The sequence below is a fragment of the Peromyscus californicus genome, unplaced genomic scaffold (assembly GCF_007827085.1).
Source record: "Peromyscus californicus insignis strain IS unplaced genomic scaffold, ASM782708v3 Scaffold_22__1_contigs__length_63687245, whole genome shotgun sequence".
NCBI classification, from domain to species: domain Eukaryota; kingdom Metazoa; phylum Chordata; class Mammalia; order Rodentia; family Cricetidae; genus Peromyscus; species Peromyscus californicus.
The window spans coordinates 33,931,224-34,075,402 of NW_026294525.1; the positions used below are offsets into that span (position 1 = coordinate 33,931,224).

Sequence of the window (144,179 nt, forward strand, 5' to 3'; positions counted from 1 at the left end):
CCTGAACTCAACATCCTCCTACCCACCGTCCCTGGTACTGGGATCACAGGCATGTGCCACTGTGTTCCCACTTAGGCTATTGGCTTTGTAAGCACAGCTTGAATGTTCCTCAGGCCACAGTGAAATAAATCAGCAGTTTCTTCAGAAAGAAAGGAAGACAATGAGGAGTTAATGATCATGTCAGGTAAGTGATAAAAGAAATTGGCTTACTCTACTCAGCACAGAGGGAATAATTAGGAGCAGTGAGAAGAGTTACAGGAAGAAAAACCTGACTTATTTTGAAGAAGATATTTCCAGTGATGACAATACTTAAAAATGCCTATACCTTTTTCTTGGGATTTGAATGTCTACTTTTCAAGCTGTAGCAGTTTGTCTACAGAGCAAAATTGCCATGTACACTCTGAGCATATTCATTTTACAGCAACACTTAATCTTTGAAAAATACCTGAAAAACAAAATCCATAAAACAGCCATTTACAGTCATTTCCTTTGGGAGACTAAGAGAAGAAGAACGTGTTCAAAGTGGTTAAAAAAAAATAAGTAGATAAATAAAACTAATAAAAGTCCACTTCCTGCCCCAAATTTCTTATCTTATTAGCAAATCTTCCAAGTCAAGATGTTCAGAATCCAACAGCTTATCCACAAAACGCATGTTTATTTCTTCCAATTTTAATTTATTTCTTTGATCAAAGAGTTGCCTTGATAGTGCTGTTATTGAAATACTATAGGTTCAGGGATGTGGTCAGCTCTGTTTGCCATTTGTTTTTGTTTTTTTGTTTGTTTTTTATTTGTATTCTGACCAAACTTATAAGGTAATGGGTATAGAAACAGAGGCTCAGTTACCTGAAACTTCAGGGCAATGAAAGGAGTTTCATTCATTCACATTTGGAATTTATTTAATTTTTTTTAAATTTAAATTTATTTAATCTTTGCAGTCACTGCACTACTACATTCAAAGCAGAAGAATGTCCTGAGATCAACATCTGTAATTTTAGTCTTGCCTTGGGAGCATAATCTTCTTCCATTTACAAGAAAATTCAGACAGAGAATATCATCATGTTATTCTCTAAAAAACTAGTAACTTAGCTCACCATTCCCCCACAAAACTGGCTCCTGAAGTAGTTTCTGCTAATATCGACACTTTTGACTTCCTGATTTCTGGATTCAAATGCTGAACTCCATGTAGCTAGTTGTCAGGTTTATAATGAGGCACTATTGATAAGATACCTTTTGTCCCAAACCCATCACAACCTCTGTGGAGAGGCCAAGTTCTAATTCTCATGACTGGTACTGTCCCCATTCCTGCCCTGTCACTGCCCTTGACTGTTTAAACTATCTTCTCTATCAAAACCATTCCACCCACAACCTACCTTAGGATCCAGGGAGAAAAAGCCACCAGAGCTAATCAGTTGTTGCTTCAGAGATTTCTGAAGTAGAAAGCTAAGACTATTATCTGTGAACCAGAGAAGTTGGAGTTGAGGCCTCACTTGGTAAGAGTTAGAGTTGTAAGCAAGGCCATGTTTAACTAATACCTTGGAAAGCTCTGGAGAAGAAAACAGTGAAGAGGAATGGAGAAGGAAGTGTGTTGTAGAATATTATTTTAACATGTGTTACATTTGTTTATGCTGTGAAACATTTGTTTAATGATGCAAAGATGTATTGTATTCTTTTATGTTGCATTTGTTTTACTCTGTGAAGCTTTGTTATTTTGCTTGTCTAAAACACCCGATGGACTAATAAAGAGCTGAATGGCCAATAGCAAGGCATGAGAAAGTTTGGGTAGGAATGGCAGGCAGAGAGAATAAATGGAGAAATCTGGGAGGAGAAGAAGAAAGAACAAGAGAGAAAGGAAGAGGATGCTAGGGGCCAGCCATACAACCACCTAGCCATGCAGCCAGCCACTGAGTAAGAGTGAAAGTAAGATATACAGAGGTAAGAGAGAGGTAAAAGCCCGAGAGGCCAAAGATAGATGGGATAATTTAAAGTTAAGAAAAGCTGGCTAGAAAAAAGCCAAGCTAAGGCCAGGTACTTATAAGTAATGATAAAACTCAGTGCATTTATTTGGGAGCTGGGTGGCAGGCCTCCAAAGAGCAAAGAGTAAAAACAAACAACAACAGACATGGACCTGCAGAGAGACACAGTGGTAAGGAGAAATCCTGCTCAGAAACTCGGGTATGAGGCAGTTGGGGATTCCCAACTGCAACTGGTAGGAAAGTGGTCTGACTCACAGCTTTCTTACAGGCTTCTTGGAAAAGGTGACCTTCACTTACCTCGTCCTGTCTTTTGTTTTAGCTTGATACACTGGATTTCCCTTCTTTCTACTTCTGAGTCCTAATCAGTATCTTTCAGGGCCATCTTCAATGCTACCTTTCTGGAACCATCACTCTAGTCAACCCCATCATGGTGCATAACCTCTTTAATGAAACTATTGTAATAACCTCAACAGCACTCTAGGACAGACTGAAAAGTCCCATACATTGAACTTTCTGCTTCCCACAGCCAGGGGAATCTTCAAAAACCAATTTCAAGTCTTTCTCTGAAACCTTCCATAAATCTCTATTTTCTAGCTAACGATCACAAAATACTGCCATTTGAAGCACAATGCCCTTTTCCACTTCTAAATACAGAGAGAACTATATCTTCCTTCTCATAGAGAGCTTAAGTCTACATGTACATGGACAATTCTCAAAGTACACTACAGCGGATCTGCCCTACTCTGTACAATATGCACTCTCATTGCTTTCCATGGCCAAACAAACAACAACAAAAAATAAAACAAAAAACACCCTCTTGCATTATTCTTTATTTTTCAGGACTGACTTACTCCATCCATTTCAAATGACATGTGGATATTTTGTATCTAACTACTCCTAAAAGAAGTAGCCTAATCTTTACTATTAGGAAGGAACATAATGAAAATATATACTGCCTACATGAAGCTTGGATATTGTCTCTGTCTTTTCAAATGCTACTTGTAAAATCCACCATAAAATTCACTTTGAGTTTGAGAGTTTTTTTGTTTTATGTAGTCACTCTGATTTTGTTATCTGTCAGCCCCTCTCCTTTCTTCTTCTATTTTATATTTATTTTATTCATTACTTTTTGCTTCTTCTTACATATATGCTAGCTTTATTTCTATATTGCAATCGCATTGGAGACAGGCCTTATGCTCCATTCCTAATGCTGGCTCCTGAGACACCTAACAGTACTCCATGAAGTTCAGCAAGTGACTTGGGATTTCATTTATTTAATTCACATGGATCAAATGTACACTAGCCTCATTAGCATATAACGAGTTTAACAGTTTCAAACATGCTACCTAATAGTGTTAGCATACCAACTATGTTAGATATAGCATAATGCTTTCAAAGTACAGCCAGGACTTCAAATGTTATTGAAAACAAACAACAAACAAACAAAAAAACCTCTTACCTGATCCGTGTGTGTTAATCATATTTTTCAATGTATGTATAACTGTCAGGAATGATTAGATTCTCAAGAATATGATATATCCAACAGAGGGTAGTGACTTCTTTGACCATCAAGATCCCTGCTCAGATCAATCAAGAAGGAATTTTTATTATGTGGCAACAATTCACAAAGTACTGACTTGAGTCTCGTGCAGAATACAAAATGTTGAAGGCATCTGCTACTGCATTCTGAAGAAATGCGGAACTTGATCTGGCAAACAGAACACAGGTATCTGAAAATACTGCAATATACCATACTTGGATGGTTGTTCTACTTATCTCTCACTGCATAATAAACCACCTGTCACAGAACTGAACTGAAGATGGCCTTTGCATATTGACCCTTCTGTTGTTTACTTCTTCACGGTACCTTGACTGTTAGCTCAAAACTGTCAACACTAAACTCAAATTTTTACACATGTAATTATTTTTTGTGTGCAATAGTCTACTTTATTTAACTTGTTAATGAAAATTTTTTTAGGTTATGAAATAATAGGTTTCATTGGGACATTTTGTACACACATGTATAATCATTATTCCTGTACAATTCACCCCCCATACACTGTCCCCTTGTTCCCCCCTCCCCATCTAGCAGCTCTCCTCTGCTTTCATTGCACATATAATGGTAAATAAGCGTATTTTTATTTAGAGACTGCCTACTTTGCATACATCAAAAACTATACTCAGTGTATGGTAGGTATGTCAAGACAAGACAAGATCTGGGGTTGTAAGTGTCTCCACATTAATATTGTCTTTCTCAGGTCACTGACACACACTTCTGCTGAACCTCATCACTAACATGGTAGCTTGCTGACCAGTTCCCCTGCCCCTATGACTTCCTGGGGCTTCTACCCCTTTTTCTAATGGCTCTTCATAGTCATCTCTGGAAAATCTGTTTTGGGGGACGTTGAACCACACACAACCTGTCCAAATACTACCTTCCCTGCAGTCAACATGCTGCTGCTCTCATGAGTTTATCTAGTAGATAAACTCTGAATCCTTGAGCTAGCTGTAACACTTCAAAATGGTTTAAAATAATAGAAACAGCATTTATCTGGATCAATTTTGATTAAGGTAGAGAGTGATAGGAATGGATTGTCTGTGTTGTTTAGGCATGTGCTAGCAAGGCTCACCCTGAAGTCCCACTGAAAGATGGCCTCCTCATTTACTTATTTAGTACTTTAATGTTTTCCTCACACAGTCTCCTATCCACATGGCATCTCTTCCTTCAGGGCCTTGGTATCAGCTTCTTTAGTACTAGAAATCACAGGGTTGTCAGATATTGGTACATTGTCAGAACATGGTCCAAGAAGGGAGTCATGTGAGGAGATTTCTGAGTGCTTGTGAGAAAACTCCAAAAAAACCAAGAGTCTTGTGACCTCAGTTTCTTCAAGCACATGAAATTGGTCTTGGATTGGGCTTTCATGCTCCTCCCAGGTAGAGCAGATAAGAGCGAGTTTACTTCTGATTCTTCATTACAACTGGATATTTGTTTACACGCCTCTATGGAAAAACATGTTTTTGCCATGTGTGGCTTGCCCTTGTGATTGCACTCTTTACTCATGTGACTCCTTGTAACACTCTGAGTATAAACTGTCTGATGCTCTGAATAAAGTTGGCTGTTGCATGAGACTTTAGTCTGCCTCGTTTGTTTGCTCCATTCTCCCAGGTCCCACCACCTCTAGAGCAGTGACAGTACATCAGCATTTTAAGAGGCTCAAGAGAAAGCTACATTTTTTTTTTTAAATCCAGTCTTACAGGGCTCAGAACCACATATACACAGCATTCTATTGGTTGCGAAAAATCATGAAGGACAACCTCTATTTAAGGTGGAAGAGACCTAGACTCCACCTCTCAATGGAAGTAGAAAAGAATTTGTAGCTATCTGGATTATAATGATTATTTGTTGGAATGGTTTGTTTTAATTGTCAGTCAGCTAACCTGGTCTAGAATCATCTGAGTCAGAGTCACGGAGGTCAAGGTGGCCGGTGGGCATGTTTGTGGGGGATTGTCTTGATTACATTAGCTAATGTGGGAAGACCAAACCCACTGTGGGTAGCTCCACTCCCTAGGTCAGGCCCTGGATTGTATAAAAGTGAAGAGTGAGCTGAGTGAAAACGCGCATGCTTTCTCTTTCTCTTGACTGCGGGTGTAACCTGACCAGCTGTTTAGGTGTCCTTGCTGCTTAGACTTCCCTGCAATAATGAACAAATAACCAGAACTGTGAGCTAAAGAAAACCCTTTCTCCTTTAAGCTACTTTTTGTCAGGGTGGTTTTTTCCCCCATAAAAACAGAAGAGAAACTAGTATATTTGTGAATGTAGTATATGATAATATAGTGCTGTAGCAGGTAATATAAACAAGAATTGTTTACATTCTAATACAAGGGTGAGAAAATGACAGTCTGTGTGCCACATATAGCCCACTACCTGAATTTATAAAGTTTTATTGGCATGTAGCCACACCCATGGATTTATATTGTCTCTGAGTGTCTCTGAGTGACTGGTCACACCCGACATCACCTAAGTTACAAAATTCGGAACTATGGCTACAGTGAGTTTTCTTTCAAACACTATGTTTCTTAATGTTTTCTCTCAAATGTAGTTATCCTCTGCTAGTGCTGGACTTCCATTGCTTTTCTCTAGGTGTGCTTCTCTTCAGAAACTCTAGGGAACTTCAGTTGGCATGCTTGTAACAGACACACTGCCCTGGTACCCAACCCAGCATCCCTCCAAAGCACAGTGAGTGCCCTGCCTGAACCAATAGACGTTGCCTCCAGCAGTGCTGTCCACTCACCCTTGACTATTGGGTGGCTTGTGGGTTACAGTGTATTTGTTGAACATGTGCTTGGCTTAATAGTGCTGTCCAACAATGAGCATTCTACCAAAACTCACAAAGAAAGTGTTAACATGGTACGTGGGAAACACAGAGCATGAGAACAAGAAGTTGTAAAGATGTTTTTAAAAGATAAACACAACATGAACAATATCCTTGCTCTTTGTGGGTGTGGGACAAATCTCCAGACAAGATTCTTCAAGCTCAGAGTCAAGTGTGCGACGTGGGATCCTGACAACAACAGGCAAAATGGTCAAATGACACCGTGCAAAGCACTCAGGCTAGAGGGCAATTCAGGGCACACCATCCCTTCGTCTAGTGTGTACCCAGGACATGATTATTAGGGGCCGAGGAGCTGAAGGCCAGCTGAAAGATCATCCCCTGTGAGAACTGTACAGAATCACAGTGAGCAGGGAGGGGAGGGGAGGGGCACAAAAATAATTCCCTACAGTGTTTACAGAGATCAATTTAAAAAAAAAGGAAAAGCTTCATCCCAAGGGTTGACAAGACTGGTTCTGGAAAAAATTCTATGACTATATATATAATATATATTCTAATGAACATATATATTATATATAATGCATATATTCTATATGCATTTATACACAATTATATCTATACATGTATATGCATGTGTATACACGTATACACAATATATATGACTGAGAGCATGCATAGGTTTATGCTGGAAAAAGAATATCCACTTTAATTTTGTTTCTGATTTGCATATACAGAACATCTACTTCAAAGCTGTAAAAGGATCTATAAACTTTGCTTTTGTGAATATCCTTTCACAAAGGAAACTTTTTAGCACAAAAGACTCCCAGAACAATATATGCTATTGCCATTGTCCTTGTTTGCCTCCCAGAATTTGATTGTAAGCCCCTTTTGCTGAAGACACCACACACTCAGAACACAGGATTTGGAGGAGTTGAGCTAGAACAAAATTGATTCTTAAATATATTTTCCCAAATTTTAGGTTGCAAAAGAAGCAAGGACCCAGACTACATGTACACACATTCAGAATGATGGCTTCCACCGAAAAATCAGCACCATGGAAAACCTTGAGGAAACTTCCAGTTATCTTGATGTTCTTGATCATCAGCTTGGTCACTGAAACTTATTCACAGCTTCCACCTATTTTTACAAATCAAATCTCTTCATCCAAATAAAAGACAGAACTATATTGAAATCTGATGGCTTTTCACTGTCAGTGATACTTCTTTTCGTGTGAGTCAAAATAGCCTCGTGGTTCTCATTGTTCGGCTCTACTGGAAGTTCTAATAAAATAAAGTCAGAAGAGTGGGTAAAGGCACGTGCTGCCAAGCCTAACAACCTGAGTTCAAGCCCCGTAACCCACATGGTGGAAAGAGAGCACCCACTCCCACAAGTTGTATTCTGACCTCCACATGGGCAGCATTGTGAACACGCGCCCCTCCGCGCGCGCGCGCGCGCACACACACACACACACAGTAAGTAAGCAAGTAAGTAGTAAATAAATAAATAAATAAATAAATAAATAAATAAATAAATAAAATGTAATAAAAATATCTTCATTGATTGAATCCACAGGGATTCCACATAAGGTTTCCATTGGGGGCAACATTCTACCATTAAAAGCTTGAAAATCATGACTATAAATAAAAGATTATTCAGATGATATTTCAGTGGAGAAGTTACACAATGAAAGTGATGTTTAAGAAACATATTAATCTCATCATGTGTCAAATGGGTTCCACAGAGACCAGTTTAGAAGATATGGAAACAGCACCCCGTGAAAATAGCTATTGTAATACAATAGAAATTGGAACTAAGACTGATGGCGTCTGTTGGAATCCTGATAGGCGTATGGCAAAGTGGTTGAAAAGGTGTGTTTACACACCAAGGAGACAGTCCTGAAAGGCTTCCCACCTTCAAGCCCTATGATTTCCTCTATTTGGGCTCAAATCAAAAATGTAAAGTAGGAAAGAGTGATTCTCCAGAACACCTTCAGACGGATTGCTGGTACAGGAATAGCCGCCTGACAAGTTAAAATAGCCTCTGCATAGCTGAGCCACATTGATGAGGATTGACAGTCCTTCAGCTGGACCTTTAACTGTCACAGTCTCCTCTCTGCCCTCTTTTTACACGGAATACTTTCCTTGACCTTACAAAATTGTTTTTCAAAGCTACTTAATGTTCACTGTGGAAAAAATTATGTCTATATATTAGCACCCAAAAAATAAAATTTCTGAGTGTAGAAGGCCACATATTTAATTAGGTAGTCTCTTCAATATTATTCTATATATATTTTTAAATTTAAATTTTTTATTTTATGTATGTGTATTTTTGCCCGCATGTTTATCTGTATATCACATGTATGCCTGGTACCCATATAGGCCAAAAGAGGATGCTGGATCCTCTGGAACTGGAATTATGGATGGTTGTGAAATGCCATGTGGGTGCTGGGAATAGAACCTGGGTCCTCTGGAAGAACAACCAGTGTTTTTTTTTAACTGCTGAGCTATCTCTCTAACCCCCCACAGATTCTTACCAAAACGATAAGGCTTCAAATAAAGTATGCTTATAGTATATATTGAACTCAATGTTTCAGAAATGTATTTAGTCCATCTGTATTTGGCAAAATTAGAGGAAATACTATTATCTTATGTTTGTGAGTCTAAAGTTTTATAACTAATTTACCCTTTTTATTATAACTAAGGAAAACTTCAAGTTTAATTATTTAGTCTTTAACTCCATCAAAGACCCAAGAAGGATGAAATGTTACATAATGACAGGGATATCCGGCTGCCTGGACAGTCACCCAAAGTCCCTCTGCAACCTTTGGGCATCCATTGTAGAGAGCTGCTGGTAGCAAAAGACCATAGGAGTATACAGTAGGTCAACCTATCAGAACCAAGGGTTCTGTTAGAGGAAATCATCACACAAGATGTTATGGAATTACTTCATTTTGAATGAATTGGCTGTTTCTTGTTGTAAACTTCTTGTGCAATAACAGCTATGATATCTCCCCATTTACCATGCATTTCCATGCAATGTGCACATGTAATCTTGTAATTACACCTCAGTCTTATGGTCACACATAATTGTGGATAGTCTAGAAGATGGTTTCTTATTTAACCATACAATTTCTATGAATAGAAACATACTAAAATATGCTTCATAACTAGGTCTATTGCTCTATGTGGACTGTAGACACTTAGAGGTCTTGTTCTCCATCCTTAGCCACTGACAAGGCAAAACTGGCCAGACAACGTGTCCTTGTAGCACTTTCACAGAGTGGAATTGCAGGTGCCTGGACTTGTTGGATCAAAAACCCTTCAGAAGAATTATAGTGAATTAGAAGTGATAGTGTAGGTGTCTGGCCTTGGTATATCTTAGCCCTTCAAGACATCAACAGCACCTATGTTGCCCTAAGCTTCCTCCACCCGTACCTCCTCACTCTGATTAAAAAAACAGTTAACACTTTGTATTTATTTCTACACCAATTTTTAATGCAAGATTTTAGGCTCAGTAGACTAACTATGTATAGGTCCTGTGATTCAGGTGATTAACAGAAAAAGGCTGTTAATATATATATATATATGCTTGGGGGAACAAAGAGGAGAAGGAAGATGGAAAGAACTAGGTAGAATAATGAGAGAATGGGGACAGAGAGGAGCTAAGTATGAGAACAGAAAAGAAGCTGTGTAGATAGAATTGATTTAGAAGAATAAAGTGAATGGACTAAAGAACTCAGTGTGCTTACATTCTTTCAATATCCCTAAGTTTAGATCCTCAGCTGGTTGATAGATTCTTCCATGGGCCCTGGGAGAAAGCAACAGGGGCTGGACCCCAGCTGCTTTCAACAATCCATCTTTGGCCTATAGGCCTAGTGTATTTGACAGACTTTTCTGAGAAGCAGGGAATCTCAAAGGACTGTCCTACCTTGTCTTGGCAAAGTTTGGCAGTCACTTTTTTTGTGTGTGTGTTCTGCTGGCTCAGTTTGAATTGTACGCTGTCAGCAATTGAGAGGCCAGTGCAGTTTCCTTGCCCAAATGGCTAGTCTCTGCCACAAGGAAAGCAAACTCCAGACAGACGTTCTTCAATACCCATTATCTTCTCTGAAGCAAACTGGTGCTGCCAGGGGGCAGACATGTCTCATTGTCAAGAAAAGTCTTATGTTATTAAAACATTTTAAATGCTATATTTTGTAGGTCTTTGAGGTGTTTTAAGGCCATCTATTTATCTAAATATGTCTATTTAACCTTGAAAACATACCTAATATGACTACAAGTTTGATTATTATAGATGACTAACTACTAACCTGTTTTTCTTAATTATACATTACATTTTTAAATGAGTTGCATAAGTACAATACTCCAAACAAGAATAGAAACATACATATAGTATAACAAAAAATCTTTTAATTTATATAAATAAACACAAATCCATACAAATGTAAAGTATTTTGAGATTCATAGTTTTTTTGGATTAAAGTAGATTGAATAGTCAACCCCTTTTTCTTTTCTTTCCTATATCATATCCCCCTTTTTTCTTTTAGAAAGACATCTTTGAATTTAACTCTTTTGTTTAGCTTTTTCTTTTTTTACTAAGACCAATAACAACTTATCAATCCCCCTTCAATGATAATAAACATTCATAACCCATTTTTTGGGAATGTGGACATCGTTTTCTAGACTACTTCCTGTTATTTGGGGATGCTGGTATCTTTGGACCCTGAGAAAATTCAGGATAATAATTAAATCTTGGCTAGAGTAGTCTGTGGGGGCTAGATCATCTCAGCCAGCAGACTTGCTGTTTGGATGCAGAATTCTGAGGAAACTGTAACAGAAGCATTCTGAGATGCTAGATCACCTGGGCAATCCATTTTCATTGGTGTTTGGTCTCCTTGCTAGGAAAATACATAAACTTTTAGAGGTAACATAAATTGCAAGTATGGAATATGTGTTGTGCACAAGTCAGTTAAAGATGAATTTTGTGTTTGAGCAGGTAAAATATATGTTATGTGTTTTGTAGTTTTTTTAGGTTTACTTTTTTATAAAAGTTTGTAGTCAGGATTTTCAGGATGTCTTCCTTGATCAAACTGGATCATCTCTAACCTGAAATGAATTTACAGTCTCTCATTTCCTGTGGAAATAAAAGCACAACCTCTCTCCCAAATGAACATTTCTTTTGATTTCCATTTTGAGGTCACGATATTTTTAAAATATATAGGTTGGTATAATCCAGCAGTTTCATAATCCAATGTGTCCTAGCAGCTGTCATTTCTTTATTAGCAGTCAGAAAATCTAAAAACACAATAACAGAATCCAGACTCTGTATTTTTCATCTTTATGTGGCTTATATTTTTTATTTTTATTTTACTTTACTCCTTTTTAGGGACTTTATTTCATTATTTTAAAACTATACACACACACACACACAACACACACACACACACACACACACACACACACACACACACACACACACATGACTATCTATCCCTTTTCCTTTTCTCCTCCAAGGCTTTGCACATTTTTAAACATACTGTAACCTGTTTAGAGTTTCTTTTTCCCCCAATCTGGGTCTATCTTTACTGAGCATCTGTAACTTTTCTGTCTGCATGAGCAAAACTTAAAGCCGCCGTGCGGTTTAGTTCATGGTGCACTAGCAGGGCTCTCTTGCTAGTGGCTCAAGCCTGCAGGCAGTGGCTGGGAGACACATCTTTGTACTTCGGTCAGCATGAGAGACATGAAACTAGGAAGTCACATTTGTCTCTGTTTTTATGTTTTGAACCTTATTTAAGCTTTCTCAGGTTTTATGTGGATGTACGTGCTGGACATTTGGGTGCCATTTGCAGTTGGAGTTTCTCTGTGTTTCAGCAGCTACTCCCAAATAACCACAAAGAGGCTTAATATTAATTACCAATGTTTGGCTGATAGCTTAGGCTTGTTTTCAGCCAGCTTTTATAACTTAAATTAACCCATTTCTGTTAATCTGTATGCTGTCCTGAGGCTTGTTTACCTCATGTAAATATTTCCCATTCTGTTCACTCTGCATCTCATGGTGAATTCTCTTGACCCCGCCCTTCTTCTTCCAGGTGTCCTTAGTCTGGTTCTCCTGCCTAACCTTATCCTGTCTGTGTATTGGCCTGTCAACTTCTTTATTAAGCCAATCACAGCGACATATATTCACATAGTGTAAAGGAATATTCCATACCCTCTCTCAAAAAAAGTGATAGATACAAATTATGAAGCCATCCTATAGCCCCCATGTGCATATTCTCAAGTAATTTCACCCTCCCGCACATGCAATGCATAAATAATTTTTTGTGTTTAGTGTGTGTGTACATATGGCTGTGGTGCATGCTAACATAGGTGTGTGTGTGTGTGTGTGTGTGTGTGTGTGTGTGTGTGTGTGTGTGTGTATGTGTGTGTAAGCCAGAGCTCGATGCTGAGTGTCTCTGTTAATTTCTGCCTTAGTTTTTGAGCAGGATCTCTCAGTGAGCTCATTGGTTGAGCTAGGCTGGCTAATGAGCTCTAGAGATGCCCTTATCTCTCCACTGCTGAGGTTACAGATGCAAGCTCCCACACTCTGACTTTAACTCAGGTCCTTTATGCTTGTGAAGGAGCCATTTTACTGATTGAGCCATTTCTTCAGTACTTTTAATAAAAATATTTGTAAATATTGGCTACCCAAATGTCTCAGTGGGTAAAGGTGCTTGCTGCCAAGCCGCATAACCCGAGCTGGAGCCCCGAGATCTGTATGGTGGAAGGAGAGAACTTACCTCCACCCATGGTTCTCTGACCTCCACACGTGTACACACACACTTAAAAATAAATAAATAAACGTAGGTAAGTGTAAATCTCTTTTTTACACTCCTGTTGGCTTGACCCATTTTGAAGAGCGTTAGTATCACGTGGGTGGATTTGAACAGCTCAGTGTACTAGGACTGAGGTAGATTCTAGAACATAACCATTTCATTCCTCCTTCTATTGCTAGCCTGACATTTCTACTCTAAGATGTGGCTAGGCACAGGTTTTACTGTTTAGATGACGGTTCTGTTCATACTCATGGAGGACAGCCATTACATTTGCTTCTCTCCTTACCCGTCATCTTGATACTCACCTTGTGGGGATACCGAGCCCCTGTGACTCAATGTCAAGGTCCTGATTCATGACCAGCTGCAGTCTGAGCAGGGCTTAAACTCCTTGCGGCTGCACATTCCCAGTCCAGGGCAAGGGCTCTGCTCTGCCACCGCATCTACCGTTTCCAAGAAAGGAGTCTCGGCACGAGTCCCAGAAGCCCTCATTAACACAGCTGCTCTTCCAGCAGTTGTGCTGTGACATGGGCTCTGAGGACACCTCAGCAAAGACACCGTGCTTCACTTAAAAATTTAAAAACTTCATCCAGGATGTTCTCTTTTTAAGCCCGTGAGCTCCGCTAGTTAAAATAGTATTTATTCACCATCATCTCCTTTTCTTCCTTCCTTCCTTTCTTGTTTTAAAATTATTTGAGGCACAACAATAAAAATATTCAACAAAATTCTGCTTCAGCGGCCAGAAGGTACACCTACAACTCACCTACATTGCTGGGGGCATTCATGGGGATACAACAAAGGGCAGTTTGACATTATTTTTAATAATAACAAATGTATTTGCTCTCTGACCCAGCCATCTCACTTCAGGGAGTGTATCATTGCTGACACATCTGCACACATCCAAGTCATTTATGACCAAGGTTATTTGAAATTGCATTGTTTATAAAAGCAAAAGGTCAGGGACAACACAAGTGTCTGTCCGCAGAGGAGTGGCTAATTAAATTATGGTATATGCACACAATGGAATATTAGGTAGCTGTTAAAAAAAAAGGAACAGTGATAAAGCATGAGACATTCTGAAAAGGAAACATCTCCAGGAAATACTGCTAAGGGTGTAACTAAAAGGTTCAGAGTCCCTTCCATGCTCATCAACATTTCATCTAAGAGATGGAATGAGTAGGGAGAGCATCGAATGCAGAGGTTAACCACATGGGGAGTAGGGAGTGAGATAGAAAGTCACTGGAAGGAAATGAGTTTTTTGTTTGTTTTTTAATCACTTGAATCCATTGCCTATAAGCATAACTAAATAAGGGTCTGGAGAGAGATGGCTCAGAGGTTAAGAGCCCTTGCTGCTCTTCTGGAAGAGCCAAGTTCTGTTCCCCTACCCCCATCAGGTGGCTCACGACCACCTGTAACGCCAACTCAAGGGAACCTGACAAGCTCTTCTGGCCTCCACAGGGGTGTGTGTGTGTGTGTGTGTGTGTGTGTGTGTGTGTGTGTGTGTGTGTGTGTCTGTACAAACATTAAAAAAAAACAAGTAAAAGTTTAGGAAAGGTACTTTTTAGTTTCATTGATTTTATTCAGACAATGGAAAGGGGACCCTGAAATCCCTCTGCTTCCATTGTTTTTAATGGGGGCTTGAGGAGTCTTGTGGTGATATTTTATTTGTGCTCTAACAAATAAAGCTTGCCTGGGGATCACAGGAAAAAGCCTGCCACTATATTAAACATAGAGGTCAGGCAGTGGTAGCACATGTGCTGTGGGATGTTCTGTATGGCAAATGTGTTGCTGATTAGTCAATAAATAAAACACTGATTGGCCATTGGCTAGGCAGGAAGTGTAGGCGGGACAAGGAGGAGAATAAAGCTGGGAAGTGGAAGGCTGAGTCAGAGAGACACTGCCAGCCGCCATGATGAGAAACAGCATGTGAAGATGCCGGTAAGCCAGGAGCCATGTGGCAAGGTATAGATTAATGGAAATGGATTAATTTAAGCTGTAAGAACAGTTAGCAAGAAGCCTGCCACGGCCATACAGTTTGTTCCCAATATATGTCTCTGTGTTTACTTGATCGGGTTTGAGCGGCTGTGGGACTGGCAGGTGAGAGAGATTTGTCCTGACTGTGGGTCAGGCAGGAAAACTCCAGCTACAAATGGCGTCCAACGTGGTGGCAAGAGTTTCCACCTAAAACCCGAAAAAAGATTCTAAAATGAAGCTAAAAACAGCTTCCTAATTGTCTCTCTCAAATGAGCGGCAGCTGCTGGTTTGAGCTACTTGTGGGTTCCTGGCGTGTGCGCCTGCCGCCATATGGCAGGAATGAGGCCTCTGCAAGTGGCACATTAAGCTGCATGGTGGATTTAGACTTTGCTAGTACAAAACAAAACAAAACAAAAAAAGAGGTTTCTGAGTTACACGCTGCTTGGCTAAAAGCATAGACCCACGTTAGCTCCCAGAGCTGGCGGTAAACCACGGCCATGTTGGGAAGCTGGGGTGGGCAGAGCCAGCAACCACAGCTGCTGCAGCTTAAAGCAATAGATTCACAATAAGACAGATTCAGATGTAATAGTTTAAAATGTGTGTAAAAGATACGTAGGCATGAAAGAGACAAAAAAGGTGATATATACAGTTATAGAAACAAATACATAGTTTTAAAAAATAAAGACTTTAAAGAGACAGTAAAATTAATATAAAAAATAAGCCACATAAAGATGAATATCACACAGAGAATCTGGATTGTGTTGTCTTTGGGATTTTTAACTGCAGAAAAACATTTGATTGTAAAAGCTGTTGAGTTATGCCAAAATGTGTATTTTAAAGGTACCTTGACTTCAAAATTTGGATATAAGGATATGTTGCTTGGAAAAAGAGTCTCTGCTTTTGTTCCCACACAAAAGCCAGAGGCTATGGATTTGTTCCAGATTAAGATACATCAGGTTTGACCAGCCAAGACCCTCTGAAGGTCTCCGATGACACCATGGCCCAGATGATCCAACATCCAGAATGGTTTGAAGGCATCTGGCTCAGACAATACAGCCTCATGGACTATTCCATAATCCTAAAATTTTCTTTGTGTCCCCATATGATACAGCGCCCCCCTCCAGCAGGAAGTAGTAAGAGAAGCTACGCCCAAATTCCCAAATTATATGTAATTTTACTTTAAGGTTAAAATCTTCCTTTTTGAAAAAAAAAGGGGGAAGTGCTGTGGGATGTTCTGTATGGCAAATGTGTTGCTGATTAGTCAATAAATAAAACACTGATTGGCCATTGGCTAGGCAGGAAGTATAGGAGGGACAAGGAGGAGAATAAAGCTGGGAAGTGGAAGGCTGAGTCAGAGAGACACTGCCAGCCGCCATGATGAGAAACAGCATGTGAAGATGCTGGTAAGCCAGGAGCCATGTGGCAAGGTATAGATTAATGGAAATGGATTAATTTAAGCTGTAAGAACAGTTAGCAAGAAGCCTGCCACGCCCATACAGTTTGTAAGCAATATAAGTCTCTGTGTTTACTTGGTCAGGTTTGAGCGGCTGTGGGACTGGCAGGTGAGAGAGATTTGTCCTGACTGTGGGCCATGCAGGAAAACTCCAGCTACACACATGCCTTTAATCCTAGCATTCAGGAGGCAGAGATTCATCCCCATCTCTGTGAGTTAAAGGCCACACTGGGAACAGAGGTGTGGTGGCACACGCCTTTAATCCCAGCACTAGTTAACCACAGAGGTCTGTACAGACAGACAGGGAGTTGTAGCTAGAGTTTTCCTGCCTTGCCCACAGTCAGGACAAATCTCAGCCTTTGAGACCCAACCAAGTAAACACAGAGACTTATATTGCTTACAAACTGTATGGCCGTGGCAGAGCTTCTTGCTAACTGTTCTTATAGCTTAAATTAATCCATTTCCATAAATCTATAGCTTGCCATGTGGCTCGTGGCTTATAGGCATCTTCACATGCTGTTTGTCATCGTGGCAGCTAGCAGTGTCTCTCTGACTCAGCCTTCCACTTTCCAGCTTTATTCTCCTCCTTGTCCCTCCTATACTTCCTGCCTAGCCAATGGCCAATCAGTGTTTTATTTATTGACCAATCAGCAACACATTTGCCATACAGACCATCCCACAGCAGGGAGTGATAGAGCTGGGCGGAAAGAGGAAGTAATGTAGCTGGGCGGAGAGAGGAAGTGAGATGGCAGGGCACAGAAAGGTATATAAGGCATGAGTATAGAGGAAGTAGCTCTCTTGGGCTGAGGATTTCCTAGCAGTAAGAACTTGTGGCTGTCTTGTTCTATTCCTTTGATCTCTCAGCTTTTACCCCAATATCTGGCTCTGGGTTTTTTTTTTTTTTTTTTTGTCTTTTTTTTTTTTTCAGAGCTGAGGATGGAACCCAGAGCCTTGTGCTTGCTAGGCAAGCACTCTATCACTGAGCTAAATCCCCAACCCCGTTTTTTTTTTTTTTTATTAATAAGACCATTTAGCGCCGGGTGGTGGTGGCGCACGCCTTTAATCCCAGCACTCGGGAGGCAAAGCCAGGCGGATCTCTGTGAGTTTGAGGTCAGCCTGGGCTACCAAGTGAGTTCCAGGAAAGGCGCAAAGCTACACAGAGAAACCCTGTCTCGAAAAAAAAAAAAACAAAAATAAATAAATAAATAAATAAATAAAAAAAAATAAGACCATTTAGCAATTTGTGTTACAATATCTCCTTAACCAGGCCCCTTTTTGTAAGAAAAAGTTGAAGTGTTAAATCACTTGCTGGTGATCTCACTCAGTTATCACTGCAGAACTCGCTCTCCACGGCATTAGAACATCCCTGGATTCCTCAACACTGACTTGCCTTGCCTTCTGTCTCTGCTTTTGCTAAAAAGTGTGATGGATAATCAGGAGCTCCCTATGCCAAGTTCATCCAGGTTGTGTCGGAAAGGAAAATGGTGGGGCTATTCACACTCCATGACGGATAATCATTATTTTAATAAGTACCACAAACCACAGCAGAAAATAGCATGATTAAGCTGACACTGAGAGAACTGTCAAACATTTTAAAAATGTTCAAGGCTCTTTACGAGCAAAGCAGTAATTTGATTAGAATAGAGGGGCCAGATTGGATAAGAAGACACAGTTCATTAGTGTGACAGCAGAGTTTTCAAATAGTCACTTTATATGTGATTTTATAGACATACTTTGATCCTCCAAATATGAGTCATCCTGCTTCAAATAAGAATTTTTTTTTTCCGTAATAAGGTTTGAAGCAGAATGCTGCTTTCAGAGGGGGAGAGCATTCTTGCATTAGTCTTTTATTACCAAGATTACTCTCTATTACTATGGACATTATTATTTTATTCAGTTTGTTTTGTTTTTTTTGAGGCAGGGTATCATGTAACTCAGGTTGGCCTTGAAATTGCCATACGAGAATGGGTGACCCTGAGCTCCTGATCCTCCTGTTTCCACCCACTAAGTGCTGGGATTACAAGCAAGTCTCACCATACCTGGCCATGTTTTTTATTGAAAAACAAATAAACAGTAACTGTTGGTTTTCAGAAAGCTTAATCTATCATCTCTGTGCTTGAGTTTCCTTGATGTTCTTAGGAGGGATACCAAGACCCAGTTGTTCATGGAATGCTGCAAAGAATAAGTGAGGTAAATTCTCTAACAATTTGCTTAATAGTAAGCCTGGCACACAGTAAGTGCTCAGCCAGTGGCAGCTGCCATTTTGATCTCATTGTCTATCAGTAATCCTACAAGAGGGAATATATTGATTTTACTAGCTAGATAATGTATGTCATAAACTCTAATAATAAGAGAATGACTAATGTATGCTAATTGTAAAATTGGAATATGAAATTCAGCAAATACCACGAACAAACATCTCTGGCAAAATAGCAAGAGACACACAAACACATCTACAGTGCATCAGCACAGTTAAATTATTATCAATTATTCATTTTCCTTTTTTTTCTAATGCTTTTTTAAAGATTGGAAGTTTATAATGACAATAAAGATGGATATAATCGTTGGTAGGGGATACAGATGAGAAAACACGTTGTCAAATATGATAGGCCATCTTGATTTAAGTTACTGTTCAGTATCCACCCAATCCCCCTCCATCTACAATATGCAAATCTCTTGTAGGCACAATAGCCAGTGAGAGTCAACTCTCCTGGTCTGGTATGTAACATACTTCTTTTATGGACAGACAGTGAGCTCCATCCCAAGATGGAAGAGGAGAAGGGTAAGACCACATTTTCCGTATGGGTTCGAAAGCCATGTTTTGCCCTGATTGCAATCGCTACATGACCTTCCCAGCATCCCTTGCAGAGAGGACTGGCATAGACCCTGTCTGGCCAATGAGACCATCGGACATCGCTGGGAGATCATTGTTGCATTGACTCTTTGTTCCACCCACTCCTAGGCTGGAAAGGCAGAGATGTTGCTTAGTCGTAGCAATCATGGGACACGTTGTGCTTGTGAAAGTCCCAAGTGAGGTATGGCAGGGCAGAAACGTGTGAATTTGGGTCCCCACCAGGCTTGTCGAATATTGCACGTTCCCCATCCAGTCTTCTTAAAACAAAACAACACAACCTGGGAGCTCCTGCATGGGGACAGGGTCATGTATTCTGTGAGAATTTTCTACTGTTTTATAAGCAAAACAGATCTTAATGGAGAGGACCCACTTCCCCAGTTATACATAGAGGTAACTGAAGGAAAGGACACCCTTTCTCAAACCTAGGGTGACAGAGCTTAGAACAGGCTATTTGGAGTCCATTTCCTCACCGTGTGTCTCCTCAGCCATAAACTCTCGTCTTGCAGTATCACCAGGGCCGGCTGCACCTGTGACTTGGGTTTTCTTGTCTTTTCTTTCTTTCTTTTTTTCCCCTTCAGTGCGGAAAAAGTATACATTATAAACATCCGCACATGGCATATGTTTTTTCATTCCGGAGTCAGTGTCTAAATTAAGCCCTTGAGTTCTGCGTGTGAATGTCAATCAGAAATGTTTTAGGCTGCCGGGAGGGGAGGATGTTGCTCAGCGGCGTGACACAGGAAGTGGCCCACCATCAGTGCTTCCTGCCAGGAAGTGGGGACACTCTCAAAGAATATTTTACCTGGAAGCTGTCTTCTTACCCCTAAATTCAGTCTGGCCCTAGAAACCTCCTCCTATCATTGCGGTGGGGCAGATACAGTGTGCAGAAAAATGGCACAAGGAGAGACGCCGGTCCTGCGGAGAAGGCAGCTATGGTTTGACCTGCTTGGTGTGGGTCCTCGGGTTCAGCAGTGGAAGGCTGCTGTGTGGCTGCTGGGCTATCCACAGCAGGAGAGAGCCAGGACCCAGCCAGTTCCGCATGACTCGAATGTTCTCACGATTACAGGGCCCCATTTTCTGATGAAGGAATGTGTGAAGCATGACACGAAACAGCTGTAGACTAAGAGATAGGAAGTGTCTGCGTGAAACGTAACACAGTGTGCAGAGAGTGAGAGACCTTCAAACGGGATGTCTCTCATCCAATCCCTCCCTTCAAGGCTTAGGGAACTCTGAGGCAGACAGATTGTATGGGCCTGTGGGGATGGACGATACCAAGGAACCAAGACCTCCTGCAAACAGCAGGACTGACAGACAGGAACTCATAGAGACAGTGGCGGTATGTATGAGGCGTACAGGGGTCTAAGACTGATGGGGTCTCAGCTCTGAGGGAGGAAGTGGACCCAAGTCCCCATCCCTAACCCAGAATCTATCTCCAGTGGACAACCACTCACAAAAGAAAACTGAGTTTTATCCAACAGAGTCTCAGTGGGTACACACAAAACACACTGAAGGGCAGGCCCTATGCCAGCAGAAAAGGAACTCAATGGTATGTTTTTAGGGCTTTTGTCTCCTAATGCTTTGTCAAGACAATTTTTTTTACATAAATCTTTAATTTAACTTTTTAATAATTTTTAATTTAACTTTTAAAATTTTTGCTTATATATTATGTTTTTTATTTTCTTTTTGTTTTTTTTTTCTATTTGTGCAAATGTGTGTGTCTCAGTGTCTGTACGTTTTCTTGTGCCTTTTTCTGACTCTTTTTCTCTGCCATTTGTTTGTTTGTTTGTTTGTTTGTTTTTTTCCTATTCTGGCCAGTTTGTTTTTATTTTATCATTATTAGTTTTTATTTAGATGCCTGTTTGTTTTCTAACGAGAGAAAGAAAAGGTGTGGAGTTTGGTTGGTGGGAAAGTGTGGAGGATTTGGGAGGAATTGGGGGAGGAAAAACCATAATCATAATGTGTTGTGTGAAAGAAAATTTATTTTCAATTAAAGGAAATTAAGAGATGGCCACCCGTGGCCTATAGGAGCCATCCCTGCAGCACAGTAGGGCAAGGAGAAGTGTGACTCAAGGGGATGGGAGGATGTTCAAGGGCTGACACGTGCCATAGGAGAAGCACGTGGAAAGCAGAATGGCCTCTTCCCTCAGTGTTTCCCATAGGTGCGGATTGTCTGAGACTGGCCAAGTCACTGCTGCCTGGGAAGAGAGAAAAGAATATAAGTAACAACTGTTCTGGTGGAAGATCCACCTCAACTCCCCTCCCCCATCTCTTTCCCCAAACCTGCCCTTCAAAGCCCACCAAACACAGCTCCTCCCCCAGAGAAGCTCAAGACCACTCCCACAGGGTTTTAAGCTGCATCCTAGAAAACAGACATGTGGTCCATGTGGCCATGGTCTCTTGTTCCCTCTGGGGGGGCGGGAGAATCACACTTTACCCATTAAACTGGCTTTACCCATTAAACCAGGGCTTTTTCTAATTCAGTCTGATTGGGTCTGACTTGGATCACTGCGTTGGTGGAGAGGCCTATCGGGGTGCAAAAACCTTTCAACAACCATAGTCCTTTGCCTTAAGATGAATTAATATGCACTGATAACTCCAGAGGAGAGGCATCACCTGATTCAGTGCTCACAGAGCCTGGCCTTGCTCACTGGCCAGCATCCTGGCAGGTAACTATGACACCATCAAACTGTGTAACTGAGAGAGAGCTTAATTAAGAGACTTTCAATACCTCCCTGCCTGAAGAGATGAGGGCTAAGAGGACAGTCTGAGAGTGTGAGTGAAATTCCCAGTAGAAGGTAAGAAAATGAAGAGGAAGGGCGTTTGGTTTGAGGTGACCCAGCAGCGAGAGGGAGGTAAGTACCTTAACTTCCACTTGGCACCTTTTGATTTCATGCTGGCATTTCACTTTAACTGACTCCCATCGGCTAGAGGACTCCATTGGGTAAATTTACATGGTTCAGCTTCCCAGGGTACAAAATACTGGGGAGAAGAGTGGCAGGAATCTTGAAGGGCAAGCAGAAGGCACCCAAGGATATTCCCGCCGGCTCTGCTGAAGAGACACAAAGATGGGGCTAGAGAGACGGCCCGACGGATGAGAACAGTGGTTGCTTTCTCAGAGGACCAGAGTTCCATTCCCAGCACCTCCATGGTGGCTCACAACCATCTGTCACTCCAGTCCCAGCAGATCTGATCCATTTTCTGGTCTCTGCAGGCCCTGCATGTGCATGGCTCACAGACATACATGCAAGCAAAACATTCATACACATAAATAAGTAAAGACACAGATAAAAAGCCAGACATGGATGTCTTTTTTTAATTTATTTTATTAAATTTTCTATTCATTTTACATACCAACCATAGATCCCCCTCTCCTCCCTCCACCTGCCCCCCCCCCCAGCCTTTCCTTCCCAACCCACCCTCCATTCCTACCTCCTCCAAGGGAAGGTCTCCCATGAGGAGTCAGCAGAGCCTGGTATATTCAGTTGAGGCAGGTCCAAGCCCCTCCTTCCTGCACCAAGGCTGAGCAAGGTGTCCCACCATAGGGAATGGGCTCCAAAAAGTCAGCTCATGCACCAGGGACAGATCCCAATCCCACTGCCTGGGGGCCCCCTAAATAGTTCAACAACTGTCTCGTCTATCCCGAGGGCCTAGTCCAGTCCCACAGGGGCTCCACAGCTATTGGTCTACAGTTCATGCATTTGAAATAGTTTGACTAGCCATCTCTGTACGTTTTCCCATCATGATCTCGACAGACATGGATGTCTTGGCAGAAGTTAGAAGTATAAGAGAGATGTTAGAGCTCTAGGCATTGGCAGTATGAAGAACTTCTTTCACCCTGGAAGGACAGGTGGTAGAAAGAGCTTTAGTATAAGCTGTTGGGGTCGCAATGTGGGTCAGGGGAAAAGGAGAGAGGATTATCTCAAGGAAATTCTGTTCCTGACAAGGCTATGACTCTAAAATGACCAGCAAATAGGGAGTCAGCACTCTAGTCTCTCTGATTCTTGAGGTTCTTGCCAGTGTTCCATATTGACCCAGCCCTACCAGAAATGAACCAGGAAGGGTCCCAGAGGTGAGGTTGTAGTGTTAAGTCTCCTAGGATGTGAACGAATGCCAGGAAGGGTGAACAATGCATCCGGGAGATGATGACTCACAAAGCAATCTAACAATAGCATTTATTCCATCTTATTTTAGCTCCCTATTGCTATAACAAAACACCTGAAGTTAAGTACTTTATAAAGGAGAGGTTTATATAGCTCCCCCTTTGTGAGCCCAGAAATTCAAATTGTATGTTGCTGGCAAGAGTAGAGGAAGAAATTACATGGGGAGACAGGTGAGAGAGTGACTCAGGCTGGCTCTTTCAGAACTTTCTTTTTTGAGGTCCCACTAGACTCTCAAAAAAAAAACTACATCAAAACGAGCTAGTTATTTCCTACAAAGGCCCAGATCTCAAGAGGCTTCGCACACCCCCATACACCGAGGACCAAGCTTCCAACGCATAAACTCCAATGGGGCACCCTTGTATTGTATTTGTGCATTATCTCTTTATATCCTGGGGAATTATGTAGTCATCTGTATTCAGCAAATATTCACTGGGTTCCTAGTGTGTATCAATCACTCTCCTGAGCACTCCGGGGAACACGAAAAAACAGGAGAGTTTATTATGCAGTAAGAGAATGATCACATTTTGAACCATATATGCAAAATAATTTTAGATGGTGCCCACTGCTATGGAATGAACAGTGCATAATGGAAGGGGGGGTATTACAGGAAGGGTCATTTGAGCTGAGAGCAGATAAGAAGGGTAGAGCTAGCCTTGCAAGAAACCAGAGGGGTAGAACACTCTAGTTAGCACAAAGAACAAGTGCTAAGACTGGGTGAGTGGCTTCCAAGAAAGGGACACAGACTGGAGCAGGAGGGAGAGGGAGCTAAGATGGGCCCAGGAAGGACACTGAGGAATGCTTCGAGGCTGTGTGAATGAATACAAAGGGGAGTTGCTTGGAGAATGGTTTCCTCTGATGTGTGATGTGAAACATCACTGGACTGTGTGAAGAATGCCCTGTGGGTGGGAGGAGGGCAGGAAATGCAGAAGAGGTGCAAAAACAGGAAGCCAGGAGCAAGCCAGGAGGCAGTCAGTGGTCCACAGCCCCCGAGGAACAGTAGCACTCCACCGCAGCTGGTTTGGTAGGGTGTGAACTGACTAGGGTATGTTTTACAGAAACAGACAAGCGACTTCTTATAGCCTGGTATTGTGTAAGGAAGGGAAAACAGCTCATGGGTCTTTTTAATAACTCCGTGGATTCCATTCCTGAAGCTCCACCCCCATGACTTAACGTCACCATACCGGGCTAGACCATAGACTGTGATGCTACCTATTGTAGGGACAACAAAACATTATTATATTGTTGAGTTATGGGAACCCTCTCAATGTCTAATAGCTCTCTTTTCTGTAAGAATGAAGGTTGCCTAAAAATGCACAGTATAAATATTTCCTTCTGGATCCCTTCACTTTTGTTCTTTCCCTGTTTATTAATTTGAGTTACTTGCTACAACCACCATGGATTGATTGCATTCTTTATTCTTTGTCACTGTTGACTTTTTTTTTTTTTTTTTTTTTTTGGTTTTTCGAGACAGGGTTTCTCTGTGTAGCTTTGCGCCTTTCCTGGATCTCGCGCTGTAGCCCAGGCTGGCCTCGAACTCACAGAGATCCGCCTGCCTCTGCCTCCCGAGTGCTGGGATTAAAGGCGTGCGCCACCACCGCCCGGCACTGTTGACTTTTTTAACTGGTTTGCTTGGTGTATTTACGTATAGTAAAATGTCGTCTTAGTAACAGGTGTAAAGTTACCCTCTTCCTTGTACTTTCCATTGCCTTGTGCAATTTCTACTCTTTTTACTTTTGCAGGAAGGCCACTGCTTTCTTTGGGGATGATTATTGAGTGTATGTCTGTTTTGCATTTAAGTAACCATGCATTATTTTAAACTCCTGGTTTGGATTTATATACTTCTTGTTTTCTTTTACTCTAGGAATTTTAAATTGTTTACTTAAAATCAACAAAGCATAAACGTAGTGACTACTTTTAAGAAAATTTGACCTCAATATACTCTCTCTTGGTTTGGATATTTTAGATGTTATTCAAATTTACCAGTTTTGTTTCTTTGGTTGGTTGGTTTGGTTTGTTTCTGAGACAGGGTTTCTCTGTGTAGCCCTGGGCTGTCCTGGAACTCACACTATAGACCAGACTGGCCTTGAAGTCATAAATATCCACTAGTCTCTGCTTCCTGAGTGCTGGGATTAAAGGCGTGCACCACCGCTGGCCCACTTCAGAGAGGTTTGTAGCATCCATTGTTAGCTAGGGAGAAGTATGACAAAGATTCTCCAGGTAGACGGAATCTGCCAATCACTTGATTTCAAGCTTCCATACTTCAGTAATCAGGAAAAACACATCTGTCCTTTAGGTTTTTATTAATTTTGTTTAGGTGTATGGGTGTCTTGTCTGCATGTGTGTCTGTGTACTGTGTTTGCATCTGGTGCCCACAGAGGCCAGAAGAGGGTATCAGATCCTATGAGACTGTAGTTTCAAATGGTTGTGAGCCACCACGTGGGTGCTGGGAATTGAAACCCCTCCTCTGGAAGAGCAGTAGGTAAAAGTGCTCTTACCTACTGAACCATTACTCCAGCTCCAATTTCTATCATTTAAACCATTCAGTTTATGGTACTTGCTAAAGCATCCCTAGGAAGTTGACAGGAATTTTGGAGCAAGGCTCTAAAGTTCATCTATAGCAGATTCTTTAAAAAATATTCTAAAATACTGTAAGCATATCTAAAGCTGTTGAATAGTTTCAGACTGGGTAGGAAAGACTAGAGGAATTTTAGTGTACTTGATTTTAAAAAATGTAGGCTGCTGGAAGAGACAGTTGGTAGAAATATGAGTGTTAATGATGATTCTGGAAGATATTAGAAGGAAAAGAAGGGTATGTTATTGGAAGATGACAGACAGGCACTCCTCAATATAACACATGGGAAACTTGGCTGAGGTACCCTGTAGCTGGGATGGAAGCAGAACTTGTAAGTGATGGAGTTGGATATTTAACTGAGGAGATTTCCAAGCAATGTATGGGAGGTGCAGTAGAGGAAAGGTATCACTTGAGAAAAGAATAGTTAAGCCAGAAGGATCGAGAACATTTTAATACTGTGCTCTAACTTATTAAACTACCTATCCACTCACAAGTCAGTATATGGTGATTTGAGAATGTCTTAGCCTGTTCATACTGGCAAACAAAACAAAGACCTAAGTCATGTATTGGATAGAACACTAAGGGTGTGGCTATCAACCTTTTGCTTGAGAGATTAAGAGTATACTCATATCCAATTGAGATAATGTCTCAACAGTAACCTCAAGTAGATACAGAATATTTAGAAATGATCAGTGGAAAATATAGTCTAATAATATGAACCTCATTGACATGTGTGGGACATCTATCCACAAGGTTCTTGAAGATGTCATATCTGCCAGCTTAGACTGAGGACAGAGATGGGGTAAATTGAAACATGTAACAGTTCTTGTTGTGAGGAGAGAGAGACACAGAGACAGGTACACACTCACACACACACACACACACACACAGAGAGAGAGAGTGAGAGAGAGAGAGAGAGAGAGAGAGAGAGAGAGAGAGAGAGAGAGAGAGAGAGGGAGGGAGGGAGAGGGAGAGGGAGAGGGAGGGGCTCACATAGACTCTCAGATCATTGCTTTGGGTACAGAAAATAGAACATAGGAGTGGGATCAGGAACTTTAAAAGTCCAAGAGTGAACAACTGGACCACATAGGACTCTCTTAGGCCTTGACTAATAGATTTTGCTGGGAACTTGCTTGGTACCAGTGACTCTTTTAACTTACATTGTTTTCTCCCTTTGGGGAGAAAAAAAAAAAGGTTTATTTGGGCTCAGGGTTCCAGAAAGATCAGAGATTGTCATGCCTGAGAAGCGTGGTGGCTGGAGCAGCAACCCGAGAGTGACCATCTTGAACCGTAAGCAAGAAGTGGACTGAACTTGACGTGGCAGGAGCCTTTAAACTCTCCAAGCATGCCTCCAGTGACATAGTTCCTCTAATAAGTCCACATCTCCTAAACCTCCCCAACAACATCGTCAACTGGGAACCAAGGATTTAAATGCCGGAGACTGTGTGGGACATCTTTCAATCAAACCACCACATAGCCCTAGGAAGTGAATGTATTATCTTGCATTTTTCTGATTGCTTTAAGATTTATTTTTCTTTCGGGTTCCGCTGCTGCACTGTGGCATGTCTAAGATAAATCTTTTTTCCTTGAGACGCGACTCTCACTGAACCAGAGGCTTACCTTGCCTGTTCTATTAGGCTTCTTGGAATTTAGTTGCTTCTTGAGTTGCTGCTAGTTCCTCTTTTTCTATTTGACTTTGTCCTGGAAGTTTCTTGTTTCCTTTTGGCCTCTGAATGCTTAAATATTTTTAAAAATTATTTTTCTAGAACCTCTCATTGTTTTTTCATGGAGGAGCTGCTGTTATTAGCCTGGCTTGGATTTAATAGAAAGAGAGGTCTCTGCTAAACTGATCTTTTAATAACTAAATCAGGTCATGCCAGTATTTTGCTTAATACTCTTTGATGGCTACTTACTGTGCTTAGCATCCAATCCCCAAAACTACACCTGGCCCTGATTCTCCTGCCTAGATCAAACTGTTCAGCTGCTTCCCGGAACAGTCCCTTGCACACTCTGCCCCAGGTCACACTTCTTCAAAGTCTACCTTCTTCCAGGTTGTTTCCACTCTCTTTCACTCTTCTCTGTCATTATTTTCCCAATTGAATATTAACCATACTTCATATTTTAATATACAAGATGCAAAGGCATCATCAAAGGACAAAGGATTTTAGAATGACTTGGAGCGTTACTATTTCAGGGCAAAAGTGTTTTTGTCTGTATCTCATGTCACACGGTGCAGACATTATTATGTCTACCTCATTTAGGGCAGTCATATTTATTGAGGCTCTCTCTTTATTAAGTATTGTGTTGGAATAGGAGGATTCAAAGGTGAGCATGGGAGCTGGGGAGATGGTTTGGTGGGTAAAGTATACAACGACCAGAATTCTGATTTCCAGAACCCATGAAATACCAGGCAGAAAAAGGCAGAGACAGAGGGTCCCAAGAGAAAGCTGGCTAGCAAGACTAGCCATATCAGAAAGATCTGAGTTTGACTGAGAGACCTTGTCTCATTGAAGGAGGTGGAAGATCAGTCAAGAATGATTCCTGTCATCAACCTCTGGCCTCTGCACACCCTACACCTATTCATGCCTACACATATGCCAACATGCCTACACATAAACGTACACCAATACACTCAAACAAAAACAGAAAAATAAGCACCTCATGGATTTACGGTCTGATGATGATAAATGATAAGACATTAATTTTTTTGTTAGAATAAAGGTCTGTGGGGGTTAGGGAGTCTCTGAAAGAAAGTAGCCAAGCCTGGGAATCCAGAGAAGGCTTTTCCATATCTTTCCACAAGGTTCATTGCCGTCCAATAGCCCTAGCATATGGAGCAGAGTTTGCGTTGATTAAATTGGGCAGCTGGGAAGGTAATGTTAGCAGAAAAAATGCTTTTTGTCCTTTGGCAAGAGCATAAGCATTTATATTAATTTAGCCAAGAGCTTTCTTTGTACTCATGATAACTAACGAACACTTGTCTACATGTCTCAGAAGAACAGCTTGTAAAATAATGACAGTGTTTTGACTGGGAAGTGAACTGTGATAAACTTGTAAAGCAAAACCCCTCTGCTTGTCCCGAAAGAGAATGGCGCTGCCGACCACAGAGTGGGCAGTTTTCACTTGCTTGGGAGCAGCTGTGAGGTTTCTAAGGCTCACACAAGACTGTATTTAAGAAAACCATCAGATATTTACAGAACGTTTTACCCAAACACAAAAGAATATATCTTCTTGTCAGCACCACATGGAATTTTCTCCAAAATTGACCACATACTCAGACACAAAGCTAATCTCAATAGATACAAGAAAATTGAAATAACACCCTGCATCCTATCGGACCACCATGGGTTAAAGTTGGGTATTAACAACAGAAACAACAGAAAGTTTACAAACTCTTGGAAACTGAACAACTCACTACTGAATGAAAAATGGGTCAAGACAGAAATTAATAAAGAAATTAAAGACTTTCTAGAATTGAATGAAAATGAATACACAGCATACCCTGTGGTGATATTGTGTTCCCCAAAATATTGTGCACCCTAATAAACTTATCTGGGGTCAGAGAACAGAACAGCCACTAGATACAGAGGCCAGAAAATAGTGGCACACACGCCTTTAATCCTAGCATTCCAAAGGCAGAGATCTGTCTGGATCTCTGTAAGTTCAAGGCCACACTGGAAACAGCCAGGCATGGTAACATGAGCCTTTAATCCCAGGAAGTGATGGTAGGAAGCAGAAAGGTATAAAAGGCGTGAGTACCAGGAACTAGGCTGGTTAAGCTTTCAGGCTTTTGAGAAGCAAGTCAGCTGAGATCCATTTGGATGAGGACTCAGAGGCTTCCAGTCTGAGGAAACAGGATCAGCTGAGGAATTGCGAGGTGAGGTAGTTGTGGCTTGTTCTGCTTCTCTGATCTTCCAGCATTCACCCCAATACCCTGCTCTAGGTTTGATTTTATTAATAAGACCTGTTAAGATTCGTGATACAATACCCAAACTTATGGGACATAATGAAGGTGGTTATAAGAGGCAAGTTCATAGTACTAAGTGCCTACATTAAAAAAAAAAAAGGAGAAATCTCATATTAGTAACTTAACAGCGTACCTGAAAGCTCTAGAGCAGTGGTTTCACCCTTCCTAGTTCTGCGGCCCTTTAGTACAGTTCCTCATCTTGTGGTGACCCCGACCATGAAATTATTTTCATTGCTACTTCATAACTGTAATTTTACTACTGTTAATGTAGTGTAAATATTTTTGGAAATAGCAGGTCATCAAAGGGTTGCAGTCCACAGGTTGAGAACCACTGCTCTAGAACAAAAAGGAGAAATCACAAGCCAAAAGGAGTAGACGGCAAGAAATAATCAAACTCAAGGCGAAAGCCAATAAAATAGAAATAAAATAAAGCAAACCAACAAAATAAGACCAATACAAAAAAAAAATCAACGAAACCAAGTGTTGGTTCTTTGAGAAAAATTTAAAAATTTGACAAGCCCTTATCTAAATTAACTAAAAGGCAGAGAGATACAACCCAAATTCATAAAATTAGAAATGAAAAGGGGAGAATAATAACAGATACAGAAAAAAATAAAGAGAATCATAAAGACATTCTTTAAAAACCTGTACTCTACCAAGTTGGAGAATTGAAAAGAAATGGATAATTTTCTTGATTCATACAACAAACTGGCAGTGAGGCCCTATTGCTGAAGACAACACATACACAACTCACTGAACATGAAGAAGTCGAGCTGGTGCCTATATAGAGCCTTCACCACTATGTGCTAGCATCTTTGGTAGAGGAAGGTACTCTGCACACTACCAAAGGAGATATACAGACACCAATCCAGCTACAAACCCTTGGACCTACAGTGGTGTCCTGTCTGTAAGACATGCTAGGGCAATAGGGGCATAAAGCTTGTAGGAGTAACCAACCAATAACTGATTTGACTTAAGTGCCCACTCCATGAGATGGAATCCATACCTAACACTGCCTGGGTGACTAAGAACCTGAAACTAGATAGCCCAGGGACCCAGGGGAAAACCAAATACTGAAGGAACATAGCAATAAAATAACTCCTAATAACATCCTGCTAGACTCATAGATCAATGCCTTCCTCAGTCATCATCAGAGAAGCTTCCTCCTGCAGCATGTGGGAACAAATACAGATACCCACACTCAGATAATATGCAGAGAGTGAGAGACCTTGGAACACTCATCCCTAAAGTGAATGTCTCCATCAAACTCCTCGCTTCAGAGCTTAGGGAACCCTGCAGAAGAGAAAGAGGAAAGATTCTAAGAGCCAGAGGGGATGGGGGACATCAAGGAAACAATTCCCTCTAAATCAAAAGGATCAACACACATATTCATTCACAGAGACTGGGGCAGCATGCACGGGGCCTGCACGGGTGTGCACCAGATGGGGTCCTAGAGCTGAGAGGTGGACACATGGTCTCATCCCTAACCCAGAAGCAATCTCCAATTGATAACCACTTGCAAATGAAAATTTAGTTTTCTCCAAGGGAGTCTCACTAGGGAAACAAACCACTCTAAGGAGGCTACATGCCCAGCAGTAGATGGCCAACAGAAAGTGAACTTAACAGCATCTTTAGGGGTTCCTTGTCTCATAATGTCATGCCAACACTTTTTTGTTTGTTTTTAATTCTATCTTTTTTTTAATTTTTATTTTATTTATTTTTCCCCCTCTTTTTATCCTGCAGGTCCTTTGTATGTATTTATGGCTTCAAGTTCAGTGATTTTTTTTTTAGGATGAGATTTCTGAGTGTGCAAACAAGTGAGTCTCTTATCTATATATGTTTCTTGTGCCTTTTCTTGGTCCCTTTTCCTTCTGTTTGTTTGTTTTGTATTATTCTGATGTGTTAGTTTTGCTCTATAATATAATATATAAGATATTATTATAAAGTATATATTATATTTATTATGTTATTATCCCTTAGAAGCCTATTTGCTTTCTAACGAGAGTCAGAAAGGGAGTGCATCCAGATGGGAGAGGAGGTGGAGATGAACTAGGAAGTGTAGAGGGAGGGGATATCATAATAATGGTATATTATATGAGAAATAAATCTGTTATCAACAAAAGAAAAATAAACAACTGTGGTTCTTGAGAAAGGAAAATGATACCAGTTTCCACTTCCTCAGCTGTGTACACTGAAAGCCGCCGGTCTTCTGTTCTTGTCCATTTCCATTTCTCTTTCTGTGGCATCTCTCTCACACTTTAGAAAAGGAAATGACATGCTTTTCCAGTGGAATTCATGGCATCCTGTTCTCCTTTTTATAAAAATTCAGACAAATCTTCTCAGCCACCAATAGAAGTGGAGCAGAGCGAATCTGAAATACAGTATCTGTGACACCAACGAGGAAGTGGACAGCTCAAGCGGTCAGCTGACAAACCCTTCTTAGTTGAGAATTTTCCATTTTCAATAAAGTTGATTGTATTTAAAAGCATGTTTCACATCCCTAACTGTCAGAGAAATATAAATTCAAACTACTCTAAAGCCAGGCATGGTGCAGGACACCTTTAATCCCAGTACTTAGAAGGCAGAGGCAGGCAGATCTCTGTAAGATCTAGGTCAACCTAGTCTACACAGTGAGTTCTAGGACAGCCAGGGCTACACAGTGAGAACTTGTCTTAAAAACAAAAATCAAAACAAAAAAAAACATAAAAATACTCTGAGATCTCTCTTGACCCAGTCAGAGTGGTTAACAAGAAAACAAATAAAAACAAATGATTGTGAGGATGTGGGGAAAGAGAAACACTTATCCACTGTTGGTGGGAGTGTACAAATCTAACAAATAGAATTGCCATATGACCCCGCTGGGTCATTCCTTGGTAAATACCAACAAGAGTCCATGTCCCATTACAAAGATAGTTGCATGCCCATGCTCACTGCTCTTTTCACAATAGCAAAGAAATAGCATCAGCCTAGATGTTCATTAATAGATGAGTGGGTAGTGAAAATGTGTTATGTTTATTTACATGGTGGGATTTTATTCATCCATAAAGAAATTGCATGAAAATGAACAGAACTGGAAAACATTATATTACATACATTCCCTGTCATATGCAAATCCTAGTCAAATATGCAAAATTAGGTGGGAGTAAATGACAAGAAAATAGACAGGTAGGTAAAGGGTAGGAAATTAGAAAGGAGTCTATGGAGGAAGACGGGGGTTTTTAAGGAAGGAAAGCAGGAAGACATTAGAACATATGGAACGTTAAAGAGGGAGGGAGAATGCTGGAGTGGAAGGATGCATTAGGGAAACAGGGTATGGGAGACTGGCAAGGACATGTGGGAAGAAGTCAGGGAGGGGACAACTAGAACAAAGTATTCTGAAAATGCCATAAAGAAATCTTACAAATCAAACAAATAAAGACCTAATCAAGTATAGCAGCACATATTTGTAACCTTGGTACTCGTGGTGCTGGGGTAAGCAGTTCTATGGGAGTCTGAGGCTAGCCTGACCTATACAGCATTGCTCTCTATCCAAGAAAAAACCTAAGGGAGTTATTATGTTATTATTAAGAGATACATTTTATTTATTTCTTGATGCAATTTGATCATGTTCACCCACACACACACACACACTCCCTACTTCAACTCTTCCTAGGTCCCCCTTTCACATGCATTTCATGCCCTTTTTGCCCCCTTTTCTTCATTATCTAAAAGACTTCTTAGCCAATAGAGTATTTAACACTATTTTTGATGGTAGATCACCATATTATTTATTATAAAATTTAGGAGTCTGCAGACTTGACTAAGAGGCCCACAGTAAATGTTTTCATTTCTTTCTATGCATTTGAGCTTTGTTTCTTGGCACTTACATGACATTTGAATTCCAGCAATAAATAATATTCATACAGAGATGCAAACCCGTTGCTTTTCTTAAAAGATGCATTTCCAAGAAAAGTTTTATGTTTAATATTTTATGTTTTGATAGTTATCAAAGCTTCTGTGAATATTGATATGATCAGTTGTATACTAATACTAAGTTTAATAAGAATACAGATGGGGGTCTTTAAACATGTAGAAGCTTATGTTCACAAAATTTTGAAATATGACTTGAAATGCATATGGAAAAAGTATTATCAGCTAATTAAAGACTCTTGAGTATTAAATGGATCATAAATATTACGTTATGAAGGAATAGATTAGAAATATGTGTTGGAGAAAAACAAGAGTTTTAAATGTCTCACAATTAAATACAATCTTTCATATGAATGTATACTTGCATGGATGTATAAACACTTGCATTTATGTATAAACACATGTATTATATTTGTATTGATAGATACATTTGATAAAAATTTATTTTAAAATGTCAATGTTCTCAATGTATATACATTGTAGACTCTGCTTTTTGGTGATTTATTTATTTAATTTTGCATGTATAAGGGTTTTGCCTGCATGTATGTATGGGTACCATGTGCACAAAGTGCCTGTGGAAGTCATGTATGTATACGTACCGTGTGTATGCAGTGCCTGTGGAGGTTAGAAGAGTTCCAGATGAAGTTCCAGATAGTTGTGAGTCATGTGTGAGTACTGGTCTCTAAACCTAGGTCTTTGGCAAGAACAACAGTGTGCTCAACCACTGAACAATTTTTCCAACCCCACTGTGCTTTTTAAAAAACTTATAACCAATCATAGGAAAACAAACAAAATGATCAAAATCCTTGAGGTCCACACGGCGAGATAAAAGGATATATCCTTACCTTGAGAAAGCTGAGCCTTCTAGGTACCAAACCTAAATGATTCCTATGTCTCATGTGTGTATCATATTCATCTTCATCCTGTATATCAGCTCCCCCCACCCAAAAAGCAAAGTTTCAAAAATTGTGGTGCTCAAATCTGCTTGTAAGTACCTGTGCTTGAGAAAATGGAGAAAGGTAGTACATTCTTTAAATCTATCCCATTTTCTAGGCTTAAAATGTTTCTAGGCTTAAAACATTTTGGTAAAGGTTATGTGGCCTTATATAAGGTGATATTAAAAGACAAAACAAAGTAGGAGCTAGGGAGAGGGCTCAGTAGGTACACTTCTTCCGATGCAAGCATGAGGACCTGAGTTCAGATCAGCACTATAGTAAAAAGGCAGATATGCTCTCTCTCTCTCTCTCTCTCTCTCTCTCTCTCTCTCATGCACACACACACACACACACACACACACACACACACACACACTTGCCTGTAACCCAAGTCCTTGATGAGGATGGCTCCAGTCAATCTCCTCTGGATATATGCGTGCTTCCAGAACCACTTAAGATGGTGTTTCTATCATCAAAAAGCATGCAATACAATGGAGCAATTGTACTTACAGACTTCAGAGTTGGGGGAATCTAAAAACCACTAGCTTTGAAGAGCAGACCACAATATTTATTTAATGTAATAACATGTTACCCTATAGCTATACTACAAAATATTTATAATGAATTACCATCTCTATGTTTGCTCGCAAGCTTCCATTAGCCAGCTGCTGCTGCACAGTACAAGCAGCAGAACAAATATAATCCGTAACTCAGATGACCTGTTTATCCACTGCAACCTTTAACAGAAGAGTTACTTTGCACAGTGAAGGAGACCAGTCATTCTGACTTGGCATTGACATATATCCCTTCCACTTACTATTATGTTTGTCAAGACCTGTTTCACAGCACTGTCATCTGTACTTTGGTTGTGGTCTGTTTATAAAGACTGTATTAGCAGCATAAAGTGGGATCAGTTTATTTCAGCTCACAGAATAGAGGATACTGTCTACCATGACAAGGAAGACAATAGCTGGAGTAGTTCAGTACATAGTGGCAGGCACTTGCCGCATGACTTGTTCACATCTTGGTGGATCAGCAAGCAAATAGCTTGGAGTAGAAGTAGGGCCATATGTATATGTATATGTATATGTATATGTATATGTATATGTATATGTGTATATGTATATATGTATATGTATATATGTATATGTATGTATGTATGTTAAGTTAATTAAGAAAACCTAAACTGTTCTACCCTGTGCTAAAACCATTCAACTGGTTGTTGATATATATACATACATATATATATGTATGTGTGTATGTATGTATATATATCAAAGGCTGCCCTTGTGGCCTAGCTACAAGCTACACTCCCTCCCTCAAAGGTTCCAGTGTCTACAAGAACAACACAACTAGCTTCGGATCATGTATTTAAAACACATGAGCCGGTGGAGGACATTTCCCTTTTCATCTCTAACTAAAACAAAATCAGAAATGGAGCAGTAGCTGCAGCCTTTAGAAATCTGCTGTACAACCAGTTGAATGGTTTTAGCACAGCATAGAACAGTTCAGGTTTTCTTAAAGTCATGTGATGAGCCCTGCATAGGCTCAGGCGACCTGGAATTAATGATGCTTTTACTAACTGCACACAGCAGACCCCGTTACAGCACTGTATCTTAACCTGCCAGCTGGGATGCAAAAGTATTAAGCCTAGAATTTATTTCTTTCCTTAAAAAGCACGGAAGAGAAATGAATGAGAGCCAAGTATAATAATGTATATATATAATGTGTATATATATATATGAAAATACCATAATGAAACATATTACTTTGTATGCTAATCTAAAAATTAATTTAAAACACCATTTAAATGTAACTAAAGCCATTCAAAATAAATTATTAAATTTGGTCTTTGATAAAAATTAAATTCTAAACATATAGCATCATTTGCTTCATTTTGGATAAACGTCAAAATTGAATATACTACGAGTGCTGCCCTACGATCTTTTCTGTGATTTTATCCACACAGCCCATATTTGTTCCTCATTTATGGGTTGTCGTTAAAATAGGATATTAGGAAAGTTAACTAGGGGGAAGCAAGCTTTTTGTCTCCTTACAAACTGTGTAGTTTAAAGTAGGAATGTGGTGTTTGTATTGAGAAATTGCTTTGCTTTGATTAGTTTATAATCATGAAATGATGAAAAATTAAAGTGAAATAGTTACTTTCTGTGTTTATTGTCTTTGTTTATATGTATATTTTCATGGAGTAATGTGGGCAGTTTTGATATATTGAGTGTTTTATTTATTTCAATGCTATGAATTAAGTAGAACTTTTGCCTACTGATGAAGTAAGTTAGAATTCTTTTTTTTTCTTTTTTGGATGAGGGGCAGGGTTCAAACTCATGGAGATCCATCTGCCTCTGCCTCCTGAGTAATGGAATTAAAAGTGTGTACCACCACGCCTGGCTTGGAATTCTATTTATATGTCTTTTAAGATGTACCATTGAACCCAGTGGTGGTGCACGCCTTTAATCCCTGGATTAGGGAGGGAGAGACAGGCAAATCTCTGTGCTCAAGGCCAGCCTGGTCTACAGAGTGAGTTCTAGGACAACCAGGGCTACACAGAGAAACCCTGTCTCTAAAAATGCCCAAAAAAAGAATAAAAAAAAACTTGTTCACCAAGTTTTATTTCTGTTCTTTTTGGAAAATATTAATTTATGAGGGACTAAGGAAGGGATATTTAAGAAGCAAGCCCCGGGCCACCATATTTAAGAAGCACTGGGTTAGGCTAATTTCTAACTGGTTCTACAAGACTAGAATGTCCAAAGATATCTTATAATTAAATAAAATATGAATAAAACACCCACAGAGTCAAGCAGTCATTAAATAAAACCATTCTCTTACTATATTCTGATTTAGAAACTTTTAACTTTTTATAGAGACAATGCTGTATAGTGCGGTCTCAGACTGGCCTTGAAATCTCAAGGGACCTGCCTACCTCCACCTCTCAAATACCTGAGACTTCTAAGCATGTGATACTGTGCCTAGACACATTTAGATTATTTTAGTAAATGTATCTATTTTTTATGAGGTTGTATGTTATTCCATATTCTTTCTTATTCATTCATCCAACCTTCCAATCACTATAAAATGGATACTTTTTTTTGGCATCATTAGGTGGTGAAGAAACAGGTGAAAGACATGGTAAAAAAGAAAAATCAAGATGTCTTTCAACTGGTAAGTCAAAACACTGAGTCTTACTTTCTTGGTCAGATCCTACTTGGTGGTGTTCTGTCAGCAAATGACAAGTACCCTTGAGGTTCAGTAACTCATATCAGCCAATCCTTCTGACTTGCATTCTGTTTTGTTGGCCGTGCATTGCTGTGCATACGTTTTCTCTATGAATCTTCTTACTTCAGACCCCAGGCTGAAGGATTGGTGAGCTCTTACTGCTCAAAGAGGGGAAGAACATGGGAGCCTATGGAAACTCATTACTGGTTTTTGTGTACATCATAGTCCCTCATATGCCACTCATGTGACCAACACCAAGGTAAGAAAAAGATGAGCATGAAGATCTTCTTTCAAGGAGATGAAATTGCCATTTGGGTACAATCATATAACTGACCACATTTTCACAGTTAGAAAGCAATTGTGCTCCTATCCAAACCTGAATGTCCAGTCCCAGGTTCTACCAAATGTGGCTTTGTGTTCTCTACTCTCCAGAGTGTTGAATCAAACAGAGAGAGTGAAAGAAAATCCCAGGAGGGCTTCCATCTCAGTCACCCAACATAGTCTAACATGGGTGAGCATCTAGACTCCATGGAGCCAGCCTTGCAGCCCCAGAGCTCAAAGCTCAGGTTCTTCCAGGTCCTGTGTTTCATCGTTGATGTACTTTCAACTTTGAGAGCACATATGTGTAGATGTAATCAACGGTCTTATAAAATAAGAAACACAGAGCCAATTCAGAGAAGAAAGCCAAGAGGTCAGAGCTAAGAGCCTCACCCTTCCTGATTCAGGGATCCTCTCCAGCCAAGAGAGCTCTCCGAAAAGGACCTACTTCCTGTGTGTCTGTCTTTAAAGTCTTCCTGTTCTGCCTTCTCATTGGTTGTAAACCCAAACATGTGACTGCCTCGTCACTGCCTGAATGTACCGCCCTCCAGGTCCTTAAAGGCGTGCGCCACAGCCGCCACGCACTTGCTATGGCTCTAATAGCTCTGACCCCCAGACAACTTTATTTATTAACATACAATTAAAATCACATTTCAGTACAAGTAAAATACCACCACACATATGAGCTGAATTACAAATGTCCATAGCCTGGATATTCTTTATAACAAATAGCTCTAAGTCCACATACCAGCTATCCTCATGCTTGTAAAGAAAAAGACTTCATGTAAGACAAAAGAAAGCTTGACTCCTTAGAGTCTGTTTGTCATTGTTTACACTGTTAGACTTACGTGGTAATGTTATTAATAGTAGATTGAACACACAGGGTTAACCAGATATTTGTACTGTATAGGTTAATATGTGCATAATATAATATATTTACCATGCTCTCTTTCATATAGGTCTATGTGTAGATTGTTTGCCACCTAGTGGCAGTTGTTTTCAGCTCAATTATTAATATTCATGAACAATTTTAATTAGTTTGGCAATGTGCTTTTTTTCTTTTTAAAGAAAAGATCCCAAAGTCATAAAATGTTTAAAAGTGTTGACAATGACATTATTCTGTTCTAGCAAACTTTTAAAAAACTTGCAAATTTGATTTATATTTAATGCTTGACAATGACAGATGAGGCGGCATATTCAGAAGTCATTTGCTGTTGCAGGGAGAGTGCAGAGAATGATAAAATGAATATTCCCATCTTTAGCAAATAATACCAAAATGTTCCTTGGAGGTGGGGGTTTGTTTTGCACTCATATTACTGAGCGGAATACAGACATATAGATACTAAACTCATTGCTTTATTCCATCACATTTCTACATCAGAGGTTCTCAACCTGTGGGGTCATGACCCCTTTGAGGGTCAAACATCCCTTCCATGGGGTCACATATCAGACATCCTGCATATCAGATATTTACATTACTATTTATAACAGTAACACAATTGCTCTTATATGAAGTAGCAATGATAATTTTATGATGGGAGGGTCACCACAATATGAGGAACTGTATTAAAGGGTCATAGCATTAGGGAGGTTGAGAAACACTGGTTTATGTGATTCTAAAGAGTTATTCAGTTTTTCCTAGAAGCCATGTTTTATTTTTTAATACTTTATTTTAAAATTACTACAGAGTAAAATTTTTTATAAGATTCTGGGTATAAAGATTGGAATAATTCTCACGAATACCAGAACAACATTTTATTTTTGTAAAAATTCATAAAATGTTCCCAAATTTTGTATTTCATGTATAGAATAGCTGGGAGCAAGTGAGAAACAGTTTGGAGATGAATGTAAACGGGAGCAGGTATAGCTGGGAGAAGACGCAATGGATAGTGCGTTTGCGACACAAGGATGAGGGCCAGAGTTCGGATCTTCAAAGCCCATGCTGCCTGCCTATAACCTCTCAGGGGCAGAAATGGGAGATTCCCTGGGAAAACTAGGCTAGTAGAATCTGGAGCTTTACGTTCAGGTGAGAGACCCTGCTTAATATTTAAAGTGGATAGCAATTGAGGAAGATAGTCAACATCAACCTCTGGCTCTCACACACATGCTTGAACACAGAGACACATTGCAAACCTGCACATACACATGTACGAATGTCCTGCATGCATATACACGCAAAAAAAAAAAAAAAAAAACCCAACCAGGAACAAGCGAAGGATGAAATAATGAGCGAGCTGATGAGAAAAGGCTTGGATGATAATGGACCCCATGCGGAGATCAATGATGATAATATGCCTTAAACATAATTCAGTGATGAAGAAAATGAAACCTGCTTCTGATCAAGAGGTCCAAATAATAATGAGGGTTGTTTCACATTTAAGAACCAAATTCAAAAATATTTCTTAAAAACATAATTTTCTCTCTTAAGTAAAGGAGATATTTCTGCCAAATATAGGAAATAATTATTTTAGCTGGATGCCTTTTCATTTTGGATAAATTGTAAACAGCCTGAAGTTATTTATAACTGAGTTCATTGGGCATTGAATTTTTGACTATGTAGCTATTAAATACATTAAATTATATTTTCATCTTAAAGATGGTAGTCTGGTTAATAAATAGTTTGATAAGAAGAGGATTAAAGAACAGAGATTAAAAATTACCACCTAAGGAGAGAGAGAGAAGTGACTGTCTTCACCTTGGTCATCATATCTCAACTTTGGAGAGTTTCTTTTCACATACACAAAAAAACAAACCTATGCTGAATGTTGCTCCATTAACAAGACATAGGTTACTGTCATAGCACCCCATTTTACTCAGAAGAACCTCAGAACATTACAGTGTCTGAGACACTGTACATGAAAAAATAAACCAGGGCTGAGGGTGGTCTCAACAGTAGAGTGTTTGCCTAGCATCAATGAGGCCCTGGATTCAGTCTCCAGCAACAAGCCCATCCTTCCATCTGTCTGTCCATTTGTCCATCCATCCATCCATCCATTCATCCATCCATCCAACCATCTATCCATCTACCCATCCACTTACCCACCCACCCATCCATCCATCCATCCACCTACCCACCCATCCATCCATATATCTACCCACCACTCAGCCATCCATCGATCCATACATGCGTTCATGTATATCTGTATAAACCTCTTCATCTTCACTTAATAGTGTTTCTTGGATATGTGGCTAAGTTGGTTTGCTTTTTATAAAAAGCTGTTAATATCCTGTAAAAATAGCCATTCATGGTCACTGTGGAAGAGCTAGGTTCAGCAGACTGCTTACCACCACAACTATCTTAACATGTTTTTCATTCATCTGTCTGTGATGGCTACAAATTATACCAATGTCTTTAAAAACGGAGATAAGCACTGAAAGATCCAAGTAGTATGTTGAGATTTTCATGAGAAACAAGATCCACAGACTATTCATAGAGAGATAAATAGAGATTTATCATGAGGGACTAGATCATGGGATTATAGAGGCTATGAAGTCTCAGGGTCTGCCATTTGCATACTGAAGATCCAGGAAGACCATTGGCATAGCTACATCCAAACCTGGAAGACCTGACAGTCAAACTGGAGTTGCAAACATTGTATGCCCCATCCAAGTCCAGCAAGGCAGGTGGGTAATGATCTAAGCTCTGGTCCAAGCCTGAGAGCAAGTGGTATCAGTGGTCTCAGATAGAAGATAGAGGTCCTTTCTGTATAAAGTATTTCAAGTTCCCTTCTCCTGCCCTCTGCAGATGGGATGACTCCCTCTCACAGTGGTGAGGGAGATCTTCTTTCAAGATATAAGCACAGAACAGTCTCAGGGGCACTCTACAAAAAAGAAGTAAACCAGACCTGGGGGTGTTGTTTAGCAGTACCATGTTTGCCTGGCATCTGTGAGGTCCTGGTTCAGACTCTAGCAACAAGCATACATGTATAAACCTATTTGTCTTCACTTAATAAAGAGTTTCTCAGACATTAAAATAATAATCTCTTTTAGAAAACACTCTCACATTTTATCAGCTTGACAGGCATGCTTTCCTCCTGTTCACCTAACATATGAAAGTAACCATTGCAGGAAACATGTGTTCATTGAAATATTTTAGTCTATAGATAGTTTTACATATATGTGCATGTGTGGTATGTGTGCATGTCTATATATGTGTTCACATGTATGTAGTTAAGAGGTTGATGTCCAGTGTCTTCCTCAGTCACCCTCTACCTTATATATATTGGGGCATGGTCTTTTGCTTGAACCCGGAGTCCCCAAATTAGGCTAGTCTAGGTAGCCAACTTGCTTCAGGGATCCAGGGTCTCTGCTTCCAAGAACAGGGATTATAGACAGGCTGCTATATTCACATGGCCTGTATGTGGGTGATGGGGACTTGCAATCTGGTCCTTATACTTGTGTGACTTTCTTTTCCTTTTCACTGTCCTATCTTAGACACCTGCCTTGTCAGTGTGCTTATATTATCTATCCACTTTTCTACCAGGCACAGAATAGTCCAGAAAGAGAGTATACAGGAGGCCTGGGGTCAAGTTTAAGGTCAGAATGGAGAGAAAGACAAACTTAGACCACACAATCATTTGAGCTGAAGACTAAGTCAAGGTGGTATCTGACTACTGGGCATATGACTCTAGATATTGTGAGTAAACGTGAGTGACATGAGCGTCAAGTTGGGTAAGGAGATCGCTTGGGAAGTCATGGAAATGAAGGATGAACCTCAAGGGATAGTGAATGGCATGTGTACGGACATAAAACATGAAGTGCAATTTTTGAACACTTACTATAGGCCGAGCACTAGGCTGAGAATTTTATAGATTGTGTAGCTTTTTTCACACACATAAAAATTATAAAATTGAATAGCAATTATCTCTATTATACCTGTAGGCAAACTAAGAACATTCCAGCCAACAAGTGAGATGGCAAGGGCAGCAAGCAGCAGGTCATCTGTCCTGCTTGAACATCTGGGGCTCTTGAACCACTCACAGACTGGTGAAGCCGAGGTGATTCTTACCTCATTCCGGACGTGACCATGTGACTCAAGACTCAGGACCCATTTCTGATACTCATTGATGGAAATGTCCATGACAAGGTAGGGAAATGCCTCTACAGTCTGCTCTTTCCTGAACACACTGGTTATTTTCTAGCCCCCTTTCCTCTACAGCCAGTAGAAGAATGTCCCCAAACCATATGAGTTAGCATCCTCTCTGGTCTCATGCTCTTCTGGTGTCTTTGATGTATTTCTTGGCCATCTTGAGCCCTGCCTAAAAATACCATCACCTGCAACTCTACCTTTGCAAAAAGATTTCTCTTTCTTTATCTCCCATCACACCAGAGTTCTCTATCTTTGCCTCTTCACCTGCACAGGCTCGTTGCATTAAGCTGGGTCTCTAGAGAGTGGAAATAGTCTTTGTCCAGATAGTGCCCTGTATTGCTTTGCTTGGCACAACCATCAGCAAACCAAGAGCTTGGAGACATTTGTAGAATGAATGATAAGACATTGTGTCAAAGTCAAGAAGAATGGAGTCAAGCATACGGGACTCACTTCTTTGGTTTCTGTGGAAATAATATCAATAGGAAAATCAAATAATGTGATTGGGTACAATACTGAGGTAATTCCCCAGAAAGGTAGCTGGCATGTAGCTTACCTGACAAGAGGAAAGAAAAGGAATCGAACTCACCTGCTTTGCAAATATTTTACTCGGTCTTCTAATAGTAGTTTAGATATGAAGAGTCCAACTATATACCTTGCATATGTATTTATGTATACAAATATACATACGTATCTGTGGACATATATGTCCATACTACACTTGCAGTACTCACACACATATGAATATATACTTCATATGATTCCAAGAAGCCTAATCATTGGTGCCAAGACCTCAGCTATTGTTAGTATATACACTTATCAACATCAGCATGTTGCACTTTTATTTGATGAAACACTTCATCATAAATTAGTTCCTTCTATACTGAGGGAAGATTTGCAGAACAAAAATTCTTCACAATAGAGATGGTGAGTCACTCCCATTTTGGTGACTCATACCATGTTGGTTTCATAACCTTTAAGTAATGTGACAATAATAATGCTTAATTTGTCTGTGCTTCTACAGAGCTCTGAAGATCATGTGGCCATGCACAGCAGCGGTTAGCTGTTGAATCTTAATTGTAGCTGTACTACTCCAAATTGTGTGCGTTTTGGTAAGATTTAAACTGGAGTCTGTCCACACACGGAGGACTTTATTATATAGCTCTGTTTTGGATTAAAAGAGGTAATTGGAAAATTCAGCTCATGGTATTCTAACAACATCAATACCATAAAAATGCCCAGCAAAAGACACAGTTGACATTAACATTCAGTTAAGTGCAAATGAAAATTTGTATTCTGGAATTTGACCATTTGTAATATTGATCAACAGAATGAATTAGTTGCTCATATAAGTTGGCTGATGGAAGACTTGAGTTAGTGCTTGTCTGTGGTGTTACGTGCCATGGACTCTGACATCTGTCCTTCTCTGTGAGGAAGGGGAAGGACAGATGAGAGTAACAGGAAGGATACAGGATTGTGTACTCAGACTGACAGCTTCTCAAATTATCCTTCTGGACTTGATCATATTGTGTGGTGATGAAACTGAGACAGAGAAAAGTTAAATGCATTCATCCAAGGTAGCAGCAGCATGAGAAACCATGAGTGGGAAAAATCAAGAAGATAGTATTTTATATTCAAGAAGATTCTGCTATGACTCATTCGACCTTCGGTGGTTCATGCACCATAGTGATTTGCAGCAATAAAGGGAAACTAGCTTGAATACTTCTTGTGCCATCCTCCAAATATTTCAATTCAGGCAGCATTTTCTGAGTCAAGACTGTAGGCACTGTCTAATGTTCCTCCCACCTAAATCAGGGCTCCCCTTACTTAGTCTTCCTGCTGATCGGTGAAAATCTACCATTAGACATGTGATCTTCCAACGCTTGGTTCCCTCCTTGCTAAAATGCGGAGTGGTTTCTTTTCCATAATCTATCGGTATCAACCCCCGTATCAGTGATTTGTGCGTTACCATGAATAATCTCGCCAGATCCTGGGATACATTTTTATGGTAAAGAGGTAGGAATGTCACCCCAAAAAGTAAAAAGGGCAAGTCGAGGCTGTGGGAGTCATAAAAAGTCTGTCAGGAAAAGACTGGGTTTCCAGCTGCTCAAGGACTTGAAGGTTGTGTTCACTGAACATAGAAGGATTTCCACTGTGAGTTTGATGGGCAGAACAGACATGGTGAGGCGCCCCGCACGCCCCTCCACCAGGCTGCAGAACTCAAAACTAGTTCGTTGCTGTTACTATCTCAGTTTCTCTGTGGCTCAGTTTTCATGTGTGGTGGGTGGGAAGGGATGGCGCCTTATCCCACGTGGTCTATCAGGATGAAGCCTACTTCCTGATCAAATCCTGTATGTAGAGAACAGCATAGAGGGCCCTAAAGGTTGTAGAGGAAGCCAAGGTTCTATCTGCTCTGTGTCATGTATGGAGACAACACACTGGGAGGTTGTGAGGATTTTGTTTTATTTCCTTTCTTTAACTGTCTTCATTAAATTTTTATTAATGAATGTATTTTTCTCACCTGCATAAAACATTAAATTTAATATTGTTCATTCCCAGGTGATGCTGCTTATTAACCTCAAACAACTTTGATTCCTCCCATGTTCCTTAGATCTGTCAATCAAATCTATCTAGCTGACTAGTCATTCATCCATGACCTTTCATACAAAGTAGGGTCCAAGTAAGGATTTCAAATAAGATACAGAAAACAGAGAAAATCTGGAATTATAATTGTGAAAAGGGACCTAGAGGAGGAGAAAAGAGACCATGTGTATATGTATGAATACATTGTAAGAGCCAGAAACTATTACATTTTGAGAACAACTTTAATTCTTAGCTTCTGGATGGATAGAGAAGAGGGAGTTGGGGGAGATTGAGAGAGTCTCCTTAGGGTAAAAACACTAGCAAAATTTCTTTGGGGCCATGAGCTTGTTTCTGTTTAAGAGACAGTAGGAACCACTATAGGCAGTATTTTTTAGAAACAGGGGTTTGTGTGGACATTCTCTGGAATTTCTCTCAGAGAAAAGCTAAGTAATAATAAAATTCAGTTGAAATTTTGTGGGCCAATAAAATAGCATGACCCAAGTACATGGCCTTTGGATGATTGGACATGAATAGAATTCATATAAATAGTGAAGTGTAGATGATGCCATTCTTGAGAAATCTCCTCACTTTCCACTTACAATTCCTCCACATGATGCCTGCATCTTTCTACTCCTACTGAGTTGTTGTCTTAAACCATACATTGTATGTATGTAAGGATTGATTGTCTTGAGAGAGAACATATTTTCTATTTTTATTTTGCTATACCCGTGTGTAACACACTGGGAAATTTATAACTCACTAACTGGTTTGATCCAGTGCCACATACATATTCCCTTTTTATCTGTAGGTGTCAATATATGAATGTCAAATGCAATTTATTTTTAAATTTACTTTTGGACAAAATCAGTATGGTGGTTCAAATTATCTAAGGCATTATGAGAACACATTAAAGTTAGGATTCCATGAGCACACAGCATTCAGAAATGCTTTACTGTCAAAAACTGGGGTTGAAATTCTTCCCTCACTTACATGTCCCAATCACTTTGCATATTTAGAAAGCACTTCAAACTGATGAGGAGCTACCTCATCAGAATGTTTGATGTCAAAACGTAGTTATTGCCCTGATTTCCTTTATACTATCTCTTTTAAAATTGGAATTTAAAAATCCTATTTATTCTGATATGATTTCAAAAGGGGGCATTGCAAATACACAAAATAATGTCCTCTTTTGCTTTAGGATTGGGTAATCTAATAATTGTAAAATGCAATCACTTCAGTAAGCCATCTCAAAAATAAGCATTTCAGGGCCAGTGTGGTCTTCCAGCAGGGGCTAGGCATTTGCCCATAGGCCTAATGACCTGACTTGGGTCCCTTGGATCTCACAGGGTGGCAGGAGAGAACCAACTCATGAAAGCTGTTCTCTGACCTCCATATGCCCCCCATGGCAATAACATACCTGCACTCTCCCACATGCAACAAATAAACTAAATAAGCGTGGTAATGGTCTAAGGGAAAATTTCTTCTGCTGTGAGGCCTAAAAGAATTTTTCCCAAAGTGTAGTTTTGTTTCTTTTGCTCATTGATATAAACCCAGGAAACTGCAAGGTCTTAAAATATGAAAAAAAAATTGATAATATTTTACCTCATTATAATTATAAAATGACTAGTTTTATAATTTTATAATAAAATAAAAATTTTAAACTTATACAATTATAATTACAAAAATATTACAATATTATAATTTGGCTTATCTACAGATTTCTCTCTCTCTTCTCTGTGTAGTGTGTGTTGCCTGTAAATCAATGTGTAGTATGTACACATGCGTGTTCAAGTATCAGCTGGAAGAGAACATCTTCCGAGGCCTTCCTCTATCCCTTGGGACACGGTCTGACACTGAATCAGAAGGTCACTGTTTGTGGTAACCTGGTTGGTCTGCAAGTGTCTAGGATCTGACCTCCCCGCCCCACTACCCACAATGCTAGGGTACAGTCACTGCAAGGGCAGCTTTTGAAGGTGGCTGCTTGGGATTCGATCTCCGGTCCTCATGCTTGCCCAGCAAGTGCTCGTGGCCCACTGAACCACATCCCCACCCCTCCAGACGGGTCTTTCTATGTCTCTATTACTGTGCCTTCTTTTGCCTCCACGTTCTTCTCACTGTTCTACCATGCAATCGCTGTAACCTGTGCAAGGCCGTGTCTGTATTTATGCTGGCAGCTTACTTTCATTTTGACCTCCTTCACACAGGAACTGAAGTAGTTTCAGATGAGGCACTACATTTTGGGTGCTGATAAAAGTTCTTCTGTGGTACAAAAATCCTTTTTGTATCGAAGCCTTGCTTGTTAGTCCTGTTGCCCTTTGGGGACAGCAGCAGGTGACTCACACTGTGCTGAGGATTTTTTCACTCTCTGATAACTAGCCACTCTTGGAGGTGGACCAAACTGGAGCTGCCCAAAGCCAAGTTTCAAGACCGTCATGGATTGTACAGTCTAGAGTTCTACTTAATACACAGAGAGAGATGATTACAAATAATCTTTTAAAAGTAGGCACACACTTTAGGCTTTCATGAAACTTGAAGCAGATTTCAAAAGGTAATTGAAATAGTTCCTATTATTATTGCATGCAATTCATTATTTTTTGGAAGGAGATCTGAGACAACAAAATAAAGACAACGTGAAGGATTTATATTTTGTGTGTTGTATTGGTGATTGAATCCAGGGCCTTATGCATTGTAGGCAATTACCCACCACTGAGAGTCTATTTATCAACTATCTATCTATCTATCTATCTATCTATCTATCTATCTATCTATCTATCTATCTATCTATCTATCTATCCATTCATCCCTCTATCTATCCCTCTATCTATCTATCTATCTATCTATCTATCTATCTATCCATTTTTGCACAGAAAGTCTGGCCCTGAACTCAAGATCCACTCGCCTCAGTCTCCCAAGTATTAAAAGTGTGTCACCAAACCCAGCTCTCCAATTTTGGGTGTGGGTTGGGAGAAAGGCAGTTTGAAACAAGGTCTCATTATGTAGTTATGACTGATGGCCTTGAACTTGGAGATCCTCCTACCTTTGTTTCCAGAGTGCTGGGATTAAAGGCATGTGCCCCTATACCAGGCTTTTGTTGTTGTTGTTGGTTAAATTACCTAGACAGGTCTTGAACTTTCCATCCCTTGCCTCAGTTTTCTAAATAACTGAGATTACAGGCTTGTGCCCCAGCCCTGGCTAAATGTCTTTCTATGCATAATTGTTTTTTTTTCCCCAAAATGTGGTGTATTTAACTATAATACATTAAAAGAAATCCTCACTGCTAGTCATGACCGTGAGCTAGATTAGAAGATTCTCAAATAGATGCAACACAGACATGGATCCAATGGTTAACAGACTAGTGAAGCAAAGATATTCATGTCATAAATTTCCATTCCACCATGAGGAATATGAACTATGAGTGGCTCCCACTGAGTATTTATCACATTAAATTCTCACAGGAATTCTCAGCGGTGGATACCATTATTGTTCATGGTCTACATGAGCTGACTCACAGGAGGTCCAACAAAGCTTCAAAATGTGTGGTTAGTAAGAGCTATCTATGCAGCCCGAATTTCAATCTGAAATCTGACCCCACTGTCAGGGGGTCTTAACTACCCTATATGCCCAGAAGGCTCATATCCATTCTTCACTAGCGTCATGTGGTTATTATTAATATGTTACTACAGCTGGGCATGGTAGTACATGCCTGTAATCTCAACAATTGAGATATTGAGGCAGGAGGATGATATATATATATATATATATATATATATATATATATATATATATATGCATATATGTGCAAACCTAAGTTATGCCAGACAAATGCAGGACTTATGTGTATAGATATAAATATAGGGCTGGAGAGAAGGCTCACCCATCAAAGGCTGAGGCTCCCAAATAAAAATCCCAGCACCAGACATGAATTGTCTCTTTCTGAATTGTTGGTCAGTGGGTTCCCCTAGACACCACCTAAATATTATAGTCTCTTGCCATTTTTCTGTTACCCCTTAGAATTTGATGATAAGACCCGATTGCTGAAGACACCACATTATTGGGTCATAGAACATGGAGAAATCAAGCTGGGTCTAATCCAGAAGCTTCATGCCTGTTGGCTAGCTTTCATAGCATTGGAAGGTACCGTGTTTGCTACTGGGCAGAAAAATAATCAACAGTCTTACCACCCGTGAAACCTGCAAGCTACAACAAAGACTAGCCTGGCAAGATATACTCACTGGTGCAACAGTGGTGTAAATGTTGTGGGAGAAACTAACCACTTCATGAATGGGTTTGAGACCTGCTCTACAAGATGGAACTCATGCCTGGTACTGTAAACTGGGCAAAAAAAACCATGGCTGGCTAGGGAAGGATCTAATACCATTATTCTGCTAAATCAGAATAATAATGACCTTCCCCCTAAATTTCCATCTTTATGGCCATAGATTAGTGCATCTCTCAATCCTCATCAGAGAAGCTTCTTTTTACAATAGTGAGTGATTAATACACAGACACACAACTAGACAACATGTGGGAAGTTAGAAACTGTGGCATGCTTAGCTCTAAATGGGATAACTGTATCATATCCCCTAAATTGAAGACTCAGGGATCACTGTGGTAGAGGGAGGTGGGCAGGAAGATTTTAAGAGTCAGATGTAGCAGACTTTGACAGTCAATCCATATTTGTGGGACATGACAGTACTATTGCTGCATACATGATCTCATAGCAGCTGTGCCTGAATGTATAAAGCCTGCACAGCATCAAGCCTGTGAAAATCCCACCATGGATGGGGAGAGGTTTATGCACTTCCACCAATAGCTTGAGGAACTGTTCCCAACTGATGACTGTTGGGAGAGGAAGAGTAGATTTCCTTCAGGCGTGTGACCCCTGAGAGACTACCCAAGCACATAGAGGGAGCACTGGGTGGACTCAGTGTGTCTAAAAAAGGTCGCATATGAAGTTTGGAAAAAATGGCGGTGGTGTAGATAGGGAAGAATTGGAAGGGATTGAAAGCAGGTTATGTTTGATGGGAGCAAGTAAAATGTTTTTATGAAGTTCTTAAAAGAAAAAAAAAGACAAAAAAGGCAAAGAGCAAACTTCTAACCTCAGAAAGATAATCAGTGGGAAAAATGACTACAGAATAATCAATGAGCAAATTAAATCTACATGGACTGCCTGGGGGGGGGAGTTCTCCCCCACATCCCTAGACTTTTTGATCAGTTGGGGCATTATAAGAAGCTTCAGATACTAATGTTTTTAAAATTAACTAAATTTTTAACGCATTTGTTTCCTGCACAGTCCTGAATTACAGTCAAGGAGACAGTAGAATTTTGACTCATTTGTGAATGAGATCATAAGAAGCATGTCATCATTTGGATCATAGATTAAGAGGGTGGAAGATTTTTGAGCAATCATCTGAAGTATTTTTTTTATTAATTTTAAATTAGCCTAGAGATTAGAGTTGCTTTTATTAGGGGGAAAAACTGGTTTGGTGATTATCTGACTAGTCACTAGCCTTCAGCTACTTATTTAACTTATGTAGGAGTCAATAAATATCTTCCAGTCTCTAGACAAAAATTAGCAAGCTTGATTTTTATCCTGATTTCTAATGCTTTGTATTTCCCCCCAAATTAATGCGTTCCACTTACAAAGAATTAAGAAACCAACAAGGAAAGAAAGATGTGGCTGTACATTGGGTCAGCCTGACTTTTCCTTTTGACCCAAATTCTAAGTCCAGAGATAGAAGCACTATGATGTACTGAGGGATAATTGCAGGAGCTGGGTGCAAAGCCTTGAACCTCATATTGTCTACACAGCTGGCTTGCAACCCATGGAACCTTTCAAGGGGAACATTGGTCAATACTCAACACACATTGCCTTGTGGTTCCACTTTTAGTAATTTACCTCATTTGAACATTTATTTGTAAACATAAAAGAATTCGTAGCACAAATTATTTAAAATAAAACAGCAACAGCTGCATGTAAACATGTACGTGGTAAAGTTCCAGACATAAGGGATTTGTTAAGTGAAAGTCAACTTCCATACGAGGCAGTGTTCTGTAGCAATTCTGAATACCAAATAGTGATATGGACACATGGTCATAGGGGGAAATTATAAAATGCCATCAGTATTCTTTTTAAGCTTTATCACAATTATTTTATTTATCATATGGGCATGTATTTGTGTGCCCATGTGCACAGTCCATGGCATGAAGTGAGAGTCAGAGGACGACATTCAGGAATTGATTCTTTCTCCCATGTGGATCCTGAGGACTGAACTCAGTCAGGCCTTCAGCTGCCTTTAACTACTGAGTCATCTCACTAGTTGTGATCTGTATTTTTTTAAAAAAAAATAGCTAAAATCAATATAACTATTGATATTATGCAATTTAAAAGGTTGTCCCTTAGGAGTGAAGGTTTTATCCTCTGTGTGGATTTCCATGTTCCTCTGTCGTTCCTAAATGAACAATGACACGTTTTCTGGCCTTATCTCTTTGTGAGTACTGACTCTGGGTATTAAGTGTGTTTTCTGAACCATCTGTCTCCTCCCTGGCATCATGCAGCAGCTTCTTATCTCGGTTTGTGTCTCTTTCATCTGTGCTCTGTTGGTAAGGTCAAGGAGATGGTCCAATGGAAAATTATTTTCCTTTCAGAGATCACTGAACACTGACTCAGCTTTGGAGTTAAGTGATTAATGTAGTTTAAAAACAAACAAAAAAAATTAAAACAAATCAAACCAACAAACCCTTGGAATAACTGGCTGGCTGTAGGAATCTTTCTCTCAAAAATTTTATTAACCCTACTTATGTCAGAGTAGATGGAGTCCTGGGAATGACTAGAATGTGAGTGGATATTTGCATGAACCTTGAGGACATAGGAGCGTGTCCTATTAAGAATTTTTTCCAAGTTCCTCTACTGTAATAAAAGTGATTCCTAAGTGTGGGAGCATGGAGAAAAGAAATGTGATCTTGCTTGTGAAGAGACAGGGAACAGAAGCCTCTCACCAATCTGGATTTCTGATTACCACTCAACAGTACTGAACATTTACTGACTGAGGAGACAGCATGGTAGAACATCTAGGAGGAAAGTTCATCTGAGTAGCTTGAACTTGCATGGGTTCAGTTTCATGCAGTTAAATTCACTTCCTGTAATAGATGATTGTTTTTAACCCAAGATGAAGAAACAATGTCAGTTGATATCATAGCAATTTGTTCAAACCAGCCTAACTTAATGAACGTATTATTGCAAGTGTGATTCTTATGGTAGACTTCAAATCATCTAGGAGTGTCCCTGATACATGCAAACAAACACAAATACCCTATGCTAGCGCAAATTGTCCCAGGTAAATTTGTGCATAGTCAACTATGTGCTCAGTTGAGGCTTAGGAGCCATTGTGATTGAATTTCACAATAACATACTTGGCTGAAAATGAAGATGTTGAATGTATAGACCATCATTTCTCAACCTGTTGGTCTCAACCCCCTTGGAGTCACATATCAGATATCCTGCATATCAGATATTTACATTATGATTCAGGACAGTAGCAAAATTACAGCTATGAAGTAGTGATGAAATAATTTTATGGTTGGGGGTTACCCCAACATGAGGAACTGTATTAAAGGGTTGCAGCATTAGGAAGGTTGAAAACTACTGGTATAGACTTATTCTTAGAACACCTGTCTGCACCATGGTACATGAAATGATAGTGGATGGTTCTTTTTAAATACATTTTGAATATGTCTAGTTCTGTAACTGTTTCACTATATCTACTTCAACAGTTATCTCTATATTATATTTATATATTTGTGTTTGTATGTACGGGCAGCCATTTGTTTGTCTGAGTGTGTACACCACAAGGTGCATGTGGAGGTCAGAGGTCAGCTTTCAGATTTGGTTTTCTCCTTACACCACATGGGTGCCAGGGATCAAATTCAGGTCATCAGGCTTAGCTGAAAAGGTCTTCACCTGCAGATCCAGTTAGCAGGCACCCACTGTTGTAAGTCTAGTGGTAATTTGGGCTAATTTCCTTTCAGATGGTATTCAAACACATTGGCTTTATTAAAACTCAAGAGAACTTTACCATACATTTCTCTACTCCCACCCATTTGGAGCAGATCATACCTTAAAAGATGAACGTTCCCTTGGAAGCTCTGCCTCAGCCACACCCCTCCCACTCTTCCCTTTCCAAACCCTGCCCCTCAGAAATCCCACAAGAGTCAGAGTTCCTCAAGACTGTGCCTACAGGGTGTTTAAGCTCCAGTCCATAGACCTGCCATGTGATTTCTTCTCTTCCCTCGAGATCACCTAGGAATGGTTTGCTCAGATTAAACCTGGTCCTTTACTTTTAATTCATCTTGATTTGACTTATTGCATGGGCAAAGAAGCTTAATACCAGGGATTCAAAATACCTATCAATGAATTCTTTTAATTCTTCTATAGACACATATGAAATTAACAAACAAGCTATCTTTATGCTATTTTACCTGCTCTTTTTTCTTCCTTCCTTCCTTCCTTCCTTCCTTCCTTCCTTCCTTCCTTCCTTCCTTCCTTTCTTTCTTTCTTTCTTTCTTTCTTTCTTTCTTTCTTTCTTTCTTTCTGGAAGTTTCTGGAGTTATTATTACAGATGCCTGCTCTTCTCCTTCTTCCTTACCCTCTATTTTATACACCTCCAGAGCAATGCATTCCCCAATGCCAGCAAAGCAAAACCCAGAAAGATTTGGAAAACTTGGTTTATTTTAAACTTCGATTCCATGGGGCTTTGAGCAGTTCTAAATTTGGTTTAAAACAAAAACAAAAACAAAAAAACCTGTTTTCTCCTTCTTACCATCAGCTTGTTTTACAGTCATCTGGACTTGATTTTCAGAGAACCTGAAGACCAACATTCATCTGCACAGCTTGTTGCTAATTCATGACTTTACAAGGGTGTGCATGTGTCTATGGGTCATGCTCATGCATATATCTTAAATAAAAAATAAACTAGGTTAAAACTAGTGAGACCCAAACCCAGTCTCATTACCCCTACTGCCCAGTGCTCGCTGTGGGTTCACACTGGAAGGAACAGTGGAAAACTGTCAGCAAATGGGTCCAAGTCTTCCAGAACTTTTCCTGTTTTAGCATATTTTTGAAGGCAGCAATCCACGCAGAATTTATGCATTTCTGTGATTTCTTGGTCACGGCACTAATACTTTTCTTGGTCCAGGTTACATGTACATAATGGAAATAGTATTTTTTTTCCACAGGTGCTTTTTAGCAAGGACAAGAGTTATTTAATTAATTTTCATGAAATGGAACATTTGCATGAATGGTCTTGTCTCTGAAGATATTTGGAAATTTTCATGACTAAAATAATTTCGAATTCTCTAATAAATATGCCACAGTATGCATTTTTGCATAAACATATATTGTTAGTTACTTGCTGATCCCTGAGATCAATTTATATTTCTTTCTTTTTTTTAAATGAAGATTTATTTTTATGTGAATTGGTGTTTTGCCTGCATGTATGTCTGTCTGTGTGAGAGTACCATATCCCCCGGAGCTGGAGTTATAGACCGTCATGAGATGTCATGTGGGTGCTAAGAATTGAACCCAAGTCCTCTAGAAGAGCAGCATGTGCTCTTAACCTTGGAGCCATCTCCCCAGTCCTTAATTTATTTTTCTTAATACAGTCTTCAAAATACCTCTCAGAAGTATCTTTATGACTCTCCAATGGCTCAGTGGATGGAGGTGCCTGAATGGAGGCCTAGATAACCCGTTTGATCCCCAGATGCCACAAAGTGGAAGAGAGAACTGGTTACCGACAGTTGTCCTCTGACCGCCACACAGCCCCCTTGTCTTGGCATGCCTGCATAGATGCACACACATATACATATACATGCAATACTTAGTTAAATGAGTAAATAAATACTTTAAAAATTATTGGTGAATATTAATTGTACTAAATATTTTGTCTTGTCTCAAAATTAATTTTCAAACTAATATACATAATGGGTTATTGTATAAAGTTGTTGTATATGTACACAGCATGTTCTTATCATGTTCCCTGTCCTCATTCTGTTTCCTAAAGCTGTTCCTCTTTCCTAATAGTCCTATTTTTGTTTCTTTTCAGACAATTCCTTTTTCTAAATCTTTAGGTCTCCTCTAACCACATTGTAAGCCCAAGTGTTGATATTTAATGATACTTGTATTAGTTGGCTTCCAAAATCAATCCCAGTTGTCCATACAACCTTTGATATCCATACCCTTATTCTCCCACAGCAAATGAAGGCTGGTCTTCCATCACCAAGAGAGTACAGAAGAAGCTATGCATAACTCTCACAGTTGTTGATAATCTTACATCTCCCCCCGTCCTGAGCTCCCAGCTTGTTCAAACACCAAGAGAAGTTACCACCATACTACAGGAAGCTGCTTGAAGATGCTCTTGTGGAAAGAAACTGAAGCACTAGATGGAACCACCCTGGCAGTTGACACCCAGTGCCAGTGAACCCTCCAGGTGACAGTCACCCGAGTCCTAATGTGACTGCAATTATACAAAGCCCTAAGTGAAAACTAACCTAGAATTTGTCAGCATATCAATTCATTATTATATGCTACAAAGCTTTGGGGTAATTTGTTCTATAGACACAGTAACTAGATTAATATTTACAGGTTGAATTCTTGCTTTTAAGAGATTTTGTTTGACTGATTAGTTCTGGTTTAGTTTTAGTTTTATTCCATTGAGCCAGGATCTCATTTAACCCAGACTTGCCCCAACTTGGCTGTACAGAGAAGGCTAGCCTTGAACTCTTGATCCACCTGCCTTCAGTCTTCCAAGTGCTGGGATTACAAAAAAGAGCCTCTATACCTGCCTAAAAGTTTTGAAAATCAACAGTGTTTCAAAGATCAAGGACAGGCTTCATTGTCAACAAGATCCCATGCAATTTTTCTCCTTAGAAATGTTCCTGTGTTGTCCAGTTTTAGTTCCTTGTAACCGTTTAACATTAGAAGGCTGCAAAGCAGCCTTTCTGGGAATAATGTTTCCAGTCCTTAACTATTTGAGTGGGTTTCCTTTCTATCTTCCTCTGAAGATGGGCTCTTTTTATAACTACTGTCAACAGTGCCCTCTGGGTTAGGAGACCACATCTGGTAACCCCAGTAAAGGGATTAATGAATAATGAGTGATAAATATATGAACCAATAAAGAAACTTTGGCACCTAATTTATCAGGTTCTGTATTAAATGTTTTCATGTGTTAGGCCTGGATTTTTCCACTTGTGTAAGCCTTTTGAATATGTACAGAGTCTTTTACAGTGTTTCATATACATTTAATCTTCCCAATTATCCCAATTATTAGGGAAGGGGAGCAATCTCATAGACAAAGGGATTTTTTTTTTTTAAGAATGTACCATCTTTCTGACATGATTCTCTTGTTAAGGGTGTAATCAGCCCTGGGTTTGTTTAAGAAGACTTAAGCACCACTCATCAACTATAAGCTCTAACTCCCCCAAGAGACATAAGCCCTGTGTTCAGAGAACTTCATTCTTGTGAGAAAGATTACAATAAGCAAGAAAGGCAGAAATTGCTCAAGAGCAATAGAGTCTTAAAATCAGGTGATGTGGTAACGTTGCTCCATGGGTAATTTGGATGACAGATAGAATGAGGTCTAAAGCACAGGAGGAAAATGAAAAGTGTATCCCAAGCAGAGAAGTACAAGGCACAAAAGGACAAAGCAGACTTATGGCCAAGTAAAGGCCAAGGAGAGAAGAGTATCCAATGGTGGATCATGGGGAGGTCAGTGACAAGCCTAGACCAGTTTATTCCTACAATAAATATGAAGCAGAGCCTATTTCCTAAGAGCACACAGAATGCCACGAAGTTTTTAAACCAGTGATAGATTTGTAAACCTTGACATATTCGTAAACCTTCTGGATGCTCTGTGTCTAGAAAACGGGGTATTAGATACAGGCAAAATGAAAGCAAGGAATTGTTTTACATCTAGCAGAGTAGTACCGGGAGGCTGGTGGCAGCAGTGGAGAGCAGGAGAAGCCAACACACACAAAGCATGCTTTGGAGGAGGACCCTTGGGAACTTGACGGATTGCATGCAAGGCTTCCTGCCAAACCTCGGCTCTTTTGGCACTGTAACTATCCTGGCCTAGACTGCATTATGTATATAGTCATTCAAATATTCGTTGCCCTTTCTCTCCATACTTTGTAAAACAATAAAAAATTTGGAAACGTCCAAATGTTAGTATTAATGATAAAGTGCGGGTCTCACAAACGTGATATCTCAACTTCTTAAGCTTTAAGCTAGACCATGAGGTGTGCTTAAAGCTAGCCTCAATTGACTTCTCAATCAAATCTAAAGCAGCAAACAGTATATTCAGTGTGGTTAAGGGAAGAAAATTAAAGATTTGGGCATAAACTGTATAAATCTATTGTTGAAGCTTGATTTTAAAAGAAGGCTACATTCAGCATTTTTATCTCTTTTCTCTGGCTATTTGCTGATGACAGCTAAGTCTATTGTTAAACTTCAGCACAATCTTGCTACTCTTTGTGGCTTCATACTTGGAAATGCTGCCAGTCCATCTGTACATGTTAAATTCTCAAGGACTACATTATTTATTGTGAAATGTTTATTCAGGCTTTTAAAAATATTTCTTTGGTTACACTATACCATAAACACTTGCTTGGGTTACAAAAAAAGAACAGAGGAGGTCAGATACCACATTACCTTCTGAGGGCTGAGGATCTAGTGAGTGTACATATATGTAAGCAGACAGCCACGATAGTGCCCACAGCTGACATGGGCCATGCCCAGGCTGCCTTAGGAACACTGCTAGGAAGACCAAGAAGGTGGATGAGGCAGGATGGGAGTGGGACTTGGAAAACTCTCTGGAGTGGATAATGTCCAGGCTGAGGGCCAACCTTGATGTGTCTTTGCCACTCATTGGCAAGAAGTGGCCACTTTGAGTACAAGGGAACCACACCTTTTCTCTCTCCAATGTGGGACATGTAGTAAATCTCACAAAGATAGTAGGATTGTGTTTCTTTTTAAAACTGGACTCTAGGAAGAAAAGTATTTGTTAAGGTCAAACGTGGAAACAAAAGAAGTAAGTCGGTAAAAGAAATGAAAGCTTTCAAAATGCCATAAAAATAGAAGTCTGACTCATTGGATGTGGTAGATTGGGTTTTACTGTGGCTCGCCTTTATGGGAGTATTGCTTTGTATCACTGGGACCAGTGATGGCTGTGAGAACAACTTAAAAGTCGGAAGGATTTCTTCCGCTCATGGCTTCAAGGGGTTTGCACATGGCTGCTTGACTCTATGCATTAGGGCAGAATGTCCCTGTGGGACTGACTTCTTTTATTATTAAATTTTTAAATTTATTTTACATTAGCAACCACAGTTTCCTCCTCTCCTCCCGTTCTCTTCCACCACGTCCTTTGTACTCCCCACCCCCCACTTTCACACACCCCTCCCACCCCGCCATCCCCCCATCCACTCCTCAGAAAGGGTAAGACCTTCCATGGGAGTCACCAAAGCATGGCATATCAAGTTGAGGCAGGACCAAGCTCCTCCCCTCTGCATCAAGGCTGAGTCCAGTATCCCACCATATGGAGTAGGTTCCAAAAAGCCAGCTCATGCACCAGGGACAGATCCTGGTCCTACTGGTAGGTGCTCCACAAACAGATCAAGCTACACAACTGTCACCCACATGCAGAGGACCTAGGTTGGTCCCATGCAGGCTCCCTAGCTGTCAGTCTAGAGTCAATGAGCTCCCACAAGCTTGGGTCAGCTGTCTCTGTGGGTTTCCCCGTCATGATCTTGACTCCTCTTGCTTATATAATCCCTCCTCCCTCTCTTCAACTGGAGTCCCGGAGCTTGGTCCAGGTACTGATTATTTTTTGTCAACTTGACACAAGCTCAAGTCATTTGGGAAATGGGAACTTCGATTGAGAAAATGTCTCTGGCATATTGGTCTGTGAAGCATTTCCTTGATTAAAGATTGGTGAAAGAAGGGCCTAGCTCACTGTGGGCATTACCAACCCTGAGCAGGTGGTCCTGGGTTAGTTGAATAAGAAAGCCAATTGAGTAAGCTGTGGAGAGCAAGCCAGTAAGAGTTCCTCAGTGACTTCAACTTCAGTTCCAGCTTCCAGGTTCCTGCCTTGAGTTCCTGTCCTGGCTTCCATTCATTATGACCTATGACTGGGATCCATAAGCCAAACAAACCCTTTTTTTCTAAAGTTGCGTTTGGCCAGAGTCTTTATCACAGCAATAGACACCAAATTAAGACACTCCCCCAAAGTAGCTCTGCCAGATGGGGACCAAACATACAGCACATGAATGAACCAGTGGGCAGCATTCATATTCAAACTGTTAACAGGGAGGCAATTCAGCCTCACAGAATTATATGCTGTATAGAAACAAGGGGGGAAAAAAAGCCAAGCAACAAGAACAGCAAATACAAAAGCCAGCAACACATTCATTAATTGAGAGAAATAAATCATTGTCTGAAGAGGTACATATGTGTTCACTTGTGGTTTTGGCTTTTGCTTTGTGGGAAAGTGGTATAATGCGGTGAAATGTACAAATCTGAGCGTTCACAAAGGTCTCAGGATTTCTTCTCTGTGACCACAAAGGCCTGTCCACTCGGAGTGGATTTGGTATCTTCTCCCAAAACAGGCCTAGAGGAAACTCTGCATTTGTGTCTTGGGTCTGTCTCTCTTACCACGTGCTCAGCACACCTCCCTGCCGAGGCCCTTGCTGTTTGCTCTTGCCAAGCTCTGCTTTTCAGTGTGTCACGTGACGTCACATCCACAGAGTTAGAAATCAGGAGGCTGATTTTCTCTCAAGTGTCAGGCATGCAGTTAATCTAGTGTGCTCAAGCAACAGTGCACACACCTGGCAGCATCTGCCCTCTAAACAGCTCCCCAGTTAATCTCACGTTTCACTTCACTCTTAACTCCCAGCAAGGTGGGAGGCTTATAATGGACTTGACACTCTCAGGAACCTTTCTTTTAAAGAGTTACAGCCCATCTTCCCATCCAGAAAGAATTCATGAAGGATCGAGAAAGAGCAAATGCGGTGAAAATTGTCGTCTCTGATGTTCTTCCCTGTGCCCACATTACAAATTTACATTTTAGGTTCATGGATTAAATACAACAACGATCACCATGCTTTTCCATCCTTGTATTCAATTTATGTTCATCACCTCCTTTCAACTTAGCATCAAGCAGCAACTGCTTAGGATTTTTGTTTTGTTTTGTTGTTTGTTTTTTGTTTCCCAAGACACAGTTTCTCTGTGTAGCTTTGCGCCTTTCCTGGAACTTACTCTGTAGACCAGCTGGCCTCGAACTCACAAGCCTGCCTCTGCCTCCCGAGTACTGGGATTAAAGGCGTGAGCCACCACCGCCCAGCATGGAATTTTTTTTTTTAAATGATTGTCTAAGCCCCCGCCTCAATATAGATAGTAAATTAGATCATATATGAACTAAAATCTAGGTTGAGACTGGGGATGTAGCTCAGTGGTAGAGTGCTTGCTTAGCATCCTCAGCTGCTGGGAAAAACAAAACAAAACCCCAGGGGAGCTAATTTTTGATCCTCCAGAATAAGGCAAAGGAGGAAAATATTCCATTAAGTCCTTCATTAAGGTTGAAAAGCACTCTGTGACCCAACAGAACAGAAGTTTCTGCTTTTGAAATATGTCTATTTCCTCCTCATTTATCATTTGACTAATGACCTTGTCAATGCTTAGAAAGTAACTTGAAGCTTAATTTGAATGGCTAACATAGCAGTTAGTATAAATCTGGCTCCTTCTTATTTTCTATGAGAAGTAACTCAAGTCCTTTGCGTGGTTCGGCATTTGGCGAAGGTATCATCTTAGTGACATGCTGTGAACCGAGAGAGAACAAATCAAAACCCAATAATGTGTACAGAGAAGCAGCACTGTGTGTTTTTCTTTAAAAACAATGTTTTACTTACTATTGTTGTTTATTTTAATTTCATTTAGGTTGATGGAGAAAAGTGGCCAGGAAATAAATCACCTTTGTCCCCTGGCACTGAGCATCGGTGGACAATGTACTCTTTAAATAACTTTAGATTAAGTCCTTAGGAACCAGTGCTGATCTGTGAAGCTAGGTAGTTGCTACACAAGCAGGGTTCCATGTCTTCCTTAAATTTTAATTAGGTAACTTCCAATCCCTCTTTTTATATTGGAGTACAGCTAATAAAAGTGAAATTATTTGATACAGTGGTGCCTACCAAAGCCCCTCAGATGATGTCTCCAATGTTTTTGCTTCAGTTAAATCCCAAATGTATCTTGCCGAGTGTCCTTTTCTGCATGACTTCCAAATTCATGCAAATTTCGGGAAAATTTAATCCGTATGTTTCTGATTCATTCATTCTTAACTCATCACACTGTTGTTTTCAAAAACAATTTCATATCCAAGAAACTCAAGAGACATTTAAAAATACATATAATATGGCTTTGGCCACATCTTTCTTTGATTGGAGCATATGCAATGTATATTATCAAGTATTAAAGATTATTGCATGGCCCCCCAAACCCATCCCATTTTACCTTCAAAATACACTGGTAGGAGGTAACTTCCAACAGCAATAGAATGTGAAATGACTGTGCTTTTCTGCCAGCAGCTGCCTTGCCAAGCCCAGGCTGACTCAATCAGTGTGAGCCTGTGGAATAAATCCAACTTCACCTCTTAATCGCCTCAGTGTACTGGAGTCTCATATAAACTTCCTTCACTGACTCACCATTTAAGAAAAAAAGTTGACTTCAAGGCTACAAACCTGCCATTTGGTTTAAAAAAAAAAAAATGCAAGCTAAGGCATGTCTGGGCCCTTTTGGCACAATGAAATATCACATTTGGCAATGATTTTGTTTGAAAAGGGGGATCTCCTTTCTCTCAATCTTGTACAATATTGCTTAGTTTGGGGGTTTTTTTGTTTGTTTTTTAAAAACATCATTTTGGGACATTAAGTCTCATTATGGAGGACTTTAGGTTTCATTAAAAAATTACTCCAGACACTGAAGACATTAACACATAAATAATAAATAGATGTTTATGCATTGGCTCCTGGTTGAGGCAATCTGGTTGGCATTTTCTCAGGAGAATTATTTAAATTTTAAATGGAACAACATCTCATTTTGATTTCTACAAATATGCCAGGGCACAGAAGTAATTTATATGTACATGAAACTCTTCATTTAAGCACCTGGGTACTTGACGATAATTAAAGTACAAAGTAGTCTTATTAACTTTCCCTTTTAACTTTCTACCTTTTCGCTTCTTCACTGAGAAGGAGAAGGGATTTCCAAACTGAGGTGTCAAGTACCTGATAGTCCTGTTGTTTGTTTTCTCTGCCATTGAATCTGAAACTACGCTCTCCTTTTTCCCTTGCATTCTTCAGAACGGATGGATGCTCCAGTCTTCCCTCACACACCCGTTTCCTTCCCAGAGTGATGCTGTTTCTTAAATTTCAGTCCCGTTTATTGCAAGTGCCAGAGATGAGACGTTACACTTATTTTTTTTGAATGTCTACAGAATAATTGAGGAAATGAATGATAGAATGTATCAAAGTGATGGACGGGGTTGTAAATCAGAAGGCTCTGCCACAGTTTCAATCATGGGTACGGATAATTCCCATTTTTATGTCATTGGCCATCAATTTCATTCTCACTATCACCATCCATCATTGTTTGTCCTAGAGGACATAACTAATTAATGGCTCTCAAAATGTACCCAGAAATGCAAACATTGGACTCACTCTAGGCTTACTGAATCAGAAACTGTGGCATGAAGACCTACAACCCATGTTTAAACAAGAACTCTAAGTGATTCTTAAGTCCTGCAATGTGTGTGGTGAATGTGTTCATATGTGTGCATATGTGCATGTGGAGGTCAGAGGTCAACATCAAGCACTTCTTCAATGATGCCCCACCTTCTCTTTTGAGAAAGAGTCTCCCACTGATCCTGAAGCTTATTAATTGGGTTAGACTCACTGGTGAGCAACCCCTAGGGATCTTCCTGTCTCTACCTCCCAGAACTGGGATTGTAGTTATGTGTGCTGTGCCTGGCTTTTCACAAGGGTGAGGGGATGTGAACTCAGGTCCCTATGTTTACATCTCTGCTTTGTCCTACAATTCGATATGTTTAACTCAACGGTTGCTCCAGCACTCCCTTTTTATAATCTCACCCCTCTTTTGTTGCTGTTGTTTTAGATATCGTCAGTCTCTCATGGGCCGGGCTGGCCTCATACTGTAGCTAAAAACGACGTGAACTTCTGATCCTTCTACTTTTACCCAAGTGCTGGGATTGCAGGCATGAGCTACCACACTCAGCTCCTAATCCCACCATCCATGTTGCTTTAATGTATTGACAAAATCCTGGAGTCATTTTTCTCCTCCTCCTCTTCCTCTTTTACGTCCACCGTCCATCATGATGACATCTACTCATTCTATCACAGAAATGTTCTGAAAAACCCAGTTCTTTTTTTTTTTTCCTCCGAAGCAACCCCAAATTCCAACAGGTGTCCTCTTTTCTTTGTTGCTATTAAAATATTTTCCTCATATGCAGATTTTTATTTTCTCCAAAGTTGCTCTGGAACAGTGGCCTTTTATTTTGAACCCAAATTCAACATTCCTATGTGAGTAAGGGATTTTCATCAACCAGTGTCTCCCCGATCATCGGTCTCCCGCATTATCAATGAGCAGCTCACACACTCTTCTCACATGTAGTGTCTCCCCTCTCCTTCCCATCGCTCTATATTCTCTTTCTACTTTGAAATCCATTCTTCAAATCAGGGTTCTAACTCATCTATCAGCATTACTCTACAGTCACTATATTAAATTTGCTCCAACATATTTTCTCCCTTTCCCGACATTATTTCAGGTGTGTACAGTGTAAGTGTTCTTCTTGAGCCTCTCAGTGTCTGTTGCACTTAGGCTTTATATGGCTGTGATCAAACACCACGAGCAAAAGCAATTTGGACAGGAATGGATTTATTTCACCTTATAACTTGAAAGTCCATGACCAAGGGAAGCCAGGGCAGGAGTTCAGGGCAGGAACAACCTAGAGGTAGGAAGTAGAGCAATCCAGTAAGCAACACTCCTCGTGGCCTCTGTATCAGGTCCTTAGTCTAGTTTCTAAGCATAGATTAAGACCCAGCACATGGTCAGCTGACTTATAAGTAGGTTCAATGAGATAACAAGTGATCACATTTCAGACAGTTCTTAGTAGTGGCTTAGATTTATCTAAGATCTGGATGTTCATAATCCCTCATCTATGCCATCAACTTCTGTATCATTACCACGTAAAGAACTATCCCTTATTGTGATTATCTGCCAGGACACAATTTGCTAATCAAGAAATCTAAAATGGTGAAATCAATGAGTATTCATATATATATGTCTGTAGATGTATCTTCTCTTTGTCATAGAAAAGTCTATTAAAGCTATGAACAGAAAACAAAAACCCAGCATTGTAATTTCCCTGGCTTCTTGAAATAAAATAGAATCCATTTATCTTTAAGATGTATTTTTGATTCAGCAATGTTCTGTATTCCTGTTTTAATTTTAAAAAGGCAGTGAACAACAACTGTGGTAGAAGGCCATGAAAACGGGACACAGGTTAGTGAGAATCAGTAAAAGAAACAACACACAGCCAGACATCTAAGGCAAAGCCAGTTAGAAGGGACAGAAAACACTAACGAGAATCTGTTCCATTTAATCCTGGCAGAAGAACATGGGGATTTTAGAATTTTGTTTCTTTTGGGTAATTTTACTTTGTTAAAGCAATGTCTTTATCCTCACCACATCATTTAAGATTGCATTTGGAATATAAAAGGAAAAACTTTTGGCAAATTTAATTTAGCCCAATTTACTTGAGCAAAGAGAGATTTATGAATTGGGCAACCCTAAGAAGCAGGAGAGGTTTGGGGGGCTCCATGCCGCACTGTAAGCAGGCAATATTCACAGATGGAAAAAGGCAGTACAGAACCAAATCATTCTGATTGGCTGCATGGGCTCTGCCTTATTTTGGAATGGTGTGATGAGACATTTGCCTTATATGGACATGGTCTGATCAGTTGGTAACCTGTGATTGGCTGAGGTTCAGCTCCAGTTACCAGCTAAGACTCGGCTACTTGTTTCAAGAATACGCTGTTAGTTACACTGAGGCTTGCTCACACACTAAGTTAGATGGCAGTTTGCTAGGAACAGAAGCAGCTTCAGGGCAAATTGAAGTTAACAGTTAGATCTTCAAACATCTGCAGCTTCTTATGACTAAATCCATCCTGGTCCACAATTCTCTATCAGCGATTTAAAAATCTAAAAGTTGTGGAAACTACTTTTATAGCCCTTAAGTGCTAGTATGTTACCTGATCTAAACTAATTTTGTGGGAAAACTGAATTAAGATAAATACTTACAGCCTTTATCTCATTTGTGGTAATAGTCATATATGTCCATGTTTGTAAAATATTTTTTAAAACAGAGTGAAATTCCAGATCCTTATCTGTTATAACATTCAAAATATTCTGAAACCAGAATCATAAGGGGCCCTAGTGACTTAGTGTTAGCAATTTTTTTCTTCTTTTATGAGGTAGAAGTTCTCGATTATGTACTATTGTCCTCAAAATATTTCTTTGATATTTGAAGCTCATGATTGTCACTACCACAAAGAAAACAAATTAGCCACAGTGAAATGACAAGAGACATAATTCAAAATTTAAGAATATGAAGAGTTTTATACATTTTATCCCTTAACTGCCATATTGGTGCTCACATAATGAATATGTAATCATTCCATAATAAATATATATGGATATATATGCATATAATACATGCAATATACAATACCTGTCTTTGGTCAATTAAACAGCAAACTTGAACAAAAGAATTTTGGAGCTGGTCTCTGTGTGTGTGTGTGTGTGTGTGTGTGTGTGTGTGATATGTAAACTTAGGGTAGATCATAGATGTAGTGTGTTAAACTTTTTTCATTGCTACAACCAAATACAAGACAGGCAAGGTAAGGGAGGAAAATTCTATTTTGGCTCGTGGTTTAAAGAGACACAGTCCATCACAGTAAGGAAGATATTTCTCATGGAGCAAGAGCCCCATGGGAGTAGAAGTATGAGACAGCTGTTTAGTACATGGCAGCAAGCAGGAAGCAAGAGCTACTCAGGCCAGAACTGGGTCATAAGCCCCCAACTCCGTACCTATCAATTAGGTACCATGTTCCCCCAATTCCATATACACCCTCCCTGAACACTACCACCCTCTGGGGTTCTAGTCTTCAGACACATGGGCATGTGGAGAATAGTTCACATTCAAATCATAACAAGTAACTCAAAAAAGGCTTCTTATCATTGTAGATGTCGGGGCACATGCAAACACGTCATCTGCACACAATATAGGCCATCAGTCACCTAGCTTTTCCAATCAGATTATACAAAATTAATGTTTTTACATATTTTATTCAGTGACCGATTGGAATCTAATTAAAATTGGCTTCCAGTGATAGTTTTGGGATGTCAATTATTAACTAAATAATGCAGGTGAAATATGAACTTTCACAAAATGCTCTGTAAATATTGGGAAGGAGCAATGCAAGGCTAAGTCTTTTGCTTTTCTCTGGACTTGACTTCCAAGAGTGTTACCCAGTTTCTTTATTGTTCTTTATTACAAACAGAGCAATGGATTTGGACTGTCAATCAACATGTACCACAGACTGGTCATGTGTCAAAATCTGAAGCAGATTCTGAGAGTTGTTACTGGCAGGTAGAGAGTTGTGCTTTGTAAGGATTCACAGTATTAGTTTAGAACAACACAAGCATAAATTGAAGGAATGTTGGGTGTATTAATAAAAAAAATTGATAATGTTTTTAATGTGCTATCATATCAAATTTAATAATATATCGCTATGAACAGTGTCAGTCCCTGGAATTGCTAAAAGATAGTCTTTGAACCTTGACCAGATTCATGCCTTTATGCATCAGGGTACTTACTGCAAGAGTTAATGGAGGTTAAGGGAGTGTAGTAATGGGAAAAGGATTACCAGGCAAAGGTGATTTCCCAGCTAAATTGGTACCATTCAAAGGGCGAGGTGATGAGCAGTGGTAGATGAAGAATTGCTTCTGGACCCTTGGGGCTCCCAGAGCCCCAGGACTACATTCTAGCACTTCATGAAAAGCTTCTCTGTTTACATTGTTACAAATAATGGAGATTGTCTTAAAACTCCCTCACACAAAGTCAGAACTTTTCTATTATTTGCCGCCACATAAAAAAAAAAAGACTAGTGATTTCTTTCTCTAGAAGTTCTATGGTGCTTGAAAATGAAACAGAGAGGTCCAGCAATGTTTCATCTTGAATGGTAACAGCATTCTTTGGGGACGATCTCAAGAACTCCTAACTGAAACCCATGTTCCTAACGTAAAGCTTGAGGCAGTAATTACTTATCCAGTCAGGGGAAAAAAAAATCCAGGTTCCAGCCAATTTGCAGCTGTCTACAAACCGTCAACGCACCTTCCAGATTAGACCAAACTACAAATGGGACAAGGAGTCAGCCGTCTCATATGGATGTTCATTTTGGCACTCAGAAGCTCATGCAGGCCTCACAGATGGTTGCTGTCTCATGCGTTGTAATCCAATCACCCTGCCCACCTGTGTCTCATGCTTAGTCTCCAGGAGTCCTTGAAAAACTCCAGTGGCAATTCTTTCTTCTTCCAGATGTCACCTGTACAAGGAGGGTGACTGCCATCACTCCCTTGACACGGGGGATGTGCCTCCGGCTCTTCAAGTCAGACTTGCTAGGAGCAAGGCAAAGAGATGCCGTCGTGGCATTGCCTTTTACACGTCCTAGAGCTAGTGGAAATGACTGTGTCCTAGAAATGGCTTCTCTGTCAGGAGGCGACTTGTCTCTGTTCTGGCTGGGTACCATACAGAAAAACCTTTGCCGCTTGCATCGCGTGATAACGATGGCAGTGCAGAGGCACTGGGGTCTGAGGAAGGATCCTGACATGTTCCATTCTCCATGACCATTCTGCTTGGAAGCCGCTGGCTCCTAGTGAGGACACCTGCCCTTTCTGCTACCGTGTCCTGAAATCTTGACAATCGGTCCTCCACCTTTTTCTCTTGCCTGCGTGGCTTTTATTTTTTGTTCCTTCTAAAGGATGTGCAAGACTTTAAAGGCAGAGCATGGAGGCACTCTTAAGCTGTGGGTTTGAGAGTTTCTCTAGGCTGGTATTAGTTTTGTTTTATTTGAGTGTGAAATATCTTTTTAAAAATCAAAAAGCCTAAAACAAGAAAATATGCAAAGCCTCAAGGCAGCTGTGTAAATCTACACAGACTTTTGGACTATAAAGAGCCAGGCTTAAAGAAATGATAGTGGGGGGTGGGGGGTGGGAATCGGAATGTTATTTAAAAATAAATTATGATTATAAGTTAGTGCTACATTTGTTTTAGTAAAATTTCAGCACTGTGCATATTTCCTCAAGCCTTTTTCTGCTCACTGCCATCAGCATCGCATATATCATAAGTAAAAATTATGTGGAGTATGGCGACGGCAAAGAAAAATTTTCTAGGTCAGTAAAAATATTATTTCAGGAAGAATATTTCTAATAAACTTATTTTAAAGAACTTTAAAAAAACTGATCCTAATTTATACATAGCTTTGAGATGGAACAGGCAATAATAACTTTTGCTGGTGAGATTAAAGAAAATGAAAAGGTAATATTCTTTCCCTTAAGTAGCTTAACACAAAGAATAAAGAGCCTATATTTAGTATAGGATTACACACACACACACACACAACACACACATACACACACACACACACACACACACACACACCAGAGAGGAGGGAGGACTATTTGATGCAGGCTTATCCAGCTCATTTAGAATCTCAGAGTTTTCGTGTGGACTAACAACCTTAGACTATTAGACTAAAGTGAAGATGTCCAAACGAGTGAGCCGACTGCGGAATTCTCACAATGTATCACCACACACACTGAGTTGAGTCTTTGCTCATTGTCAATACTGTCAACACAAAACTGCCAACGTGCTTATACATTAATAGTAATGGAAAGTGACCTTTGTCCAAAGACAACTCTAAGACTCAACAAAATTCTATTAAGTGCACATGATGTGCCAGGCACTGGGTTAATTGAATCCCCCTCATCTCCACAATTTAAATGACAGAAAGAGCTGACTCTAGGGAAAGTCCTAGCCAAAGGCCATTTAATTAATTTGCTGTCTGGGGAAATGGCACAAAAACTGGGAAGAAAGCCCAGGTATGAGGACTGCTGTGTTGTTGTTGTTCACCATACAGTGTTTTGTCGCCCAGAATGCAGTGTATTCTGCATTCCCACACCTGCATTAAGCTGATCCAGTCTTCCTCTCCAAAATGCAGGCTGTGCAATGAGAGCTCCGAGCACAGCATGGTCCTTATTTCTTCGGTGTTGCCGCCTGCACTGGAGTACTTTATGCACATGAGTACTTTTGGATATTCTTCCTTTTAGTAGATTAGGTTAGGTTCTGTACTTTGATCCAACAGGTCAGAGAGTGGTATCTCATGATTTCCTGAGTAAAGTTGTCATGTGAACTCAACAGCAAGCCTAGGGGTAGTAGTGGAAGAGAAAACATTATCTATCGAGCATGTGTAGTACTCAATGCTCCAAATTTTACACAGGGTGTAGATACAAAGCTTCATGAAAATGAACCGCAACAGAACACACAATGTTACCGCCCAGTGTCATCCAATTTCTAGGGGGAATATAAGAAAGAAACTGTATCCTGACCTTACAATTCACATCCTTTTTTTTTTTTTTTTTTTTTATTTTATATGTGTGGTTGTTTTGCTTGCATGTATGTCTGTGTACCACATGCATGCCTGGTGCCCTTTTCTGAGTCCAGAAAAGGGTGTCAAATCCTCTGGAACTGAAGTTATAGATACTTGTGGGTTGCCATGTAGGCACTAGGAATTGAATCCAGGTCCTCTGGAAGAACAGCCAGTGAGCACTCTTAACTGCTGAGCTGTCTTTCCAGCCCAGAATCCACATTTCTTCATTAATGGTTCTCATCATCCTGTGCTTTCACTTTTCTTTATTTCTCCATTGTCATTCAAACTATACTTACTGAGTATTTACTAAAGCATAAGAATTAGTTTGGATGCTAGGGAATTAACCAGGACTAAAAGGGTGTGGAGACTGAGAAATGAACAGAAAGCTACGACACAAATGTGAACAGATCTGAATGCTGTCAGGTATGTGAGGCACGTACATAACACACTCAGCGAAGGAAACACATCCGGCAGAGGTCTTGAACATACACAGCTCGCTCTACCACAATGGTTCTCAACCTGTGGGTCTCGACCCCTTTGGGGGGTTCAATGACTATTTCATGGGGATTGCCTAAGACCATCTGAAAACATAGATATTTACATTATGATTCATAACAGTAGCAAAATTGCAGTAATGAAAATAATTTTATGGTTAGGGGGTCACCACAATATGAGGAACTATATTGAAGAGTCACAGCATTAGGAAGATTGAGAACTACTGCTCTAAAATGAGGAAGGATACTGTCAGCAACAAGAGTGTCTGCCTTGTAAAATCACAAAAGGAATTCTGGTTTTCACAGACGTGGCGAATGTAATTATAAAAGGACTACACCAAGATTTCCTGGGGAAAGTCTCCTAAATCTTTGAAGACATGGTCCTGATGTTACTCAAATTGTTTCTGAGCCTAGAAAAAGAAGAACCATAGACCTTTTGATGAAACAAGATTTCAAAAGGATCTCACGACCTCTGGACATATAAACGTGAACTTAGCTAGGGATATCAGCTTGTTTCTGGATAGCTTGGGAAAGCATTATAGAGCTACTATTGATTTCCATCTTAATAATAAAGTTACAGTAAAATAACTATAATAAAAATATTTAGATTGTTTTAGGAAGTCAGTCAAGTAGATTGTGAAGTTTCTATGGAAAATAAAAACTATCCAAGAGAGCCGGTGGTGGTGCACGCCTTTAATCCCAGCACTCAGGAGGCAGAGGCAGGCGGATCTCTGTGAGTTTGAGGCTAGCCTGGTCTACAAAGTGAGTTCCAGGAAAGGCACAAAGCTACACAGAGAAACCCTGTCTCAAGAAACAAAAAACAAACAAACAAACAAACAACAAACAAACAAACTATCCAAGAGAGACTGAAAATAAGATGAGAAGAAAACGGCTTCACTGGATTTTTTTTTTAAATCAGGTATTATTTATACAGCTTTAGCAAGGTATAAATACAAAAATTACACATCCTAAATGTTTACAATTTGATGAGTCTGCAAGGATTCACCCGTGAAACTGTGATAATGTAGATCACAAACAGTCTCATCGCTTCCTCAGGCTTTCACATGTTCCTTGAGGGTTTTGCGCGTGCACATGTGTGGTAAGAACTCCTAACAGGAGCTCTGTCTCATGATGCACAGCTTACCACATACTGGAACACGTAGAAATCTTCCATAGCTAAGAGGGTGTGGTGTTGACTCATGGGTTAGTGGAGAGAGAAATGAAAGAGACCAGACAGCTCCCAAGTGAAGATGCCATGGAAATACGCAAAAGGTGTCTTGCTGGACCAGCGTGACCCAGAGCTAGGAAATGATAGGTCATATGTAAAAGAGCATGGGTTTGCAACGTTGTCATGTTTGGAAGAGTTCACATCAGTAAGGAGTGTGGTGGTGCTTTGTTTGTTTTTGTTTGCTCCGTTTTGTTTGCAGTGTTGAAGATGAAACCCAGGGCCTCACAGGCTAGACACATACTCTGTCACGGAACTCAGTGCTGCTCCAAGAATGGCGATGTTAAGAGGTTGGTTATGAGGTGTAGGAGATAAAGATTATAGGGTAGCATAAATAAGTGAATAAAGAATAAATGTGTAACTTAACAGCTCAGTAAAGGAAACCTCCGTGTGGAAGAACACCTTTTACAAACTGTGGGGCAGTAGTGAAACTACATTTTCAGTTTTCAACATCCGTGGAAGCAATTGATCCCAGCAAGGTGTTTGAATGGATGCTAAAACCAGAGTGAAACGTTTTGAGGGAATTCCACCTCAGCGATGACTTCTTATATTTATAAAGCATAAACAAGGCCATTAAGACAGGAAGCTCTGGCAGATGCTACCTTTATCAAATGATCAAATTGACCATCATTAATAACGAGGTAAGTTCCTATTATGGGTCTTTTTTGTATTCAATAGCTTGTGGCACTGTGATACAACATTTAACAGAAACAATGGAAGGCAGAGGGAATTTGCTTGGATTCGTGGTTTATGGAGGTTCAGTCCAGCCTGGCAGAGAAGGCAGGGAGGGCTGCTCAGTTGACATCATGACAATCCAGGAAACAGAGAGCAGAATTCTGGAACTCAACCGGCTCTCTCTTGTATCTGCACCCCCATCCCATAGGATGGCACCACCTACATTCTTGGTGGGTCTTCCCTTGCCCCAGTTAATCCTCCACCAAAACCTCCTCACTGACAGGGCATCTCCTTGGTGATTCTGAATCCAATCAGGTTCTTAAGATGGTCCACCACATTCCTCATGAGATACAGTGAGAGAGACACAATATGCCCTTGGTTGAATTCTTTCCAAAGAATCTAACCACAAGGAATCCATCAGAAAAGTTCAAAGTATGACATGCAGGGAAACGACAAACAAATGTGCATTTTGAAACTTTGATCACTCCTAGGATGCTCTGATTTTGGACAACTGGAGACATTTAAATATGGACTCCATACGAATAGTTTTTAATGTCCATATATGACTGTGTGCATGGTAATAGCTTTGTGGTTTTCTAGAGCAATCTTGTTCCTGTGAGATTTTAGAGAAAATACTTAGGTTCTTCGAAAAAATCCACCTTTATTTTCTGCCATTGAATAGCAAATGTGTTACAATTTCACATAAACATTGTATTTTATACTTTGTCATATTTTTCTGCAAAGGCTGTTGTTAAATTTTGAATCATTTAAAGGGGGAACAAATTAGTATAAAAAAGCAGACTATTTTGAAAGTAGGCATACTATACCACGAGGTGTGTGCATAAACTAATGTTAATCTACATCCCTGTAGCTGCTTGTTGATTTCTGAAATACCTTTCTTTGAGTGGGTCTTCAGGAAGTTAAACAATAGTGTTATTGAGAATGATATGAGCCTTTGTTAATGAGCATTAAAAATGAATTATGGTTTTCACTGCAATTTCACTGATGAAAGGAATTTTGTTCAAAATATACAAAGTGAGCAGGCTTCACTATCTGTACATGAATAAAACAGGAGAATCCAGAAAGCCTAGTAGGGTGAATATGATGAGAGATACTCTAGGTTCTTGTCATCCATGTCTTTGTTGTTCTGTGATTTTTTTCTGGAAAAATCTGTCATTCATCCTTTGGGGATGGCTGATTCTTACTTCAGGATATCATTGTGATGTCCCAGAATAAACCTGACGAAGTCAAAGTCATTGTTAAAGTGCCACAAGACAGAGGAGGAGAACTCACTATGTTTAAAACAAAACAAAACAAAAAACACAGTTTGTGCAATCACAACACTCAAGAGGCAGAGGCAGGCAAATCTCTGTGACTCTCTTGTCTCTGCCTCCATCTCCACACACAGGAATACTGGGACTATAGATGCATGTTACAAAATCCAGCTTTTCCATGCACTCCAGGGAATAGATCCCAGTTGCTTGGCACATCCTTTACCAGCTGGAAGGTGCTCCACACCCTCCAGTTACTAAGTTTTTAACAGACACATATGTTGGCTAATTTGATAGAACAATGTTTTGTTTTTGTTTCAGTGTGCACGTCTTTTTAGTAAAACAAAATACTGTATTTGTTCATTTCAGATGTAAATTTGCTTCTGTCTGTTTTAGCTTAGAAACCCTAATCTTCGATCTCCCTGTCCGATTCCAGTTTAGAATTTCTGCCTGAGAGAGAAACTGAGAGAAGCCAAGTTTCTGTTTATCACCTGAATTAGTTCCTATGTGTTCAGCATATCTTCACACTGCAGTATTGGAAGAGACTTGTAAAAATGCAGATGCCAGGGTTAAAAATATAAATGAAGTTCGAGAAAGGATATCTAGACTGACACCAAATATGAAGATTATGGGCCAATATGACTTCGACTAATGGGCGTGATTTTATGACCTCTAAACTGTGTCTCTTCTGTCAGGTAGTGTAACACGAATCTTAAAAGGTCTTATATAGCTGGAAGTTTCACTAGCCTTGACCGGCACCAAGGTCCCACAGACATTTATAAAATTCCTGTGTCCCGCCTGGTCCTGTAACCACTCAGACCCAAGTAAACACACAGAGGCTTATATCACTTACAAATTGGATGGCCGTGGCCTATGGCTCAAGCTTCTTGTTAGCTAGCTCTTATATCATAAATTAACCCATTTCTATTAATCTATGTTTTTCCACGTGTTCCATAGCTTACTGGTCTGTTAGCATATTGTTTCTCCTTTGGTGGTGGCTGGCATCTCTCTCCACCTTCTTTTTGTCTCTCTGTTTGGATTTCCCACCTGCCTCTAAGCTGCCTTGTCATAAGCCAAAAGGCTTTATTTATAAACCAATCAGAGCAACACATATTCACAGCATGCAGAAAGATATCCCCAATCAGTCTTATAATAAAAAATCCAGAGCCAAATATTGGGGTGAAAGCTGAAAGATCAGAGAAGCACAACAAGCCACAGCCAACCATTTCACCAACTCCTCAGTTGATCCTGTTTCCACAGATCCTCAGACTGAACGCCTCTGAGTCCTTACCCCTGAGGGTCTCAGTTGAACTGCTTAAAAGCCTCTAGTTTCTGGTCCTCACACCTTATATACCTTTATGCTTCCTGCCATCACTTCCTGGGATGGAGCAAAATACAGGACAGGCACCAAAACTACACAGAGAAACCCTGTCTCAAACAACAACAACAACAACAGCAAAAAAGCGTGTGTCCTTCCCAAGCAAAGACATGAGATCTCAATTGCTGGGATTAAAGGTATGTACTACCATGCCTGGCTCTGTTCCCAGTGTGGCCTTGAACTCACAGAGATCACAGAACTCACAGATCTCTGTCTCCCGAGTGATAGGATTAAAGATGTGTGCCACCACTGTCTGGCCTCTATGTCTAATCTAGTGGCTGTTCTGTTCTCTGATCCCCAGGAAAGCTTTATTAGGGTGTACAATATATCAACTACAAGGTAGTTTGTCCCTGTCATTAGAAGTACAAAGCACTTCATGATTGGGAGCCAAAAAATATTTTAAAAAATCTTAGATCATATGGGTGGTGATGGCACATGCCTTTAATCTCAGCATATGGAAGGCAGAGGCAAGCAGATCACTGAGTTTGAGGCCAGCCTGGTCTACAGTGAGAATCCCAGTACAGCTAAGACCATGCAAAGAATCCCTGTTTTGAAAATAAATAAATAAATAAATAAATAATCCTAAATCTTCTGATGGGAAAGTCACTTATTTTGTCTCTGTCCTGCTTCTTTGCTTGTGAGGGCAGATATAGCCCTAGCCTGTGTGTTTCCTTGAAGTTTGCTCGACAGTGTTGTGAAAGTGCCAGCTACACTTGCTTTTTTTCTATTGTTTATTGCATAGTTATTTGCTCTCATCTCACCTCTTCTTTCCCAGGACAGCTTGAAACTGCTTAGGAAGTACTTTCTGCCTTTCTTTTTCTTTCCTCGTCTTTATTAGCTCTTAGAGAATTTTCTACATTGTATTTTGATCATATTCACTCCTCTTCCACTCCTCCCAGATCCTTCCTCCCTTTCCTACCCATCCAGGTTTGTGAACTTCTTTTCAATTCATCAAGTGTAGTTGGCACTACCCTTATACTCTTGGATGTATGGCCGTCACTGGACATAGTCAATCCACCAGAGGTCACATCCACAAAACTGACTCTCCCTCTTCCTCCTGTGCCTATCTCCACTCTTCATGCTAGGGTTTTATCTTGCCTGGGTGTGTCTTGTGCATGCTGTTTTGTTGTCCTGAATTCACATGGGCCCTGCTGGGTCCAGAACACCCTGCTTCCTTGTAGCCGTCCACCACCTCTGGCTCGAACAATCTTGCTGCCCCCTCTTCCGCAATGATCTCCGAGTCTTGGAAGGAGAAAGTGTGATATAGATGCTCCCTTCAGGGCTACCCTTGTTCTCCTCACCTTGACCAGTTGTGGATCTCAATGTTAATTTCCATCTACTGTGAAAATAAGAATGAGGGTTGATGGATGCATGAATACAGGCCTGAACCACATGAGGAAACTATTTTTCTGATGGTTGATTTCTTATTGTTACCATAAAGGTCGTCTTTACCTTGGGTGGTGTCCTGTGCTTGGGACTCTGACCAGTCATAACAGATGCTCCTTAATTTGAGTGTCCTGGAGGTCTACGCTTCTGTCAGTTTTTAAACTATATTTAAACATATATTTAAACTATACTGAGTCATCCAATTTATATTCAGTGAGCACCTACTATGTGCCAGGAACCAACTATAGATTCATCAGTGAACCAAGTAGACCTATTGCTTCACACCCAGTACCTCCTTAATAAGTACATAGAACACTTAGGCTTGGTATTTTTCAGCATTTATTTGAATAACCATATGTTGAAGATATGCCTTTGCTGTATATTCAGTCTCACAAGAGAAATTTAAGACCTACATGAAGAAAATGTGACTGTTGTAGGAGTCATGCCAAGTCAAGACAGGGTAGCAATTAGATTGGAGTGGGTCCTGCAGCCGGAGTGCTCAGGGTCTCCAAAGCCTTGTATTATTAGGTCAGGACATTTGCACACGCTCAGAATTTATTGGGGTTCCAGCCTAGTGACCTGTTTTGGTTCTGGGGGGATTCAGGAACCTCAAACTAATGCAGCTTTCCTTTAGTCTCTCCTTCTGTAAGTGCAGTCGTTACTTAATTTCAACTCAATAAAGATGTGTTATTGTTCAGAGAATGGAAGCTGACATTAATAGATTGTTCAAAGAAGATGACAACTAGTCCGAGGTGTAGAAATTAGTAGGGCATTTTCCAAGCTTGGGAGGCCTGGGGTCTGATCACCACCATTCTAGTCTCCCACAGAAGATGATAATGTAAAGACTGACAATAGAAGGGAGTGGGAAAGCAGCTTCAAGGCTCTGGCCGTGTTTCAAAGTGTCACTAGTGGCACACTTATCCCACTTCCAGAAGAGTTTCACCGTAGTATGAAAAAGAAAGAGGGTAGAAGCCTTGAAATCCTTCTCATGCCTATCTTCACACTGGGATTCTGTCTGGCTCCAGCCTGTGCATGTATTGTGTGCATTTATAACATTCTGGATTAGGTAGACTATGACACATGCTCAGTTCCAGAAGGGCTGTATTTGAGGGTGGATAGGGTGCTAGAGAGCACCCAATAGAGTAGAATTTCTTTCTCTCAGAAATCATAAAGAGCTTAAGTGGGTGCTGTGTTCCGGAGTAGACAGAGACCACGAAGGAGCCTGCAGAGGCCAGGGACAACCATCTATAGACTAAATAACCCTGTGAAAGGGTTTTGTGTTTTCAAGTCTGAGACTGAATCACGGGTCAGAGCACACGGAAAACAGACAGTGGATGACGGTAGACTACCTAAAACCCTTTGTTGCTGACCTTGTGGGGGCCATTGGTGCTGTCAAAGACCTCATTGATCCCAAGGATACACAATGCATCCTGCTTCTTGCTAGCAGGCATAGCTAATAGTCTCCTCACTCTCCTTACATTGTCTGGTGCTACAATAAGCTTTCTGGTCCCTGAGGTTTTGCGTTCACTACTCCACAATCCTCTTCCCCTCCTCCCACCTCATCTAAATACCCTCAGAGTGCTTTCTGTGAGGTTTGACTCCAGAGGGTCACGTGTTTCTTATCATAAATGTGAATCACAGTTCTTGCCTGGTAGCATTACTGCAAGAATGAAAGGCAACGAAGTTTGCAAAGTGTCTACTTGGCACTTGCACGCATGGGTATTCAACAAAGATTATAACTCCATCCGCTGGGAATTGAGACACTCCTCAAAGTTTCCATCATCAGGATATACTCAGATATTGTAAAGCTGTTCACTGATTATGTATGCTTAGTAATGTTCATTGTGCAAAACTAAACGTGGGCTTAAATAAAACAACATAATGAATTTCATTTACACCTCACCTAACTTCTCAAATATTAATTCACCTCCGGTCTTATCTCATTTACATTTCTTACTATTTTGTATCTGCTCTTCTCACTTTTCATTTTGAAAAAATCTCCAACTTTTAGGAGATTATATCTGCAACTATTATATCTGCAAATATCTCTCCATATATCTTTAAAAGTAAAGACTTTAAAAACACGATATGTATGATCTAGAATGTGTTGAGCTAGAACTGATTAGTTGGCAGGCTTTTATTTTGAGTCTGCCTTGTAGGAATTAGAACATCAAAAGGATAAATAAAAGAGGGCTGAGCCCTGTCACATACAGGCCACATGAGATATTATCACACTTAAAAAGAAGTAAGAATACTTTAATCACTAACTATTCAAATAGCCAAATATCTCATAAATATCATTATATTTTTATGGTCTGTTTGCTATAGATCCAAACATATTTCTAAGTAATGATAGAAATTTTGGCAGCCAGTGAATATCTAGATTGCTACAAATTCTTATTCATATGTATTGAATGTTATTACAATACAGTAAAATTATTAATAGCATAGCAAAGTTATGTATTCAGCCATTTGGATGGTGTTACTAAATGCCTTCCCATTGATAATTATGTGTGAATTCTGTATGTGTATGTGTGTATGAATGCATGTGTGGTGTAGGCAAACTTGTGTGTCCAGGTGTGCATTCCCAGGCACTCACAGGGAAGCCAGAAGAGAGAGTTGGGTGTGCTGTTCTATCAATCTCCACCTCATTCTTTTGAGGCAGGATCTCTCATTGAACCAGGAGCTGGGCTGGCAATCCACAAACTCCCATGATCCTCCTGTCTCTGTCTTGGATAGCACTGGAGTTATAGGCATATGCATGGCCATAGCTGGCTTTTTATGTGGGGGATGGGGATTCGAACTCGGGTCTTCATACTTGTGCACCAACCATTCTTATGCGCTGAACCACTTCCCCAGCCCTACATTTTTTTCTAATTTCAACTGTGCCACTAACTAATCACTATGTCCATGAGCCATTCACTCAAACTATTTAAATGTCAGTTTCAGAATTTAAAGAACACTGTGTTGAGCTAGAATTGATTATTTGGTGGTGTTTTTATTTTGTGTACTTTGTGGGAATTGGGACATCACAGTGTTAAGTAAAATAGGGCCGAACCCTGTCACACATGAGCCACATGAGCTGGGACATCTTTCTTAACTAACTTTCACCTCAGTTTCCGAATCTGTGAAATACAGTCATCAGCTAAACCTGGAGAGATTTTTGTGTAAGCACGTACAAAATGAGATCATATGGGTGTGTTGATGGCTGCATAGTAATCCCCCAACTGTAATAAATATGGCGTGACTAGCAAATGTTGGTGGGGATGAAGCTAAAAGGTCAGGCAGTGATTGGAGCTCCACTGTCAGCTATGACACTTGCTAGCCACAAATGGCTATTGAGCCCTCAAAATATGGCTATCCCAAATCGAGATGTGTTATATGTCAAGCACATGCTTGATGCCTATGATGTAGCATGAGTAGACAACGTAGAAATGACTAATGTTTGGTGCATGCTGAAAATAATATCGTGACAAAATTGGATTAAGTAAATAAGAAAATATTATTAAAATTAAGTTCACACTCTCTTTCTCCCTCTCCACCTCCCTCTGGAGATAAGGTCTTGCTATGTGGTTCAGGCTGCCTTGAAAATTGCCACATAGCCCAGGTTGGCTTTGAATCCATGATCTTCCTGTCTTGACCTTCTGAGTTCTATGAGTACAAGCGTACAGCATCATGTACAGCACTCACGCTTTACACTTGTTTTTGATGAGTGGCCACAGAACAGTCTAAATTCCATATGTGGCTTGCATTATTTCTTTGAGATAGTACCAGGATCCGTCAACTGGTACCATTCCTGTCGTTTGAGACCCATCTTTCTCCTTCTTGTCTATCCAGTCAAACAGGTCTGAAATTGGGTGATGTAACCCATGGGCCTCTCTCCCTTTCTACTCAATCCTTTTCAAATTTCTTGGCAGCTTCTGTTTCTTTGGTAACTCATGCATCTGTCCTGTTGTCCAGCTCTTTGCTGGGTTGAGTTATTACAAAAACAACAACAAAAACAAAAACACTTAAATGCTTTCCCTACCTAATGGTTCCTTACTTTTATACTTCTCCTTTAAGCTTTCAATCTCCAAGGCACTCAGAGGCTCTCAAAATTCTTCAACAAGGCATAAATCACGATTTATCTCAATGTGTGTGTGTGTGTGTGTGTGTGTGTGTGTGTGTGTGTGTGTGTGCGTGCACGCACATGTGCATGTGCATATACACAACCGGTGACTCTCAGATGAATGGTCCACCTTATTCTATGAAACAGAGTCTCTCACAGAGACCTGGCTGAGGCTTGCTGATTAGGTTAATCTGGCTGATCAGTGAGTCCCAGAGATCTACTTGTCTATATCTCCCTAGCATGTGCCACTAGTGTCTGGATTTTTACATGGGTGTTGGGAATTGAACTCTGGTCCTCAGGCTTGCATGGCTGAGCCCTATCCTCAGGACCATGATCTCATCTCTTTTAGACACTGTCCATCTACTCCTGGTCTTGTCTGCACGGGACTTTTCCTTCTCAGTACGGCAACTCCTCATCCCTGGTCCAGGTCATCACAAAGAGCATGATGGTTACAATTCAGATAGCAGGGTTGGAATCCTAGCTCTGCATCTATCACCAAGCTTTGGAAAAGTTGCTAAGCCTCTTTAAGTCTCATTTTTTTTTTTTTAAAAAAAAAAGTATAATAATACAACTTGCCACTCAGAAATTTTACAAGGCTTGAATGAGGTAAAGCACTTATAACATCTGATACAAAGTAAAACTATAATAAATATTATTGTCAAGTATTTCCTGCAGAAATTTCCTCTCCCTCAACTCCCTGCCCCCCCCCCCCCCCCACATACATCTTTACACCCTTGGTCTCTTGCATGGACATCTGCAACATTCTGAACTCCCCTCAGTCACAGCTCTTCCCTCTGTGTTGTGGCTTTCTCTTTTCTTATTGTTGCCTTTACATCACGGCTTTCTAAACACGGTCAGAGATGTACAGACCCAGCATTCCCTGGGAACTCACTAGAACTCCTAATTCCTCGGACTAACCTCAGAACTGCTGAATCTGTAATTCAGATTGTAGCTCCCAAATCATTTTAACAGACCCCCAGGGGAAGTTCCATGCTTACACATTTAAGAATCGTTTCTTGGCTGAGTCTTTTTGGACTAGGATATATCCAAGGCCATCTCAGACTACTACCCAAACTCAGCGACTACTTGTCAAATGTACCAGGTATTTAAATGAATCCTAATGAGAGTGTGGAACCATAGACAGATGTCAAGCAGGGGAATGACATGGTCTGATTGTCTTTTATGTTAGTTCTGGAAGGTTATGTACAGTAGAGATTAAATGAAGTTACTGGAAGTAAGTAAATCTACTAATAAAAATTTACTATTAAGATTCATAATTTATGGGTTGGGGATTTAGCTCAGTGGTAGAGCACTTGCCTTGTAAGCGCAAGGCCCTGGGTTCGGTCCTCAGCTCTGACAAAAAAAAAATAAATAAAATAAAATAAAATAAAAATAAAAATGAAAGACAGCTCTTTTAAAAAAAAGATTCATAATTTAGTAGAAATGATAATTATTTACAAAAAGGATACCTTGCTTTAAAACTTACACATTCACAATAAAATGTATTCTTTTTTTTTTTTTTTTTTTTTTGGTTTTTCGAGACAGGGTTTCTCTGTGTAGCTTTGCGCCTCTCCTGGAACTCACTTGGTAGCCCAGGCTGGCCTCGAACTCACAGAGATCCGCCTGGCTCTGCCTCCCGAGTGCTGGGATTAAAGGCGTGCGCCACCACCGCCCGGCAAAATGTATTCTTTTAATATTACATTTATATATAAAGTTTTATAAGTTTGTTGGGAAAGTAGGTGTTTTATGTGCAAAATTTATAAATAAATACATTTTCTCACAAAATATGATTTAACTTCTAAAAACCAATTCTAAAATGTTATATGGGTTTAACGTTTGTCAGTTTTCTCTGCAGTATAATTTGATGGATTATGAAAGCAAAATTTCTTAGCAAGTTGGTAACCTTACAAAATTAAAATATATTGAAACTTCATTGTTAATATAGAAATAAAAATAGTGTCATGTCGTTTGAATATATATTAGTATAAAGATTATATATTATTCATTTTGTTTTGTATTAAAATGAAATAAAGTAAGCACCTAGAAATATTTCAAATAGAGGCTATTTCAATGAAAAGAAAACAAGTTAATATTAATACATAGTATAATGAGTCCAGCAAGGCCAAAGGCACATGACTCAAGAGAATTAAGAGCCAAAGAAGCCCAAGATTGCTCTGTGTTACACATTCCTTTCCCATCTGCAGACACTCCTCTCAAAAGTTCGGAATTAATTGGCCCTGTCTTCATGAGGACATAGTCAAAGGTTTCACATTATCATGGTCACAACGCCATCTCTAGGAAACCAGAGCTTTTAGTTGGTTTTAAATTGAGTCCTTCACTTGGGTGTCCCTGATAGTTATCCACTCCATGTCATCTTCCTCGATAATAAAAAAAAATTAGGAGATGCTACCATGAAAGTTTTATAGTATTGTGACTTTACTCCTGGGAGTAGGCTCTTAACTACCCAAGAAAATAAAAACTGGGATTCTAGCATTGCAGTCTACTTTCAAACTGGCTCTGGGAAGGCTGGCTGTCTAGAAGAATGAAACTAGATTCCTATCTCTTACCCTGTACAAAAATCAACTAGAAATATCTTCATGTAAGACTTGAAACTAACAGAGAAAAACAGAAGAAGCCATTCAAGATACAGGATTAGGCATATTCTGAAAAGGACGTCTGTAGCTCAAGAAGTAGTAGAAAGAATTGACAAAGCAATTGCCTCACAGCACAAGCAACACAAGAATAAAGACACCGACTACAGAATAGCACAACAACTTTGCAAATTATTTATCTGATAGAATTAATACCCACAATGCATGAAGAACTCAAAAACTGAAAATGCAGAAGAACAAAATTATGCGATCAATAAATAAATGACCTGAACACCTTTTCAAAAGCAGTACAAAAGACCAAAGAGATATAAAAAAAAAAATGTCCACTATCACTAGCCATCAGAGACATGCAAACCAAAACTGTGTTCAGCTTCATCTCATCAAGATCAGAATGGCTATTGCAAAAGGAAATATAATCCATGGAAGTAAGAACGTCAAATGCTGGCAGGAATGTGGAAGAAACAGTCTTTATACATGGGCAAGGATGTAAATTAGTACAGCCGCTACAGAAATCAGTTTGGAAAGCCTTCAGAACGTAAAAATAAAAATGATGCACGAACCAGTTATGCCTTCCTTATATACAAAAGAACCAAATTCAGTAACACAGGGTGGAGAGCTGTGTGCGCATTTGATGTGGTACCACTCAGGACAGGCGTGTTATGGAATTAGCTTGTTGCCCATCAGTGCATGAATGGATAGAGGAAATGTGGTACACAGATAGAACAAGATACAAATCCACTATAAAGAATAAAGAATGTATGTCTTTGTCAGGAAAGTTGTGTTCTTACTAAGTGAAATAAACTGAACTCAGAAAGACGCATATTCCCTGTATCCTCTTGTATATTTAATCTGAGAGAGATGGACGGGGAGAGAGAGAGGGGGGGGGGAGAGAGAGAGGGAGAGAGAGAGAGAGAGAGAGAGAGAAGTGGGGGGGGGAGAATAAGGAAAAGGGAAGAGGAAGATTCCTGTTAGTGAAGAAGAAGGGGATTGTGGAGAGGAGGGATTATCGAGAGGGATGGCACGAATGCCATCAAAGTTGATTATATGCGTATGCGACAATGTCAGCATGAAATAAGCATTTTATGCAAATAATATGAGCAAAAATGTGCATGGGGATGGGGAGCTAGCTTAGCTGATAAAGTGTGTGTAGCCCAAGCATGAGGATCTGGGTTCAGATCCCACCCTATGTAAAAAGTCAAGCATGGGGGTGGGCATCCACAAGCCGAGTAGAAGGACAGAGAGCAGTTGATCCCCAGAGCTAAGCTAGCTATTCAGTGAAATCAGTGAGAGGCACTTCCTCAGGAAATCAAGTGGAGAGTGGCAGAAAAGGACACCTCACAGTGATTTCTGGCCTCCATATGGACATGCATACACACACACACACACACACACACACACACACACACACACACACACACACATACACACACACACACACACACACACACACACACACACACACACACACACACACACCATGTACACGTATATACAACACACACACACATATACATGTACAAAATGTGGCCATCGTGCATCCACGTGCCTGTGGATGTCTCTTGGAGAGAAAATGATGAAAGGGAACAAAGTGTTGAGGGGAGAGACCGAGACTCAAGAGGGAGCAGAGGTTAGAGCATAAAGCCTGAGAGATATGAAAGGATAAGGATGGGGATGAGTATGGAAGGCAGAGGGAAGAGTTCTGCTGTGTAGGTATGGGGGACATAGAGGCCGAGACTAGGAGGGGGTTGAGAAGAATGGGGTGAGTCTGAGTGGTGCCGCTCCCAAAGGTCCCAGAACTCCAGAGTCTGGATTCACACGTCCCCCGAGACAAGGTTGCTCATTCATCTTTAGATAGTTGAGAGAGGTAGACTCTTGATAAATCTGTAAATTCAGTTCCGCAGTGACAAAATTAGATGTGGTATGCAGCACTGGTGACTTTCCCCTTGGTTCTAGTGGACAGGGCCTTCTTTACGCAGGCCCATTAGGTTGAATGAATTCAATGAATCTATCACCCGGGGAAAACTGATTCCTAAAGTATTGTGTGTTGGCTGAGCAAAAAATGATTTTAAACTAATTCCAAAGCAGGGCGACTAAATAGAAAATTTCCCACATGAAATGTTGACATTTTAAAGAATGTGTTTTTGAAGACAGATGATGGGTTCAGGAGGTTTTGATTGTTTCTTGGATTTTTAAGTGTTTCTTCACACGAAACACCTATTTATATGTTTTGCTCATTTTTCTCTCCATTTGTTTGCCTTTTGTAGGAATTTATATTGTAGCTATCAAGCCCTTTCCTGTGATATATATGTTTCAAATATTTTCTCCCAATCTCTTCCTTGGCATTTAAGACTTTAATCCATTTGGAAATTTATTATGGTATTTGGTACAAGACTAGAATCTAATGGGATTTTTTTTTCCTAGCTGGAAGCCAGACAATTTCACATCTTTTATTGAATAATCCATTGGTCTCCATTAATCTGTATTGCTTTTTGGTGAGACTCACATGTAGAAGGGTCCATTTCAACATCATCTATTGTGTTTTAATCAATTGCTCTGAAAATTCTTGCAAACAGGCTTAGCCACTAATTGCATTATTATATGTGTGCAGGGGATGGTTATTTCAAAATGACCTCTTATTATTATTTTTAGTATTATATCTGGGGTTTATCATGATTTTGTCAAGTTAGGATATAAATATTGGTGTGAGAGTCTACACAATTGATTGTCAGCTCGAGAGAATCCAGAGTTACCCTTGGAAACAAATCTATGCCTATGCCTAGGAGGCGGTTTGTAGATTGTGTTAATTGAAGTTGCATGACACACCTGACGTGCGGGCAGCATGGGTCCATGGCTGGGGTGCTGGACTATACACAAAGGAAGAATGATCTGCCCGCTAGTGTTCTCGCCATCTCCGTCCTGAGTACAGACACATGACCAGCTTGCTTCAAGCTCCGGTCACCATGCCTTCTGTGCCCTGGTATACTGGACCATCACACGATGAACCCAAATAAACCTTTCCTTCCTGGATTTGCTTTTTTTTTTTTTGGTCAAGTATTTTATCACAGCAACAAGGAAAGTGACAAACACAATTGGCGTGTAGGAGATCTCTTTGGATAAATGCAGGGTAAGTGGTATGGCTCTCTGGACTGCATTGATCCTGGGTGTCATGGTGTGACATGGCAGCTCATTCTGTCTGCAATACCAGGTACTCTGAGTCCCCTTTCAGCCTCAAGTCTCCAAGTCATATGTAGTTTACCAATGCTACACATTAGTTATTCTTCTTTTCCTTGTTAAGTAAGTTATTGTGCTCAAAAGCTCAGACCGATAGATCTCTCCTTCCGATTCCCTACAGGTTGCTCTGCAGAACCTTTTGGTGTGTGTCATCTTATTCTACACTGTTTACTGCCCGTCACTGACCATGTGCTGCCACTCAAGGGGGTGGCACGTTGTCTTCAAACATGATTTAAAAGTGGACATGGAGTAAAAGGAGTTCATACTTAATGGCATGGCTTGATGGATTATAGCTTGTAGACTCTTGACGGCATCTAAAATTTTGTCTTGAGAGTAAATACAAACTAACATTCTGCTATTAAGAATGACCAAAGTCAGTGCCATGAACAAAGCTAGAACCAGGCAGAATTATTTCATACTGCAGGAAAAGTGAAGCCATGCTCTTAGGGCTGGTATTGAATCAGAGAGAGTTTGCACTAGACATCTGAGAGAGAGCCCACATTCATTTAAGAATTCCCTAAAAAAAATACTGGACATAAGTTTTTACTGTAAGCCAGGGATGCATTCTGGCCCAGGTTCTTACTAACTTCCTGATTCACTTTTTAGAAGATCAACTGATTGAATTGTGTGTGTGTGTGTGTGTGTGTGTGTGTGTGTGTGTGTGTGTGTGTGTATCTGAGTTTATGTGCATCATGCCTAAGCAGGTATTTGAAGAGTATAGATGAGGGAAGACGCCCTTCATCTGGAGTTACAGGCAGTTATGAACCACCTGATGTGGGTGCTGGAAACCGAACCAAACCTGGGTCTTCAACAAAAGCAGGGAGCACATTTAATTGCTGAGCCATCTCTCCAGTTCCATTCTTGATTTGAAATAAGAAGTTCTCTTATTTCAGTGTCTACATTTGTCTAGGGGAAATCATAATCTACAAAAAGGGTTGTCATGAGGACAAAACGAGATAATCTGGGTGCTTTAAAATTACATTTGTTTATTTATTACCTATGTGTATGTATGTGGGTGCATGGACCCACACCCAAGTGGCAGCTTTCTCTTTCCACCATGAGGATTCAAGGGCTCCAACTGAGGTCATCAGGGTTAGTGAATTTACCCACGGAACAGTCTCTCCAGCCCAACTGGTAGGTTTTAATGATATAATTTGTCAGTTTGAGGCATTTTTGCCACATAATTTTTTATCTTACTCTAGTAAGATATTTTTCTCTACAAATTTAAGTTGCCAACACAATTTCCTTAAAATAAATTATATATACTTACAATTAACTTTCTATAAATTGAGTATTTATGTAATTTAATTTTACTATGAAAGCAGAGAATTCCATTTCGCTATGCAAATTAATCCCCAAAATAAATCAACTGACTTTTGCAATGGAAAGAATGTTATTCAGGATGCTTGCTGACAAACCCACTGAGGAATGTCCAGTGTGTATACTCATAATCTCAACTGTGGCCTTGGGCTAGAGATAGTAAAAACTATGCATACTCTTCCTGGCTCTCCAAGCAAAGCAGCTGAAGATTTCGAGTTAATGTGAGTCAGTGGTGAGGAATTTTTGTTTGTTTCTTTGTATTTGGTGGGGGAAAAACAGAGTGTCTGTGCAGTCCAGGCTGGCTCCAAAGCTCCCTGTGACTCTTGTCTGTACCTCGCTATTGCTGGGATTATAAATATGTACCGTCACCAGAAGTGGTGGTGCATGCCTTTAATCCCAGCATTCAGGAGCAGAGGCAGGCTGATCTCTCTGAGGCCAGTCTGGTCTATAAAGGAAGTTCCAGACAGCCAAGGCTGTTACACAGAGAAACCCTGTCTCAAAAAAAAAAAAGAAACAACAAAAAAAAACCAAAAACAGACAAAAAACCAAAAAATTTGTACCATTACACTTAGCTTTTGTTGTTTTCATTGCTTTTAAATAAATACAACTCAAATTATGTGCAGTATTAATGTTATAATAGGTTAATTGTTGGTTATTGTTTGTTTTGAGACAAATTCAGGCTACATAGCTCAGGATACCCCAAATACTCAGTCTTTCAGCCTTAACTTTTCAAGAACTGAGATTTTGGGTGAGGGCTGCCATTCCCAGCAAGGATAAAGAATTTGAGATAATTGGACCTTAAAGTTGTTGACAGCAGCTAACTGGTTGACCAGCTGCCCAGGATGTCAATCCCCATTGTAGTCCAGTCCAGGTGTAAAACTTACAGACTCAGCTCTAAGAACAGGAAGGAATCTCACAGATTAATCTCTTTACTTTATGGTGAAGAACTGAAACCCAGAGACCTTAAATGATTTATCCAAGTTCACAGTTATAACACAGGCTTAGTTTGGCTTCCAAGACCCTGTTCTCTCCATATTAAAGGTTCTCCTCGTTTACTGGACAGAACTACCACGTTTACAGCTGAGACCTTAAATATAATTAAGATTCCTTAATGATAAAAGTGGATTTAAATTTATTTATTGATTATTACTATTACTATTATTATTATTTAAATAGGTGTGTGTGGTTGCATGAGTTTATGTACACCATGTTTGTGCAAGAGCCTACTGAGGTCAGATGGAAGTCTCTGGAATGGAAGTTAAAGATGGTTGTGAGCTGCAAGGTGAATGCTAGGAACTGAGCTAGGTCCTCTTCAAGAGCAATAAGCACTCTTAACCCTAGACAATCTCTCTAGCCCTAACAAAGTAGATTGAATTGAGCAGAGAAGGCAATACAGACAAGATGTTCATTGGTGGCCATCCTGTCAGCCAGTTTCAAAATGTGCTCAACATAGGTGAATCAAATGTCCTCGTATGTGAAGAGTGAGGCACAAAGCTTCGCTGTACAGTTCAGATTGATCTCCCTCTGAGCAAACTTTTCATTTGTAATCTCTCAGGGTGTGGGAACCCGATGTCCTGGCACCATTTGACTTCAAAACACGTCCTTCATGGCTCAACACAAATTATAAAGGTAATTGTTTTTTTAATCTTTTAATCCTGATTGATAAGTGGACAAAATGCAAGCAACAATAAAATATTTTCTTAAGTAGAAAGTGGGAAAACATTAGGCTTTTCTTTTGATTATCCGTATATGACATCTGACTTCATTAGGAAAAGTAGCATCAAAATTTTTTATGTGGAGTCCTCGAGGTGGCCCAGTGAAGCCTGAAAACCTTGGAACCATGGGAACTATGGGAACCATGGAACCCAGGTGATGAAAAGAGAGAACCAACTCCTGCAAGTTGTCCTCTGACCTTCACATGTATGCAGGTCACAATAAATAATACAAAGACATTTAAGCGACTATTCTTAGGATGTGGATAAGAATAGAAGAATAGCATAAATGTAGGGAAGGAGTTAGAATTTTCACATTCTTTTTTTTGGGGGGGGGGTATGGGTTTCTCTGTGTAGCTTTGTGCCTGTCCTGGATCTCACTCTGTAGACCAGGCTGGCCTTGAACTCACAGAGATCCGCCTGCCTCTGCCTCCCAAGTGCTGGGATTAAAGGCATGCACCACCACCGCCCGGCGAATTCCTCACATTCTTATGTAAATTTAATTTTATTATCATCAACACACACACACACACACACACACACACACACACACACACACACACACACATATATATATAGAGAGAGAGAGATCGATAGATAGATAGATAGCTTTGTGCTATTTTTATCCACACCTATTGGTGAAATTATTAAGGCCACTCCACGTAGTTAAAAGGGAGGTTTATTTAATGGCGTAATTTACAAATGAAGGGATAGGCAGGTTGCAGGGTCTGGGAAGGATGTAGCGCAGTCCGGCGGTGTTCTCTGGAGAACTCTTTTCGGTCCACCTCCAGCGTCCAGGGTCTGGGAACCAAGAGAAGGTGGCGCTGCCTTGTAGGCATGATAGTTACCAAAGCCTCAATGGGGGTTGGAACTTCCAGACCAAAGCTGGAATGGCTACCCACTACACACAGCTGTCACTCTTACTCATTTGCCTCTTCCCAACTGCCCTCCACCATCTTCCCCTACCTCACTTTTCCTGGTCTGCTTCTCCTTAAGCTGTCGTGTCTTGCTGCATGTATCCCATTGCAGTAAACACATTTTAAAGAAAAGGGAGAGAAATGACAATGGATTGACATACAAAGTCTTTGTGGGGTACGAAACAGAGTGAAGAGGAGTTTGCACGGTGTCGTTTCATTTTTGAGGAACAGACACCATGGTGTGCGTGGAAAGAAGCCTAGAGAATTCTGCATCGAGCCATGCTCTCCCAGCGGTGGTGACAGAGAACCTTCATTTACTGCTTTGCACATTCCTGCTTTGTTTTCTTTTTCTTCTCCCAACAGTGCAGACTTGGTTGCAAAGGAAATGTTCTGTAGCACAGAAGAGGGTGACTGGGGTTGGTGACAATTGATTGGATGTTTCAAAATAGCTAGTGGAGAGATCTGGAAGGCTCCTACCACAAAGAAATAACAATGTATGTCTGAGATGACAGATATGCCAGTTAGCCTGAACTCTCCGTTACACATCACCTTCATGTATCAAAATGCCACACTGCACTCCATAAATAGACATAATTATCACGCATCAATTAAAAAGTAAAAAAAAAAAAAAATCCACTTTACTCCAGGGGGAAACATTAAGAAAGAAGATACTCGGGCGGTGGTGGCGCATGCCTTTAATCCCAGCACTTGGGAGGCAGAGCCAGGCGGATCTCTGTGAGTTCGAGGCCAGCCTGGGCTACAGAGTGAGTTCCAGGAAAGGCTCCAAAGCTACACAGAGAAACCCGGTCTCGAAAAACCAGAAAGAAAAAAAACTTAGAAAAAACTTGTCTCTTTTAAATTTAATATGTTTGCGCAATAAATAACCTGTAACTCACAAATTCACAAGCCTGGTGTGTTAATAGGTGAACCCCTTACTCTGATTATACACAAAGCACACTTGTTTTGGGGCATTCATGATGAGTTTGCTTCATTTTTAGAAAACTCAAGTTTAACATCATTTTTCTTTGTAAAATAAAACACATAAACCAGGAGAGCTTAAAACACCTAGATATAGAAAAGAGAAAAAGGAAATAAATCATAAATGTACTCTCTCATTGCAGTTATTCCTAATATTATGTTAAATTTCATCCTCCTTTTCAAAAAATGTATTGTTGATTCTTTAAACATTAAAATTCACCAGGAAACCACGGAATGATCTTTTCTGGGGAAAACTATGGAAATGTACAAACTTGCCTGAAGCTAGAAAAAAAAAAAACAGATTTCAAATAAATATGATTTGTATAGGAAACTTGGTCAGCTAGAATTACTGAATTCTAATAAAAAGTTTAAGATGCCTTCTTCCAATGGATAACCTTGTTTTGGGGGCCATTATTGATTCAATTTTGGGTAGCAAAGAATCTGTCAGAGCAAGAGATATTTATCGTAACAAGGTAGAAGATGTCAAGCACGCTGTTAACTTTCTCTTCATGCACTTCCCTATTGAACTGAGGTGGTTTTTGCACTGAGACTGCAAAAATGATAAAGAGTTAGTTATTTTTTTTTTTAAAAAAAAAAAGTCAACTATGGACCATACATGTGTTTGGAATAGGGGAAAGACTTCAGACCCATCTGTTCGTTATTTATTCTTGCCTTTGGGTCAGTCAGTGAAGATGGGATGCCACAGGCTTAGTGGAGGAGAATGTTTACATACAGTAGAGGTCAGTGGAGGTCCTTGGGTGTCTAACTCAGGTTGCTTTGTTATTTTTCTGTTAGGAAACACGGATATTTGTGCACAAGTAAGTCCTTAACCTTGTAAATCTTTAATTTGGGGGCTTTGGAGGATGAAGGTTAGTTAGACCGCTTTAGTTTTGCTGCTTTGAGAATCTAGGCTTGTCTGATTGGGAGGTAAGTTTCCTGGCAGTCTCAAAGCTCTGGCCTTGGATTTAGGGTCAAGTTTCTGGTCTGTTTCAACAGTTCTGTTGCCCTGAAGCTCAGATGTAGCAATGGCAATGGGAAATGTGCATCCAGTGAGCCTGTTTCATGACTAATATCTTTCTGCTGTGTTGCACAGGTCAGTCTAGATAAACCAGTAGTCTGTTCCCAACCCTGCTCAGTGTCCTTGAACTCTTCACTTCTAAGGTGATACTGACTTGCTGGTACCCTGACCTCAAGTTCTGTACTTTGAATTGTGTTTGCTTTCAAACCCTGAGCAAAGCTTAAGTGTTCTTCATCAGTACATGCAAATACAGCTTGTGACAAAAGACAAAATTCACCTTCTCCAAGCAGCTTTAAGTTAACTTATAAAATCAAATGTTGACAATAGAAATCTCTCTAGAATGTGTGTGGGAGCCCACAGAGGTTTCCTTGTGAGCTCTGAGCTCGTTTTACCCAGCAGGGCTGCATAAGGGGATGACTTGATCACATGAGTGGTGACCAGGTGTTTGGAAGGGTCTACACTTGGCTGTGCGATGTGCTTTGATCTAGCAAGGGGGAGGTCTTTTGCCCCACCCCTTGGCATTGTTATAAAAAGCCCTTTTGAAGCGACAGAAGGGGCCATTGGATATTGACCCAGGTCCTCCCGAAGCTATCCTGTGTTTCTGTCTGTCTCATCTTTGCTATCTTTCTATCTAAAATGTTTCTTATTCCTCTCTCCTGCTCATAGGAACCCTTTAAAAAGGTGGGAGGGTCTCCCACAAATGTGGGATGCGGTGGCACAAACCTTTAAAGAACTTGGGAGTCACAAACAAAAAAAAAAAAAAAAAAAAAAAAAGATAAGCCGGGCGGTGGTGGCGCACGCCTTTAATCCCAGCACTCGGGAGGCAGAGCCAGGCGGATCTCTGTGAGTTCGAGGCCAGCCTGGTCTCCAAAGCGAGTTCCAGGAAAGGCGCAAAGCTACACAGAGAAACCCTGTCTCGAAAAACCAAAACAAACAAACAAACAAACAAGAACTTGGGAGGCAGAGGCAGATGGATCTCTGTGAGTCTGAGACCATCATGGACTACATACCAAATTCCAGGCCAGCCACGGCTACATGGTCAGACCCTGTCTTTTTTTAAAAAAAGCTTAGGAAGCAGGAGGAATGTGTACTAGGTGACATCAGTAAGATGCAGCACAATACTTCCTTCCTTGGTTTTAGTGTGCAGAACAGGATGAACTGATGGACAGCTGACTTGATGGACAGGCTGACCTGATTTACATTAGTCAAAGGGATTTCCATGCCATAGAAAAAGGAGTTGATGTGAATTCTCCATTCATTTTCCAAAACCTATTGAGTTAAATGGAATGAGACTGAAGAGGAGCATGAGGGATGCCTTCAGAAGACATTGCCTGGAACTCGCTTGCTAGATGTCTTTCATATTCTCCTCTGCAATTTCTGGTTTGCTAGTTAATAAATTACCTCCACACAGTAGGAAATAGGGTGATTATTTCACTTTCTGCTCTGCAAAATATCACATTTGCCTGCCTACATTTATTGATTCTGGGATTATATGAACACACCAATCATTTGATAGTTTTAAAGTGAAGGAAAGGGAATTTTTATAGGACTAGTATTATTTACAAAGGGACTTTGGTGGCATATCAAATACATTTGTTAAAGTTGGATGGATCTCTTCCTTGAAACTATTATCATCTTTAAAAGCCACCAAAAAGGCAAAAGGCTGTCCTTTTATATGCCCAAGGCACCAAGATTTGTGGTCCTGACCTGTAAATAACTATTTTTTTTTATATTCATTCATGGAAACCCCTGTGTGACAACCAGTGGATTTGGAAGCATTTCCAGCTACACCTGTCATTGGTGAGGCTTTATTTCACCTATAGTGATAAACCTTGCTTCTCAGATGACTACCTGAACATACCAAATGATTCCACAAGCACAAAGGAACTTATTTCTAATTAAGCACTGTGTGTACCAAAAGAAAAGAAAATTACCATTGAATAAACCCATTCATCCTTTTATTTCTAAAACCCCAGAACTGAATTTTTTCATTAATTTCATTTAATGTTTCATACTTCTTAAAATTAGATTCACAACTCAATAGCTGGCCTGCATGCATGAACTGTGTTGTAACTTCAATGTTAACCACAAAAACTGTGAAACAGAAATTATATTTTGTTGTTGTTTTTTTAAACGTGAGAATAATGAAGATATAAAATGTCAGAAGTTCTTATCCACATTTGAATTTGGATAAGAGAACATTTGCAAAACTTATACCAAAAATACTTTGCACATATGTGTATGTATTTAGGAGTGACTACTTGAGCTTGGATAACCTATCAGGAGCTCCTCCCTGGGGAAGACTGATTCTCCCTCTCCTTGGAGCCACTAATGGCCTGCAGCTCCCCATCCATGGTGGCTTGTCAACTGATCGATGTAGTGGGTAGCTGCTCCAGCTTTGACCTGGAAGTACTACCCCCATTGAGGCTTCAGTAACGGTCATGCCTATGAGGCGGGCCCGAGAGAGGAGCCCTTAAGACCTGAGAACCAGACCGAGCAGAGTTCTCCAGAGAACAATGCCAGACTGCGCTACATCTTTCCTGGACCCTGTAACCTATCCCTTTACTTGTGAGTTACCCCACAAAATAAACCTCCCTTTTCACTATGTGGAGTTGCCTTAATACTTCCACCAATAGATCAACCTTGTGCAGGTCTTGTTAGGTGACCATGTGAACTCTGCAGGTTGTATTTATGTATATATACATACATATGCATATATATGTAACAATAACAATTAAAGAAAAAGAGGTCATGCATTTCGGAGGGAATAGGGGAGACATGGTAGGAAGCATGGGAGCAAGGAGTGAAAATGATAGAAATACAGTGTTTAAGTATAAAGTTCTCTAATTTAAAAAACGATTAAATTTAAAATAGTTCTTTGCAGATTAAGATTTCATGGTCATGTGTTAATTGCATTTCAGAATTGTTAAATGTTCCAAGCACAAATAATCACCTTCTTTCTTCTGTTTGCAGTCCTCTTAGTCTCAACAGAAGTCACCTACTTGGTTTGTGGATTGCTTTTTGCTCTGATTGTACAAGAATGGGTTTGGGATTAGGCAATTTCCATGAATATACTTCATGTACTCATCACATCAGCTGGTAAGCAAGATAAAATAGCAGAAACAAGGAAAGTGTATTACATCTGATGTATCAAAGCCACTCTTTCTTTTTATTTAAAATTCTTTTCATTTTACTTACCAACCCCAGTTCCCCCTTCCTCCCCTTCTCTCATCCCCATCCACTCCTCAGAGGGGGAAAGGCCTCCCTTGGGGAGTCAACAAAGTCTGGCAGACCAAGTTGAGGCAGGACCAATCCCCTTCCCTCTGCATCAAGGCTGAGCAAGGTATTCCACCATAGGTAATGGGCTTCAAAATGCCAGTTCGTGCACCTGGGATAAATTCTGACCCCACTACCAGGGGTCCCACAAAACCACTCTTAAGAGTTGAACTTGTGCTTGGGCAGGGAATGGTTTCCACCAATTCTTTCACCCCAGGGCTGTACTGACATGCAAATATTCTTCCTCTTTTCACATTCAGCTACCATAGGCTTACATAGGCTTTGCCTCCTTAATAATAATTATTTTTTTTCCCAAAATCTTTCCCTGAGACCAAAAAGATGAGGAAACAAAGAAAACCTAGTGTATTTACAAGTCAAAGGTTATTTTTCATAGTTCCAGTTCTGAGACAACAAAATGGCTAAAGAGGTAACGTTTCTGGTCACCAAGTCAGAAGACCTGAGTTCAATTCCTGGGATACACAGGGTGGACAGGAGAGAAATAACTCCAGCAAGTCACCTTTGGACCTGCACATGTGTGCTGTGGCCTGTGCATAGGTGTATTTAAAATGTGCATGTATGTAACATGAATCTTAAAAGGTTTTATTAATTAAAAAAAAAAAAAAACAAACCAGAGCCAGATGTTGGGGTGAAAGCTGAAAGATCAGAGAAACAGAACAAGCCAACCACATTCTTACCTCTATGAAATCCTCAGCCTCAAGAGAGAGACTTCCTGTTTACTCATGCCTTATATACCTTTCTGTGCCCTGCCATTTTACTTCCTTCCTAGTGCTGGGATTAAAGGCGTGTGCCACCACACCTGGCTCTGTTCCCAGTGTGGCCTTGAACTCACAGAGTTCCAGATGGATCTCTGCTTCCGGAATGCTAGGATTAAAGGCATGTGCTACCACTGCCCGACCTCTATGTTTAATATCGTGACTGGCTTTGTCCTCTGATCCCCAGGCAAACTTTATTGGGGTACACAATATATCACCACACATGTACACATGCACACACACACACAAACACACACACACACACACACACACACACACACACACAGATACACACACATGGGGGGACGAGAATAAACATTAAAGAGGAATAACATTTCTAAAATGTCTTTGTTTTTACTTTTTTGTTTTTATCTTGGGAGTCAAAATTAAAATACATTCGCTTTGCAGTTCTACCTTTTACTAAGAGGGAAGTCATGAGTAAGTCACACCTCCCACACGGATTTCCTTCACTGCAGCAGTGGGGAGACCTGGTGGGTGAACTTTCAACAAGATCCTGAGAAACTGTCTGGAGAGCAGTTAGCACATGACACTCAGTGAATGATAGATAGTTCCGTCCATCCCTTCGTCCAACTGTTCAACATTTACTCTTCTCTAATTTTTTCTCCTTTTCGATCCTCCATTATTATTCTTTTTTTTGAAAAGCATACTAAAGTGTGGATCATTTTCAAGCACTCTTCCTCGACGTTAACTGTTGCCTTATCACCAACTTAAACCAGTCTTGTGTCTCTAGTGCCTTGGTATATGGATGGAATGAGCTGCCACCAGCTCAGTAGCACACATGTCCAAGTGAATTGCTACTTGCCAGCTTCACTGCCATTAGGAAGTCCCAGCCAATTTATCTTCTAGCTTTAGTATCATCAGACACAAGCTCCCTATCTCTCTGTCAGTTTGTCAGAGAATCACTGGACAGTCCCCTTTCCTCCATGGCCCTCTCAGATTCTCTATTTTACCTTAGGGATCTCAGTTTTCTATAAGATAGCCACAAGATAGTTGTTAAAAAGGGGGAGCATTTGGGGGCACCATATGGTCCAATCCTTAAGTTCAAGAGGAGCTATTAACTCTGGAACCAGAAAAATTGCTATCAAATTGCCTGATACATGCCATGTAGAAACTGTTGAACAAATGCTTGATGGAGTGCATCTAGATCAAAGCCAGCAGTGTGGTGGTACACACCTGTAATCCCAGCACTCAAGAGACAAAGGCTGGATGATCACAAGTTCTAGGCCAGCTTGGGCTACATAGCAAGATTCTCAAAACAATTAAAACAAAAGAGAAGTGGTTCAGAATCCCTAGGGTGCGAGGCACTGGGTGCTTAGCACAGTCTTGGAATCATCACTATTGCTTATTCCTCCAGATGATCTCCAGACAATTCAGGATGCCTTTCCTATGGGGGGTGTTACAAACATTCACCTGAATAAATGAATGACCTTCTACAGAAGTGGTTCTCAACCTTCCTGGTGCTGCGACCCTCTAGTACAGTTCTTCACATTGTGGTGACCCCCAACCATAAAATTGTTTTCATTGCTACTTCATAACTGTAATTTTGCTACTGTTATGAACCATAATGTAAATATGTGTTTTCCTATGGTCTTAGGTGACCGCTGTGAAAGGCTCATTTGACCCCCAAAGGGGTCATGACCCACAGATTGAGAACTGCTGCTCTACAGCAAAATAAATTTTGGCTACCTAGTTTCAGGAATTCAGACAAAAATGTGGTCATGTGGATATGTTTGATCAAACATAAATATCTCTTGGTAAGTTAATAAAAATGCATGCTTTTGTACATGAACGTCAGCATTTTTTTTTCTTTTTCTATTGCAGTTACGTTGGAATTCCCCTTGATGTCACATTGGTGGGCTGCTTTAGGTACATGAAGGGCTCAAGTCTAGATCCTCTAATGCACAAAACAATGTTAAGTAGAATAAATGCTGGAAATACACTTTACCTTAGGCATAGATTTTATTACATTATTCTAAGATAATTATGAAGTTGTCGGAATTATAAAAAACCATTACAATTTTATTAAAGATAGAATCTACTGGTTGTCTCTTCTGGCACATACATGCTCCCAGGACAGCCCACATGTAATCCACACCAGACATGCTGCATTTTTAGCATGTGTTTGAGTCAAAAATAGATCAGTAAACACACACACACACACACACACACACACACACACACACACCCTATACTCTGCTTCTCCTTTTTATATAACTTGAACCTATGAAGGACTGCCATAAATGTCCCTTTATGTACTGAGCAACGTATAAGTGTTATGAGGGGAAGGGAAAGTGAGACAGCCTAGAACAGAACTCATTCCTAGCGATCCTGGGGACCTAAGTGAAGCATGCACAGCTGCTCTGGGTAGGGATCAGGCCAGGCAGCACAGGCATTGCAGGCTCACAGCGGTTCACATCCAGAACCTTCCGAGCCTCTTTACTTTTATGCAACACCTGACTTAAAACCAAAGCTGCCCACAGACAGCTCCTCCTTAGTTCTAAGCAAACGAACCTAAAAACGGTGTGTCTTGGAGTTGGATCTTATCGAAATCGTAGGTAGGAAAATCAAGTGAAACAGCCAGCGTGCAGGAAACGAGACAGTTGGTGTCAGTTTTCTTCCTTAATTATATTATGTAACGATCAGAGAGTCAGGAAGGAGAAGTAGGGTCCCAGCTCCATCATTTGTTTATATTAATAAACGACGACCATGTAAAGCGAAGCCAGGCGTCTCTAAACAGATTTCAGTGCTTATCAAGTATGGAAACTATTTACTTATAAATCTGTTGTATTTGGCTTCCAAATACAAAGATTATGTAATTTGTAAGAAATATTATTCTTCTTGATTTGGCAATAATCTTGTCTAATATTTTCAATCTGTTTTGCAAACAGCAGGCAAACCCAAACATATTCTGGTATTGCTACTCAGTATTAATGGCCCACACGAAATTAAAATATGTAGGTTTATTGATTACTTAATATGAGCCAGGGCCTTTGTACATATCTCACTAACTTTACTACAATTCTGTGGGGTATTATATTCTAATTTTTCAAATGTGACAAACAAAGCTTATGGAGTCAGATGAGTGAGTTTCCACATCCACACAGTGAGTCCTATAAGTAGCCAATTTTTGTGTGCTTCAGACCACGGTCAAAGGCGCCTTTGCATAGATACCCCAGGACTACCCTACAGAGAGCTCTCTGGGAATGCGCAGGAGAGAGAGCAGAACTTACAGAAATGTATGGAGGCAGCTACCCCCTAGGCAATGCAAAGTGCTAAGGAAGCTGAAAAAAAGCTAGGATGGTCATTGGAATCAACAGCTCTGGGAGGGCTTCCCTGTCTCTTTCTGACCCTCGAACTGTTTCTCCCCATCCACTCGAACAACAGAAACATCCACGACAGGTCTTGGGAAATAAGACTTGGTTGAAAAATAGCAAATTTCTATTTCCACTCTTGACAAGAAAATTACAGGATGGCTTTATTTATTTATTTTCAAGTATTTGAAACAACTTCTAAGGGCTATTTATAGCATATTCAGGATCCAACCCCCAGCATAATACCTGACCCATAATGGTGTTAATACATATGTGTTGTGTAAATATGGAGAGAATTAAGGAGATGGCAAGAAGTACCAGAGATTTCCCTTCAGTGTAGTAAGTTCATTGAGTTTCACATAGGGAACATATTTTAGTGAATTATGAGGGAGGCTGTTGAATCTTTACCTTGGGAGGGTTAAGAAGGAAAATAGATAATTATTTTTGTAGACTATTATAGCTATTAAATGTTTTACTATAATTATATCACATGATACTTCACTTTTATATCATATATTTATATAATTATACACTTGTATATAAAGTGGGAGAATAAAGATAATTTTGGTGTAGTCCAGAGGACTACATGACTTTCAGTACAGGATTATATAGAATCAAACCCTGGATGTGTATTTGTGACACACTCTTCTCTTCAAAAATGATATTGTTATTTCCACAATAGTACAGGAAGCAATGGAACCATTGTGACAATTTTTGTTGCTCACACAGGAAACTGAATTCATTGATGTAATAAGAAAATTAGCCAATGGGCTGGCAAGATGGCCACTGAATATTTCTAGTGCTGGTATTATCTGTATTCAGTACTTACTTTCATATCCTTGGTTAAGAGCACTGGCTGCTCTTGCAGAGGACCTGAGTCCATTTCCTAGTACCCACATGGCAGCTAACAATCATTTGCAACTCCAGTTCCAGAAGCTTCAGTGCCGTCCTCTGGCCTCTGTGAGCACTGTAAACACACACACACACACACACACACACACACACACACACACACACACACACATAATATATATATAATATATATTATATAAATAATATATGCAGGCCAAACACTCATGCACATAAAATAAAAATGAATGAATCTTTAAAATTAAGAAAGACAATGAATCAAGCCTTTTCATTCACTTCAGCTGGCTGTTGTCAACAACAATTAATTATCTCTAGTGCCAGTGTTATCTGTAGTCACTGCTGACTTTCATATCCGTAAGGCTGAAGTCTTAACTTTCTACTTTTTTGCAGGTATTGTTTGGTACATTCAGATAACACACATAGAAAGTACTGAGGCTTTATCTGGCATAAACCTTTCAAAGACGCAAATTTTAATAAGCCTCAAAAAGAGGTGCTGAAATGGAGGAAAGGGGGCAGGTTGAAGGACCATACATAGAGGTTAGGGGTGTGGCACAATTGTGAAGTTCCTGCCTGGCCTGTGTATTATCCCCAGTACAGGAAAATAATGCTGTGGAAACAATTTCCTTCCAGCTGCATCTACAACACACAGAAGTCTACCGCACTGGGGCCCTGGCCATCTCCTGCACATAGAGAATGCCAACTCAATGCCAGAGAAAGTTGCCTTTTGGATAATAAACTAGTTCAAGGAATTTCAGTATTGATAGCTGGGGTTGTTTTAAGATGTGGGATTGTTCAGAGACAGTCACAGTATGGCACATGACACTATCGTCTTTGTGCTGTGGGATGGTCTGTATGTCAAGTGTGTTGCTGATTGGTCAATAAATAAATCACTGATTGGCCAGTGGCCAGGCAGGAAGTATAGGCGGGGCAAAGAGGAGAATAAAGCTGGGAAGTGGAAGGCTGAGTCAGACACTGCCAGCCGCCATGATGACAAACAGCATGTGAAGATGCCGGTAAGCCACGAGTCATGTGGCAAGGTATAGATTAATGGAAATGGATTAATTTAAACTGTAAGAACAGTTAGCAAGAAGTCTGCCACGGCCATACAGTTTGTAAGCAATATAAGTCTCTGTGTTTACTTGATTGGGTCTGAGTGGCTGTGGGACTGGCAGGTGAGAGAGATTTGCCCTGACCATGGGCCAGCCAGGAAAACTCTAGCTACATCTTTGCTTTCCTTTGAGTAAAAATGTAGATAGCAGACTAAAATGGCTAAGTGTCTCCGAAAGGTGGTCACTGAGTCTCTCTCCATGGGTGAGGAAGCCAGTAATCCTCGGGGCTTCTACCTCAGGGCGGCTTACCTGTCACAGGCACTGTGCTGTTACTGGCACAGAGGCAGCGGCAGATTTATGAGAACTCTGTAATTGGATCAATAGTGGTTGGATCTATATTTTAAAGGGAACAAGAGTCACCGAGCAAATGAAACAAGACTCCAAACAGGTTTCATTAAACCAAACAGCACAGATAGGTTGAATTCTGGCTTTAAAAACTCTTCCTATATTGAAAGTTTAATGTGGATGGTTTCCTACCATAATTTAAAAAGATCATTTATAAACGCGTGTGGGCGTGCATGCACATGCTCTGTGTAGTAGCGATACGGACAGTAACAGTGATATCACAAAACAAAAGCAACAGCCAGGTCTGGGAAAACACATCTGAAATGTTGCACCCCTGAGACAGAGGAATGGGGATTGTTGAATCTATCCTGGGCTACATAGCATGACCCTGTCTAAAACAACAAGAAAATAGTAACAACGCGAACACACGGCAGGCGGATAAACCGAAAGAATTAAGAACTGTGAATTATAGGGCGAGAGCTCTGACATCATGTCTCCGAACTGCCGAGTTTTAAGGGCTCCTTACTATTGATTTGTGCCTGTTCCCCGCAGGAACTTCTAAAATTCAATGATTTACCAGCCCCAGAATATATGCGACACTCTCTTCACTGATTCTGTAAATGACTTCATGGCAAATGCTATGTCAGTTTCAGGAACATTATTTTAGTGATGGCGATTGTTCTTATTCATAATCTTAAGCATGAATTATTCATTACTGGCAGTTAACCAGAACTTCCCTTTTATTTACTTGCAGTTTCCGGCTTAATTTCAATGATATGTGGAGGCCAGATTTTAGCATACTGTTTGTTCAAAAACAACTTTATCTATCCAGATCCGGATAATTTTTAACAGTACAACTGGATTCATTTACCTTGGAATTGCTAAGCTATAAATATTGTGTCAGAGCTGTATTCCAAAATGAATCACTCTGTATACCTTATAACTATAAAAAGCACAGAGTGAATGGAGAACAGAGTGATCTTAGCAAAGAATTCGTAAGCAAAATTTTGCAAAACTTCTAAAATGTGATGTTTCTGGAAAATGTTTTCTATAGAATATTAGTTCTGAAGAATGTTAAGGTTGTTGCTAAAGGAAAAATGTTTAATATTTAAGAATATTTGTAGTATCTTGGGGCTGGAGAGATGGCTCAGTGGTTCAAGAGGACCCAGGTTCAATTCCCAGCACCCTTATCAAGCAGATGACAACTTTCTGTAATTCCAGTTTCGGGGAAGCTGATATCCTCTTCCAGGCACTATGAGAACTTGCAAACATGTGGTGCCCAACACATATTCAGGAACACACATGTATACACATAAAATAAAATAAAATAAAATAAAATAAAAAACCTTTTAGAAAAAGAATTATTTGACTCTAGGACTTAAGCAGAACATACTTGTTTCATTGCTTCATAGTCTTTTGCACACTGTTGTTAGCCAACATTTTCCCACAGATGTTGATATGTTATGCTTATTTCATGGATTCCAAGTAACCCTCCCCAAATTCTGCTGTACTAATCCGTTACTGCTTGAGAGAATTTAAAGTGTCATATACACTGTGCACTGTTTCCCTTGCATATTTAGGTGGAAAGCAATTACAGAAGAGGGTAGATTTGAAATCACTGCAGATCTCTACACCAAAATTAGATTCCATTATTGCAGCACAGTATTTATTCTGGGCGAGAGCACTTCGTATGAAATTATTGCTTTTTTTAAAAACCAGTTTCTATTTCTGTACCAGACTGCGGTCTTATAACGTAGTGCTTCTACACATTAACGTACATTTAATTTACCTGGGGATCTTGTTACAGTACAGATTGTGCCTCAGAAGGGGTGAGCTGGACCCAAGATTCTGAATCTATAAAAATGCTCGTGAAATGCTGGTGCTGTAGGTCTGTGGGCCACATTCCGGGTAAGATAGGTCTCCATGGTTTGGGGCCTGTTTTGAACTGTGTAGAGCTTTGCATTATGATTTCTGCAATGCTTACATCTTTGTCATTCAGGGTACTCTCAGTGAACTGGATTTAAATTGTGATGAATAAACTTATTTAGCTGCTTTTAATACTTACCATGTTGTTGTTGTTGTCATTATTGTTGTTTTTGTTTTTTGAGACAGGGTTTCTCTGTGCAGCCCTGGCTGTCCTGCAACTTGCTCTATAGACCAGGCTGGCCTCAAACTCACGGAGATCCGCCTGCCTCTGCCTCTCACTCTCAAGTGCTGGGATTATAGGTGTGCACCACCACCGCCTGACACATGGACCACTTTTAATAGAGTTAAAAAAAAAACTCTTGATGTAAAAGAAGTACACCATGGTTACAACTGAAATTTGAGTAGACAAAGAGAGACACAGAAGGAACACACCCCCAAACCCACCTCTACACATACGCACACATGCATTTGGGGCAAAAAAAAAAAAAAATTAGAAACAAAACCATCTCTAACTCTGTATATTTCAGGTGGTCTTCTGAAGCCTGTGTTGTGATGGCCAGTTGCTCATTTAGAAAATGAAACTCCTCCTGCACCTGCGAACATATCGATACTATTGCCTCTTTTGCTTCTTAGTTTTCCGTATTCCCATAAGCTTTTGACTTCCATTCATGTTTCCATTCTTCCTGCTAATTTAGTCTACAATGTTTGGTCATGAAGACAGCCAAAACTCTGCGAGGTCCTGGAGAGATCGTTTAAGAGCACTGGCTGCTCTCCCGGAGGACGTGGGTTCTAGTCCCAGCACCAATATGATAGCTCACACCTTTTTTTTTTTTTTAACACTAGGCTTAGGAGATTGGATGCCCTCCTCTGACCTCTGCAGGCACCAGGCACATAATTGGCACACAAACATGCAAACAAAACACCCATACACACATAGTAAAGTTTTGTTTTCTGAGACAGGGTTTCTCTGTGGACCAACCTTAGCTGTCCTGGAATTCACTTTGTAGACCAGGCTGTTCTCGAACTCACAGAGATCCCCTGCCTCTGCCTCCTGAGTGCTGGGATCAAAGGCATGCACCACCACATTCAACTGGTGCCTGAACAGGGACCTGAACCACACATAGTAATTTTTAAAAAGAGGGCAGAGGAATGAAGCCCTTTAAATGACTTTTGAGACTGGAGAGATGGCTCAGCATTAAAGAGCCCTTTTGGCTCTTGCAGAGGACCCAAGTTTGGTTCCTAACATCCACATTGTGGCTCACAGCCTCTGTAATTCCAGTGCCAGTGGACCTGGGGCCTTTTTCTGACCTCCTCAGGCACTGCATGGACATGATGGACATATATATACACATATACACACACGTATACATACATACATACATATATATATATATATATATATATATATATGTATATACAGGCAGGCAAAACACTCGTGCAACACAAAATAAAATATATCTAAAAACAAATCAAAACCTGAAAGGAAGGGTTTTTTAAATCCTTAATGATCACAGCATACGGTAGCTGTGAAAGTCCCACAGTGATGCTATTTGTCTCCTAATTAAAACTCTATTGCAGCACACAGGAAAGTGACTTGTCAGGGATCTAATAAAATCCAGTCCACTTCAGGAGAAATGTAGAGAGCCCCAACCACCCCTGAAGACACTGAAGGCAGAGCCTAAGCCTCCAAAATGCACACTCGTGGAGGAAATTTATAGAAACATTGAAAGTGCCTAAATAAATTTGTTAATTAAGAAAGATTTGGTTGATTAAGTACTTTTTAATATAATGAGAATTAAGTTCCACTACTAAATCAGAACAGCAATCTCTCCAGACTCCGATCTTAATATCTCATCGTTGTGCAGTGCAGCTTAATTGCCATGTTTATTTCTAGGATTAGAGTTCTGCCTGCTCAGGTAATTACCATTGTGTTAATCTTGCTGATCCCAAGAATAATAGCTTTCCTTTTTCCTTCACTAAAATGATTCTGTGACACCCCTTGATGCACTAAAATTAAAAATAAGCCAGAATGTATGTTTTAGTGCAAAAAAAGTATATTTCAGATATATCAATAAGAATCTGCATTATAATATGCACAGCCTCCCAGGGGGCAAGGATCATATTCATTTCATTCCTTCCCAGGTATCCCCTTGTTATAATTGGCCAGAATCCTTCCTAGTGTCTTGATGCATGATTTCAGGACTAATATTTTTATGTTTTTAAGAAAGATACAAGGATACCTTTGTATATATTTTATAATGTAAAATGTATCATGTAAAACATGTACCTATTTGCAATGTAAACCCACACATATGGTCCTTTAATTACTTTTTACTTAACCAAATTATTACTAAGGAAGTTTGCTGATCCTAACAAAATATACAGGAAGACCATTAGTTCCTTTCCAGTCTGTCCTGGGATCCTGTTTCAGGCTTTATGGGCTCTGTCCACTGATTTACCTCAGAGGCTGAGCTGGGCTGTTCTCACCTCGTGCAGTTTAGAATCAGTGAAACTGTAGAGACAGTCCTGTAAGAGGGACAGCAGGTGGGCTTATAGGGTACTTTTGTTTTGGTCAAACATCCCAAGGAAAAGTAAATGTGCTTCCTGAACTTTAGAACCTGAAGAGCTGGGAACATAAACACACAACAAAGGCATCCACAGACGTGATGTACTGAAGAATCACCGTGAACGAGAGATGAGTTCACACAAAGACCATTGGACTCTCTTCCAGGAAACAACACCTAATGTCAACAAAAAGGCCCCAAGAAACATGGTAAAACTTTGAGAATGTTGTACCTTTTGAATAGAAGACAATAAACTTGCAATTTTTTTCTATTTATTATTTCTTACTTACTCACCTGAGGCTTCTTACCTGTATACTTTTATTCTATGTGAATGTTCCCAATTGTTCAGCCACAAGGAACCGAAATGCATCTTAAAAAGCAGAGTTAGTTACTCTGTGACATTTTTCATCTAAAAAACAAACAGGTGGGTAGAAAATGCAGACTATCATCAGGGCTATGGGTCATTGTGGCTACATCCAGTAATACACAATGTTGTGGTGACTTCTGTGTTGGAGGAGTATTGAAAGCAGATTTTTTTTTCTTTCATGAGTATTTGGCATTACTGGATCTTTCTGTGAAAAAGTGTTGACCTTGATTTTCAAAACAGAAAATAACAATCAGTTATGAGGAATTTTAACCTTGAAAAGGATTTCCGTAATCTTGAACTCTAAGACCTCTTTCTTCTCTCTTTATCACTTCTTGCTCACCCCTCACCCCCATCAACTGACAGGGCTGTCACAGCCCAGAAGGACCCTGTCTTGCAAACCGTCAACATCCAAGTCATCATGGTCAAGGGAACAGTGTGTGGGAATGGAAGGGGGGTGCTGCTCTCCTGCATAAACACTGTTCTCTTAGACCTCGGACCACAGTGACTTTCAGCACTGAGTTTTCCTCTGGTTTCAAAGGGGTGAGGGCTGGAGACACTTTCTGTGCTCCCCCCTCCTCCCAGCAGCAGCCTGGGGAGTTCTTTTTCAGAAACCTCTCAGGTGAAGCTGGGTGCAATGGTTAGTTGAGTTTTAATGGTCAACTTCACACAACTGAGAATTACGTGGGAAGAGAGCTTCACTGAGGGATTGTCTACATAAGGTTGGCCTGTGGGCATGTTGGAGGGGATTGTCTGGAGTGCCTCAGTTGATGTGGAAAGGCCATCTCTCATGTGGGTGATGCCTTCTGCTAATGGGCCAGATAAAAAGGAATGGAAGAAGGAATCCCTTTTGCTTGCTTGGGCTTTGTGCTCACTGGTGAGTTCCTCTATCTTATTGCTGTTCTGCTGATTCCCTTGCTGACATTAGAACTAGCTCTCTGGCTTCCAACACAGATGGAAGACCAGCAGCTTTCCAGGAATCCTCTAGGCCTTTGGTGTTGTGATGGGACTGGCGAGGCACACAGCCTCATGGACCAAGCGACTACTAGACTCTCAGATTGTCCACTGTGAGATAGCCATTGTTGAGCTACTCTGACAGTATTGTCTAATCCAATTTAATAAATATCCTTTTACTATCATTACATTCTCTTGATTCTGTTTCTCTAGCAAACTCTGACTAACACACTGAGATTTGTGACTTAAGCGTGGAAAGAAATTCAGGACAAGTCAGTATAAAGCAGAGCTGGAATTAATTAGAGACTTTGTGGTGGTTTGAAAGAAAATGGTCCCTAAAGGGAGTGGCACTAATAGGAGGTGTGGCCTTGTTGGAGTAGGTGTGGTCTTGTTGAAGGAAGTGTGTCACTGTGGGGGTGGGCTTTGAGGTCTTTTTCTCAAGCTTCACTAAGTGAGACAGTCAGTTGACTTCCTGTTGCCTACAAGACGTAGCACTCTGCTTCAGCACCACATCTGTCTGCTGCATGCTGCCATGCTTCCTATCATGATGATAATAGTCGTGTGAACCTCTGAAACTGTAAGCAAGCCATCCCAATTAAATGCTTTCTTTAGAAGAGTTGCCGTGGTCATGGTATCTCTTCACAGCAATAAAAACCCAGATTAAAACAGACTTTAACACAGATTTAAGCATGGGAGTTTATAAAAAGAGAGACTACTGGGAGTTTGACCATGTTCCAATTAATATATGGGCAATACAAATTGGACTTAAAAGTTTGGTGTGGTTTTTTTTTTTTTCCAGGGGGATGGGAGGGGGGCAGGAGGGTTGCAAGGGTGGAAGGGTGGACCTGGGAGGAATTGGAATCGAATGTGATCTGTTCACTGTACAAAATCCTCCAAATAATTAATTAAGATAGATGTTGGGGAAAAAAGAAAGAGGCACCCAGGGAAAGAATAAGACACACCTGAGAGTGTGATTGTGACTTCTCAAAGGACTCTTGTGCCCAAGTGTCTTAGCAGTAACCACAGGGACACTTTTGGAGACTTTAAGAGCTCAAAGAAATCCTGAGAAATGCTCTTTCTTTCTGTCTTTCTTTCTTTCTTTCTTTCTTTCTTTCTTTCTTTCTTTCTTTCTTTCTTTCTTTCTTTCTTTCTCTTTTTCTCTTCCTTCCTTCCTCCCTTCCTCCCTCCCCCTTCCTTCCTTCTTTCTTTCTTCTCCTCCTCTTCTTCTGCTCCTCCTTTTTCTTCTTTTTGGTGAAAGATTATAGAGTGCCTTTAGAGGTACCTTGGATAGGATTGTAATATGATCTGAGAAAACTATGGGCCACAAAAGGTTGAACCATTTTAAAACTATAAATGGGGTTCCTTGTGAGAGTCCTAAATAATTTATGTTTACAACTAAAAAAGAGAAATGCACTCTACACTTAGACCATAAATGTGACTAGTTGAGAATTTAACATTTTTATTTGAAGCATGTCTATATAAAAGGAATACTGTCTTTGTGTAGTCAACAATCATAGCAAATGTTGACTGTTGCAATTCTTGACTCCCAGCTGGTAAAAGACTTCAACCAGATTCCCAAGTGAGGGACTCCTTTCCCTCCCTGGGTGCTCTTTCCCTGTATGTCCTGCCTCAATTCTCAGTAAGTTATGAAATGAGTTAGGTTTCATTCACTCATCCATTCATTGGTACTGAAGGTGAACTCAGGGCTCATGCACTGTAAGCAAATATTTCTCCTCTAGCCCTGAATTAGGTTTCAGTTGGTCATTTCTCAAAGATATTGTCAAAATTTTGAATTCTATCTTAATAGGAATCCCACATGCTTTTTCCTAAAAATGCTTCATAATCATTTCTTAATTTGGTGGGATTTTAAATTACCAGAACATTTCAGGTTTTTAGTCTTTTGCTTGACATTAGTACACTTCAGTAAACTAAAATGTATACTTAATTTACCAAGTTGGATTTGGTAGTTTATTTTTGAACACATTCCATGTATTTATCAAGTCTTTTAATGAGTGCATCAGTGGTACAGGGGTATGAATTATAAGCATCTCCTTCTAGGAGATTGTCATAAGATTACATAGCTGCTAATGAAATGATGCCTTATATTTGGTAGAAAACTTTCTATTTGGTTCCCTCTGCAAATTTCAAAGTTTTTTTTCTAGTTATCATGTATGACATGTCATTGTACAAATGTATCAGATTTCACTGATACATTTGTATCATGTATCATGTAAATGTAGCATTTGTTTAAATGTAAATTGTATCATGTAAATGTAGCATCCTTTCACTGATCTCTGGCTACTGATCTTTCTCTTTTTCCTCTATCCTTGGTCTTTGTACAAGATAATCCCTTTGAAAGTTTGATCCTACTTTGAGGCTGAACAAATATTTTTTGCCAAAGCCAGTAATAGACCTCAATTGCCATGAAAGTTTCCACTAATGAACAAGACTAGAAACAGAGCTCTAACTAAGTTGCCCTGAGACCTGTCTAAGGTTAGCAAAAGCCATGGGAATATTCGATATAAACTCTGCTGTTTCCATCTCAACAGCCTCTTTCCCTGAATGTATTATCTTCCTAGGTGTTGCTGTAGTCGGGGCCTTCTGATACCCTTATCCTGCTTTCCTGCCTCTACCGCATGGGTAGGATATGATGACTTCCCATTCCCGTTACCCATGTCCCAGAGCTAGGTGATATTGGGATCTCCTTAAAAGTCTAAAGTGAGTGAGGGGGCCTTGCATTTCTCAGGAAACCCACAACTACAGAAGTAGTAAGAGCACAGCTCTGGCCCCTTGTGAAAGGAGGTGTTAATGGACATGTCCCTGCTTGAACCAACACCAACGCACCCCCTCCTAACACAGTCGAACTCCTCTAGAACAACTGGACAGGCAGTTTGGGGGAGATATAGTATCACAAGTCAGAATACAGCATGAGATACATGTCACAGATCTCTCAAAAAACACAAGTCAATTGGAAAAGTATGACCCTATGGAAGAACATTTAAAACAGGAAATAATTTCAACCACAGAAGGAAAAAAAAAAACCCAGGAATTTAAAACAAATATATAAATATTCAATACTTTCCTTCAAACAGGGAATATTAATATTTGCAGTGAGAACAGTTGATAATCATATAAAAGCAGCTCTGTGTGTGTGTGTGTGTGTGTGTGTGTGTGTGTGTGTGTGTGTGTAGAGAGAGAGAGAGAGAGAGAAACAGAGACAGAGTATTTATATATACATAAATTTAGAAATCATGAGAGTGAAATATTCAGTCATTGCTATAAAAAGATAAGTACACAGGATAATTAGTGGTATAAATATGACTGAAGAGAAAAATTAATGACATGAAAAGAAGCATTGAGAAGTGCACTCAAAATTCATCACAGGGAGGGGGATGGAAAATATGGATGGTATTTTGAACTGTGGAAGATGTCTTGAGAAGCATCAACAAGCATTTAACTAGAGCTTGCAAGTAAGAAATGTAGGAGAGAAAAATCTGCAGACCACCGTGGCTGAAAGACTGTTGGAAATGCAGGCCTACATGTTTCTAGATTTAATTAATGATGTTGCTCAGATGTGGAGAGAGCATAAGGAAATTAGATAAGGAATGTGATGACCATGAAATCATTGGAAACAGTGCAAGAGAAGAGGCTTTTGGGAATGTTGGTTGGCTTGAGTTACAGAGCCCACCACCAATATGTATGGCAACCCACCATCAATATGTATGGCTCTGTCCGCCTTGCCTCGCCCCCCTTGACTCCATCTCCTCTCCCCCGCCACCCACCCACTGCATCCCAATTTCCACATGATCACCTAAGGATTCGGCCCTGCTGATTCTAAATCTGATTTATAAAAGAAAAGTCTGACTGAAACTAACAATCCCTAAATAACAAAGAGGAAACTGACCTTCCCAGATCTGACATTTCCATTGCCTTGAGTTGTAAATTTAAGTAAAGGAATCTAGAAATCATATAAATTTATGGAGCTTAAATAACACACCAACTGAATGATGAGTGAATCAAAGAAGAAATTAATACATCCCTAGAATTAAATGAAAGTGAAAACATAACACAATAAAACCTCTGGGATGGACATAATAAAAGCAATCCTAAGAGAGAAATTTGTATCTCTAAGCACAAATATTTAAAAACAAAAACAACAAGAAAAACAAATAAAGACAATAGAAAGATTACAAATAAATGGCTTAATAATGCAACTCAAGGTTGGGTTGAACAAGAGTAAATTTGGGTGAATAAGAATAAACTAAACCCAAACCCAATTGACAGGAAGAAACAACAATCAGAACAGAAATTAATGAACCAGACACAAACAAAAGAATCAGTGAATCTAAGAACTGGTTCTGTGAAAAGATAAACAAGATCAGAAGGTCCCTAGCCCACTTATGCAAAAAGAGAGAGAGAGAGAGAGAGAGAGAGAGAGAGAGAGAGAGAGAGAGAGGACTCAAATGAATAGAATCATACATGAACAGGAAAGCATTACAACAGACACTAAAGAAAGCCAGAACATTACCTGGGGATACTTTCAAAATCTAGACTGAACTCTATTAAGTTAAGAAACTAAAAGAAGTGGAATTTCTAACTTCCGTAAAACCATCAAAGTTAAAACCAAGAAGAGATTAACAACTAAAAAGGTACATTGAAATAGTAATAAAAAACATTCCAAATAAGAAAAGTGCAGGTCAGATGGATTCACAGAACTCTATCAACCTTTGAAAAAATTACAACCAATAGTTCTCAAATTATTTTTAAAAATGGAAACAGAAGGAATATTTTCAAGCTTCTTCAATGAAGCCAGAATAACCAAAACCAGGTAAAGATACAGAAAAAAAAAAAGAGAGAGAAAACAATGGGCCAATACCCCTGATGAACAGAGATAAAAAAATGCTTGCAAAATGAATACAAGCACACAGGAAAAAGATCATCTATCATATCCAAGTTGACTTTATTCTACAGATGAGGGAATGTTCCACATATGTAAGTCAATAAAAGTAATATACTACATAAATGGACTTGAAGACAAAAATTTACATGATTTCCTAAATTGAGGTAGACAAGGCCTTTGATGAAGTTGAACATGCTCATGATAAAAGTCCTAGAGAAAGAAGGGCTGGAGGGAACATACCTCAATATAATAAAGGTTATATGTGACAAACCCACAATCAATATCTTCCTAAATGAAGACAAATTCGATGCAACCTCATTAAAATCAGAAATGAGACAGGGCTGTCCACTTCATCTCCTCCCTTTAAGTCTTGAAGCACAAGCTGAATTAAGAGAATACAAATAAGAAATCAAGCTAAATATCCCTGTTTGTAGATGACATGATATTATAGGTAATGGATCCCCATAATATCACCAGAAAACTAGAAATGATCGGTAATTTTTGCCAAGTGGCAGGTACAAAACCAATTTACAAAAGTCAGCCTTTCTATGCACCCACAACAAACAGGCCAAAAAAGAGGTCATGGACATTGTCCCATTCACAGTAGTCTCCAAAGAATTAAATACCTAGGAATAAACCTAAGCAAGAACGTGAAAGATCTCTGTGATGAAAACTTTAACTCTCAGGGGAAAAAATGAGATTAAGAAAGAAACTAGACAATGGGAAGATCTTTTGTGCCCACAGATTGATAAACTTAATATTGTGAAGATGACCATCTAGCAAAAGCAATTTGCAGATTGAATGCAACCCCCATCAAAATCCCCATGATCTATAAGGACAGAAAAATCTGTCCTTAAATTCACATAGAAGCACAAAGGACCCTTGATAGTCAAAGCAATTTTGATAAAAAATAATTGAGCTGGAGGGATTACCATTCCAGATATAAAGTTATAGAGCCACCATAATAAATGCCACATGGTATTGGCACAAAAACAGACATGTAGATCAATGGAGCAGGATTGAAGACCCAAAGATGAGTGCTTGTTACTACAGCCATCTCATATTTGACAAAGATTCCAAAAATTACATACTGGAAGAAAGACAGCATCTTCAACAAACGGTGCCAAGAAAACTGGATGTTCATATGTAGAAGAATGAAATTAGATCCATACCTATAACCCCACACAAAAAACATCAACTCCATATGGGTCAAAGGCCACAATCTCAACATGAAACTGAAACTGCTGGAAGAAAGCTTAGGCAGTGCCCTACAAGATACAGAAATAGGAAAGGGTTTTCTAAACAGGATTCCTTCTATTCACTCAGGAACTGACTAAACTCCATAAAACTAAAGAGCTTGTGTAGCAAAGGAAACAATCAATTGAGTAAAGAGGAAGGCCACCAAGCGGGAGAGAATCTTTGTGTGCTACACATCTGATAAAGGATTCCTAGGCAGAACACACAAAGAACTCAAAACTCAAAGAATCAAGAAAATAAATTACCCAATTAAAAAAAATGGACTATGGATTTGAACAGAGAGTTCTCAGAAAGAAGAAATGATTAAGAAGTATCTCAAAAATTGTTCAAATCCTTAGCAACTATGGAAATTCAAATTAAAATAATTTTGAGTTTTTTTTTTATCTTACCCTGGTGAGAAGGGCCAAGGTCAGCAAAACAACCAACAACAAATGCTTCAGGGGATTTGGGGAGAGGGGAATGTTCATTCATTGTTGGTGGGATTGCAGCAAAGTGCTACAGGCACTCTGAATATCAGTGTGGAGAATTCTCTGAAAGCTAAATAAGATCTACCACATGACCCAGCGCTACTTCTCTTTGACATAGACCCAAAACACTCACCATCCTACGACAGAGACACTTGCTCAGCTGTGTCCACTGTCTCTCTATTCACAGTAGCTAGGAATTGGAAACAACTTTGATGTCATTCAATCAGTTAATGGATAATGGATATGTGGTCTACATGCACAATGGAATTCTATTCAGCTGTAAAGAAAAATTAAATCTACAAGTAAAGGGATGTAATTGGGAAATACTATACTGAGTATAGTAAGCCAGACCTAGAAAGACAAACGCTACATCTCCTCTCTTATGGCTCCTAGGTCTGAACCTTTGAATTTGTGCATATAATCTGGAGCAACTGTAGAAGCCAGAAAAGTGGAAGGGGACCCTGGGGTGGGGCAGGGGAGAAGGACTTAGAGAGAGGGATAGTAGAACATTGGTGCTATGAAGGGAAAAGGGGGAACAGGGAGCAGGGAGGAAGAGACAAGCAACACTAAGGATATCGGAAAAAGCCATAAGGAATCATATTATTTTAAAAGTCTACTTTAAATAAATTGTGTGTGTGTGTGTGTGTGTGCATATGAACAATGATAATTATAGAAGAAGAGGTCATAAAGTTGAGTGGAAATGGGGGGCACTAAAGAAGTTGGTGGGGGGGTAGGGTGCAGGTAGGTGGAGGTAGGAGTGGAAATGATATAAATACAGTACTTACGTACGAAAGTCTCAAAAAAATTCAAAAAGGGTAAAAGCCGTCTAGTTCATTTTCAAGTTTCACAATGCATCAATACAAAAAAAATGCACAAATATAAAAGAGAAAAATAGTAGATTGGTCTCAGTTCTGAAAATATATTCAAAATCAAGGTAAAAATTGGGCCAGTTCATAGGAAATCCAGAAAGACAGTATTTAATAGCCAATGGCTTTTGTACTCATCAAAAGAAGCTATAGTTTAGCTGTAGGAAAACTGTAACAAATATTGAATAGACAACACAGCATTGTGTGAAATGTTGCACACCAGTAATGCTTTTTAAAATAACCTAATGCATGAAGGTAAGGGAATCAGAGAACATGCTGGCTGTTACCATTTCCTATCATCAGAATGCTCTCCAAATATTTATCATGCACAAACTCTTGCCAGGAACTGTGTTAGACTCTGCCACTTGTGAAGCCACTGCCCTCTCTGACCTTTAGATGGGAATATCACCGCAGCTTCCTCAAAGACTCGCAGGTACCAGTGTGTCCAAATGTCGACCGTGCATTGCTCTATGAACATAGCGAATTCTGCAATCAAAAGCTCTAATATTCTTCTGTTCTTTCCTTTCCATAGAATATTTACTTCATGGTTTAGTCAAACCTTAATACTTATTAAACCTGAACTATAAGATAACTTCCATGTAATATTTACAAGTGTCTACTTCTCTCTCAACTGAGGTGGCTTTAATTACCCATGCTGTAGCTCACTTTGCTCTTAGCTCTGATGTAATAATGAGCATGTGCTTCCTGCCCTGCTGTCTGTAAAGCACTTCCAAGTCCACCCACCCAACTGATCTGGCAACTCTGTTGCTGGGAGTGTCATAACTGCTCCCATTTTGTACGGGAGAAACAGAAAACCACTATTAAAATTTCAGTGGTCAGAAGTCAGGTGATCCTAATCCTAAAAGAAAAAAAAAACAAGAACAAAAGCAAATATAGCTTAGAGATACCAACAAAAAAATTAGGTTAGCAGAAGAAATCTAACTCTGCATTAAAAAGATAAATACAGTGTGGCCAAATAGGACTTATCTCAGAAAGGCCAGTTCATTTCAAAAGTGCCAAATTTATTAAAGAGTCAATGGACATTTTGTTTTCTTTTTGGTTTTTCAAGACAGGGTTTGTCTGTGTAGCCCTGGCTGTCCTGGAACTTATTCTGTAGACCAGCTGGCCTTGAATTTACAGAGATCTGCCTGACTCTGCCTCCAGAATGCAGGGAACACCATGCATAACATTTTTAATGAAAAAAAAGTGATATGATAATTGTCACATTTTCTGGTGTTGGGGGAAGCCCTTGAGGAAAAAAAAATACCCTCTTATGACCAAAACACTGAAAAATATCTGAATTGATAAACACTTTCTTGTCATGGTCAAGTATATATTCCTTAGTTTTGAAGCTGTAATCATCATTGGAAAATGCTAACAAAGAGTAACAAAGCATTTTGCCCAGGCTTGCTGTTAGCACAGAACAGTGGCGTGTCACACCAATGAATTCATGAGCTGAAATTGACAAATTAAATCAGTCAGAGGATTGCTCTTGGAGGGGTGAGAAATTAAGCTATTTTGAACATAATCTCTGGATTATCTTCCTTTATGCTAAAGGCAAAAAGTCCTTTAAGTATTAAAATATAATGAATATCCCCCCAATGAAATGTAGATCAACCATTCTTAATTATTTTTATATATCCCAACAACTGGACAAGTAAATACATATATACATAGCTAATAATGAGAGAGAGATATCTTGTGGTTGGAAAAGATAGTGGGAAATATGTAATAAGTCTGGAATTAGAGATATCAGTGTGAACCATTGAGACAAAGTAGTTATGAATGGATATAGATACGTTTGTCTGTCTCTATATGTATGAACATGTCCTGCCTATAACTCCATTGTTTGTATAATGTAGTGGTTAAGTGTGGATCTCTCTCTCTTTATATTTTTCTCTCTCCCACATCTCTTGCTTCTGTTTCTCCCACTCCCTGAGTTTTGTCTTCCAAGGGTACCTAGAAGCACTTATAATCACTTATACCCTCTTAACATGAGGCCTTATTTTCCAAACATAATACTTTTCTAAAAGGAGTGAGGCATCTTTGGCGAGATGGTAGACTAGATCTGGATTATCAAAAGAACAAGACAGATTGGGAAGAAGTTGTGGTACTTAAAATTAAATAAGCAATGAAAGGCTGATGGGACATATCAGAGCAAATCAGGAGCTTGAAGGAGCTCCCCCTGGCAAAGCCTGGCACAACCTGAGTATCAAAATAAAGACAATAAAGGATTATGAACTATTGTTAAAACATCGAGGAGCTACAGTACAACAGACAAATTTGGGAAAGGTAAACTCCACCTTACAAAAGAGTGCTAGCTCACAACTGGGGATAGAATGATGGAAACACAGACATCGTGATAATTGAGGTAACTTAGTGAGGATCTTTTTTTTTTTTTTATTAAGGGTAAAATACTATTGTAGAAGAAAACCCTGCAGTAGGAACAAGCCACATCAGACAGTGGTTCAGTTAGACACTGCTGGAAACTAGCTCCCTTGGCCCCCGGCTTCCTTCTTGGCACTCAGGAGGAGCTGCACATTGCCCTGTGGCCATCTAGTCCCACGCGGATGATCTCAACCTGGCACATGCAAGCCACCCCAACAACCCCAACACTCGGGACATTTCTACTCAACAGCTGCTCTGCACTTTATGAAGCTGCCATGATTGGAGAAAATAAAAATATCTGGAATTCTTCAAGATTAAAGAAGTCAAAAGAAAACAAAACACACATACACCCCCAAAACCCAACCCCCAAACCCCAAACCCCAGTTATCTCAGCACATGGGAGGTTGAGAGAGGAGGATTGCCATAGTCTGAGGCCAATCTGGGCAGCAGAGTGAGCTCCAGGAAAGTCAGGGATACCATGAGACTGTCTCAAACAACAACAATAAATAAAACAAAATTTGAAAATAAAATAAATATCTTAGCTGGACATAATAGTGCATGCCTCTAATCCTAGCACACATGTACTTTAATCAAGAAATTCCACTGTTAGAACTTCCTTCTGCAGTCATAATTACAAAAAGCAAAAGCTGCAGAAGAAATGCTTATATAAATTATCCTATGACACAGGTATAAGTTATTCTATGATACATCATAAATAATGGGAGTGATGTATATATGAAATAAATAATAAAGATGAGCATACATCTGTTTGGCGAAATGTGACACTACTATAATAAAGAATGAGTGACGTGTATACAATAAAAAATTTGAGTTAATGCGTGTATTGTGGTTTGGATACAAATTGTCACCTGAAGGCTCATGTGACTCATGTATGAGGGCTTAATACTTCATGCAGCAATGTTCTGATGGGTTTGGATCACAAGGGCTCAAAACTCATCAATGGATCAATCCATCCGTGAATTCAGAGTTGAATCAACTATGAGGGGTTGGGTCCAAGTTGTAGTAAGTAGGTCACTGAGAGCTTGCTTGCCCTTGAAGAAGGTGTCTTGTCTCTGATCTCTCCTCTCCTCCCCGCACCTCCCCTTCGGTCCCTTTCTTTTCTCCCGCCCCTTCTCCTTCCTGTCATCCTACCTCCTTCCCACTCTCCCTGCCTCCTAGTTGCCAGGAGGCGAGCAGATCTGCTCTTTCATGCCCTCTCCATTGTGATGCTCCAGTAATAACAGAAGCAACAGACCCAAGTAGAAATGTTCAAGCCATGAGCCAAAATTAGTCCTTCGTCCTTTAAATTGTTTCCTCCAGCATTTCACAGCAAGGAGAAGCTAACACAGAAGCCTGGAGGTGGTCAAGATAAAGAGTTAAGTGATACACATGCAGGGAGTGGCAAGGCTTCACGTCTGGGAATGTTCAGGAGGGACTGCATACATGCTGGTTTCTAAAACGGTTTGGAGCAAGCCCAGGAGAAACCATTTATGGAAAGGGGGGAGCAGATGTGAAGAACGAAAATGCTTTCTTAATTTTAGGCCTTCCTACAACCTGCATTATCTGTATGGAGCTTTATCACATTACTTTATAAGGTCAGAGGCACTGTAAACAATAAATAATCACAATAAAAACAATGGGATAATAGTGTCCGTGAGCCATCCATGTGCCTCAGATAATCCACAGCACCTCACACAGAATAGTTCATTTAATTTTCACACCTCTATAGATAGTAACTACCATTATCCCCACTTGGCACATCAGGAAATTCAAATGCAGAAAGTTAAGCTAGCCAGGCATGGAGAAGCACACCTGTAATTGTAGCGTGTGGGAGATCTTGGATTCAAAACAGAAAAGAAGAGGGGGGAAAATTAAAAAAGGAGAAATAAGAAGGTGCTATGTCTCATGCTGAGGAAGAGAGATTAAATTGAGATCTCAATCTAAACCCGTGTTTTCACCCATTACTTTTAACGTGTTTTTTTTTCTGATTTTTTTTTTTTTAATAGCAAAATAAAAAGCCAAGCCAGATGTGCTGGCTCACACCAGTTATTTCAGCACATGGAAGGTTGAGAGAGGAAGATTGCTATAGTTTGAGGCCAATCTGGGCTGCAAAGTGAGCTCCAGGAAAGCTTGGGATACAAAGTGAGACTGTTTCAAATAAAAACAATAAATAAAATGAAATTTGAAAATAAAATAGATACCTTCACTGGACATAATAGGACAAACCTGTAATCCTAGCACTTGGGAGATGGAGCCAGGAGGAATAGCAGTTCAAGCTACATAATGAGTTTGAAGCCAGTCTAGGCTACATAGGACCCTGTGTCTAATTAATGAATTAATTAAAAATAAGAATGAAAGCAGTTAAGAGATGGCTCAGCAGTCACAGATGCTTGTTGCTCTTCCAGAAGGACCTGGATTTGGTTCTTAGCACCGGCATGAGGCAGCTCTCAACTCTCTGTTACTCCACCTCCAATATTCCAGATACCTTCTTTTGACCTCTGTGATCACTGCAGACGCGTGTTGCAGCTGTGCGCACACACCAACACCAACAAAGACACAGAACAGGTAACCATAAATTTAAAACTTAAAAGGCAAGAAAAAAAATCTTGATGAATATCACTCCATGTCCTCATATAGTACTGATTTTCTTTACCAAAGCATCCAAACCACAGTGCCCTCTTTTGTAGTGGTTCTCAACCTTCCTAATGCTGTGACCCTTTAATACAGTTCTTCATATTGTGGTGACCCCCCCCACCATAAAACTATTCTGGTGCTACTTCATAACTGTAATTTTTCTACTGTTATGAATTATAAATACCTGGCATGTGACCCCTGTGAAAGGGTCATTGTACCCGAGACCCACAGCTTGAGAACCCATACTCTAGAGCCCCTCCCCCCATGCGACCCACAGGTTGAGAACCACTGACCTAGAGACACCCCTCCCCCAACTAATACGGTGTGTATCCATTAGGTCTTCAGACCCCCTCTGCTGAGTCCCCATGTGGCTAAGTGACTAGGTCTGATCTGGTGATTCCTTTCTAGTACAGCAAATGGTGTCATACATTCCTCCAAGAAGTTCCTTAGTGGCATTTCATAAATGTTGATGTATCATACTAATTTTAACTTTAATTTTCTTCTAATTTTCCATGTGATTTTTTTCATTGTTCATTATATTATTAGTACATATTAGATACGTGTTTTAAAACTTTACCGATGTCTCCCAATTATTCATTTCTACAGCAATGCTCTTACGGGCAAATGTCACTGACACATTATATAGTTTTAATCTAAGTGATGGTATGGTGAATGTTCCACATGCCCTTAAAAAGAATTTGCATTTTGCTATTTGTTTGGTGAACTGTTCTATGAACAACAATTAGATGAAATTGTCTGATGGAATTTACCTATACATTTAAAAGATAGAGATGGATGAAAGTAGGTGTGTTTTTTTTAATCTGTTTGTTTCTTTCCCTGTGTGTTATCATTGTTAAATATTATTGATGAATATATAAATATTCAACTTTTTTTATTGGGAAATTGATATTCCCTGGTAACAATTTTTCTTCTGAAATCTACTTTGCCTAACTTTAAACAATAAAATCTTTCAAGCTAGGTAGTGGTGGCACATGCCTTTGATCCATCCCAGCGCTCAGGAGGCAGAGGCAGGTGGATCTCTCTCTTTGAGTTTGAGACCAGGACAGACAGAGCTGCTATACAGAGAAACCCTGTCTTGAAAAAACAAACAAAATCTTTCTTTTGAACAATATTAGCACACATCTTTTCCATGATATTTTTCACTTATCTGTTGAAAGTATCTTTTGTGTTCGGATTTAAAGAAAAACTTCAGATTTTTCTTTTCTGTTTTTCTGCCTTTTAAGACAAAATCACCCTGTGTAGCCTGGGATGCCTGGAACTTACTATGTTGCCCAGGCTGGCCTCAAACTTATGGCAATCCTCCTGCCTTAGCTCCTTGAGCGATGAGCCACCATGCCCGGCAAAAGCATATTTTTCTTATAGAGAGTATCTCATTGTACCTGTTTTCATTCCATCTATCTCTGCTTTTTAATGGAGTTAGGCCATTTATATTTAATGAAATCAATAGACCGGCATATCCCCTACCTTTTCATCTATTTATACTTGTATTCTGTAATCTTTGTTCCCTTTACCTTTTTTATCTACCTTCCTGAGTTTATTTAGTAATTTTCAATGTTCCACTTTATCTCCTCTTTAGGCTTAGTAAGCACAAAGTATTTTATGTGGTTGTATGAGGTTTATGATGTAAATATTTAACTTGTCTGGTTTACTTTCAGATAATATATTGTATTGAGTACTTCAGTTTCTCTTTTTTTAAATCTTTATTCTATTGTAGTATATTTTCCTTCTACATAAGATAAGAAACATGCACACATTAACTCACAATATATTTTGTCTTTGCTTTAGACCATTATTAATGTATGGATTTTAATGGGAAACCTTTACTTTATATTCATCTATATTATTTTTACTAGTCTTCAGTGTTCTTCATTCCTTTGAATAGGTTCAAATTTTTCTCAGATATCATGCTCCTATCTAGTGAATATATCTTCATGTTCTTGTAGTGCTAGTCTAGTGGCAAAAAAACTCACTCTACTTTTGTTAGTAGACATAGTAGTGCCAAATACAGTACCATATTGTTTATGCTTTTATTTTATTTCTATAACTGTTTGCCTCATTGCCTGACTCTGAACCTCGTTCTGTCTCATAGGCTGGCTATCCAGCAAGAAGATCTCAGGATTCACCTATCTCTACACTCTCAATGTTGGGGTATAGGTATATACATCTAGCTATGCCTGGCTATGTATGTGTGTGTTGGAGATTTGAATGCAAATCTTCATATTTGCAGAATTAGCACTCTCACTCACTGAGAAATCTCCCTAGTCCAGACACAATTTAAAGATCATATTATATACCATCTGCCCTTTGGCTCTTTAGAAAATAACCCATTTTTTCATGACATTCAGCCATCCATTCATTTGCTCTTTTACTTGGAACTTTGTGCTAAATCATCTTTGTATCTCAAAGAACTGATGAAGAGCAAACATCCAGAGCCATTGGTTTGTATTGGAGATCTTCAGATTTCTAAGCCAATTTTCTTGCTAGAATTAGGACCCCTTAATGAAAGACTCTGTCTGAGAAGTTCTTTACATGGCTGTCAGCCCTTCCCACCCATCCCATCTCTGTATTTGTTGTTTTCTTCAAAAGAAGTCAAAGCAAAAATCCTAGATCACTACATTATTAATGCATGATTAGCCTTTTAGTCTTCTAGTACAAGCCATTTATTGGCCATGTTGTATAATTTTGTCCTGATCTGCAGTTATTAAAAATGACCAGAATTAACATCAGAATAATTTAATGGGTTCATCAAAACGTACTCAAATTAATATGTTCTGATACCATCCAAAACACTGAAGGTTTTCTGAAAATAGAGTAGTTTACATAAGCTGGAAGCTCCCAGGCGGTGGTGGCACACACCTTTAATCCCAGCACTCAGGCAGAGACCAGTGGATCTCTGTGAGTTCGAGGCCAGCCTGGTCTACAGAGCGAGATCCAGGACAGGCACCAAAACTACACAGAAAAACCCTGTCTTGAAAAACAAAAACAAAACAAAACAAAAAGACCTAAACAAAACATAAGCTGGAAGCTTTTCATGTAAAAATACATAGAAATAATGGATAAGAGAAAATGGTATTTTAAATATATAACTATGCTCACAAAACAGTGAAGGAAGTCTCTAGAAGGAAATGAAATATAATAAGAATAAAGACAATTGGTACACCAGCTTCCTAAGATGAATCTTAGACAAACTAGAAAAAAAATTGGTGAGTTAAGACTTGGAATTATGGATGACTGAAGGCTTGGCAATTAACTGAGAAAGAATCCACACTGAAATAGTTTTTAAGGAACTCTGACTATTTAGGTAAGAAAATGAAATTATCTGTTCCCAATGCAGACAGGTTAACAGAGAAAACTGTGCATCTCAGTCAAGGCTGTGTCTGAAGGCGGGGGGATGATAAAGCAAACAAAACAATTGTAATCAGTTTGTCAATATTGGCCTTTCTTATACAGTGCCCCACCGAAGGTTTCAAAGATGTTTGTTTGTGGTGTCTTTTAAGGTAAGGTCTCACTCTGTTGACTTGTCTGGCCTCAAACTCATGACAACCCCCCTTTATCCGCCTCCTAAGTGCTGGGATTTGATGTGTATACCCAGTGCTATGGATATCGCTCTGGATAAATAAAATGCTGATTGGCCAGCAGCCAGGCAGGAAGTATAGGCGGGACAAGCAGAGAAGAGAATTCTGGGAACAGGAAGGCTGAGTCAGAGAGACACTGCCAGCCATGACAAGTGAGATGTAAGGTACCAGTAAGTCACGAGCCACGTGGCAACTTATAGACTAATAGACATGGGTCAATTTAAGATAGAAGAACTAGATAGCAAGAAGCCTGCCATGGCCATACAGTTTGTAAGCAATATAAGTCTCTGTGTGTTTACTTGGTTGGGTCTGAGCGACTGTGGGACTGGCGGGTGAGAGAGATTTGTCCTGACTGTGGGCCAGGCAGGAAAACTCTAGCTACAGCCCAGTGTGGTATTTTGAATGCAATCGGTTCCCCATAAGCTCATAGGGAGTGGCACTATTAGGAGATGTGGCTTTGTTGGCGTAGGTGTGGCCTTGTTGGAGGAAGTGTGTCACTGTGAGGGGTGGGCTTTGAGATCTCATATATGCTCAAGGCATGCCCAGTGTCCCAGTTCATTTCCTGTTGCCTACAAATCAAAGGTGCAGCTCCTTCTCCAGCATCATGCCTGCCTGTACCCTGCCATGTCCCACCATGAGGATAACGGGCTGAACCTCTGAACTGTAAGCCACCCAATTAAATGTTTTCCTTTATAAGAGCTGCCGTGATCATGGTATCTCTTCATAGCTATAGAAATCCTAACTAAGACACCCCCAGCTTAAGAACAAATCTTGAGAACACAAAACAGAACATATAATATGAGGAAAATTATCTCCCCAGTTTAAGAAGTAAAACTTAACACCCAATTTCACTATTATACTCACATTGGGGATTAGGTTTGGAACAGTAGGACATCAGTTGACTCATGCCCCACTTCCCCATCTCACTGACACTGAGATTTGAAACCAAATTGCCATGTACAGGCACATTAGCCTGCAGAGGTTTAATAGCCCAGTGAGCCAGATGACTCTTCTAAGAAATGTTAATCATGGAATGGCATCTGCCACTATCTAGAGGCAGGTTTGTTCCATGGACTTTAGGGAATATACGTAACTTGACGGCTTTTGTGAGGAGGCCTGAGGCAAGGCTGCCAGAGTTCAGCTTAGTGTCAGCGTAACAGTGTGCTGGGATCTACTGTGGGAAACACATGGAGACAGAAGATAAATCCAGATTGTGTCCTTAAGGAGTCTAGGATTCATGTACCGTGTACAGGATCATTCCATATATATATGACAGGCAAAATTTAGGACAGAGTGAATGTTTGGTGATGAGTAAGGCAGCTGAGTAAGTACCCTCCAACCTCTCGCTGCAGGAAATGCCGCTCACAAAGGGCCTCCACTGTTCTAAAAGTCAATCCTGCAGGGGCCAAGTTGAAGCCACACTCTAAGGCTAGGACAGAGTGTGGCAGAGGTCCCCAGGCAGCACAGTCCTAGAAAAATCTACATTCCTCAGATGGAGGAAGACTGGCTTAAGGATTCACCACAAGTCTTCGTGAACTCTTCTGCAATTTTATTATGCACAACTTTGTCCTCCCTCCCTCCCTTCCTCCTTCACTTCCTCCCTCCCTCTCTCCTCTCTTTCTCTTCTGTCCCTCCTTTTCCTTTCCTCCTGTTTCCTCTTCCGCTTCCTTTGTTCGTCCTCTTTCTCCTCCCTCCCCAAGGTCATGCTTACATCATAGTCTGATCACTATAGTCCCGGCTCCTACTCCATTTTTTTTTTTTTTTGGTCTTGAGTATTTTCTCAAACTAACCTATGGCAGTTCAATCCTATCTTGGCTGCTTGGCTCCTTTGAGAACTCCCTTATACACATGAGCACAAAATATATGAAAATGCAGAAATGTTAATTTGGAGGCTGAAAAAATATCTTAGTTAGAGGGATAGCCTGGCATAGATGAAGCCTTTCCTTCTACCCTCAGCAACACATAAACTGGGCATGGTGGCATACCTGTAATCCCAGCACTTGAGGAGCAGATGCATGAGGATCAGAAGGTCAAGGCAAAGTAAATTCAAGGCCAGCCTGGGCTACAGGAAGCTGAGTCTCAACAAACAAACAAACAATGGGGCTGGAGAGATGTAAGGGGAAGTTTCTGTTCCACAGTAGCTCCCAAATAACCGACTCAGAGGCTTAATATTAATTATAAATGCTTAGACAATAGCTCAGGCTTGTTACTAGCTAACTCTTACATTTTAAATTAACCCATATCTTTTATCTATGTTTTGCCACAAGGCTTAGTACCTTTTCTCAGTATGGCATGCCCATTTTACTTCTCCATGTGTCTATTGACAACTCCAGACTGCCCCTCTCTCTTCCCAGTCTTTAGTTTGGTTGTCCTGCCTATACTTCCTGCCTGGTTATCATCCAATCAACTTTTTTTAACAATGAGTGCAACACATTTTCACAGTGTACAGGATCATTCCACAGCCGATAGCTCAGGGGATAAGAGCACTGGCTACTTTTCTACAGGACCTGGGTCCAATTCCCAGTAGCCACATGGTGACTCACAACAACCTGTCACTTCAGTTCCAACATATTCAACACTCTTTCTGGACTTCCTCAGATACCAGGCATGCCAGCATGTGGTATCAGAAACCACAGCATGTGGTATACAGACATAGAGGCAGGCAAAACAACCACACACATAAAATAAAAATTTAAACACAAGCAAAGAGAAATAAAAAGAAACATTAATTTTGAAAACATATCTCATGGTGGTACACACCTTTAGCTCACTTGGGAGGCAGAGGCAGGTGGATCCCTGTGAGTTCAAGCCAGCCTGGTCTACAGAGTGAGTCCCAGGACTGTTATATAGAGAAACCCTGTCTCAAAAAACCATGAAAAAGAAAAAAGTAAAGGAAAGAAAGAAAGAAAACATACCCCAGAAAAATGGATCTTGATTTTAAGAGCTGGATTGGGTAGAGGACACAGGACAAGTAGTTGGCAGATGGATCAACAAATGGCAAGACGAGAGCACATCTCAGGCACGGCTAGAATGTGAAGTACACGGCCAAGTACAATGGGAGACGATGGTGCCAAGGGTAGAAGGGGCCATGTGAAAGCTCTCAAATACTGGGGACTGAATCAACCACAGCCTTGCGCATGCAAAGCAAGCAGCCTACCGCTGAACTGTTCCCCCAGTTGAGAAATTTAGTATTTTTTTAAAGCATTTCAGCATTTGAATAGGACAAGTTGGAAAGTTTATCTCAGACAAAAGGCTTTGTGACTGTGAGTAGAAAATCTAGTTCATTGGCTTTAAACAGACTTTATTGGTCCAAGGCAGTAGTTTCTCAATCTGTGGGTTGTGATGCCTTTGGGGGAGTCAAACAACCTTTCACATATGTTGCATATCAGACACAATTCATAACAGTAGCAGAATTACAGTTACGAAGTAGCAATGAAAATAATTTTATGGTTTGGGGTCACCACAACCTGAGGAACTGTATTAAAGGGTCACAGCATTAGGAAGATTGAAAATCACTGGTCCAAGAGGTAAGGTGGGCATTTGGGTGTGTCAATCAAATCAGGGGTTCAAGTTTCTCACCTTTAGCTTCATTTTGTCCAATGTTGGCTCCTCCTTAAGACCAAACTTTTCAGGAATAAAGATAGTTCATATAGCATTAGGGATGCCACGCTCCCTGGTTTACATATGCCACACCAGTGGATTTGTATGAGTCTTGAGGAATGAACATTTCTAATGCCACAGACCTGCCTGGCCTCTTCCGTAGTTAAACCCGAGTCACAATATTAGTTATTCTTTTCCTTATTTTGACAAAACACCGAAGAGAAGCAACCTAAGGGAAGAGTGTTTATTTTGGCTCGTGTCTTAAGAGGCAACCCATGACAAGATGGTTCTGCAGCAGGAGCATGAGGCAGCTGGTCAAATTGCATTCATTCTTAAGAAGCAGAGAGAGATGAACGCTGGTGCTCAATGGTGCCCCCATTTACCCTTTTTATTTCATCTAGAACCCAGTCCATGGGCTCCTGTTGTCCAGATCCAGAGATGTCTACTCCAGATGATTCTAAATTGAGTCAAGTTGACAATGAAGATTAACCGTCACAGTCTCTATGACCTGTTTCTTATTCAGTGCATGGTGAGGGTGTGCTGCTGCCATCATACCAACCAGCGCAGTCAAACGTCTTCAGCTAATGAACTATTGGGGTATGAGTGGATAAAGACTAGTAATCTCATTAGAGAAAGCTGGAAAGATTCTGTAAAAGCAAGAAACAAATTTTTTTATAATGGTAAAGAAAGTTTGAGGGAAGAGGCTCTTGGGGACTGTGATGGCTATTCTTGGTTGTCAACTTGACCATCTGAAATTAACTAAAACTCTGGGTTTGGCCCTTAGCACTATACAAACTGGGTGAGGTAATACATATCTATAATCCCAGCCCTTGGGAGGAGAAGGCAGAAAAATCAAAAGTTGAAGAACATCATTGGCTATAGTAAGTAAGACGCCAGTCTGGCATGTATTAAGAACCATACTCGAAAGAAAGAAAGAAAGAAAGAAAGAAAGAAAGAAAGAAAGAAAGAAAGAAAGAAAGAAAGAAAGAAAGAAAGAAAGGAAGGAAGGAAGGAAGAAAGGAAGAAGAGAAAGAGAGAAAAAAGAAAGAAAGAAAGAAAGAAAGAAAGAAAGAAAGAAAGAAAAGAACAAGAAAGAAAGAAAGAAAGAGAGAGAGAGAAAGGGGAAAGGAGGGAGAGAGAGAGAGAGAGACAGACAGACAGAAGGAAAAATAAAAGAAATATATAGAGAGCGAACAATAGCAGAGTTAAAGATTCCAAAGAGGAAAGGGTTTTAAAGAGGAGTTAGAACATGTAACGGAGCACTAAAGCATCAAGTCAACTTGGAATTGTCCTTGTTTTCAGCTTTAAGCTCTGCTTCCTTGGGGGAAGCTACCTGAAGCATGGGACTGTGATCTAGACTAAGCATGGGTCGACTCCAGTGCCAAACAGCCTAGGGTTCATGCCCACCTTGCTCTACCTGCTAGCTCTTAAACCATCTTGGGCTCTTAAAGCCTCAGCTTGCAGCCACAGCAGCCGATAATAATATTTTCTGACCTTTCATTTACCCACTGTTGTTTGTGTGCGGTTTGTTCCCGACATCGCCAAGCATGTGATTTCGTATTGACAATTTTGAATGTGAAATTGTGCTACATGCTACTAAGAGACGCCTCTGGTGGTAACTAAATATGATGCTTACAAAGAACTAAACTGTGTCTGGGAGATAAGGAGGTACAAGCTAGTGATAGCTATGACCTTGGCATCAAAACTGAGAAAGTCTTCGTTTTGGTAATGAGGACACCATACACAATGTTTAAGAGGCAAGTTCTTGGTATAACAAGAACAGCAAAAAAACTGATAAGTTTTTAAATTTGTAGGAAGTGGATGAGGGGGAGGAGGTGAGCTTCAGCCACGAGGCTGAGTGAATGGGCCTGGGGCCTGTAGTAGCAGCAGGTGAATCTCTATTCCTGCTTCTCTGGTGTTGGAATTAAAAGGCGTAGGACAGGGCTGGGGTCGGAGATGGCTCGGACAGTAAAGTGCTCACCTTGTACACCTGAACCTGAGGACCCGTGTTCCATCCCTAGAATACATGAGAAAGGAAAAGAGAACAAGCAAATAACAAAACCCAGTCCGGGACTGGTACCTAATTGTTATTCTAGTGCAGAAGGATCCCTGGGGCTTGCTGGTTAGTCTAGCCCAATTGCTGAGCTCCAGGCTAATGGGAAACTCTGTCTTAAAGGAGAAGCATGGCATGGCATTTCTGTGGCCTCCAAATTCACACACACACACACACACACACACACACACACACACACACACACACATTGATTGATTGATTGATTAATTGATTGGTTAAAAGGAGGTGGCAGGAGGTATATAAGTGCCTAAGTAAGACCAACACATTGTCCTCATTGTCCTCTGTCACATGCTCATACATGGTACAGAAACACACACACAATAACCACAGAACGTCTCTACCCTTGTCATCTGGTCTTGTCAAGTCTGCACAAAGCGGCTCATATCATCCCTTTCCAGCTATGGGATCTTTGCTTTGGTTGATTCTGAGAAAGTTCTTTCCCCTTCCGGCATCATATCCTCTAGGAAATGTGTCTAGATGAATGGACGCCATCACTTTTCCAAGTGGCCACCCCATAGGAGGATTCCTTCCCGTGCCGCCATCTCTTCCAAAAGCCCATGATAGCAAGAGGGCAGATGTCTACAATCATAGACACAAATGCCCAGCGGGCTCTGCACCAGTTAGAAAAATACTTCACTGCTGGTAGTCAGACAGAATTCAGCTAGAGACAATTCGAAAGCCATGGTGATAACGTGGCAAACCCTGAGGAGTCGCAGGGTGGGTAGCCAGATGGGACTCGGATCTTAGGAGACACTCAGCATTCCTACGGGGAGATAGAAGGATGTAGAGAAAGGAGCAGTGGAATGGAGAAAGGGGGAAGAGGGAGGAGGAGGGAGGAGGAGAGGGGGGAGGAGGAGGAGGAGGAGGAGGAGGAGGAGGAGGAGGAGGAAAAGGCTTTCCTGCCCCTTGGGACTGGATTAGTGAGACCAGGAGACACCTGTAAGGATCCTGGAACTTCCTGACTCCCAGCTCACTTCCATGTTTCCCAATGAACTTAAGAAAAATAATAATTGTGCTGGGGGAGGGGGGGTAGTTATGGGGCACACATGCCATAGTGTGTTTGTGGAGGTCAGAAGACAACTTTATAGAATGGATTCTCTCCTTCTGGGGATGAAACCAGGTCTCCAGGACTGCCCAGCAAGTGTATTTGCCTGCCAAGCCATCTCAGAAGCTCTTTCCTATGGACTTTTAACAGGCTGGGCTTTCAGGCTATTTCAGGCTCTTTGAGCCATGAAAGCCTTTTAAATTCGCCCTCTGTGGACTTGACAGTGTAACAGTGTAGCAGTTTTACCAAATGAAATAATTTCTTTATCCACAATCCATGGAGAGACCTTGTTGGTTTCAATAGTGGCAGAGTACAGGCTGTGAACTTGGCTTAGCCCCAGCAAAAGAAGTAGCATGTTAGGGGGCAGGGAAAAGAGAAGGGGGAAAAAATTGACAATTAAAACGTCAAAATACAAACCATCAACAGGCCAATTTGCTTATGGTGGAAATGTACAGTGTATTCTATGTTTCAATACTTGACTAGCCCTATTGGGAAGACAGAGGTCAAGGGCCAGGATCTTTGTTCATATGAAATTCGAGAACACTAACTCTCAAGTTAAGAGCGATGAGCAGATTACCTACCTACCAAACCCGGAGTCCATTCTCTCACAAACATTAAGAGTCCTTGCCCTTTATCAAGTGTGGAGCAAAGATTTATGTTTACAATCTGGAATTAGCAGATGTTCTCTGCTGACATTGAGGGTAACACTGAAGTTTCAATGTGTATGTTATTAAAATATATAGATTAGCCTATATATCAGCATAATACATAAATTAACATTTCCATCTCACATATTGCAAATCACTTTATAGAACACCGTTTTAAGATATTAGTCTAGGCAACAGATTATACACTCAGAGATCAATAATTTTGTGGCTCATTGCTTAAACTTTCAAACACAGGCAATTCTGTACCTAAGTCATCAATGATAGTAATGGGTTTCACTGCTTATGCCAGGGGCGTTTGACCCCAGGGGCAATTTAATTGCACAGGGACAGTTAAGATTAAAAGCTATCGATAGCTTCCAAAAACGGTCCTGTCAACCTGTCAAAAGAATTGCTAAATCCACAGCAGTGCGTCTTTGTCTTTCTTTTACAGCAGAAGGGCGAGGAAGGAGGTCATGCCCAAATTTAAAATTACCTCCACCGAGGTACTCAGGTTGTACCACTTCCTCAGTATCCCTGTTTCATATTTAGAGATGTCAACAGTTGACAGGCCCTGGAGAGACAGCTGCGGCCTGAGCATGCTCAGTAGACCGCCGCTTTCTGTGCTTGCAGAGAGCTTCCCTTGGCCCAGCAGTTCGCTCTAGACCTGAAGGCAGCCAGCCGGCTTGTGCGCAGCTGCTGCTCCTCGCTGGAAAGCCGATCGCTGCCTAGCGCCCGGCTTTGGATCCTCAGTAGCAGCTGAGCAGCCAGGGGTCCTGAGTATGCACCAGCTGAAGCTTGTGCAGGCTCGGTGCTTGCGGATCCTCCTCCTCCTCCTCCTCTGGTGCCCACGTGCCCGCAGTCCTTAAAACAGCTGCTCGGATGATGGAGCAGAAATGACAGGTTCCGGATCCCGATTAACCGGAGGGGCCAGTGAGAGACCCAGAGAAGGGGGTGTCGCGCCCAGAGTAAAGCGACTCTCGCTGAGCACTCGTGATCATGTTTTCTCATGATCACATTGCCTCACTGCTTGGGACTCTGGGGTCCCCTGCTCACGACCTGCGGAAGACAGTTACAGCCGTGACTAGGCTCGCACACTGCTTTCACCGCAGGTAAGGCGAGCGTCTCTGCACGTTTGGTTAACTTAGAGGGTTGGCAGATCTCAGAGGGAGGGTTAAAGGGCTTTTAACTATTGATGATATTCCCACAGCAGCGTTAATAGTTTGTTCCTAACGGAGACTGACGAAGGGATCTTTCTAGGATTAAAAATAAAATAAAAAAAAAAATCCTTTCTGATTGAGATTAAACACCACATTCTTGTTCCTTTTGACTTAAATCTCTTTGGACTCCACGGCTGACCGACCACCTTGGTAGAATCTTGCCTTGACCCTGCCATTTAACTTTCCATTTGCAAGCTCAGGATGAAGGTAATTTATTATTTTTAAAAATGAAGATTACTTTTTTTTTTTAAAGGAAAGGAACTTCATGCAATATAGGCAAATTGCTTAAAACAAAACAAAACCAGCAAAAAACAAAAACCCTCCAAATACCATCTCGGCCAAAAAGAGAGCAGCTGTTATTGAGGTTTGACATTAACTTGGTCAACACTGAACTGAGGCAGATTGGGTGCACACTGCATTCATCTGACGTTTTTTATTGCTGTCAAAAAGTGTCCAGGATTTATTTCTAAGAAATAAGCACATAACTTTGTGTAATGTTATCATTCATATATCACGTGAATATCGTGCAAAACAGGCTCTCTGCAGGAGACATCAGCTGAAAAGCGAAGGGCCATTTTCCAAATGCAGTTAGGTGTGTGTGTGTGTGTGTGTGTGTGTGTGTGTGTGTGTGTGTGTGTGTGTGTGTGTGTGTTGGAAACTGTGGAATCAGATTTCCAGATGGCTCTTCATATAAGGAAAGCAGGAGAATGGTGGGCCTTTGAAACTTAAACCGAAAGCTTTTGGATAAAATTAAACACACATTTCCGAAGAAAATGCATCCAAATGGCCATTTAATTGCAGCTACAACTCCCATTGCTACCAGTTTGCCTGGATATTTGCAAGAAGGATGTACTCTGCAAGCAAAGGACGTGGGGATATAGCTTTGTGAGTATTACCTGATCTTCAGCAACCTGATCAGTCGGCCAGGAAGATGCCTTCTTCCGACTTTGACATCAGCTGTCTTTCACTCTTACTTAAATGATGAGCATTAATAACTTACCCAAAATAGTAACTTACTTCTCTTAGATCTCAAAAGATTAGAGGGTTTTTTTTCCTATTAAAGCTAAAACAAAAAGAAAAACTCTGGGAGCTAAAGAGGAAGCAAACTGCAAGGCTGCATGTGTCTCTCAGTGGTTAATAGTTGGAGAAAAGTTGGACTTCGTGGGCAAGGTTTTTAAAGTCTTTATGAAAATGTCCACTGGCACTTACGATGCGTTCCTTTGTGGGTACATGTAACTGTAAACAAGTGACACTGTCACTCTTGGCACAATCAGCTGTTGCTTTAACACCCACTTTATTACGGAATTGATGCTGACCCTTCCCCCTCCCCCCTCTCCCCCATCCCTCCTCCTCCCCCCCCCCACCCCCGTAAGCCCTTGCTCTTCTCCACAGCAGATCTATACAAGTTGTGAACATGGACCTGACACATGAAATTAAGGCAGGTAGACGAGGCCCAGGAGGTGTGTCTCGGCCTCAAAAAGGGCCAATTAAGGATAATGACTGCAGTCAGTCAACACCTTGTGACAAAGCTAGATGAAAAGGGACACAAAGCACAAACTTGAACACCTTGCCTCTAGGGAGGGGGCTAAAACTCCCTGTTTCTAGTTTGTTTCTAAGTAGAAGGCCCTAACTGCATTGAATTAAGCAGTTTTATTGTGCAAGAGAAAGTAGCTCTTTATTGGTTTCCCTGGAGACCCATGCCACCCTCCTCCTCCTCATTACCATTACTATTATTATTATTATTATTATTAATTATCTAAATACACAGGTAATACCATTAGCAACAGCCCCACTATGAGTACTTTGCTTACTTGTGACCCTACAAAAGTCACCAGGAATCCCCTGTTAAGCCTGCCCTCTGACTTGCTCACAGTGTAGATCTCCAAGGTCTCCATTCACGAGTCTCTCTGTGCAGTTAACATAAGCCATGCCTTTTTCAGAATCGCCCAATGACCTAATACCTTACTTGAGAAAATAACAACCACAGAACAAAAACAAAAAAGCCATCTCCCAGACCCTTGCCTTGGCTAGTCTTTTCTCTCTGTGGGGCGATGGCTTTTGGAAAGCATATTTCTAAGTCCTTACTTAGAAGTAACTGTCCTGAGTGTAGTTTGACATGTAACGCCCTGTTAAACTCTCTTGTAAGCAGCCACCTGGAATATCTTCATCAAGAAGAAGAAGAAAACAATAAATTTATTTGAACGTGCAGGATAGACAGTGTTTTGGGCTCACTCTCTCCTCTTTCTCCATCTCTTAATTCGGACACAGGAGGAGGAGACAAACTGCAATGCAAGTCTTGGTGCTTTCCATTTTAATGACTGTGAGACTCGTCAGGGCTAGGAGACTCTCCTCTTTTACTGAGTTCCATCCTCACTGGGCACCATCAGTGTATCTCCAAAACTACACAGGAAAGGGATGAGGTTTCTTACAGTGAGTTAAGCTGTGAAGCAAGACCTGGTGTGGATTTCATTTTCTCTTAGCAATTCAATAGGACTAGACAGATCTCCAGCCCTAACACACCTAAGAGCATGCTTTCCTTGCCCTTCATTGTGTGGGAATGTGTGCCTGCCTCTATTATTTCTCCTTTTTTTTTTTTTTTTTTTGAGATGCACTTAACCAGTGTTTAGTATTTGTACAAAATTTACTTGTGGCCTGTTTATTCTCAAATCCTGGACAAGAAAATAGACAAGGAGTTTCATTAGATGTCTTCATGAATAAAAGTGGTTTTGTTCCATTAATGAAGTCTAGGTCTTTCAAAACTAAGCCCCTCATCAGGTGTTTTCAGTCAGTTTAAAGGAGCTAATCAATTATATTTGTATAACATTCAAGGTTTTAGTCCTGGTTCTTTGCTGGCTTATTTTCAATTGAATGAAGGAATTTTCCATTACTTAGATGACCCCCCTAGATTTATCTTAGTGATTTATAAAAGAAGATAACTACCTCTATGCAGGATGAGAAATAAATGTTAACAGGAATCTAGGTAAGAAACCTGAAATGTCCAATTAAGTCTAGAATTGATATACTTGTGTCCAAATTTGCCAAGGAGTCCATACCATCCTAAAGAATGTTGTTAGCTCCAGTCAGGACTTTCGGATTGCCACTGCTGGGAATACAGCCTGAGAACACAGACATATGCTGAGCTTTGAGAAAGCCTGGCCTTGGTTCTCTGTGGCATTATTTGGTCAAGTAGCCCAGCAAGGGAAGATAAGTGTAGGTCATGGCTAGCATCTTCCAAACATTCTAGTCCTCTCATGTTGTGGATATTGCTCTGTATAAATAAAACACTGATTGGCCAGTGGCCAGGCAGGAAGTAGGTGGGACAAGGAGAGAGGAAAATTCTGGGAAATGGAAGGCTGAGTGAGGGAAGACACTGCCAGCCGCCGCCATGACAAGCAGCATGTGAAGATGCCGGTAAGCCACGAGCCCGTGGCAAGGTATAGATTTATAGAAATGGGTTAATTTAAGATATAAGAACAGTTAGCAAAAAGCCTGCCATGGCCATACAGTTTGTAAATAATATAAGCGTCTGTGTTTATTTTATAAGTGGGCTGTCGGACTGCCGGGCCTCGGCAGGACCGGAGAGAAAACTCCAGCTACACTCTCAGAATCTGAATATTTGGACTTTCTTAGAGCTGTGAAGAGCTAAGAAGTAGCATGGAGTAAAGCTTTAGACAGATTCACAGGAACACCACCCCCATGAGCCCACCCTGATGCACAGCAGGAGCTGGAACTGATCCAGGAGTAGCGTTAAAAACAGGGAACATAGTCCTGTGTTTTTTGTTTGTTTTGTCTTGTCATAAAGATGCTTTGTTACATACAGCAGCGTTCACTGAAGGATATAGTGTGTCCATAATAGAGTCAATGTGTGTGTCTGAAATAGGCAGTGTTAGCAATGTGTGTAAGCAGGGTGAGGAGGTAAGGCCCACCACGTGCAAGACATGAAGATGTAGGAGACCAGGCCAGTCATGGACTGCAAAAACTGAATTTCTATTTTATTTTCATTTTAAAAAAATTTGAAAATTTCATACCTGATTACTGTATTTGCATTTTTCACTCTCCTCCTCCTCCCCACTGCAATTCCTCATTTTATCTCCCACTCCCTCTCAAATTCATATCTTCTTTAATTATATTGTTGTATGTATGGATACACACACATACACACAACCTACTGCATCCATTTAGTGTTACTTGTATGTAAGTGTATATACTTGGGATGGGATAATCTATCAGGGAACTTGTCCCTAGAGAAATATTGACTCTTGCTCAGCAGCTATTGATTGCCTGGAGCTCTTCATCTATGAGAGGGACCTTGTGAATTTTCCTCCGTTTATGTTGACATGTTAATTGGTGACGTCATAATGCAGGTCTTATTGAGGCAACCATATAGTTGAGATTTCATGGATAAAGCTTCCTTTTCATGTTGAGAACAATACATGAAATTTGCGGGTAAATGCATAGAACTGGAAAATGTTATACTGAGTGAAGTAACGCCGACCCAGCAAGACAAGTGCAGCATGTTATCTTCTCCTTGTGGGTCTTAGTTCCGGGTCTTTGGGTTTGAGTATATAACCTGAAGTAACCAAAGAAGCCAAGAAGCAGAAAGGGATCATAGGGAATGGAGAGGAGACTGGACTTTTAAGGGACAGCAGAATTCACCGGAGTGTTTCACATTTGCAAGTGTGGCGGCTTCGTGAAAGAATAATGCACACAGTAGGCCTGGGAGGGAAGTTATGCAGTCAAAACCAGTGCTCTGTAGGTATTGTCGTGTCTGGATTGTTGCTTATTAGCAGTTTGCAAGCTTGAGTGACTTTTCACCTAATTTGTTTTATGAAATAAGTGTGCACTGCTTTGTCTCCAGGTATCTAAAATTCAACAGCCATGACAGAGCACAGTTTGTGTTGGTAACCCAAGCTATGCTTCATATTGCATTTCCTGTGTCAGTTAGGAGTTGCAAACCTTTTTTGTTTGGTTTTGGTTTATGAGACTGGTCTTGAATTTATGACCCTTGGAGCGAAGGCTTCCAAGTGTTGTAATTGTGAGTGTGCACCAGCCCACTCAGCCAGGAGTCTTACTTTTCTTTTCTTTCTTTTTAATTTTTATTTTCTAGCCAGGGCTTCTCTGTGTAGCCCTGGCTGTCCTAGAACTCACTCTGTAGATCAGACTGGCCCTGAACTCACAGAGATCCACCTGCCTCTACCTCCTGAGTGCTGGGATTAAAAGGCCTGTCATCACTTTCCAAAAGAAAAGGAAGAGGATTCATCCAGAAGACTGAGTATCTATGCAAATTCAGAAAGACCATGCATAAACATTTCTCCCCTTTATTCTACAAGTGTTTGCTTTAGTTCAATCAGCCCTTGACTGTTTGGCTGTGATAAACACTAGCCTGGAATGGTCCCTGTTGACATTTGATATCAAAGTTCCCCCACAGGCTTAGATGTGTGAATCCTTGTTCCTCAGCTGGTGGCACCTTCTGGGAGGTTTTGCAACCCTTAGGAGTTGGAACCCAGCTGGAGGAAGTAAGTTACTGAGGCGCAGACCTTTCGGGTCTGAGCGCCACATCTGGCCCTGGTCTCTGACTGTTTCCTAATCTGCAAGATCTGAGTCAAAGCCACATGTCCCTGTGACCACTGACCACACCACCATGGACTGTGCCCTCAGAAGCCACAAGCCAAAACGAATCCTTTCTTCCTTAAGTTGCTTCTGTTCAGGGTTTTGATCACAGTGATAAGAAAAGTAACTAACACAATCCCCTATTGTGTCCTCTGTGTTTGAAGACAGAAATCCCCTATTGTGTCCTCTGTGTTTGAAGACAGTTTTCTTATCTTTTCTTTTCTTAAGCTTGGTCTTGGCAGCTTTAACTTATTTAATACCACATATCTACACAACTCTCAACTTCTCAGATGTATGTGGTCCATCTCCGTTTAGCCTAGTTCTCTGTCTTCCTCCCTTCCTTTTATGAGCTCTTTTCCTACGTCCTCAACATTGAGCTGTAAGCCCCTGCACCTGCTATTTCCTCCAGCTAGATTTCTTTTTTTTTAAAGTTTTGTCTACAAGTGGCATAATCCTACCCACGGATTCAGACTCGGGCCTAATGTCATCTGTTTTGTGACTACAGAGCTTGGTGCTACCATATCCTCACCTGTAGAACATGATCAATATTAAAGCACTGTTTCTAAGTGCTTAAAGGCTTGTCTTCTATTGGACCCCCGTCAATGTGACTTCAGCTTCGATGTTTGGTTCTATGTACGTGGATGTACCTAACTGGTATTTTATTGGTTCGAAAGTGACACGTGGACAAATGACATTTAGTACCTCTTTCTTTAGAGTCTATCCTTAAGCAGCTTCCAGACTGTAGACGTTTGTGCTTACAAGAGAGTGCTCATTTCTTGGTGTGAGCTGGTTATGTTTTGCTCTGTTTCTGTATTTCTTCCCGGGCTGTTCCGGATTATTTTCTTACACTTAGGAGTTGGATGAATTATAGCCCTGGGGCCCAATCTGGCCTGCTAGCTGGTTTTGTAACTGAAGGTGTCATCAGAACAAACTGCTTCCGTTCACTTCTGGATTGTATGGGATACATTTGAGTGTTTGTGACAGAAGCCACAGGACCTGTAAAGGAGAAAATGCTGAAGTTGTAGCTCAAGTTCGCTGACCTTTGCTGTGACCTGAGGAAAAAGCTGCAAGGTAAGATCGGGGTAGCAAATGTAAGGACATTTTCAAAGTGGCAGCTGCTAGGCCCTTTTATGGAATAATAAATGCTAATGTTCATGTTGATTGTGAATACAGAAAAAAAAAGCTGGAGCAAGGTCTGATAGCTTTTAGTTATTATAATTACCTAAGGGCTTGTAGCATCACACACTTTGTCCCCTCGGGCCTGAAGGGTCCCTAATTTAGCACACCTGAGTGATGATCTGCTTTGCATTAGAAGTCAGTTCTCAGCTGGCTCTGGTCTCCAGGTGCCATTCTCAGAAGCATAGTTTAGAATAGTGGTTCACAGCTCTAAGCTGTATTTCAGAATCACCTCGGGAGTTTAAAAAGCCGCTTTCTAAAAATGATCATAAGCCTCACCTTGGTCAGACTTTCCAAGTCTGAAGCTCCATGGATGTCCTGCATTTTAAAAAGAATGATCCTAAGGCAGTGGTTCTCAACCTTCCTAATGCTGCAACCATTTAATACAGTTCCTCATGTTGTGATGACCCCTCATCGTAAAATTATTTTCATTGCTACTTCATAACTGTAATTTTGCTACTGTTATGAATTGAAAGGTAAATATTTTTGGAGATGTTTGCCAAGGAGTCTCAACCTGCAGGTACAAAACAGCTGTCCTGAAGTATGATTAGCTTGCTTTTTCAACTATCTTTTATGTAGGTTTTGTCTCAGGTGTGTTTGAGATGTTTTGACTATAGGTTTGAAGCAACAATTTGGTAGGGATTTCATTATATTATTAATATTAGGAAAAACTTTAAACTGGAGTTTTGTTTATAGAGTGGCTGCTGGGTTTGTCAGAGAACTGCAATATAACCATCAGCTGGAAAGGTATGCCATGTTCAGCAACACAAGAGTCTTGCCGTTTTTCATAGTGAATTTAGTAAGGGTGAATCTGGAAACCTATGTTGGGTTCTGTGTGTGAAACTCCTTTTCCCCCTTCCTGGAAAAAGAGTAAGACTTTCTCTTGAAGGGGACATGGGTGATTCATATTTGCCGCTCTTACACACAGCACCAGTTGGCTTCTAAAAGTGGAAACATCATTGGGGAAGTCTTTCTTGATTCTTCCTACACTGCTAATGGGAGAAATTGCCTGTTCTCTAAACAGTTAAAGGTCCTGTGCTCTGCATGTACTTTTGCTTGGAGATTAGTTTCCAGCCTCTACCACAAGATTTGCATACTCTATCATTCACTGTTTATTTCTTTATTAAATTGATCTTTTAAAATGTCTTTATTTTTATGTGCATGTATGTGGGGTTCACATATGTGTGCAGGTGTACAAAGTATACATGTACAAGCTAGAGGTGGATGCTATGTGTTCTCCTTTCTAGGTATTTATCTTATTTTTGAGATAACATCTCTCAATGAGCTCACTGTTTTGGCTAAGCTGGCTGGTACATAATCCCCCAGGATCTACCTCTTCCCTACTTCACCCCCCAAGATGGACAGTGTCACACAGTCTGTACATAGTTGCTGTGAATCTAAATTGAGGTTCTCCACGCTTGTGAAGCATGTTAGCCACAGAGGCATCTCTCCAGCCTTCATTTTAATTTCTTTTGTTGCTATTTGTATTTCTTTGAAGCTGAGTATTATGCCAGAATACAAATAAGGAAAAACAACAATGAAATAAGAAATGTAGAAATACCAATTCCTTGATGCTTTGGCAATCAGCATAGTGACTGCCAAGTGTGAACCACGTCCAAAGCTCCCAAGTTCTGTGTATGAAGAGCTAGCATTTCTGACATGCTGGGGCCTATATACTTTTTTTTTTAAAAATTTTCTCTTAAAAGTCTAGGAATAATTACTGAAACTTTTTTTTTTTAGATTGCCAAATCTATATGACTAAATAACTACCAACTCTCTAGGTATGTAATTCTATACTATGAATCATGAGTGTTGATGTATAGTATAGAAATATAAGCTTGACAAATGGCTGAACAAGAATAATGATCTACAGATTGGAAGGGCTCATGTATTAAGTGCATTTGGATTCTTTCAAGTTTTGACCTGGCTGGTTTCAGTGAACGTTTGTATGTTTTCTTGGGCGTTTCATGCAGATTCAAAGGGATATTTGGAAGCTGTTAAGATAGACCTGTTGTTCTCTTCTGGTACATAGATGCCACTCATACTTGGCCTCCTTTTGCTCTATAAAGGGGGGGGGGACTTTTCTTCTTAAGGGCTTTCCTTGGGAAGGGGACTTATGACCTTTCTGTGTTGCCTCAGTTAGCCTCATTCTCATGCGTTATTGAAGTCCACCTGCCTCAGCCCATCTAGCGGGGACAGGCACACACCACAACACTTGCTTCTTCAGGAGTTTGTGGTTTCTAGGAAGCTGTAGTGCCCAGAGCAATCACAGAGCAAGAGAGAATATTAATATATCCAATCTTGCCAATTAAAAATTAGAAAATGAGGGCTTCCTAAATGGCTCAGTGGGTAAAAACACTGGCTGCCCAAGCCTGACAACCTGTTAATCCCTGAGGCCCACAGGGTGGAAGGAGAGAACTGTGCCCTGAATGTTGTTCTCTGACCTCCACATTCGTGCTATGGCATATTCATACCCATATCTACTCACCTTCATAATATGTAAGTAAAACATTCAAAAAAATTAAAATTAGAGAATGTGGCTGAGGGGATGACTCTATGATAAAGTATTTGTACAAGTGTGGGGACCTGAGTTCAAATCCTCAGAACCCACATAGAGTTGGATATGGTAATATGCATCTGGAATCATAGTGCTTCTACGGAGAGATGGGAGACAGAGACAGGAGAATACCTAGTAGCTCTTGGGTCAGATAGTCTGGCTTATGCAGTAGTGAACAATGGAGAGGCCCTGACCCAAACAAGGTGGAAATCAAGGACCAACTCCTAAGGTGATTGTCCTTTGATTCTGTGTGCTGTGCCATGCACATAACCACAGCTATGCCCAAGAATCATGTATACACATATACATGACCATATATCACTTGTATGTTATACATACACAGACACACACACACACACACACACACACACACTGAGAAAATGAATAAGGGATGTATCAGAGTTGTGAGTGCTATAGAGAGGATGCAAATATGAAAGATTGCTGATCCTACAGAGGTTCCTGGGAGTATAAAACTGTACTTTTCTTTCCTTTCTCCAAATACAGTTACTACACGATGAGTTCATTTGTTAAGAACTTTATTCTCCTATGTCATAATCTACTCTTGATCAAGACATTGCAGACTTGAGCAGTGTGACTTATGGGGCTTACATTGAGTTCAGTGCTGTCTGTCATGCCAATACTATAGTATCAAATAGCCCATTTCCAAATGTCAGAGGTATATCAAGTAAGCGATACAGTGGTTAGCTGTGATTGCAACTTGACACACTCTAGAATCACCTGGGAAGATAAGTCTCACTGGGGGATTCTCTAGATCTGGTTGGTCAGTGGGCATGTCTGTGCAGTATTGTCTTAATTATATTAACTAAGATGGGAGGATGGTCCACTATGGGCAGCACCGTTCCCTAGGTAGAAGATGTGAAACTGTATGAGTGTGTGAAGAGGCTAGCCACTTCAAGTTCCTGCCGTCTTGACTTTCCCACAGTGATGGACTGTAGCCTGGAATTGTAAGCTAAAATAACACTTTCTTTCCAAAGCTGTTTTTGCCAGGGTACTTTTAAATTACAAAAACAGGAAATAAAACTAAGACAAATGCTAAAGCATGGGAGATTACACTGATTTTACTACCTTCATATTTCTTATGACTATGTTTGTCTGATAAGAAAAATAAAAGCAAAGTATCAGAAGTCTATTATTATCAATATTTAAGTTACTTGTGGCATGTTTCTCTCTAATTTACATTTATTAATATAAATTAATAGGATGACTAATAAGGATATATTTTAATTTTCAGTATTTAGATATTATGGAGTAAGAAAATACATGGAATCTAGCAAGTGGCATGATGTTGCCTAATTTAAGAGAGAATACATAGTGCACTTGATGCTTCATTTATGCAAGAATGGTTGGTCATCTTAAATATTTTGAGGTCTAAA

The 144,179-nt window shown here is 40.2% G+C and overlaps 2 protein-coding genes across 4 annotated transcripts in view; both read left to right on the plus strand.

The window, feature by feature from the left end:
- The first annotated feature begins 20,648 nt into the window (after nt 1–20,648).
- On the plus strand, nt 20,649–99,242 carry Tmem244 (transmembrane protein 244). The gene is given in 5 exon segments (XM_052751580.1): nt 20,649–20,723; nt 87,451–87,560; nt 90,229–90,302; nt 96,272–96,397; nt 99,190–99,242. Coding segments are annotated over 5 exon segments (438 nt in total).
- Nucleotides 99,243–132,808: 33,566 nt separating this feature from the next.
- Arhgap18 (Rho GTPase activating protein 18) overlaps nt 132,809–144,179 on the plus strand; it is a 214,783-nt gene continuing 203,412 nt past the window's right edge. The window contains exons 1-2 of one of the 3 annotated variants that reach the window (XM_052751244.1): nt 132,809–133,334; nt 134,244–134,327. In XM_052751244.1, coding sequence (XP_052607204.1) covers nt 133,222–133,334; nt 134,244–134,327 — 197 coding nt within the window. In that variant the 5' untranslated portion in view covers nt 132,809–133,221. Of the gene's footprint in view, nt 133,335–134,243; nt 134,328–139,978; nt 140,124–144,179 lie in introns of those variants that run through there. The other 2 variants (XM_052751246.1, XM_052751248.1) reach the window with 2 other exon arrangements.